This window comes from Python bivittatus, unplaced genomic scaffold (genome assembly GCF_059951505.1).
Source record: "Python bivittatus isolate LINGU-HERP-01145 unplaced genomic scaffold, Pbiv_v1 ctg000330_np1212, whole genome shotgun sequence".
In the NCBI taxonomy this organism is placed as follows: Eukaryota; Metazoa; Chordata; class Lepidosauria; order Squamata; family Pythonidae; genus Python; species Python bivittatus.
The window spans coordinates 19262520-19406698 of record NW_028277058.1 but is presented as its reverse complement, the minus strand read 5'-3'; the positions used below and the strand labels follow the sequence as shown (position 1 = coordinate 19406698).

Here is a 144179-nt window from a genome sequence, read left to right as displayed (position 1 = left end):
CATTCTGTACCTGAATTGGCCTAACCAGTCATCTTCAGACACACCACATTCAGTTTTAACATGGCTAATGGTGTTGAAGTCTTCATTGACAATGATGGATGAACAACATAATGCTATTGATTATGGAAGGACATACTACACCCGACTGTTGTAGCAATTTCCTTTCTCCCATATCACACTCCCATTGGGTAAAGTCTGTAGAGATCCAAAAGTGCTGATGTGAATTTCTTTTGGCATCCAAAGAGAATGATTGTTAAGCAGATTCTTTGTTCAGATAGGATAAACTTCAACTGTCAGAGCAATAGAAGATTTCATTAATGGAAAACAAGGACTAATAACTTTCTTAGTTGGTTTGGTAATTACACTAAGAGATATGTACAGTCACAAATAGAGGTCTGTAAGATTATGGACACTTCCTTAACTGGAAACTTTATATGTCTCCCAAAAGCAGAAACTGAGCCAAAACTATACAGCTTACTGCTTAGATAAGGGTTGAATCCAAACTTAATAATGTTAAAGTGGACTTGTTGAAATAATTTTGATTTGAGTTAGTTAATTTATTTTAATGCTCATTAGAGTAAGCCTGGATCCAACCTACTGAATCAAGGCAATGGTTAAAAAGTGTCTCTTGGCTGACAATGCAACTATTCAGATGGAGCCATCTACTTTTGTTAGGTTTTCCAACATTTCACCAAAACAGCTGGGAACTCCAGATTGGTTTGTTCTTCGGAATTCATCCTGGCAAGTTTTCCAATTGGCTGTAGACTTCCATTTAGACATATAGCACAGAGATCACAGAAAATCCACAAAAAGCTAAAGGTATGATAATTGCTACAGTCATGTATTTCCTTCCAGAAAGGATATGTCTATGATTCATGCATGGAAAGAATTATAGCCATAAAATAAGTTCAATGATATCCTTCAATGGATAAATGCCAGTTGCTTAAATAAAATCACAAGTGTTTGAATCACATATAATGCATTCTTTATGAGGCGAAGGTGGTCAGACTAAATTTAAAACTTTGATTTTAGAGTTGAATTTCATGTTACAACTCTTACATAGGAAGCTAATGGAAACCCTTCAAGGTGGGGGCTATAACCACTGCAAGCTGTTTATCCCATGACTCAGAGAACTGTATAGAGAGATCACTGATGGGGCTGTGTGGAGATTATCCATGTTGTCATTGATTGACACCTGCATGGAGCTGTTGGATTTTGTCCAAACTGCTTAATATCTAGATTTAAAGGATGTCCCCAATGTAGTGCTTCATTTTTAGAAAGATTTAAAAAAAAAAAAAAAAAAGATACCAGCCATCACATTTATCTATGATGATCTATCTAGAGAAAAAAAACAACCAACAGTATCTAATCATCTTCTGATTCATGGCAAGTGAAGATTCTGTCTGCATTTAATGATGAAATTGGGATCATTTACTTATGCTGATCTATTTATATCAAAGCACAGTTAGGAATAATCATTATTTTTAGTGGGGAAGGAGAATTAAGCAGATCAATAGTTGCTTGCCTGTTTCCAGTGAGACTTGCTCTTATATATATATATTTTTTTCTGTTGGAACAATCTGAATTTAAATACACAAAAAACCCATTACTGAACCACATTCTGTGGGTTCTGCAGTTTTTGGGCCACTATATGCATTTGTGATTCCTCTGTCAGCACATGCCAATGACAGCCATAGGAAATTCAAGTGGGATATAATTCAATTGCTATTGCTATCTCTGTCCAATGTGAATATTGAGTCTGGTTACATTTAGTACTGCTAGTATTGGTTATGATTGCATTTACTCATTTTGAAAAATGTATTTGTTTTGGTATTTCTAGCTTTTTTCTTAAGGAAATGGTTTTCTAATGTGATATTTTTAACAAAATCATCAAAACTTCAAATTCATTTTATTTTGGTTCAAGTCTATCATAACATTTAAAACTATGAGATTATGAATACTTTCTAAATGTATCTATGTGTATAAACAATAATCAAGTTAATTAAAAAAGGTAAATTCATAGCATAGAACTCTAAAATCCTTACAGAACTCAAATATACCAAGAAGTACCAAGTAAATGGTTAATATTATTAAAACTCTATATGTTAATAGAGTAAGATTAATATATGGCAATAACCATATGCTATCATAAAAGTCATAAAATGTGGTAAAGTATGATTCAGTGCTATCTATAAAAAAGAATAAAGACCAAAGTAGTAAAATAGGCTATAACAATAAGATAGGAGTTCATTTTTAGGGGAGGGTGAGTTCATATTTGATCATTTCCTCCTCTTATTTATTCAATTCTGCCACTAATGTTCTACGTCCATGCACAGTTATTTGTACATAGCAGGATGTGCAACATTTCCCTTGCTGTAGTATGTTAGAGGCCACATTCCCAAAAATGATGTGTGCCCAGGACAAAGATTAAATTTGATTTGATTTAAATTCAACTAAAATGTAATATAGTTAGCATGCTTACTCTGTACTTGTGTACTTTAATCATTTCACTTCAGTCATATTAAACATAATTTGGTAACAATTTGGTCTTTGACAGCTGCACTTAGGACTTCAAGATTGTAGGCAAACTTGAGCCTTAGGTTGTGCATTTCTAGTACGTAGAATTGTATTTATTTGTGCCTTTGAGTCAATCTTAAATCCTGGAGACTGCCTGGCAAGTCCCTGCAGTTTTCTTTCCAACATTTTTGGAAGTGGTTTGCCCTTGCCTTCTTCCTAGGACTGAGAGAGAGACTGGCCCAAACTCAGTTGCCTTCACGCCTAAGGTAGGACTAGAACTCACAGTCTCCTGTTTCCTAGCTTGGTGTCTTAACCACTACACCAGACTGAGGTATATAGAATCGAAACATTTAAATGTGACTTCTGCTTCCAAACAGATAATTTGTCCATTTGGATCTTCCTAGCTGGTAAGTAGGTACTTTTTAATTTTTAAAAAAGAAAAGAGGCCTAGCTGTGCCAAGGTGCCTAGTACCGCTATATAGAGTGACAACAACAAAGTTCCTCTGAAGAACTTGTCATTGAAATAGAAAGGCAAAAGCTGAGCTGTGAGCCCAGAGCCATCAGTGCCTGGTAGTAGAGTCAGCTGAAAATGTCCTTGAAACTGGAGACATTTACAGTTGAATTGGCTTGCAGAGCTGACAGCTGTCTTTTGAGCAGTGTTTGCAACCAGAGCTGTGCCCTGTTGAAGGAACTGGCTTGGAACAGTTCCATTATGCTTCATTTCCCTTTGGGTAGCCCACAGAAATTGCTCTTCTCAAATGAGGCTGCAGGCATTAGCCAATACTTCTCAGCTTCAAAAATACAGCTTGATTGTGCAGCTGTGCTCTGTCTCAATTTTTTAAACCAGAGCAATAGTTGTATTGGGTCAGTAGCTATCTCATGACATAGATATGTATGCTGTGTTAGAAATATGCATGACATGTACTTTTTTTTTATTTCAATCTCAGAAGGAAAGGATGCATTGGGAAAAGGTACCACCCAAAAAGATGTTGCATGGATATTTGTCTGATATTTGGATCTCTCCTGACTTGGAACTGCTTAGTCATATGATCTTCAATTATAACTAAATCGGAACAAAATTGGTCCTTGTTAACCTGGTGAGCTCCAGATTAGGAAGGGAGGGGAAAATAGTTTAATTTGCATTTGGATGTGAACTGAGTATTTTAGATTCAATAAATGAATTTATAAATTCATACTTCTCCTAATTTTGCAGTACAGTACAAAATGTATATTTGGGGAAAGTCTGTACAAAAATTCAAGTATTAATGACAAGAATGTGGAGTCCTTGGTGCTCTCTGAGCTTGGTTGTTTGCTTGCAGATGTTTCATTACCCAACTAGATACATCATCAGTGCTGATGATGTTACCTAGACAGGTAATGAAACGTTTGCAAGAAAACAACCAACCTCAGAAAACACCAAGGACTTCACAGTTCAATCCTGAGCTACAGATATTCTCTTCTATTAAAACTTTATATATGTATTACAGAAAATTGTTTGTAGTAACTGTGAATGTTATGCAAAATTGGAAGTCAATATGCAGATGTTTGGAGAAATCTACACCAAAACACATTCAAACTTTTAACTTTTTAAATTAATTTTTTTTAATAAAAAATTCTAAGATTTTGCATGTGTACTAAAATTAAATGTGAAAAATCTTGATGGATTTGCAAAAATGAAAAACTGAGAAAAACTGAAACATCAGATTTGCCCATCCATATTCCAGCAGCATGGCGCTCAACTCCCATAATTCCTATTCTTCATATTGGCAGTGAGAATATAGCAATGGAATTCAAATGTACCTGGAGGCCACCACGTTGCAAGGCATTCAGTCAAACCTAATTCTAACTTTCAATGTGGCTGTTTTGAATTGCTAAATAAATTAATTGCTTTGACTTTTAGCAGGCTTCCGATAAGTAGCCTTAGATTTCAATTGATTTACCCTGAAATAATTGATTTCTGTGAATTGTGGCCCAAGAAATGTGACACTGTGATACAATGTCCTTTGGTGACATTTCTTGAAAAGATTGATAGTAATGACAAAGTACAATGCAGTATCTGGAATATAGCAATACAGAATTTTGCTTAAAAAGAAATATAAAACCATTAATGAATAGTGTGAACTGGTGAAATAGGAAACATAGCCACAGTCTTTAGTATGCCTATAAACATTTATTTAAGGTCAACAAACTTTCATGACTTCTGTTATTCTCTCTTTAAATATTTGCTCTATAATAACATTGTATGAGCCTTAACTTGTCTCAATTCTCATGAAATCCTTGTATAATTAACAACAGCACTCAAGAAAGCACTTGTTTAGCACGTCAACACTTCCACCTCCACTCCCCAAAATGATTCACGTGGTTGGCTTTTCTATAAAAGGTGTTTTCTGCTACTGTAATCCTCTAGGTATGTGTTTCATCTTTCAGTTTTGGATTGATGTGGACACATGACAAAAATCCTCCTAATTGAAACTTGCTATGGGTAACTCTTCCATAGATAAGATATGTACTACTCCCTAGTACAACACAGACAGGAATTAAAAGACATTTTACTGGTTGATTTAAAAAAGAGACAAATCTTTATGACTTTTTAATTGCATTTGTTGCAATTAAGGCTCCAGGCTCCATTACTGATCCTACTTTTCACATAGAAAATAAATTGGTATACTGTATATGGCAAACTCAAGATATTTGGAGCTACTGTATTACCTTTCTTTGCTTATCCTCTCTGGAGAAGCACTTTATGGGTTAATAATCAAATCCATAAATAAGCCAAAATTGAGCCATAAGATTCATGCTGACCTCAGAGAAACATAACCTAACACCAACTTCACCTTATCTATAATACAGGACAAACTGAACCACAAAACAAACCCTGGACCAAGACACACATCTATGATGTCCATTAGCTCTAAAGTCATGCGTTAATATTTATCTCACATCAGTTTTAATCAGTGCCCTCACTGGTTCATAACACTAAACCTAAATTCACCAGATCTCCAATGCAAATTACATGGGAAACTGAACTGCAGAAGAAATACTGAACCACAATATACATCTAAGATATCCACTAACTTTAAAATGTTGTAATAGTCATCACAAGATGAGTTTTGAGCAGAGACATCAGATAACGTAACTGTAACCCTAAATTAACCACATCTCCAATACAACCTACACTGTAGAAGGAACTGCAGAACAAATGCTGAACCAAAATTATAAATTTAAGATAACCACTATACATAAAATCATGACCTAATTGTCATCCTGACATTAATTTTAACAGGTGCCCTTTAATGCAAATTATTGGATAAAATCAATCTGATCATAAGCTCTGAACTAAGGTATGAACCTAACCAAAATATCGTTCCCTAATTCTCATCCTGACCAAACTGAACTGCAGAAGAAATCTTAAATTCGCCATATCTTCTATGCAAATGGTAGGGCAAAATGAATCGCAGAACAAACTCTGAATTGAAACAGAAATTTAAAATGACCATGAACCATAAAATCATGCTTTAATACTCATCCCAACATTAGTGTTAATCAGTGCTCTCACTGTAACATGATAACCTAATTTCACCCTATCTCCATTGGATATTATAGGGAAAACCAACACCCCAAAGAAACCTTAGATATGAACTCCAATCTAAGAGTACCATTAACCAAACATTATCATCCTGATACAACTCCCAACAAATTATTTTAATGAAAGTCCTGAATGGAACATAACCCTAACCCTAAGTTCATCATACAGTATATAAAAAATATATGGCAAAACGACTCTCTGAATGAAAACAAATGTTTCAGATGACCACTAACCATAAAATTGTTACTCATCCTGACATTAGTTTTATAAGGTGCCCTAACGCTAACTCCCCATATCTTACAATCAAATTATAAGGCAAAACAAACCATAGAACAAACACTGAAACAAAAAGATAAGCATACAACTGTGCTCTTGTGCTTATCCTGAGATGAGTTTAGAGGAGAGATCTCATGCTCGGTAAACTGTTATCTCCAGTGGAAAGGATGCAATAAAAGAAGCCACATAAGAAACACTGAACCAATACATAAATCTAAGATGACACTAATCCTAGAGTCATGCTCTTAAACTCATTCTGACATTACTTTAATGGATGCCTCCTTATAGCAAAATGAATGAAATTATGACAGAGTTAAGGTTATGTTACAGTGAGGGTATTATTTAAAATTATGTCAGGATGAGTACAAGGGCACTTGTTTAAAATTTATGTTGGAAACAATATTAAGGTACGATTGTATAGTTAGTGGATGTCTTAGATTAATTTTTTGGTTCAGAGTTTTTTCTGGGGTTTGGTTTGCTCTGTAATTTGTATTGGCGATTGCAAAGTTTGGATTAATGTTATGTTTTGTTGAGGATTCTGGTTTAAAGTAAGGTCAGGATGGGTATTAGGGTACTATTTTACCTTTAGTGCTCACGTTATATGTATATTTTGTTTTAGAGTCATTCCTGGTTTTGTTTTTGCTATATTTTGCATTGGTGACATGGTAAACGTAGGTTAAATTTCAGTGAGCTCATTGGTTAAAACCAGCATAAGAATGAGAATTGAGATACAGTTTTATGGTTAATGGACCTTCGTTTCAGAATTTGCTCTGAAGTTTGGTTTACCCTATAATTTGAAATGCAGATATTTGAAGTTATGGTCATTGCTCTGTTTCATTGAGGGCACTGGTTAAAACCAATGTTAGGGGTTGTAGAACATTACAACTGTATAGCTAGTGGATGTCTTAAATTTATACTTTGGTTCAGAGTTTGCTCTACGGTTTGTTTTACCCTATAATTTCCATTGGAGATATAGTGAATTTAGGGTTTGGGTTACATTACCCTTTGGTCTTTTGTCAAAACAAATGTGAGGATGAAGCCTTGAGCATGATTTTATGGTTCCTGGTCATCTTTTGGGGGGCTGAGAGTTTGTTCTGGGGCTTGGTTTGCCTATTATTTTCATGGGAGACCTTAGACTTTGGGTTCCATTTGATTGAGGACTTTAGTTAAAGCCAATGTCAGAATGAGTATTGACGTAAGATACTATGGATGGTGATCATTTTAGTCTTCTCTTTTTTTTCAGAGTTTGCCCTGAAGTCTGGTTTGCCCTATAACTTGCATGGGCAACATGGGACAGTTAGGGGGCGGGTTCCATTTCACTGAGTACTGTTACTCTAGTGTTTCTTTGGGGTTGTATTGCCTTATAATTTGTATTAGGGTTAAATTTCACTAAGTCAGAATTCAAGCAGGAATGGTTCTTTTTATACAACACATCACACAGCAAGGCAAATTAATACAAAACAGGGTTTTTGAAGAAAAAGATAGATTATTTAAAATAGTTAGAATAATTTAAATAGAAATGAGCAATGATTGCAAAAGTTTAAAGCACAGTATAACATATTTAAGTAGCAGTTAGTGGTCTGGGAAAGAACAGAACAGAAAAAAGAAAAGAAAAGAAAAGAAAAGAAAAGAAAAGAAAAGAAGAGAGGGGCCCACTCAAATGCTTCTTCCTATAGACACAACTTTTTGTTTTTTCTGTCTTTTTAATTTTTTTTTAAATCACTCAGGGTGGGTTGTTTATGGTGAGTTGGCCAGCAGAATTTCCTACAGATCACTCTAAGGTGACTTTTGTCCTAAGTCTGCTGACAAAAGGGGCAGCCGAATGGGCTGTCTCTCACTGAGAGCAATAACTCCTGATTGGACAATTACCAGAATTTCATTTTAGAGCTGCCTCTGATGACTGGCTAGGAGAGCAACAGCAAATTGGGAGATTTGCAAGCTGAAACACGGCAACTGTAGAGTCTGTGAAAGCATACTGGGTTTTCAATTATTTGCCCCAAGATGTGGGGTGGAACGATCTAGTTCCAATTGACCAATTTCAATCAGAGAAGGGATTATTCTTTGTTTAACTTCAGGTTTAGAAATACACCTCTCAGCTGTTATAGACTTAGGTGCCACAGCCAATTTCATAAATGAGGCTACAGTGTGAACATTTAGATTGCCTACATAGTTATTAGAGAAACCTATGCTTGTGGAAATGATTGATGGTCAATTGCTCCAAGATAATGCTGTTTTGCAGTATAGAACACTTTTGTTACTAACAATTATTTGAATTATCAGATCTCTGTGGAAGGAATAAAAATGGATCCTGCAAAAATATAGTCCATACTGTTATGCAGGCACCAAAAATGTGAAGGATGTTCAGTATTTTATGGGCTTTGCAAATTTCTATAGCAAATTCATTCCTAATTTTCCAGAGCATACAAGATCACTTTCTCAATGTTTAAAGAAAGGACCCAAGTTCAAATGGCCTTCTAAAGAGCAAGCAGTGTTTCAGGAACTGCAAGTCTTTTTCTCTTCTCATCCAGTGCTCAAACATCCAGACTGCTCCCATCCCTTTGTGGTACAAATACCTCAGATTAACATTAGGCACCGTTCTCCTTCAGGCATCAAAAGAAGGTGGAAAAGTTCTCCTGCTGTGTGCATTCTATTCCAGATCACTTCTCCCATTTGAAGGGAGCTGTGATATTTTCAATAAGGAGTTGCTTGCAATAACAGCAGTGTTCCAGCACTGGAGGCATTTCCTAGAAGGAACAATCCATCCTATACACCCAGTTTTATTGTGCCTTGTACAATGGATACAACTACTTAATTTAGACAAGCCTGGATGTCTTCATTTTAAAATTAAAAGCAGCAATTTTAATCCTTAAATGTAGTACAACTGTTCTGGAGCATGAGAAAAGAATTGTTTGGCACAGAATGGGAAAAGGTCTGCTACTGTATGAACTGCAAAAATGTATTTTCCAATTGCCATAATTTTCTAGTCTATCTATAGAGTTCACATATTCCCCAAACAAATGCTACTCTGCAACTGGGCTGCTGACATCTTCCTGAGAAAAAATGTGAACTATTTCACAGTAACTACCACTAAGTCATTAGCTTAGATTTTAGAACTGAATAATATAGAATTCTCTATCATGTGATTGCCATAATCTCAAAGCTTGTTTAGTTCTCAAAATAGTGCCTTTCCTCTTTTCATTCACACAGATTCTTTTGAAGATGAGAAAGTCTAGAAGTGTTTCAAATCATTCATTGTTGTTTCCTATAATTTTCTCCCAGAATTCCCCCAATAACTTGGATTGAAACTCTTGTCACTGTCTTGTATTTCTAGCTAGCTCTTGTCTTTTTGTGAGTAAGACAGCAGTAGTTCTGGTCTTTAACCTAGGATTAAATTAGATTCAACGCTATTATCAGCAACAAGAACTAAAAGATGGAATCAGGATGTAAATGTCATTTGCAGGAAGATTTGTCCAGGCCTCAGCCATTAGAAAAATAAATATGATGTACATACATATATACTATACACACACACACACACATATATATACAGTATATAGACACAAACATTTCCATCACACTATTCCTTTCTGAGGTAAACAGTGTTATCAAAAGGTAAGTAGGAAAAAATTAGAACAAATAAAATAAAATAAAATAAAATAAAGGCAGGATTCCAACATTACAAGTGGTCCTCACTTAATGACCATTCGTTCAGCAACCATTTGAACTTACAATGGTGTTCAACAAATGGTATTTACAACTGTCCTCATACTTACATCAGTCACAGCATCCCTGCGGTCATATGATCACAATCCAGGCGCTTGGCGACTAGCTCGTAATTACAACATTGCAGCATCCTGTGGTCACATGATCACTCTTTATGACCTTCTTTGCCAGCTTCCTACAAGCAAAGTCAATGGGGAAGCTGGCAGGTCACAAATGGCGACTATGCGATGTCCTTGCTTAATGTCCCACAGTGATTCGTTTAACGACAGCAACCAGAAATGCTGGAATTTTCATTGCTAAGTGGCGTGGTCACATAACATCTCACTTTACAACCGTGTCACTTAGCGATGGAAATTCCAGTCCTAATTACCATCATTAAGTGAAGACTACCTGTATTCACTACACCTCTCCATATCTTTCTACACTGGCAAACTATCCTTGTGTCTACATAGTGATTCATACGACATGATTACAACAACATAAAAAGATCTTTTCATCTAGAATCTGGCTTTGGAGCTTACATAGCAGCTAATTTTGTTCTTTTATGACATATATGATAAAGATTTAAATTAAAATAGTGAAATGGAAAGATAATTCTCCTTCAATAACACTTGCTTCTTAACAACTGTATAGAGATGCTCAAGTTGTTTTCTTGGCAATAATACAGACATAGTTGAGTTTTTTAAAGTAAGTAAGTAATGTTTATTCAGTCAATGACCAGCAACATAAGATTAATAGAAATCAGAATAAAAGATAGCAAATAAAATCAGACTAAATCAAATGAGTACAATTGTATATAAACAACTATAAAATATTATACAACTATACATAATATAAAACAACTATAAATAATATCAATTATTTATGTGAAATAAAACAAGTATAATATATAGATCCCTATTACAATAATAACATATTTATTTACCTAAACATTAATAAATCCAATATATTAAAACTATGCTATAAAACATATATCTTCTAAAAATTATTAAAGGATAACTAAACAAGGTATTTGTGGAGATAAAAATATAACCAAAAGTCCTTACTTCTTTTTTTAAAAAATAGGATTGGACTTGGATGGGAGGCCACCAAGAAATCCCACAGCTATAGGTTAAGCTGAGGTATTAAAAAAAATAATCTGGATTGGAATAAGCCAATAGCAAATGACACACTGTTGTGAGAAACACTGATGTGTCACTAGGAGCCAAGTTCAGCTCAAGGGAGTCTTTATCATTACTAGAATAAAACTGCACTAGATAGGAATGTCTAGATATTCTAAATATCTAGATATAGGAACACAAATGTCCTATAAATGAAATATGTACATATTATCATTCACTGTATTTATTAGTAAATATAGACAGGCACACTATCTCTTCAACCAGCTAGGCTGTTTACAATAATATAAAATCAACACAAACAACAAGCAACAAACAAAATATTGGCATTCATCACCATTATGCTGTAATGCCCTGCGAAGAGCACTATTTTCCAGGCCTTTCTGAATTAGGCCTAGTAGGCACACCCAAATCTCTGGAGGGAGGCTCTTTGTTAAGATGGGAACCACCATAGAAAAGCATTACCTTCAGGCCTCCATCCACCTCAGCTGCCAACTGTGGGGTCCCTTAAACTTTCCCATCTGGAAGTGTGATAGACAGGTAAGTTCCATCTGGAAAAGGCAGCCCTGAGGATCTCTAGAATGGGAGTTTCATATCATCCAGGCCCTCATGGCTCCCAGACACTAGGTCAAGACTTCTACAGCATTTCTGGTCTGCCCTGGGGTATACAGCTGAGTATCATCAGCATATTGATAATACTTCACCCTGAGCTGATGGATGATGTCTTCCAGCAGATATATATAGAAAGATACTAAACTGCTAAGAGGAGATAACCAAACCCTGGGACACCCCCAAGGAAGGCCCAGTCAAAAAGTTTTATCCTTTACCAACACCAACTGTAATCTCCTAGTTAAGAAGGAGCAGAATCACTGCAAACAGTGTCCTTGATTCATGACCCTTTTAAGCTGATCAGAATGATCTCATTGTCAATGGTAATAACTGCTACTGAGAAATCCAAAAAAACTACAAGGGACACATTTATGCCATCCGTGTCAAGAGTCATTCATCAGAGTGTCCAATGTCATTTCTATCCCATGACTGTGCCTGAGCCCTGACTGAAAAGGGTCAAAGTAAACCATTTCCTCTGGGTATAACTAAAGCCCCATCATCTCCTCAGCAATCTTACCAAAAAATGGAAGGTTGGAGACAGGACAACAGGAGTCTAAAACAGCTGCATTCAAGAAAGGCCTCTTAAGAGGGGCCGCAATACCATCTCTATTGTAGGGGGGAAGATCTCTGGTTGACACAAAAATTTTCAAAAACAAAATCCACAATGAAACTATATTGAATTGGAAAACTTTCCTCAGCAAGCAAATTAGAAGTGAAATGGAAGACGTGAGTCATATTAAGAGCCCCAGCTAGGTGAGAGAGGGAGAGAGGGAGGGAGGGAGACGCATCTCTGAAAGCGAACTTAGGATTCCAGATTTCCCATCATTCTCCTACCTGCAATAGAGAAAAGTTACTTGCAACTGAGAACCAAATCTCCTAGGAGAATTTCTGAACTGAAAAACATTTTTTTTTAGTTTGCCACATATTAGGGGAATATCTGGATTGATTTATTGAGGAATTATGACCCAACTTTTTTGAGGCACATTCCTTCATGATTAAATAAAGAGAATTTGAGCAAACAAATGAGGAGAGTGAAGGCAGACTGGAGGGAAAAAAAGTTCCCATCATTTTAACCAAAAGGTTAAATGGTATTTTGGCTCAGATGAGACTTCAGGTGGCTTTGGTAATGGATATGATCATAGCAACTCATAAGTTGTACACACTGTGATTACTTCACCCAAGTCCAGTCCATTCTGGAAATGTGCAACTATATAAAATCAAAGAGATATTCTGCTTTGAAGGAAAATTCCTTGGCTTCTGCCAGATAGTAAAAATTAGTATGTACCCTTAAGGAATTCCTACATGCAAACTGACCTAAAATTATCAGAAAATAAGTAAATTGAAGCTAAGAAAAGTCCACTATGATTGTAAACATTTTGTAAACATGATGTTGTTATGGTAATCTTTTCTCAATGGAAGGACATCCAGGCAACTGCTCAGTTTTCTAACCTGCTATACTAGCAAAATAACAAACACAAGAAAAGATTGTGTACTTGAAGTCAGTTCACTGTAATGGCCCATGTGCTGAAAGTAGGAGATGTGACTGCCTCTGATGAACTATGGAAGTATTTTTATGTACAGTACTGACTAAAGCGAAGACAAATGGTCAGCAGAAGCTCAGGAACAAAAGCCTCCTTCACAGTAGACTCATGGAACATTCACAGAACACAGAAGTGTTGGAGTTATAATTTCCAGAATTGGGAATATGAGAACCATGATGCCAGCATATGTAGTAGACATTACATTGGGGAAGGCTGACATAGCATTTGCTGTGCTTCCAAGTGGACAGCTTTTAGCACAGCAGTCAAAAGATGTTCTACAATTAAGCTAGTGCTTCCCCTTTTATGAGATGTTCACTGTGGGGGGAAAAGAAGACAGACAGTGGGAGAGTTGCAGTTGGGGAAGAAGGTTGTCTGAATGTCTTGTAAAATTTTGTGAAAGAAGAAAGGTAGAAAAGCCTCATCTGGAAGTCCCTAGGGGTTTAAAACAATCATATGAACCCCACATGGGAATGAATCATCTGCTCAACTTTTCCAGAACTGAACTGAAGAACAGGATCTGAGAAATACCTGGACTCTCATTAATAGAGCTATTTGGCATATAACAGCATGATTATTCATCAATTACATCTGCAAAAAGTTAAGCACCTCAGAATGAAAACCAACTCCAAAGCAAACTCCTTTTAGTGCAATTTTCTTGGATCTTTTCCTTACATTATTCATGATTGAGCCATTCTTTAGGTAATTCTCCCCTACTATTTCTTTCGTAGATGATTTGGGACATTGTGAAATTTAAAAATTGCTCTTAGTTTGGGAATCTTGGTACTACTTGGAGTGCTTTGACTTGCCACTAGAAAATCTCACCAAGGCCCATAAATGGAAGGGTCCCACCAGACAGTGCTTTCCCCAAATGCCACCAAACATGGAAGGGACCCTAGTCAGCTCCATGGCTTGTCACTCACTACAGTAAAGTAAGCAGTTTGTCCTGCAGAGTATCATGTAACAATTGCCATTTGTAATGTTGATTATCCTAGGCAGGTGGCAAGCCAGACAACGGTTTGCCCCTAATGAGAGGATGGCAGTGATGACAGACAACACACCCATCATTCACTAATCCATGGTTTAATCAATTAACAAAACTTTCTGGCTTGGCACAACACAACACTGAATCATAATCTAATTACCATGGCTGGGTTAGCACAACCCACAAGAGTCAGATGGACTTGGCTACTTTAAGATTCAGGGTATGATGTAAACACAACCAATTCAATATCAGGGTAAACAAACCTAAAGGACCTCTGCTGTTTTAACAATTAAGCAAATGAAGAACTTTAAAAATTATTGCTTTTTTGTGGGGCCTAAAGAATTCAAAAAATTGGTGTACGTGTGAAGGGCTTGACTGATGTAATGCAGCTTCTTAATCCGCAACCATTGCCTCCCCCTGCTTGGAGAAGGCCTCCTTGCAAACAACATAGCATTGGTAGCCCTGATGGGGCCTCTCTTGTAGATCTTAATATTCAGACAGACATATAACTGAGAGTGCTGCTCCCCCAATATTAGAATCCTAAATCATGAATGGCCATAAACAATTTTGAAATTCAACTGGTAAACTATAAGCAGCCAGAGCTGATTATTTTTAAGGATCTGTGCTTTGTGGATTTTGAAAGGTGTTTCAGATGACAGTCTCATATTGCAACTCATGGTAACATACAGGTAATGGCAAGAAAAATCCACATGTGCCCAGACCCTTTTCAAATGAAGCCTGCCTAAGTTGCAAACAGTGCTAAGGCTCATTTCTGCCAGAACTGCCTTCTGATTTGCAGACAAATTGGGGTTTGGGGAAATATGTGGAACATAAAAGAGCTCTTCGAAGTGGTTGATGCCAAGAGTATAGTGCATTTGGTTGAGAGCCCTGAATATTAGGGTCCTATAGGAATGCTTTCTAACTCTGCATTTTATCTCTGGGTTTGCTTTATTTAATGGCTCAGCTGTAGCATGGATGAAGGTGATTGTAGCTGTGACTTTTCAGCCTAATAAAAAAGGTGGGTTAAGATGAGCCGCATGGGTGCTTCTGTAAAGTCCCTCGCTGATTAGTCAATGGAGTTATTTGCCAACCCTGGACTTCTTACATAAGGTAATCTGCTTAAAAAGTGGACGGGTGTCATGGTGCAGGATGCAGATATTCTTTTTTTGCACCTCGCTCTTCATCTCAGTTGCTCAGAATAAACAGGGGTGTCGGGGGGAGGCAGGGGTCAGAAATGTCAAGGTGGTGGCTGTGACCACATGACCAAAGCTCCAACTCCGCTTTACACATGCTTACTTACCATCTTGACTTTTTTCTCCTTTCCCATGGACACCCCTGATTAGTAGGACATTGTCCAAACCTGTTTTATTTTCAAAATGAATTTGTTGAGGTAGACTGGGGGAAGAAGACCTTATAAATTCAAATTATAAGCAAACAGACTCATGCTAAAAGACACCTAGTGGGCAACTGCTCAAACAATTGAAATAAAATCCATTTTTAGTGTTGGGATGGGCTAGGGGACATGCGAAAGCAGCCAGATTTGCTGGATTTCTATGTTACGGGCAACAGAATTTTATTTATTCTTTAATTTACAAAATATTCATTTCGACTTTATGTCCCCTTTTGCCATAATGGCCTCTACATGAGGCCGCTGGGTGAGCTCATCCATCGCCATGGGGTGAAGTATCATCAGTATGCTGATGATACCCAATTATACATCTCTGCCCCTGGCAAATTAAGCAATGCTGTGAATGTCTTATCCCAGTGCCTGGAGGCTGTGAGTGTCTGGATGGGGAACAACAGGCTTCAACTGAACCCTGACAAGACTGAATGGCTGTGGGTTCTGGGGCCTTCTGGTGCTAGAGTTCTTTGGTACTGAATGGGGTTGCACTGCCCCAGACAGACCCTGTGCACAATCTGGGGGTTCTCCTGGACTCACGACTCCTGCTTGACGAGCAGGTGGCAGTTGTGGCTAGGAGGGCCTTTGCACAGCTTCATGTTGTGTGCCAGTTGCGCCCATTCCTAGATCAGAGGGACCTAATCACTGTCACTCATGCCCTGGTCACCTCCCGTTTGGATTTCTGTAATGCGCTCTACATGGGGCTGCCCTTGAAGAGTATCCAGAAGCTTCAACTGGTGCAAAATGCAGTTATGTGTGCCCCTAGGGTGGTACACATTACACCTCTGCTTCACGAGCTGCACTGGTTGCCAGTTTGCTTCCAGGTCCAATTCAAGGTGCTGGTTTTGATCTTTAAAGCCCTTCATGGCATGGGGCCGGGTTACCTGAGGGACCGCCTCTCCCCGATTACATCTGCCCGTCCCATCAGATCTGGCAGAGAAGGCATGCTGCAGATCCCGTCTGCTAGACTTTGGCGGTTCCTAGGAGGCAGGCCTTCTCTGCTGCGGCGCCTGCCTTGTGGAATCTTCTTCCCCCGGAAGTGAGATTAGCTCCATCCCTCTTAACATTCCGTAAGTCCGTCAAGACCTGGCTATGTGATCAGGCCTGGGGCTCCCAGGGGACCAGGGAGATTTTACGATGGCTCCCTTATTATCTATCCCCTCCTGTTTTGTGTGTTTTTACCGTTTTTTATGTGTAATTGTTTTTATGTATTTATTTTTTAATTGTTGTACGCCACCCAGAGTCACCTTGTGTGTGATGGGCAGCTATATAAATATGATAGATATGATAGATAGATAGATAGATAGATAGATAGATAGATAGATAGATAGATAGATAGATAGATAAATAATCCACTTTGGATGAATATGGATATAGCCCCAAATTGTCAATATTCATCCTATAGAGAACTAGGTCTGAGCTTGGGCATGGCACAAAGGATAATTTTACCTAATTAGAAAGAAACTTACTCTCCTAGTTTTAAAAAATGGATTCAGAATATGAGTCTGTTATCTATTTTTTAAAAGTCTCTTTGTTCTAAAAATCAGAAGATTACATGATATGTTGCTATATGATAATGAGAAGCTTGAGGAATTAGTGATAAGCTTAAGGATGGAATTAACATTAGTTATTTAAAGTTATTACAGTGATTTTTTCTTTAAATTTTCTTTCTTTTTTGTAATATGTATTTTAATCATTATAATATAGTTTTATATAGGGTGCTTTTTTTTTCCTTCACTGTATAATCACTACCTTTTTTTTCTTGTTGGTGATAAAGTCTTTTTTTTTTTTTTTTTGTATTTTTCCATTTACCAATTAAACAAAGGAAAAAAAACACCCCACAGAAAATCATATCCACTTCAATGGGATTCCTAAGCATAAATGAACCCAACATTACAGCTCAGACCACAGTCCAAAAAATATAACCAAAATTCTTTTTTCTCTTTTCCTATTTATTATAGTATTATAAATCTTAATACCTTATATTGTTTTAGTACAATGATATTTATACAATATTAGTTAAAGTTGTTGAGATTCTATTAGTTGGATAACTTAGAGTACTGAAAATAAAGAAAAACGAAGGAAATATTCTATCAGTATTAATTACAGTTTAGAATATCACTATTATGAGTATAGAAATATTTGACTTTTTTATACAAGATTGAATATAATATTAAGAAAAAAAAACTACTGCAGATTACATCAAAGTATTTGTTGCCCAATAGAAATTTCAGTCTTGAGCTGGCTACTTAACACTGTTTTTATATAATAATTTTTATTAAAGTTTAAAGATATAAAGATAAAAAACTGATACAAGCTAAGAACAATATAAAAAAGAAAAAAGTGCAGAGAAAAAAATAAAAAGAATGTGTGTGTGTGTGTGAGAGAATATATTTATAAAAAAGAAAAGTATGCGTGAATGTATATGTGCTTGTATGTGTGTGTATGTATGTATGTGTGTGTGTATATATATACATATACATATACATATACATACATACATACATACATACATACATTCAGTGGTACCTCGGTTCACGAACTTAATTCGTTCCGCGACTCTCGTCGCGAACCAAATTGGTCGTGAACCGAATCAAATTTTCCCATAAGGTTCAATGTAAATACAGTTAATCCGTTCTGACCCCTCTGAATTTGGTTGCCAACCGATTTTTGATCACGTCCCGAATCAAATTTCCCCATAAGGTTCAATGTAATTACGGTTAATCCGTTCTGAACCATATGTTTGTTTTTTTTAAACCGCAAAAATATGACACAAAGTACAGCATGAAGAGAGAGAAAGCTAACCTTGCTTGACGCGACTTCTGGCGTGGAGGACAGGAAGGCGGGTGGGGAGGCGGATATTGCTTGGAGGGAGAGTCCCCCTCCCTACAGGAAGCCGCGACCACGTGTCACGGGAGGGAAAATGGCCACGGATCCTGTTCGTAACCCGATCCGGCATTCGTGAACCGAGGTACCACTGTATGTATGTATGTATGTATGTATGTGTGTGTGTGTGTGTGCGTATATATATATATAAAGAAATGACTTCCCCCTTCATCACAAGTACAATTTCAGTAACTTATCACCTTCTCTAATACTACTACAAAAGATCTCTTCTTCCCATATCTCATCTCTTATCTATAAACAAATTCTTAAAGCTTTGTCATTCAGTCCTAATCAGCAAAAATCCATTAAGAGTTAGCAGAAATAATAACATATATATTTTAACCTCAATCAAATAAACCCACTTTATATTCCTTCCCTTTGCTTTTAACAATCTTGATCTTTAATCTCTTTAAATAGTGTCCCAGAACTTGATTTCTTTTCATTTTCTCTTTGTATCTTCTCAGAAGCTCCTTCAAAACTTTAACACACCTCTTTTGTAAATCCAAAATAAGAGAGTTATCCAAGCCACTCTTCTGGTTTGTTATTTATCTATCTCTTTTAATTATTAAGATATTAGCTGGTTTCATTTGTATATCCAGTGTAACATTTTTTTTCCATATCATTCTTGTAGCCTGACATTTTTAAATCCACTTTCAGATCCACATTCAAATCAGCCTCAGTCTGTTTTGTCCAGTAAAACCTGTTCCTTTTCTATAACCTCTTTTAAATCTGTTTTTATAATAGCAATCTTAAGATTAATTTCTGAGTGCATTGTTCCCAAATATCCTTGAAATCTTCTAAAGTCAGATTATTTTGCTCCATATTTTGCTGTATTAGTGGGTCTCTTCTCCTTTAATTAGAATCTTTAGTTCTTTCTGGTTCCCTCTAGTGTCCAACTTTCAAAGTCCCATCTTATCATGTTTTTTTCTAATCAACAGCATTTTCCCATGGGAAGGTTTTTTATGCTTAATTTCAAAATCTTCATATATTTTTTATAGAATTCTAAACAACCCACAGAAAGGATTCTTTGAAATTAATTTCAAAATTTTATTTCAAATCCCCTGGCCCCTTAGCCTGTTTATAACTTTCCAAAATCAACATTCTAATTACCCTTTTCCTGTTTATTTCAAAATAAGAATTTTTAAGTCCTTAAACTTGCATAAAACTTCTTTCACCAAGGATTGGAGGAAACTCACCCAGGGTAGTGAAATTTGTCTTTCTGAAGGTTCTTAATATCCAAAGAACCATTAACAAGCAATTTCCAGAAGTAATTAAGAAAGTAAGTATACAAACTTAGTGTCCTTTTGAAAGGCCTTGGCCACAGCTTGGGTGAAGATGGCAATCCATCGGCTCCCAGAGCTCTAAACTCACCAGAGACCACTGTTTTATGGTCTCCTTGCAAGGAGCTGCTGTATGAAGTGCGTGTGGGCTATCCCAAGTCCTCTCCTTGTCTGGAGAGAAATTCCGAGAAGCTGGTTCATTCACGGCTCCTTGGTTCATTCACTGGCTCCCCATTCCACTGCAGTTATCAGCTCTGCTCTTAGCAGAGCTGTCTTCAGTTCGTGATTGGTTCCCGGAAATTTTGAGCTGGTTACTTAATACTGAAGTCTCGGTTATATAATTGCATGGTATATGTTTGTGTGTGTGTGTGTGTGTGTGTGTGTGTATAATGTTAATAAAAGGAAAAAAAATAGGAAAAACAAAACCTAATATCGAGAGTTAAATACCAAAAAATGATTAAAAAGAAAGAAAAGAGAAGAGAAGAAAAGAGAAGAAAAAGAACTATTGGGTTTCTAACTCCCTCTCCCCCCCTTTTTTTTTACATCTGTTAATCTACCATATTGTAGACAATTAAACTCCCTTAAAAGCCAGACTGTAAGTGATTATATTTGCCATGCTGTGTGATATATTGTATATATGGGAACCATTCTTGCTTAAATTTGGTTGAACTTCTATTATGTATATACACTGTTAGTTTTGCCATTGCTGCATTTTTCCTAGTTTAAGTTCCCAGTCAGATATTGTCAGAATTGTATCTCTCTTCCAGGGATGAGCAAAATTTACTTTTGCTGCTGTAAACATATATCTCTCATTAAGTTATAATGTTTCTTGTTCGTTTTTTTCTGAGATCATGCCTAATAAGAAGAATTGTGGTTTCATTTCAAAATTGAATTCCAAAATTTTCTGCATTATACTATGTATATCTTTCCAGCATTTGGGTTTTTTTTTACACATTTACCACATATGATAGAACGTTTCTTCTGTTTTGTGACATTTCCAACATTTATTACTGTATGATTTGTCTATCTTAGATATTATTGATGGAGTTGTATATCATCTGTAGAACATTTTGTACCAGTTTTCCTTTAAGTTATAACTTGGTGTAAATGTTATAGATTTAATCCATAATTCTTCTCATTGTTGTGCTGTGATTGTTTCTTCAAAATTTTGCATTTATTTTATCATACAGTTTTTAGTTCTGTCTCTGTATAATGTCTAAGTAAAAGTTTATATAGATGATGTTGGTTTTGTATGAGCATTTCAAATTCTTTTTTCTTGATATCCCTCCTTCCTTATTAAATCCCTTCTTCCTTCTTAAATCTAATCCCCATATAGCTTCACTACACCTTAGTTTAGTATATAATTCTCTTATCTCCAAAACCCACATCTCCATGGACTGAGGCTTCTGTTGTAATCTGGCTTCAGTTTGCCATGGAGAAGAACTCTAATGGGAACAAAAGACAAAAGCAAAATCCTGTTTGGTTCTTTAAAGTAAGATTTTTGTGGACTTCAGATGTTCCTGCCACTTATCTGGCTTGACAGGTTAGTTTTGATTGACAAATACATTTTTCTATTACATTCTTAGTGTCTGAAACTCTTGAAATGAGATCTTCCCTTCCCTTCACTCAATACATCCCATAACAATTCTGTAAAGTATCTTAGGCTGACAGATGTGTTCAAGTAGTGGGTAGAGTGTTGGACTAAATTATCTCCAAGGTCCCTTCTGATTCTGTCATATCACAGCACAAATTACTAAGTGAGCTTAATCATTAAGTGGAGATTTGAATCTGGTTTCCCCAATCCTAAATCAACACTTTAATGATTAGTCCATAACTTGGTGCTCCTGGTGGACTGCAACTTGATTACCTCTAAAAGATCATGTGGACTGGAAAGATGAGAGTTGCAGTCCAACACATCTGAAATGGCAGTAGGTTGAGATAGTTGAACTATAGCAAGCAATTCTGTGAACTGTCATTCCAAATCATATTAAGAATGCAAAATAAGTAGAGTAGTTCAAGTTGATCAATGTGGAATGGTATATCCTACAAATATTTTTCTTTTTTTGTACAAATGCATTTTCCCTGGTATTGTCACCTCTAAGTATATAATCTTTAATTATATACTAGTGCCCATACAGAAATTCAGAAATTTGTGTACTCTTCAGCTGCAGAGTAAGTTACTACTGGAAAGCTAATAGAATCAATACAAGAAACAAGTAAAACACTCAAACACTTAAAACTTCTACAACCAATTCTAGAAAAAGATGAAGGAGGCCAGCTTTTGGGGTTAAAAAGGGGGGGTAGAATCCAGCATCAAGCATGTCATTTGTGACAACAATCTTTCAACTTCTGGAAAGAAAAGAAATGGTTGAAACCTGTCACCTCACCTAAAAGAATCACTCAACCAACAAAATCCATTGTATTTGTCACTTGTAGCTACTGCAATTATTGCAATCCCTGTGAATTAGATACAGTGAAAGACAAACAATAACACCTGGGCAATCCCAATTCCACCCTGGTAACTGCAGGTCTTCTGAACGTTTTAACATCTATTTTACCATGTAGCTTCTTACAGCAACAGCTGAATCCAGTCTTATGTGAGCAGTGAAGGCCAGCCATAAGAAGTGGTCATGAACAGAACAAAAGTGACAAGAGAGGAGCATCCAGGAGAAGAGAGGTCAAGATGATGGGCATGGCAGCAATAGTGAAATCCCTCCCTTTTTTTACATATATATGATGTGTGTAACACACACATTAAACAAGTGTCACGCCTGCCATCTTGATTTTTTTTACCCCCTGCAGATGCCCCCAGTTTCTTCTCTTTGGTTTGCTGGGTGGAGTATGAACTTTACATATAGTATTTATGTATTTATTCCAGTTTAAATGCTGTCCAACTCCGAACTGACTCTGGACAGCTCACAGTATAGCGAACAATAAAAATATAATGCAAAACAAGTAAACCAGATATGATCTGGTCACTTAGTACAAAAACAGACAAAACTACATCCCACAGAGGGCTTCATCCAATTTAACCCAAGTCCTGGGAGAAATCCAGTCTTTAAGACCTTCTGGAAAGCTGGAAGAGTGGGAGCCACACAAATTTTGGGAACAGCTGGATTTGAGAGACTGCCAATCCTTCGTTGAGGGAGGGTGTTTTACTACCTGCCTTGAAGGAAACAGTTGTGTGCCCTCTCTTGAAGAAGCTTTCTCTCAATCTGGTTATATTTGAAAACTTTTGGCTTGCCTTCAAACTTCCCTTTGGGGGAAAGTCTGTGAAGAAGGTGGTGGGAACCAACTATAGAGGATCCTAAAGGAAATGGATTATCTGGATCTCTTCCAGTGAGGATTCAGGCATTGGTCCATCTAATGGATTACCTTTCTTTGCATCTCAATGGGAGAGTGCATCACTTGTTGCCTTTGTTAGTGGGACCAAGAGAGGAGAAATAATATAACAGCACAAGAAAAAAAGCAATACAACTACATCAAAACATATATATGGCTTCTCAAACATGTATATGTGTATATGAAATTTTGCACAACAGTTTTAATAAGGTGGCCATATTTCATTATAATCATTCATACAAAATCTATGTCTGTAAGCCACTTGTTCATAAATCACAAGTAACATTGGGTCTTCAATCTACTGAGTAACTGGGGACATAAATTAATCTTTCCAGTGTTGAAGGACTAATCTCTTAGCAATAAGATTGGCATGGAGAATTTCTATTGTCCATCCATTAATCTGCAAGTAACATTTTAAAGTTCTTTTTACAGAATGGCCCCCAAAGCATTTCAGTAGCTGCTGACTCCAATAGGAATACAGTTGAAAAGAACATGGACATCCTAAAATATTAAACCTTGTCTCAAATTCAAATTAATATATGTAATTACATATTCCCAAAACATAGTATTAGGACATCACAAAAACATGTTTTAATGAAGTATTATTCTCACTGCAACTCCAGTGCTACCACTGTAAATTTTTTCACTACCTGCAAGGGTTAGGAGTCAGGGACACCATTTTACGGTAGTTCCACTCCTACCTCAGCAGGCTAGGTTTGTGACTTGGGAGTCTATCTGCACTTATGGCTTCTGCATCAACAGGTGGAAGTCATGATCAGAGTGGCTTTTGCCTGGGCCGGGCTGGTGTGCCAGTTATGCCCTGGTAATTTATACCCTGAGCACCTTTTGGTTGGACACTGTTACAGACTCTACATGGGGCTTCTTTTGGAGATGACCCAGAAGCTGTAGCTAGTACAGAATGTGGCAGCTAAACTGTGCATCTGTTTTATATAAATATATAAATACAAATATATAAATATAAAATAGCATCTATTTTAAGATTATTGAACTATTGCCAGTAGGTTTCTAGGCCTATTCAAAGTGTTGATAATCATCTTAAAGCCCTATACAGCATAGGCCAAGGATACAACAGGTACCATTTTGGCAGAATTGCCTCTGCCTGTCTAGTCTAAATGTCTAAGGAGACCCTGTTAAAAGTCCTTCCACTTGAGTTTCCTGGGGTGCTTGCAAGACAATAAGCTAGCTGCATGGTCATCCCACTGCTTTGGAACGTGCTTCCCCATTTCCACAAGACTTTTTTATTCTACTGTGCCTTGTTTCTGATTAATTCTGAGTAAACATTCAGAGACCTCTGGTGAGGACATGGCAAATTAGGTGTCCCTGAAGGAGCAGGGGTGTTACAGCGAGATTGGTGGCTGAATGCTGGATCATGGCCTGTGAAATCTCTCTGGAGAAAGGAGAGATCATGAGATCACCCACGCATACTTTGGACAGCTGCTCCTCATGAATGGACTGCAGGAACTGAGGCTTTTGCAGTCAGCTTGTGAGTCAAGTGGCTGGGACTAGAAGGATTCCAACAAAGCTCACAGCTGTAATGTAGCCTATATGGACAAAAAGTTCAGCCAAGCCTCATTTCTTAATCACTTTTGAAATTATTGTTTTACTGCTTTTTAAATATTAAGAACCTTCAGAACGGCAAGCTTTATGGCATTCACTGGGTGAGTTTCTTCAATCCTTAACGAAAGAAGTTTTAAATATGAGTTTAAGGACTTAGGAAAAAATATTATTTGGAATAAACAGCAAAAGGGTGATTGAAGTGTTGATTTTGGAAAGTTATAAACAGAATAAGGGTCCAGGTGACTTTGAAATAAGATTTTGAAATTAATTCTAAGAATCCTTCTTGTGGGAAACTGCTGTTGTTTGGAATTCTTAAAAAAAAAATGATAGGATGGAACTTTCAAGGTTAGACACTAGAGAGAACTAGAAGGAACTAAAGATTAAAATTAAAGGAGAAGAACACTTAAACTCGACTCACTAACACAGAATGGAGCAAAATACTTTAACATTGGATGTATTGAAGGATATTTGTGAACAATGGACTCAGAAGTTAATTTTAAGAATGTCTGCTATTATAGATAGACTGTGTGTAAATGATGTTTGGAAGAAGAACAAATCCTACTGAACAAGACTGAAATTGATCTGAACATGGATTTAAAAGTGACAGACCACAAGAACAATATGGAAAAAGATGATACACTGGATATACAAATGAAACCAGTTGATGTCTTAATAATTAAAAGGGACATACAAATAATAAACCAGAAGAGTGATTTGGATAATTTGCCCATACTGGATTTACAAAAGAGACCTGTTCAAGTTTTGAAGGATTTTACGAGAAGGGACAAAGAAAAAATGAAAAGAAATCTAATTCCAGGACATTGTTTAAAGGCATCAAAGACCAAGATTGTTAAAAGTACAGGTAAGGAATATAAAGTGGGTTTATTTTGTCAAGATTAAAATAGATATGTAGTTATCTCTGGTAACCCTTAATGGACTTTTGCTGACCAGGACTGAACAAGGTTTTAAGGTTTTGTTTATAGGTAAGAGATGAGATATGGGACGAAGAGATCATACGTTGTATTTTAAGGAGAAAAAACAATTTTTTACTAAAATTGCTCGCACCTGTTGTGATGAAGGGGAATGTTTTTTCTTTATATATTTCTTTTCTTTTTCTTTACTATATTCTTGTTTTCTCTTATTTTTTAACTTTTTTTTTCTTTTCTGCACTTTCTATTCTTTCTATTCTTTTATTTTATTTTAGTTTGTATTAATTTTTATCTTTTCAATTGCAGCATCCATAAAAAATATTATTAAAAAAAGATTCTGAGTAAACATTACAGTTAGATCTCTTTACAGTGTATTTTCTTATTGCCTGTGTGTGTATAAGAGATGAATTTAAGTAGTTGTAGCATTGTAAGCTTAATTCTCCTTTTTAATAAAAGACAAATGTTCTTTATCTAAGGCTCTTGATAGTGACTGTTACCTAGCAAAATTTCTTTCAGTCACACTTTATGAATTTGAAAGGAATATCTGGTGAAAATTAAATGGACAGAGCCTTTCATATTTGCAAAACATTTGAAGAAAATAATACAGATTTTTTTACTTTGAAAAAATGTTCTGGTAATGAATAAATTTGGGCCAAAAATAATAAATATTTCCATTTGTCACACAGTATTCTATAGGCACACACACAAAAATTCTCCTTTATTTTCAGGACAGAATTTTCTTTTTCCTGCCTGCTTTTTTGCAAATACATTTGCAAAACAGCCCATACACAGAAGACAAACACTCTGTTAGAAAATCAGATATCTGTAGAAGATATACAAAGGCTCTGAAAACATCTTCACATTAATATTTGTTATCTGATATGCCATGATATGTGGATAATTCCATATCCATATTTTCAAGATATATTGGGAAACCTAATAATAGAATGTGCATAGCTTACTTCAGAGGACACCTAAATGTTTACTGATGTATAGGAACAGGATCTCTTGCTCTTAAAATCCCACCAAGCTTCTCTGCCACTGTAATGTTTGCTGGCATACAATTTACTGTAGAATGGTAGAATCTGTGGCCTTTCAGATGCTGTTTGACTGCTACCATTCTTGACCATATACTGACGGTAGCAGAAGAAAGTTAAATATCCAACAGAATATGGAGGACAAGAAATTTTATCAGTGGCAACACTGTGGCAGAATTTTGGCTGATTTATGGCCTTCAAGATGATTTTCTGAACACAGTACTTACTTAAGACTGTGGCCACATGCACCCAATAATTCCCTAGCCTTGGCCAATCAGTTGATACCTTGGGGGCACCCAGCCAATTATGGGAGCATTGGGTCAAAGAGGGGACAAGTCTTTCATCAGCCCAGTGCTCACTCAAGGGAGTGGCTGATTGATCACAGCTAGGCTAAGACAATATATTTAACTTTAAACTGGTGTACAGGTGGCTGCAGCTACAACCATCTGGTCAGCAACCAGGTTTTCATGCTGGCAGATGGTGGTTAGGTGATGGCAAGAAGGAGGAGACAGTAAGACAGAGAATAATTGAAAGGAGAGAGAGCTGGGTTCTAAGCCACAGAGATACCCCAGGGCCTTGTCTTACTTGATGAAGGTGCTGCTGTTGGATTCCTGTTGCCCTATCATAGAAGGAAAAGAAGGAGAGAAACGTAAGAGGCCACAGCCCCTGTTTTTTCATTAAAAGTCATCTATCAAAAAGCCCACTGAAAGAAAGTCATAATCAAATTCAGTTCAACTGTTGATTTTTTTATGGTCCATCCTGAAAAATCCTAATGACCATTTCAAGATGTTATTGGAAGGAAACAGATTTAGCTACAAAGTAAATGAGCAAGAACTCCTTTCTGAGTTGTTGTCTGAAGAAGTATTACTTCTGTCAAGATTTTCCAAGGGATTTCAGGATGGGACAATTAACTATCCTTATATGAAAAACAACTGGCAATTGTGAATGGAGCAAATTGCAAGCAAGTAATCCAAAGATATATTGTATGTCCAAGGTGTAAAAGCATCCATCTCATTGTTTTGCTTATGACTGTACACTGAGTTTTAACTACCCTTTGATTGAAAACAGGGCCCTTTCATTTTTTAGGGGACTGTTTGGGACCTACAATATACAAAGAAAGAACGAATGCTGTTAACTTTAGACTGTGATATACTGGTAGCAAACACACTTGGTAGCTTCTCAGCTCTACCCAAATCCCCTTGTTAAATTAAGCCACCCACAGCGAATGCATTCACTGGAAGAAAGAAAGAAAGAAAGAAAGAAAGAAAGAAAGAAAGAAAGAAAGAAAGAAAGAAAGAAAGAAAGAAAGAAAGAAAGAAAGAAAGAAAGAAAGAAAGAAAGAAAGAAAGAAAGAAAGAAAGAAAGAAAGAAAGAAAGAAAGAAAGAAAGAAAGAAAGAAAGAAAGAAAGAAAGAAAGAAAGAAAGAAAGAAAGAAAGAAAGAAAGAAAGAAAGAAAGAAAGAAAGAGAGAGAGAGAGAGAGAGAGAGAGAAATCTTCCAGCGTTTTTCCCTTTGTTAATTGTAAAACCTGTCTGGTTATGACAGTGCTCTTGTGGAAACGTTCCATCCGGGCACTCCTCTCTCAGAACAGAGGAAGCATTCTGCTATAATCAGATGGTATCAATGTGCAGATGTTGACATTTGCAATGTAGATCCATTAAACCTAATGGAACTACTCAAGTTGAACTAATGTAGAAAAAGATATTTCCACATTGTTCATTTTATGGAGAAAAAAAGATGTGCTTATTTGTAAATCAGTGAAGGAGTCCATACTGACATTGTTCAAGCCAAATAAATGAAATGCTTCCACAGTGATTAAAAACAAAGCTTTTGAAAAATGCATTTCGAGATTGGTTTTCTTATGCTCTATACACAGTTTCTAATCTAACTCTTATAAATTATCACATATAGAGCTATTCTTGAATATGAATGTCTTCAGAATTTCAAAATGCAGTACATTGAAACATGATTGCTTATTCTAGTTTGTAAATGAAGTGAAATCAATACAATTGGCAAATTTGAACAAGTAAAAGTTGGGTTTGTCTCAACAATTTGCTCAGATAATAGAAAATAGTTCCAGTGGGTTCTAAAGAGGTGCACAACAGTGGTTTACAACAATTACACAAATACATCAGCAAAAACATCCATGGAAAAATAAAATATAAACTAAGTCAAATAAAAAAATAGCAATACAACCACCACCATAGGCAACATCATGTAGGATATTATTTTTAGAACTCTTCTTAATAGTTCAAGAAAGTTCAACTCTTTTAAAATCAATTAAAACTCTTTTAATTTCACTCAAGAAATTAAACATGAAAGTCCAAAATTGTTTCATCAGGTGTGTATCAGCCTCGGGGAGCATTAGAATGAGTCACTGTAACATCCTACATAACTGAACTACATTAAAGATGAACCACCTGTCATTAATGGCTTACATGATGCCTCTGAGCAGATTTTTTTTCACCCCCTCCCACAAGGCTCCCAGAATCATATACCAAAATTCATTGGGAAATCCCCAAAAGAGAGTGATATTTTCTAGCAGGAGAGTAAGGACATGAAGTGCTGTACCTTTTTGATAGGCTTAGTATACCTGGAGCTTCAAACAAATAAACCCCCCCAATTACCACCAGCCAACTAACCTGAACATTAACTCTGCTTGCTTGTGTAATGTCATGAGATCACCATACCTCCTCTTTGGCTCCCAAGTACTGAAAATAATTCCCTGCCAAAAATGCAGCCACAAGCCACAAAAATTTAGCTCACTTCATAAATAATGTACAAAACAAAATGCAAATTCATAGCAGCTGTTCATTGGTTATTAGATACTGTTGCTCAGCATATCCCTGGGGAAATTTTTTAAAAAGAGTGTGAGCGGCCATGGCCATTTCCTGCAAAACGCAATTTCAGAATTACTTTTTAAAGCCCTAAGTAGCCTGGGAAGGGGTGGAGAACCTGTGGATATCCAGATACTGCTGAACAGGAAGTACTCTTCATCTTTGGCCATGCCAGCTGAACTTGCTGGGAACTGCAGGTCAGCACATCTAGAGGACCACAGATTCTGCACCACTGAAGTGCTGCTTGTCTAATTATTAAGAACTGCAGCAAAAGTCTTATGAGGATCCTCCTGCCCCCCAGTTGCAGAGCTTTGCTTATCAGGTATAAGGAAAAAAGTTTTCTCCTTTGTTACTCACCGATAGAGGAACTTACTACCTCTGGAATGATGATTGGCTTCCATTCTCTTGGCTTGTACAGTAGCAAAGTTCACTGAGGCCTGTCATTTCAATATGAACTTTAACGTAATCTACTGCAGGGCCCTACATTTTTGTTCCTGTGTTTTAAAAGGTTATATGGGCAGGTCTGATCAGGTTTTCTTTGTTTTGCACCCAAAACCAACCTAATCAATACATTTTGGCAATCTTTTGCCTTTCTCCTATTCTCATCTTCCCCATTCATTTCAGCCAATTCTTCCAGTTAGAACTTTCAGCTCTGCTTTTCCATCAGACTGCTGCTTTTTATTTGTAGACAGATGCAGCCAGAGCCATGTGGCAGCCATTTGGGGGTAACATGATCCCATGCAGCCAGTTTCTGTGCATGAATAATACAATCGTGTGAATGGGACAGTTGCACTTGGCAAACCATTTTTACAACAGATGCGCATTTCAATAATTGTATATTGATATTAAAGGCCCTATTTTTTGTGTAAAACCGCAGTAAATGAAGCTCAAGTACAATGTGTTCCACAATGGAAAAAAGAGACAACTAAGTCCAGGAAGAAACCAGCATGACTTTCTGCTAGTGTCCAGGAAGCAGTAAAAGTTCAGAAGATTTTATTCAGGAAATGGAAGACCTCTCCTAACCAGGAGAACAGAAAGGAGCATAAGCTCTGGAAGAAAAAATGTTTAAGGCGATGATAAGAAGTGCAGAAAGAGAGGGAAAGAGAGTATATCAATCTGAGGAACATATGGCAAAATGCATTCAGATAAACAATAAGAATTTCTTTAAACTGATTCAAAGCATAAAGCCAGCCAGCCCGAGAAGAAGTTGGGCTGTTAGATCATGAAGGAGTGAAAGGGATAGTCAAGGAACATATAGACTGCAGAGAACCTGAATTTATTCTTTGCATCTGTCTTTACTAAAGATACAGGACAAATTCTTGAGCCTATATTGACTTTCTCAGAAAAGGAATTAAAGCATCTGAAGAAAATTGAGATATTCTAGGCTGTATTTAAAAAGTGCAGAATAACAAAGCACTGAGTCCTGATGGCATCACTTGAGTATTCTTAAAGGTGAAATTGTTCTCCTCGTAGCGAAAAAGATGTAATTTGTCCATCAGATTGGGCTCACTAGCAGAGGACTGGAAGACATCTAACATGACACAAATTTTTGAAAAGGGACCCAAGGAAAATAATAGACTGGTCATATTACATACTTGGTGTTACATATTTTCAACTTTATTGATTAGTCTTACAACCATATCAACAAGAATAAGAAACATCAGCAAAGGTGAAACAAATAACTAATACACAAAATCCATGATACAATAAAATATTATAATAATAAAATGGGATAGTACTAAATATAATACTACTATAAAATAATAATGTATCGCTAATATCTTAAATCCAGATTCATATAAGACCATCACCCCTACATGATACTCCAATCTGTTCTATATATCGGGCTCTCAACTGAGCTGCCTTGTCTACAAACTTGGCAGTCCTACTCACAATAAAGATATTTGTGCCTGAAAGAAAATAGGATAATCTGTATTTGGAGTCCCAATGGACTGTTCTTTCCAACAGAGAGGACAAATAATTAAGCCTGAGTGAGTCATAAAGTTTACAGTTGAACAAAACATGGGCAATATCTTCTATGGCTGGGTCCCCACATACACATAGCCTCTCATCATAAGGCACGTGATGGAAACGACCATATTTGACCATGGAGTCCAGTAATTCAAACCTAACTCTAGTGTAGGCCCTTCTTAGGTTTTGAGTTAGACTCATCGACAGATATTTTTCAGAATTAAAGGTAACTTTATTCTTAGCTAACCATTTTAATGTCCCATTTTTAGCCAGTTCCTCCATGTCCGTTTGGGCACTGATATCCAGGGCTCACTGTTTAAAAATATCCTTTGCCTGCGAGGTATTTATGAGTACCTGTTGAGTAGAAAGCCCATATTGTGAGATAACTTTAGTAAGATGTTTTAGCCAGGATATGGAGAGGTCCATACTTATTTGTTCCAACAGGCATAATTTGGGAAGCCTATCATAATCCATTAAATGGACTCTCTGCCAATAAGAAAAGTCCTTAATTACTGACTGACTCTGTATATAATGGGTACCTGTTTCCACTCTGATTGCGGGGGCTGACGTGTTCTTATCAACTCCGAATATATTTCTTAAAAAACGAGTCTGGACATGTTCAAGTGCGGCAGATTTTGCAAGGCCCCACACTTCCACGCCATAGGTCAACATTGGAACACTTTTTGCTCTAAATACTTTCAGTATAGGGGTCAGTGTGCCAGGATATTTATAATTATACAGTTTAAGTAAACTTTTGGCACAGCCCTCAGCCCTCCCTGTTGCCCTTCGAAAGTGATTTTCCCAGGCTCCAGTATCAGTAAAAACCACTCCTAAATAGGTAAAAGAATTCACCTGTTCTATTGGCTCCCCCTTTATCTGCCAATTGTATTTCACTCTCTTTTTGCTAAAAACCGTCACTTTAGATTTGAATTTATTGGTCATATTAATACATGTTCTACGTAGAAATTTGCTAGAAGTGGCTTTCAAAATTAAAATAATTGATCACATAGAAGAATAAGCCTTGCAAAAAGAAAATTAACCTGCATCCCACAAAACATAAATCCTGCTTCAACAAATTTATAGAGATTTTCAAGAGTGTCATTGAATGGAGGCACATGAATGGGGGCAGCTCTGTCCACATCAAACACTTAGATTTTCAAAATACCTTTTACAGAGTTCTTCATCAAAGATTCTTGAGTAAACTCAGAAGTCGTAGGATAAGAAGGCCTGTCCTTTATGGGCAAACTGGCTAAAAAGCAGACAGCAAAGAATAGGAATGAATTAGCCATTTTCTCAATACAATGAGGGAAGAAGTCGAGTTTTTTAAAAATCTGTGTTACAACTGGTGCTTTTAACTCAATAATGATCTTCATTCTGTTGAAAGCAGTGAGCTAACCAGATTTATGGATAAAACTAAACAACTGAGGTGTTAAATACCAAAGTGATCATGAAGAACCCCATATTTTTAAATTGGATGCCCTACTGCAGTCATCCAAATGCCCAATGTAGCTCAATTTATGTAAGTGTAAAATGATGCACACTAGGGCAAAAAAACCCTAACTTCATATATATACATGCTGATAATCCTAAGCTACCTATAAATAATTAAGAAAACTACCTTGGGGTCATAGTGGATATCTCAGTGAAGATGTTGATAAAGTGTACAGCAGCTGTGAAAAAGGAAGCTTACATGCTAAGGATCAGTAGGAAATGGATTGAAAATAAAAGTGCTAATATTGTAATGCCCTTAATGCTCTTATTCAAATCTGTGCTGCATCTGTACTTGGAACAATGTACAGTTCTGCTCACCACATTTGAACACAGATATAGTCTGCCTTTTCAGAATATATAAGAAGGAGATTTGATTGGCCCAACTTTGCCAACCTTTCAGAAAGTGTTGAAGATGAGGAGATGTTCCTGGGCTTGGGGGTCAGGTAGTTAGTTGGAGTCCATGTGGTTATGATTCTGAGTTTATTGTAGATTGGTTTTTATCATGGCTTACTTTATAGGTTTTTTTAATGCTGTTCTGATATTATTTAGGGATTGTGTTTTTACATGCTGTCAGCTAACTAGAGCTGCTGTGGTGAGATGGGCAGCCATACAAATCAAATCAAATCAAATCAAATCAAATCAAATCAAATCAAATCAAATCAAATCAAATCAATGAATACATATTGTTGGAAAAAGTAGGGAAGAGGACAACTAAAGTGATCAACAGGCATGATCGCCACTCCTATGAAATGAGGGGTAGAGTAGGATTCTCTAGGTTGGAGAAAAGGCAACTGAGGGGGGACATAATTGAGGTGCATAAGTATATAACCTTCATGGGTATCTGACTCAAATGAAGAGGAAAGGATTGTCAGGATCTGGCTGAAGAGACAAAGTATGGAGTTCTTTTGTGATGGCTTTCAGAAGTTTGTACATCATTGGCAGAAGTGTGTAGAAAATGGTGGTGATTATATGAAGAAGCAAATACAGGTAACAAAAGAGCTCATTTCAAGGATTTTTTTCCTTTCATGGACATGGAGGCATTACTTTTCATCCAACCCTTGTATGGACCTTCATTGTTTCATGCTGAAAAGTTAGCTTCTGCAAAGGGAATCTGACAGAAAACAACCCAGAAAAAAATCAGTACCATGAAGCTGGCATTATCATAAGCTACAAGTATAAGCATGGCCTGCCCTGTGTTATTTCCCAGTCGGGCCTACAGTTTTGCTCTTCTGAGGTGGCGGTCCCCCACCCAGATGCTGGTCTGGCCCAACTCTGCTTAACTTTCTAAGCCAACATCCACTACGTGTTACAATCTGCTGAGACTTATGATAAATAAAAGGATAACAAACAGTAATCAGGGAAGAAGTCACAGTCACTTGTCTCCTGCTGTACATGAAATTTAAATCTATATATGTGTTTTGTGTGTATCAAAAATTAAACTGTTGGTTTAAGTGTTGAATGTCAGCTGCTGTGGAGCATCTTTTATGCACATGGAAGGATAACAGTATTTTCATTATCTAACTACTATAATTTGCCTTAATTCCTCAAGACAAAGATATCTTATAATGTTAAAATATAATATAAAAACCTACACATGATGGAAAGTGGCAAATTCTCTCTGCATCTCTCCTCAATTTTTTTTTTTTTTTTTGGTAATTTCCTGGGAAATTAGTCAGTAATGTGTTTTTATAGCAATGCACAGCTGCTGCAGGGCATATGTGGAACTCATATTATCAAACATAGTTTATACTGTTGTTAGCTGTTGTCTGTGAGAAGGGGAGTGTGAATACCAGCCTGAGTTAGCAAAAAGGGGGAAAAATCAATCCCAAACCACTCTTCCTGTTTTACCAAAGTTGCTGAAGTAGGCATTTGGTACATCATGAACATACCATAAAACGGTGTGAAAATTGCTGCCCATGGAATCAAATAACTTTAAGAATTAAAAAAAAGTTCTTGTGATGGAGTGCCCAGTTGACTCTGGGAAAACAGAAGAAGCAGTAAGACAGTTAAGGGAAGAAACAGGGTCATGAAGAAAGAGATTCTTCAGTCCAAGGGAAGGAGGCAGCATGAGAAAGAGACTCAGAACAACTCTACCATAATTACACTAGGTATAAGTTGATCTGGAGAACTGCCTTGGCAGGCTTTAATATTCTGCTTCATTACCCTACTAGCAACAAATATATTTCCAAGAATCCAAGTATTTCTTATATTTCCTGAATTTGCTGGCCTTGCGGAGCTTGATGTTAATCTTGAAAGTTTATCAAAGTAATTCTCCCACACAACCTATACCTGGTGTAATTAAGGTGGAGTTACTCTGAGTCTCTTTCTCATGCTTCTCCCCACTCCCCAGACTCAAACATTTCTTCCGTACTGTCCTGTTTCCTCACTCAACTGTCTTGCTGGGTCCCCTGGGTCTGTTAGGCATTCCATTAGAGTTTGGCATAATTAGAATCTCAGTTGTATATATTTTCCTGTCATTCGGCCAAACAATGTTATGATGATGAAAAGTCATCCTGTATTTTTTTAAAGAACAATTAAATGAGCAATTAACAAACTGCTCACAATTCAAAACACTGCTATCACATTATTTCCTTTTTGAATTGTATTCTTAGAGTTGAGCTATTAAGTATTAAAGGGCATTCTGTGTGATCTGATTTTATTTTACCCTTTCAAGAGCAAAAATAAGCAAAAATGTCCATAATATTCCTAACAGTGTTGTCAGGTTACTAACTGGCAGTCTGAAATCATATATCAATGAATTAAGTGGTTATATATTCAGATGGGAAAACCGAGTTCTCTTTTATGAATATTGAGCAAAATATTAAACATCATTATAGATATGATACAGCTGTTATCTGCAAGTATCAGGATTCTAATGTTCATACATATCATGCTACACTATTTTAGGGTAAGCATGTTAGGTAAAATACAGGGTAAAAGTAAGAAGTAGTAATCAAAATAAGGAGGAAATAAAAGGACATCTAAGGAAATCTAGCTTATTCCAGCACTGGTCACTATCTCTCTCCATATCTTCTGTGCCTGCAAACTATCTTTGCTCCTGCCAATTCATACACTGCCTTGAGTTCTTTAACCTTCTTACCCTTCTCTTTTTGAGGAATTCATCAACCGCATCCAATCACAATTTTCTTAGTCTTTCCCTTCCTCTCAAGCCATTCATTCTTCCTTCATATATTTGTTTTGTGATTTGATCCTCATACTTTCTCTCTATATGACAAACCATCTCAATGTACTGCTTTCATACTGAACTGTACAATATTCAGCTAGGGCTTAGACCTCTCTGTAAATCTTAATCAAAACCCCACTGTTCACTTTCAGCTCCAGCAGGGCTCTCTCAAAACCAATTGAGTTCAGATAGCAAATGGAAAAGCCATAGGATTTTATATTGGAATTTATCCCAGATATCCATGAGGATCCCAAAGAGTCAAGGAGGCTAAGAGCCAGTGTTTTAGGCAGCAGAACCTCATGCAGACCTTTATTAAAATCAGGTGAGATTCCAGCCTTAAGAAGGAGACAGATACACTGTGGGGCATACATAGCAAAGTCTGCAAACGTTTTGCTTCAATAGCTTCAAAAGGGCCCACATTGTAATCTTTAACAAACCTGTGTGCCTTAGATTAAATGGTTCATGGTCTTGGCTATATAGATCTTAATTGCTGCCAAAATATGGTTATTGCTATTGTGGGTGGTAAAGTGCAAAGCAGTATTTGCCAGACACTGAGCGCACATAGAGACTGTTTCCAGGTGTCGGTGCATGGAAAGAGACTCCCAAATATTTGAGTGACTTAGTTTGATTAATATCAATTTTCCACACATGGCTAATGTCATCGATTTTCCACATATGGCAGCCTATGGTTTTGGGAGAATACAGCTACTACCAGGCAGAAAGTAAATAGAATAGGTGCCAGAATACAGCCCTGTTTCACCCATTTTTGAATAGGAATAGAGGGGAAAAATAAGGGATGCCCTTGAGGGCCACATCATATTCACACTGAATGGTTCTCACAACGTTTCACAATTAAAATAAGGAAACACCCATCAATGGAGAAAGTGATTACTTTCTTCCAAAACCTAATTCTAAGCCCATTTTTTTTCAACAACTTTTACTCATCAACATATTTTCCCCAATGTATGGGAGAACTTTCACTTTAGCCAGGTTTGATATGCTGCTTTCAGCATTATCAAAAAGGAGATTTAATGGTATCCTTCTGCAAGAATGTTTCTGCCCTGTCTTCTGGGGGAAGTGAAATAAAAGTTATTTAGTGCTGTGCAAGGATTAATTATGCTTCTGCTAACCAACTACCATGGGAATTCATAAACAGATTTATTCTTCTCAGATTAGATTATAAATCAATGATGATTTTTAAGAGTGGCAACATTTTGCTGAGTTACTGTTGCAGTTCCTCATAGGATTATAATATTTTGCTGCACATTGCTGGATAGTTTTAATTCTATCATTTTAAAGTTCAGGTTTTAGGATGATATATAGTTTGTGGTGACTGTCTATAAATAAATAAATATCTAATTTATTTTGTATCAGTCACTCATTTTTGTATTCAGGCATTCACAGAAAATAAAAATACTTGGGGACTGTAATATAGTACTCTGTTTGAAACTGTTCTCACTACCCTAGAACAAAGACAAATAAACTTGGATAATAGGCAGTCTGAAGGGCTAGAAAGGAGATGAAAAGCAGAGTTACAATTTTGTTTTCTGGCAATTTTTTTTTTTTTTTTTTGTATGTGTGTGACTGGCCCCATGGACTATAGCAGCCATTCCAAGGAAGCATTCAAGCCATGCTCTGAACATTTGAAATGTGCCCAATAGCATTTCTTACCAATAGTTAGTCATTTCTAAGAACATAGGAAGAGTCATTTGAGATTAGACCAGCATTCCATTCCCTGGAGCAGTCCACCAGATGTGTTAGGAAGTGCATATGAAAAATATGAGTGTAACAGTATCCCCCCACCAGATTCTACAACTACTGGCATTCAGAGGAACGTTTATAAGTCTTAATTATAAATAGCCATAGATAGCTTTGTCCTCCATGAATTTCTGAAAGTGTTTAAGTTCATGGCCATGTAGCAGGTGGTCGTTTTCTCATCTGTGGTAATGAATGTCCTAAGTTTAACATGCAGAATTAACTTTTGGAATTCATTAGTACAAAATTAGTCAAAGTACTTGTGGAGGATATGACAACACACGTCCTTTTTGCCAGTCTTAATTCTGATTGTTCTGAATCCAGAATATTGCTGGTTTCTAGTACTCTTTAAAAAGGAGGGGAAACTTTTGATTCACTTTTTTCACACTGTGCAAAATCTTTTATACCCGTATCATGTATACTCAGCATACTTGTCACTCTTTCAAACTGCAAACCACCAAAGATCATAATTTTTTCTAAGTTGCTCCAACTTTCTTCTGCACCCATTCCAGCACTAAACTTTTTTTTTTTAAGATATAGCCATGAAAACAGTACACAGTATTCCATGTATGACTGTGTGACTCTATAGACCTCTACCCTTATGGACTAGGGCTTCTGGAAGTAGAAATTAAGTCAGAAAAGTAAGCTAACATAAAGAACTCCTTGGGCTGGTTCCTCCATTTGGCAGAATAATTTCACAATACCAGAAACTAGAGGACATGGAGCATGTAGCAAGCTACTGAGAATGGAACTATGTGTGCAAACGTATTCTGCACCCCCTCAAACTACTCTGCTATTCTAAGTTCTGTTGCCAGTTTATAATATTCAACTACCAGTACATTTGGCTTGTTATTTAGAATTAATGGGCTAGGGTTGCCTGCTCTCAACATACTTCTGTAAAGGAGAATGGACCAAGATGGGGCTGCTGTAGAGTATTAACTGCATCATGCTTATAACATATGAATCAACTAGAGGTCACCATCAAATAAATAGTGCATGAAAAAGTAAAAAGCATCAGCATGAAAGGAGGCTTAGATCATGATATTGTTTTATAAAATAATTAAAATGCAAAGCTAAACACATGGCACAACTGTACACATGTTTTCCTTTCAGTTAATTGACCCTTAGAAAGCCAGTTACAGTTCTGGCTGTGAAACAACTAACTGTTATGTAGGTTGGAGAAAGGATTGGAGCATGAGATTTCCAGTTATTTCTCAGTCCATCAGATCTAGTTTTATGCTATGGAGAGAATTTCATTTAGCAAATAGCAGCTTTCTGGGATTAGATCATTAGAGTCACAGCCACTTCCACTTAAACCCTCAGCAAGATAAAGAAAGAAAATAATTGTAGCCTTGGCAAAATCCACCTGAATATATCATTCTAGATGTTAGTGGGCAGGCAGATAGGTGGTTATATTTTATGGTTTTAATTAAAAGTTGGACATATTATAGAATATGATGAATCCAAATATGTCCAGAGGGCACAAGAAAGCATGTAATAACTGTTGCAATCTCAGTACAGTATAAATTTGTGCACAAATACTTGAAGAACAGAAATACTGTAGATATTAGAAGACTGGATCCAGACTTCATCAAAATCAGTAGGACAATTAAATCACAGAATTTCAGTAGATCTGTCCTAAATGACACTGAAATCGGTTTCAAATGAATATGGATCCTAACACTTGCCAAGACTTCAGCTAAGTCACGTAAGCATTTCCGAGCTAGGACCACAGAGAAGCTTAATTCTGAAATTCCTTATTTCAGCTGGTAACCAACATTAAAATGTTGCAAGGGACAAGGGAATGTGGCAAGGTGGGGATATGACAAAAGCAGCATTTCACCATTGCAACACATGCTTCACCCCTTTCATGTGTATGTGCAGAGTGATGTTGCTTTCATTATTTTAATTCCACAAGGGCCTCTACCTGTTACTTTATTAAGCAGATAGAACAGACTTTTTAAAAAGACTTTATTATTCAGCAGATGCATTCAGAGATTGTTTGAGAAATATATTTGAAATTCTCACCACACATAGATTGGGCCAATGAGATTTAGATTTTAATTGCATGATTTTACCTTGAAAGATCTTGCTAACTTTCAACAAATCAGTTTTTATATGGTTCAGCAATAAGATACACAGCTGACAGCACAGGGATAAATATTCATCTAGTGGGTAAGAAAAAACAAAACAAAGTATAATATTGAGATCTATTAGGGACAAGGTAAAAATACAGTCCACAGGAGCAGACATGAGATTGAGAAAACCAGATTGTTCCAAGATGTTATCAGCATGGATAGCAAAAGGGACAGAAACAAACATCTCTAGCAAAATGTCTTAGTGATTCTTACTGCCTTTTCAAGGCCCACATAGTTGGTGCCTCTTTAGCCCAGCTGGTGCTTGTTAATGTGAAGGCAGCTCTCTCCCCCAAGATGCCTGCCCCTTAGCCTGGAGCTCTGATGCTGCTCCAGCCTTTGTTCTTTGATTTGGTGGTGTCATAGGTTGTGGCTTGGGGTCAGGGAGCTGAGCTGATAGGTTTATGGGATGTGCAGAGCTCAGGACTACATCATTTTCCACTCTCTCTGAACTTGGCAGCTCAACAGTCTCAATAGTTGCCTTTAGACATCTACTCCTTCTGAGCATCTTCCAGCTGAGATATCCCCCATCACAAACTTCCAGTGGAGATATTTGGATTCACTCACATCCAACCTGGTACTCATAGTCTAACAGTAGTTAAGATAATTTTCATATCTTCCCACATCTCCAAAAGAACAACCATCACATCTTTGAGAAATCACCTGGGGGAGGGAAAATAAGTAGAGGAAGACTGCTAATCAAAGTTTTGGGGATGATGATGATGATGATGATGATGATGATTTAAATACTGCAAGGGGTGCCAGAAATGCCAATGCTTTTTACTATATCATCTCAACTGGAATTTCCAGTTCAAAAGATAGTCTTTGAAATTTAAAATTACAGCAGCAGAATTTCCTTTTAAATATCTCATTTTCCAGAATTTATAACAATTTTTAGGATAAAATTTTCTGGATTTCATTGAAATTGGATGCTATCTAAATAAAAATATAGTTAAAGGTTTACAAATTTCCCTTCTCAAATTTTACCAAATTTCTGGTTTAGTCAGCTCAACACATTCTGCTGCCCAGAAAAGAGCAGCAGACAATGTCCATCCACCCCAGACAAGGAGAGAAATATTGAAGGCCACTTAATTTATTTTAGCATCTGACATGGAAAGGGCTGGAGTCCTAATTTATTCTCCCCCTCCCTCACAGATACCCATACATTAAATGGTTAAGTGAACAATAAATTTGTTGCCCTTTTATCAGATCAAAGCATCTTCACTTTGTCTAACAGTGGATGCAACAAAATTTAGCCAGTTAGTTATTTTTATTGATTGAAACATCTTAACTGTCACCCTTTAAAACAATGTTTTCCCAGAACAACTCGCAATCACTTTAAAATGACAATAAAATGTTAAGTAAAAACACTGGGTAAAAGTACAGAGCATATAAACAACAAAAAGAGATAGGATAAATATAATTACAGAATGCTATTGCAGCAAATTGCATATATAACAAGTTATATATTAAAAATAATTATTTTAATGTTTGCCTAGACCTAGAAAGAAAACATGCCACTGGATGTCCCTTATAAAGGACAGCATGTGAAAACTGGGAACTAGTATTGAGAAGGCATCCTTCAGTACAGCTGCTTCCAAACCTCAACAAAGAAGGAGAACTGGTACATGGCCAAGAATTTTCAGGAAGTGGTTTTCTTCAGATACTGCAGCCCAAGCCAGAAAGGATTTTTAGGTTAATACTAGCATCTTGAATCTGGTCTGCAAATGAACTAGGACCAACTGATGATAGTGCAAAACTGGCATAAAATATCCATAAAGTTCAGTTAACACTCTTACTCAAATAATGCTATCCTGATTCAAGTCTCCAGAGCATCTTTAAAGATATACCCACATACAATCCATTGCCGTAATCTAATTGGAGATTATTGGGCATGGATTAATGAAGCATTTGTTTGATTATTTACAAGGAATATGTTAAGTCATACATCAAAAGCAAAGTATCTCTCTATGGACTACGGAATAAAGAATGGTGGACACCATTTGTTTGTGTCAGTTTCAACTTATTTCACAGCAAATTGGGATTCTTTGGGGAAAAGGGAACCAATACTTTTGGCTGCACCTGTAAGTAAAGAATAATGCACAGCTGTTTATAGTTTTAAGATGAAATTTGTGATCACATTACTTTATGTCTATATTCTAAATTGTATCTATCTCTTTAAAGGAAGTTCCTTTACTGATGGATTTTTGTGCTTCCAACCCACAAAGAACAAAGGATTACAATTGCATTCTTATTTTACTCTCTTTGTTCAGTGCAGCACTACATTCAGATTATGGCCACTTTTCAGAATAGTAACTTTTCAGAAGTATTTAAAATAAGCACTAATTAAATTAAAATAAACACCAATGATTTCTTCCTTGGGATTTTAAATACCACTTTGAATTAATTTTTTTTTTTTATAGCCTGCCCCAAACCTAAAAGACCTTTAAGTGCAAAAAACCTTTCAGAATTTTTAGAAAATCATGACAATATTTAGCATTCATGATTACATAGGCATAGTTCATGAATATTACATTAATAAATGAACATTGCATAGATTTCAAATGCAAGACTATGAATAAGCCATAATGTTGAGACTATATTAGATTAAACTTCAGAAAGTATTTCAACTATTTCTATGCAACCTTGAGAGGTCTTTTCAATAACAGTACTTATGAAAATATTTATCCAGGATAAACAAAGCTTCTTGAAAAACATATATACCTATAGTTGATATTTTAGTTCTTTTGAATTAACTTCTTTAAAATAACCAAGATAAAATATTTCACAATGTTATTTATGCTTTACTCTGAATAATTCTGAAGATATTCCACAGAAGTTCTAAAACAAATGCAATTGTCAGCTCAAACATATTTTTTAAGTTGGGTGCAATATGAACCTACATTATCCTGTTTCTCAGAAAGTGTATTCTTAGCTAATGTCTAGCCTTTTAAGCAGTGATTCATTCTGCTGATTCCAGGGATATCAAAGCATCAACCTGTAAACAATCCCAGATTTGCTTTTACAAATGTCCTTTAGTTGGCTTCTTATTCTACAAAACTTGATAAGAACAAGGTATTTGATTCTTGAACTGAAAACAGTAATGTTGAATATTGTTTCTTGTAATGCTAAGCAAACTTTGTGGGATTAAGAGAAAGTTATTTGTGATACACTTAACCTACTGAATTGAGTCTTGATGAGAAACCTGTGAGTCTCCAGATGTTGCTGACTATAAGTCCCATTATATCTGACTAGGGCTTCTTGGAGTTGTAATTCAGCAACATTATAAGGGACATGTTGCTCTACCAAGTCTACAGTAAACATGACTGAATCTCAGCCAAATCCACTGGGATTATATAATAAAAATGGAAGCATGTGCATTTGAGAAATAATCACCTATATCTTTTACTGATTCTTCAGCTATAGGAACAGTAATCAAATCCCACTTATGATCATTATACTGATCAATTGATGAATAACTTTTTGATTTCAGTGAGAACTAAGTAACTTAATTTGCTTAATTTTTTTTCTCTAAGGTAAAATTAGAGCAGTTCTGCCAATGGTTCCTCCCTTCAACTACAACTAAAAACATGAAATATATTCCCAGGATCATGGCATATGCAGAGAATTAGATCCTATGTTATGTATTTGCTTTTCCTCTTTATAATGAATGCTTAGTACCACAGCCCCCATGTGGGGCCTAAGATACAGACCATCCTGGAGTGAGAAATAATGAGACAAAAGCAGAGAAAATAGAGAGAAATATTTATTTATAAATTAAATGGTTTATATATCTGTGTTCAGCAAATATATTAAAAGGTATCTTCATTGAACAAAACCTAGTATCTTAAAAGCAAAAACACAGCTCTGATGACAAGTTCCAAATATGCTAAAATAATCATTTTCTTTTTCTCTCAATGTCTTTATAAACTCCTATGTAATATAGACTACAACAATGTGCACTCAGTAGTTATTCTCAGACATACAATACAAAATATCCAGTACCCATCAACAGGCTCCTCAGTTATATATTGTGCTCAGTAATGTCCAAGTTATCACAAAGCCGTAAACAAAGTGATATTTTGGGCTTTGCAGAACTGTATCAGTCACGCTTCCATTCATTCTAAATATTATTAGTGAAAAACAACATATACCCATGGCCTCCCTTTATTCATGATATTACAATCTGATAGCACACCTGTATGTGGCCATACTGATGCAGTTCACTGCATTTCATATCCTGCAAATATAAATCAACTTATGAACAACTTACTATAATAATTATTGCTTATTAGAGTCGGAGCAATGCATTTATTTAACAGAAAACAGAAATATGTTGAAATTTTAACTGCAAGTTATCTGAAAGATTAATGCCCCATATTTTCACTGATGTTACAAATCAGAGATTTTATTTCAGAAAACATGATTAGAGAAAACTGACTTCTGTTCTAATAAAAGTACAGGAGCAGTCGCTAGGCAAATGGCAGGAAGATTCACTGCACAAATGAGAAGGTATTTGCATGCATGAGAATGAAGCTAAAAGTAATTATTTCTTATGTATATGGTTGCATTCCTAAGTCCTGATCCATCTATTATTCAGTTTTTTGCTATTAAGATGCACGAGGCTAATAGATAGCAATTTTAACCTATTTTATGTGCCAGATACAGGTGATCTGTTTGATACAGATAATGAATTATGGCAAAATTATCTTAAATAGTACTATAATGTTGTACTTTATAAAATGCTGTTATTCTCAAGCATAAGTATGAGTTAATTTTCAGCAATCATACCAATCCCCTTGTAACATGCAGTAGAAATTTCAACAAAAAATAGGCATTTCCTTGCAGGAGGACTAAAATCTGAGACAAATTTAAATTATATATTTATCACAGCTGAAGGACAAATTGCTGTCTCCTTCCCAGTACAAGTACCAAGACTGACTGGATTGACATTTTAATTTTTTATCAACAGTGAGGATAGTGTCATGTTCACCACCACGCTTTGAAGGACCCAGGACAGATTCCACAGCAAGCACAGCTGTTTTCCAACGGAGGAGACCAGCAAAGAGGTCACAAGGATCAGCTGGGAGTGGCCACACTTCCTCCTCAGCATTTGCTCTCTGAGGTAATCCCTCACTCTTTCTCTCTCTCTCACAGTACGGGAGGTGTCAGAGGTACACTTCATGTCAGGCAATTATCTTTCACTGGGTATGACTGCTCTTTACTACATTCATTGTTTATGAAACAATATTGTCCCTTTATTCTTATGCAATTGGACATGACACTGAGGACAGTGGATCTTCATGCAGAAGTTGAAAAGGAGTAAGAGAGTAGAGCCTAAGTGATTATCTTCCAAATAGTAATAAAAAGGCACAGCAATTTGATGCTTAAAATAGGACTTCGCTTGGTAGCTATTCCACATACTGCCAGCTTAAACATTGTAAGGGGAACAGCAGGAAAGTCTGTACATTTTAAGGAGGTATTAACTTTCCCAGGACAAAATTCAGAAGTACAGCATTAATCAGCAAGGCTATATTGATTGTTTATGCTTACATATGATCCACACAAAATAATAAAAAAATTAAAAAACCCCTACTCCTTTGCAGATTAGCCTGTGAGTCCTCTTTGACTTTTTGAGGATGAAAATATAATGAGGATTTTTAAAACCTTCATTACAAGCATGAGGAAACAACTGATCTATGATGACCAGTCTTCATCCACAGCTTTTACAAGTGTACTGTGACTGCTGTGGCCTCTTAAGCTGTTCCAAAGGAAAGCCACATGCTATACAAAGGAGATCTACTATCTATTCTAGGCAGTCCCAATACGATGACCTTATTATTTTTTTAAAAAATTAGTATTTATCCAACTGGAAGCAGGGATATATGGTTACCATTTATGTAGAAGTATATTTTTGCAGAAATCCAAGACAAAAGATGGGCTGAACATATCAATAACATAGCCTCCTTTATGGAATGGTACAATAATTACAAAGAGTTAGTTGATTATATGTGCCTTATAAATCAGAACAAAATCACGTAAGTACTATTAGAAAGCTGTTTTCCCACTACAGTTCTGTACTGACTGAAAAGAACTATATTTTTTTCCCTCAGAAATATGAATGAATATAATTCAGACCTATTATAAGAAAAATGTAAGAAATCAACACCCATAGTTCCAAAGGCACCTTGTTATGGGATTGCCTCAAAGCACAGAAACTGTCAAATAGTTAAGTGTGGTTATATAAGAAAATACATTGCATACATGTCTCATTTTGATCAGGAAAAAACTGTATACTGCAGAATATCTTTGTTTTAAAAAAGACTATGTAAGATAAAAAGCCATTTAGAAACATTCTTCCCATGTCATCTGGGAAAAGAATCTTAAAGAGCAACCAGAGTCTCACTACAGCTCTGTCTTATCTGTTTGTGCAGATGCAGAACTAGTATTGCCTTCTCCAGCATGATTCTTGTCCACAGGCTCAAAAACCAATGAAGCTGAATTTATGCAGTATCGTTTTCTGGTTGGACGTGGCCCATCATCAAATATATGGCCCAGATGAGCACCACACTGAAAGAAAAGAACATAACTTGCATTCATTTTTAAAAGTAGAAAACATAGGGGAAAACTTAAGGAACATATATTGCTGTTTGAAAGTTACACACATGGGCTTTATTTTTAAACTTGTTAAAGTGTATTAAATTTGATCTGAAGATTTAAGTATTGCTCTTCAATCACTGTTCATTTTTATTAGTCCTTTGCGAAACTGACTCTAAACAAATGTGCTTCAAATACATATATTCCGACTGCAATTTGTACAAAGTAAATATGCTTATCTATATATCGAATGCAAGGGCCATATTTTTAATACTATATATGAAAGAAGGAATTGAAAGAAGCAAGGTTGGCTTAAGCTTGCCACATTTTTTCTTTTCTGTCCTCTGCAAATGAAATAAACTCTGAAAGAGAGAAAAGGACATTTGACTAAGTAAACACAACAACACTGTAACACTATAACAGTAAAATATTCAAAAGTGTTTCCTGTAAGTGACTTATTAACTCTATAAACAGGTGCTGCAAAAATTAAGATACAGTTACTGGAACAAGAAATGTAGGATTGTTCCATAGAGTTCTGTCAGGATTCAGGAGATCACTTCTGTGAAGATCCTTGAGTGCTCAAAATCTTTAGTAGAATTTTTCTACAGAGAAAATGATAAACAGTATGTCCTTTGGAAACAAAATGATTCATTGTACAAAAAGGATTACCTTGCCAGTACATTAAAGAGCTGTGTTATACACAAAGAAAAGTAGCTTTGAGACAAGTTAATGTGTATTGTTCAGATAATTACGCCTTTATTGCTCCTAGCTAGGAACAGCCACTCCAGAGACAGACCCACATGGTAAGTATGTAAGGTAAGCAAATTTACCTTATATCAAGATATTTTCACTTTAGCTATACAGGTAGTCCTTGACTTATGACCATTCATGTTACAACAGTGCTGAACAAAGACTTACTACCACAGTCATGTGATAAAAATTTGGGTGCTTGGCAATTGGCACGTATTTATGATAGTTGCAGCATCCCAGGGTCATGTGTTCACCATTTGCAACCTTCCCAGGAGGCTTCCAACAAAGAAAGTCAATGGGGGAAGCCAGATTCACTTAACAACCACATGATTTGCTTAATGACCATGGCAAAAAGGTTGTAAAATCAGGCGTGATTCACTTAATGACCACACTGTTTAGCCATGGAAGTTCTGGTTCCATTTGTAGTTGTTAAGTTGAGGACTACCTGGACTTCTACTTGTTCCTGGAAATTAACCTAATGTCATACAAAATCTGTCTTGTTCTCTATGCTTTTAATTAATGAGATCCTTTAGTGATTCTAGTTGTTGTTTTTATCTACTGACCTCCTACTTTTTTTGTATGATTTATTCTCCTTTTAAATAGCCTATTATAATAATGTACTATTTGCTACCATTGTGAGCTACCTTGTGACTGCTTCAAAATGAAAAGCAGAAAAACAAATCCCAGAAACAGGAATATGTGAAAGTGGTTAATTATAAATAAACATACAATACATTTAACTGAAAGTCACAAGTAAAAGAAAAAGACAAAGACAATGATGCTTTCGCATCAGAGCTCCCACGTAGACCTTTGCCAACAGAATGCAGTTCTACTGGCACTGCAACAATTTTAAGATTTCCAGCAGGAAAGCTCTGGAAAGAATAACTGAAAATGACTGCATAATATGTAAGCCCACTTTCTAGCTTGCTCAGGTGATTATCTTAATACCAATTTTGCAGTAATCCTAGCACACACTGATCTAGAAAACCTAGAACAAAACCAAGATCAAACTTAAATTACAAATAAAACTAGTTCAACTGCAGTGAAAAAAAATCTGAATGTAAGTTAGAATTTTCATTAACCATTGCATTTGTCTTCTACTTCTAAATACTTCTACTTATGACTTTCAGTCAAATTTCTTTTGTGTCCATTGTAATTTCTTTTGTGTCCATTATAAATTCTTTTGTGACCATTATAATTAACCACATCTTCCTGTTTCTGGGATTTGTTATTCTGCTCAATAACCTTTTCTTCCTGATAAGTTTGGACTGAGCCACTAATGCTATGGAAGACAGATGATAATAACAGTCAAAAGGAATTAGAATGAGACATATAATGGAAAACAGTATTTAACATGATCACTCAAGTATTTTGACAGAAGGGACTTGGAGATAAGTGGTAAAATACATGGGAATAACTCCTGGATTACTGTCAGTACTGCTCCTCAACTATTCATAATGATGGAAGTAACACCCATCCATCTACATTTTGCATTTAGATTTAAGAGAGCAGAGGTCAGAGGGGAACCTCAAAAGGATGTTTGCCTGAAGGACAATTTCTAAGCCCTCTGATTTGGGTCACTTATGTACACATTGTTAAATAAAGTTTAACCTAGATAACAACACAGATTCTCATTAGGACTTAGACTTTAACTTTTTATACCTACCAGCTGTCATCCCTGTGACCCATTAGGCAACTGTTAATTTGGGGTAACTATGAGTTTGCAAGTCCTCCTATGTGAATGGATGAACTAGAGCTGCTACAAAAATTTCTGTAATCTTTTAACATTAGAATGGCTTTTTTGTTTTTAAACTGACCTGACTGCAGCTTGTCTCAACCCTGTGCATCCCAAATGAGTAGTCATCAGTAAATGTAATTGTGTCAGAGGTGATTACATCGTAGAATGAAGGCCAACCTGAAAAATAAAGGACAAGAAATTAATCAGGAAGGATTTGAGGGTTAAATAAGCTTCTGACAGTTTTAATTACAAATGTGATTCTCAGGCGTTTACTATACTCTGGATGAGCACATTGAACAGGCAAAGTAAAGCAGTAAGTTTGCACATTATGAAATACTGTACTCTTTATTCTTGTGTAGGGAAATAGTCCTGCATAATCTTAAAATGTGTGAACTTTCTATAGAATTATAAGGAACTTCATTCAATACTGCCATTTTAGAATTCTCATTCTTGAGGAACCTAAACAAGAAATAGAAAGCTAACAGGCCTCCAAAACAGGCATTCTTATCAATGTGAGAGAAAGGGGTTTTCACAAGCACTCCATTAATTTTCCATCACCTTCCACCTTTAAAAAACAAGATTTCTGGTGTAACATATACACATGTATGTACTCTTATTCATGCACATGTGGGATGACTAGAAATCATTCTGGCATGTTTTATATGGGAAAATGTCAAGGACCAATATTTTTCCAACAACAGCTAATTGGAAACAGTTGTTTTTCTCTCGTATCAAAAAATTAAAAGCATTATCTCCATTAACTGCAACTTGGACATAAACTGGGTTTATAAAGTACAAGCAAAAAAAGCTGAAAAGACAATCTAAATAACATGCTTCACATCTTCCACTCACCTTTACCATTTTTTTCTACAGAGATTCTCATGGGAAAGTTAGTCTAGCTCCTGTACAAAAACTAATGGAAACACTGCATTCTTACTCAGTCACGTAAAACTAATGATTTAAGATTATAGCCTAAAATGTATCTACAAAGTATATCAGATGAAGAGATATAGGATTCTATAAAATCACTGAAGACGAAGACCAAAATGACACATTTGCCAAGTTGTGGACAGCTGCACTAGAGATTTCTCCATTCCTGCCAACTCAGTGGAAGAGAGCCAGGGAAAAGCAACCCTATATTTCCCAGGAGAATAAGGGGTCCCCAATAATCGCTTCTGAGTTGTTTCTGTTATGAACAGACAACAGTGTTTGGAAGAAGAATGGCTTTATCATGCAAACATCTTGAAAGTAAACTTTTTCAATCTTAAGAAAACTTTCTAAGAAGTCTTCATTATACGTAAGTGATCAACTTCAAAAATCAGTATGAATGTACTGAGGGAATATCCTTTTTACAAAAAAAGTTACATTGCACAAATGCTTCAGCTGGAGTTTCTTTCCAGTTTTGATATTAATAATATCTCATTGTCTGTCGCAGATTTTTCCTCTTGGTTTCTGACCCAAGCCTTAAAAAAAAAAAATTACTATCCCATCCATATGTTTGAAGTCAGCTGAAAAATCATAAAAAAAGATAAAGTCTAGTCAAGCGTAGCTCCTGGTGACTATATAAATATTTCCAGGTAGCTTTCTGGGCAATAACACAGAAGTAGTTTGCCTTCATATATATGTATGTGTATATGTATACGTATATTTATGTAAGTGTGTGTATGTAATTAAAATAAAGAAAAAATTAAAATTTCTATTTCTTCTATTAATAAGATATGAATTACTACAGTGTTAAAAAATCTGGGCAAAGAATCTGCACTGTAAGCTCCCATTATTATTTGGAACTTCATTCTCTGCTATTCTTCTACTCTTGTTAATTATGTTAGCCATAATGGGCTATTATTGTTCATTGTTATAGTACTGCTGGTGAGAAAGCATTTTATAGTCTTACAAGATTCAAGCTTTGTACTTTATCATAGGCATTCTAGTGCAAGATCAGACTTGTTGGGCTATGGCTTTAATTTCAATTCCTTCTCCAAGAAAGTCAAAAAATTAATACCAGCATTTTTTTAGATTCAAGTAAAGTATTTTTATGCAAACACACTTCTAGTGCCAAGGATTAGTATCTTATAACTTCTATTCACCAGATACCATTTTCATTTTCTTGTAGGCAACACCTGTAATACATTGCAAAACATTCTTTCTAAGAGCAAAATGTTTTCTTTTGAGAAGTTGTATCTATCCTGATATTCCTTTCAGATTTCTTAATATTTCAGAAAGTTTTTCCCACTGTCACTGCTGATGTTTAAATTCAATTAACTGTCTACTTCACATCAAATCTCAGCAAATTAGTTTGGGCTAGCCCAAAGGGAAGGAAAAAAAGCAAGATTTTATGTACTGGTATTTGGCACTATCCCATTGGTAGATATTCCTACGATAAGGTAGCATTTTCTTTATTTCAATATTAAATATTTTGTCTCATGAATTACAGTCTTTTAAAAGCCAAGGTGCACTGGAGTGGTATCACAGCTGTACTACTGCTGCCAGGAGAGGAAGCAGGAGGCTAGCAGAATGGCAGCTGCACGTGTCCTTCAAGACTTGGTCTTGAAGGAAATCTTCCATGCAGGAAGCCAACACGGGCCCAGCTGCTCTCAGTTGCTCGATCAGCAAATGACTTAAGAATGGGCCCAGGAGTTCAGCTCAGTTTTGAAGCTCTAGCAAATTCTGAGTAACTTCTAGAATGTTAAGTATCAGAACATAATCTGTCCTAATTTTTTGTATAGATTTTATTTTATCATTCATTTTATATATATCCCATAAAATCAGAGTGGTTTATAGTATTTCATCTTAAAGTGTCCTATTCCTGAAAGACTTGATCAAATTGGTTAGGATATTTTAGAAAAGCAAAGAAAAATGAAAATGAAATACCAAAATAATATCAATTTTAAGAATAAAACAAAAAATAATCAGTCCAAAATACCAAAAAAAAAAAAAAAAAAGCCTCTTGCTCCCTTTTTTGGGGCATTTGAAACATTTTCATTTTATGCCCACAATAAAAGGTGCTACATAATTCAGTGGGATAATGGGTAACAGCATCATCTGAAGTGGGCACCCAGAAAATGATCAATCTTCACCCTGTATTGGTAGTGCATACTGTCAATAGCTACCATCAGAAAAAATGCTGTGAAATAATCTCTTTAGTAAGGGGAAAAAAGTGGTGAGAATTAAAGTGGCTTCAAGGAACACAGGTAAACCAAGAAGGAGCTTTGTCCCTGGAATTGTACTGGGGGAGAAAACTACCTGCATCCATTTTAGCTGTATTTCTGAATCTTAATTTTTAATGAGAAGTTCTATTTTTTCTCTCTCTCCCACCTCACTTTCTTTTTGATATCTATAGTGCTTCTTTTATGAATATTTAGAATTCTATAAAAATCAATTTGCCTGGATTGTTAGCTCAGTTTTAAAAACAAAACAAAACTTGCTTTAAAATGCAGTTAACAGTAACTTTAAAATGAGAGGATTTACATGTGGCTTGCTCAGATAAGTAAGGTTGACAACAGCAACAAGGCACCCCTGAAGGATGAGAATATGTTCTTTTTCTTCACCAGAGCTTAACAATACTAATATTTATAAAGCTATCAACAATATAGTAGCTTTAAACTTTTGAATAAACTTTTTAATTAACCAGCTTTAATAACAAAATTTAATAAATTTTGCAAAACTTCAATAGAATTATTAGTAGTTAATAGGATTATGTTCATTCCAATTTACTAACACGCTATTCATAATCTCACCAGTTAAAATTTTGTGGTTAATTATCTTTGTATCTGAGGCAAGCTATTGAACCTGCTTCGTTCTAGCTGAAGTATTGCTTTATCTCCTATGTTACTTTAGATCACAGAGAATGTTTGTGAAAACAGATCTTTTAAAACATAAGTTAGCTATAGATCTTCAGCATCAAAGGAGTTGAACGGCATTGTGTAGAAGTATAACCTTAAGCTATAATTTTGAAGTGCCATTTAAAAATGTTTCAGATAGTTTTAAAAATTTACTGGCGACCTAGTAACCTCAATCCTAAAGCATTTGATCTTGAATAATATTTTTGTTGCTATCCCAAAATGAAGTTCAATAAAACATCTTATGTACTGCCCGAGTTACTGTCTCACTCCAGGATGCTATAAAAGTGTAGTTTGTATAATTAAGATTGCTCAGAGTAAAATATTGTCTCTATAACTCCCTGTAGTTATTAAAGTCTATGCTCATAGAACTTTATCAGCAAAGCATAGTATCGACTCCACACATCAGACAAATTAACTTTTATAATGCAAGTCAAATCAAAGAAAACCTAATCCTGTGAGGGAAGTACCTATTAACATAAATGCAACATTTTTCCTCTTTTAAACTACTGCAATTATTCTATGTAGTGACTAGGAATACATTCTAGCCAAAATTAAGCATTCAGTTATTTAAAAATAACAAACATGTAATTTATTGGGTTAAATCAGTGGAACTCAAACTCCAGGATTAACAAAATACTCAGATACAAACAATTTCTAAACATTAAGTGTAATAAAATAATTTCAACAACATTTCTGAACATTTTCAGAAGTCATTACTTAGGTCAACTCCAGGTAAAAGTCACTTCCATTCTGTAAGCAGAGATGGTGTTTATGCTTGTTACTTCTTTCTGCTTGAATACTGCCAAATGGGTATCACAACTAGATATTAACAAAATTAATCATGGGTCGCTAATTAACATGACAGAGATGAAAACTGACTACCTTGATTATGAAATTAAGAAACAGAGCGTGAACTGGATGCCGTAGTACAGAAGAGTTAACCATGAAAATACACTATGGATAAACCTTCCAAGAAAAATACCCTAAAAATATATAACCACATGTGAAGGTGGTATGTAAAGATTATATGCATACAAATGATGTGAAACATATAGACAACACCAAATGCATACCAAAGAATAGATCCAAAATCCAATACCAGAAAATTCTCCTACTTCAATTATACGTAGTTTCAATTTATATGGGTAAAATAAGTGGTCTTTTCATGACAAATATGTGGCAAGAAACATCTCAACAATTCAGTAAGTTGAATACACTTAACAAAATCTCTTCAGTTTCAGTAATAATGTTGGCACATCTTGGTAGTGAAATAAACAGAATTTTTCTCAGTAAATAAAATGCATGTTACACTAATTTCTGTATGAATATTTCATACAATTCATGATAACTGTATGAACTGTATGAATATCTCATAAAATTCATATCTTGAACACAAAACACTCTCCTGTTTAACTTAGTGAAAAAAGAAAAAAAATCCTCTCTATAAGATGCCTGGATTCTAATATCATTTCAGTCCTCCTTCAGGATGGAATCTACAGATGTAAAATTAATGGGTTTCACTAAGGAACAGCTCTCCTCAATCTTAAAAGGTGGACTGACTTTTTGCCTCATTTATTCAACATTTACAAATAGTTTCTAAACCAATTTCTTGAGTCTGAGAAGAATCATCTCTTTGTAACTGTTTCTTTATTTCCTATGACCAATCTTTAAATCTGAGCTTATTTTTTAAAGCAAGGATGGGGAACAACCACAGACAGCTCTAAGTTCGGAAATATTTGAGGGGCCACACGTTTTCCACTCTTATCTGAAGGAATGAAGAAATGTAAAATGTACTAATCAGCTTCTCTTATGTAGTGGCAACCTCTAACATGAAATAAAGGGTTCAAAAAAGAAATCATCACCTAACTCTCAACTCTTATTACAACAAGTGGAATGATGTATGCAGCATCGTCTAGAAGCTTATTACACTTCTGAAAATCTAAATTATCATGGAATGCCTCCATCTGGTGGTAACAGCTTACAATTCTGAATGGGATCTAGCAAATGTTCTATCAAAAGGCTAATGTTTCATATCTGTGCTCCTGTCTCCATCTGGTGACAGGATCCTTCAGAAGATGCAGAATTTTAAAGGTAAACTCATGGCTAAATGCTTAAGTCCAGCCACCGACAGAATGTTATCAGTTATCCCTGAAGTCATTTAGCTTTGCATACTTCAGATGACTTTTTAAAAAATAACCACTTTAAAAAATGCACTCGGATGTAGTGCTTTTCCATGACTGAAGCATCATTTACCTGCCACAGGAAAGATTCCCAGAAAATCTATGAAAAATTTAACACGGAACTGGAATCTCTGCATAGATTTTTTTTTTAATGTAACCATTGATTTACCCAGGCAACTTAAAGTGAAAAAGCTACTTCTGTTTATTATAGCAATTTAGGTTACCTGTCTGACTTAAACTATTATAATAAACAGAAGCTGTACAGATAAAATGAAACATTCCTGTTTAAAATAATGAAAAGAGCCCAGTAACACAGTTTAAATAATGCTGCCATTACTGTGTTCACAGACTACAACTGCAGTGGACTTCCTTAACATAAATAAATCTGTATTAAAAAAACTCCCTGCAAATAAACAAGAAGAAAACTTCTTCCCTTAATTTGCTGTGTCGGTCTTCTAATTTAGGAATCCTTCAGCATAATGGAGCATTAAAAAAACTAAGTATGTTAACTAGCTATTCAGTGCAAAAAAGTCCGTGTTGAATCTGCTTGCTGCTATTTATAATTACTATCTGAAGTAATTCTGATTCTCACTTCTTTCATCATTCCTTTTCCTCCTATCTCTCCCTCCGTGCATGAGTGTTTATAATAAGGTACAAGATTATATTCCTGCATTTCATGAAATAAGTTGCTATCCATTAAAGCTTATATAATAGTACGTTTATTACTTTTAAGGTTTCACAACGTTCTTTTGTTGTGCCTGTGTGAGAGGGAGAGATGAATGATAGGGAGGGCCATCTGCAGCCCCAAGTCCTTCTACCATTTGGCCACTTCAACATTCTGGCACCTCATTTTGCTGCTTGAATAGACAGGACCTAAGTGTCTCAAATTATCTGAACATGTTTTCCATAATATGATTTAATTCGGATTTCCTCAACCTAAAGTTCCCCACAGAATTCCCATCATTGTCAACTACCATAAGATGGTGGGAGCTGTAGTTGAACACATCTGGAGGTCATCAGATTTAGAAAGGCTGAACTCTTTGTACCAAGGCTTCATATGTCAGAAGATGTTCCCTAATGTGCTGTAACTGCAGATCACATAGGGTTTTGTTTTGTTTTTGCACAAATTACCTATTTGCAGGAACGGGAAACAGTCTTCTATGGGGGGGGGACCCTATGGTTCTCAGAGTACAATTACAATTTAAATCTATTAAAACACTGTGTACATAAAATATAAAAAGAATGATTTTTCATTCTTGATACATCAGTAATATTTTAATGCTGATTCTGCTATTTTGCTCCCAAGACAAAGCATCTCTAACTTCCTCTGGTGTGTTTTCATAAAATATAACAATATTCTGAAATTTCTTAGAGTACGTACGTATATAACTTCTGCTGAACACACTACTAACAGATAAACCAAGTCAACAAAGCAGCTTCATCTTGCCAGTTAAAGTTATAATTTGAAGTATACAGTAAATGATTCAAAATCTATATACTACTAAAACTCTCATGTCTCTAACCTTCAACTGGGTGAAACAGTGCGTCATAGGGCAACAATTTTTAAACCAAGGTAACTCAAATGGACTAACTTACAGTATGTGTCCAAAATCTGGGACCCATGACTCCCATGGGATTAAAATTTGAGAAATTTGTGGCTGCTTCAGCACTGCTGAGCCACTGTGGTCAGCCCAGGTCATGTGATCATCATGGGCATATCCCCAACCTCTTTCCCACGTCCCTCTGTCACCTGTGCCCAATCAGCTGGTAGCATAGCCCAGTGGGCAAATGGCGATTGGTTGCTTTGGAAACGAGGCAGAAATCTGAAATCTCTTAACGGCTGTGGGCAATGAGGGAAGGATAAGGGCGTGATTTGGATGCCTGCTGGTGAGGTAGGCTGGCTGGAGGGCACTGGTGTTGATGGGTGAGCCCTTTTCCTCCCATGAGGGAGGGGGTCCTTGGGGACACTTCAATAGTAACCTTCTTTAAAAAGTTACAGGTATACATAAACTTACGAATTATAGAATTGGAAGGGTCTATTTATGCCCATTGTCCAACTCCCTCCTCATTGCAAATTAAAGCATCCAAACTAATGGGCATTTTCCTTCATGTGAACCCATCAAATGAAGGCAAGTGCATAACATCTCTAGATAATTGGTTCCATATCAAAATGCTCTTATACCCAATGCCTTTGGGTATCCACATCACTTTTACATACACAGTGTATGTAATGTAGATATGCACAATATAAGAACTGAAAGCATTTCCACTCCACATTTTATTTATTTGGTAATTTTACATAGCCACCCATCTCACATACATGACTCTGAGCAGTGTACACCCACCCGTAACCCCCAAAAATCCCTTCCTCCCCCAACCCATTCAGTCTGATCTCCAAGGAAGAGGACCCCCATTCCATCATTTCTATATCCAACACACCCCTGGGAGGGTATCCGTGGTCCTGGGGTGCTTCAGCTTATGTTCTCAGCACCACCAGTGCCTCAGATAACACCCCCAAGCCCAACCAATATCATGCCCCAACCGGGCAACCCCCAACCAGACCCCTTTCACTGGCCTGGCAGGGCTACCTCACTTCACCTTCAAAGAAGGGTGATCCAACTGCTACCCCCTGGCTCTCACCCAGGTAGAGGGCAAACTGCCCCTCAATAGGGGAAGATCACCCTACCAAACACACCCCACCAAGAAAAACAGTTCATCCATCACAATCTGTCAGGCCTAAAGATGAAAAGATGCACCCAGACAATAAGAAATCCAGCCACCAAAATGCTTTAAAAAATTAAAAGCAATTTGAAACTAACTCACTAATGTCCTGTCTCAAAATGTTCAATGCTTCCTCTAGTTGACCAATAAGAGAGCACAAAGAGCATTATTCTGTTAGTGTCCCTCTCTCCAATCCACATTTTAGTTCACACTGTGTTAATTTGTCAGGGGATTTGCAAAATAATCTGAACAGTTGATATGTGAGAAAGCTGCAAAGCTGTGAAGGCTCTATCTATTCTTTTGCATTTAAAAAGACCTATGAAAGAATAGCATATTAGTATAATGCTATAACAGCTGAACCTCTGTGGAGTGCAAGGAGAAGTGGGCTTCAGCCCCAAAACATGAGGTGAGGGTGAGGCATGATAGAAAAAAAAGGGCTGAAGGCATGAAAGGCAAGTCAGCTAAGATTCTTGTAGTAAGTTAAAATAGGCCAAAAGATGTTAAACTTTTAAAAACTATTTTAAACAAATTTAAAATCATGCTATTACAAATTAGCATCTTCAGTGTGCTTACATAATTATAAAAGGTGTTGGTAAACAGGAAACAAAATTTAAAGACAGCAAATACTGTTGCTTTTTAATTATTCTGCTGATGCATTTCTGAGAACAGCTGTTTCTGACGACTCTTATATTACCAATGTCTTCATTCAGATGACTTAAATTTGTAGAGTTTGTTAAGCCAAAGGACCTTAAAGATGAAATGTTGAACAGAAATTAAAATACTAACTTAGCATTGGAAACAAAATTAAGTAGAATTCTGATTCCAACACATTTTTTGCCTTCCAGATACCAATTTTTTTTTCAAAACATGATTTTATTTGCTTTTACATTGTCTCTCATTTGATCATTGTTCCATGGCTGACACCAAGCAGCCTATAAGCTTTTCAGATTCTCACTCTAAGGCTTGCCAGCAACCAACAAAAAATACATTAATTTAATTTGCTTTTGCTTTACCACACATCTCTGTGTTTATCTGTTATATGGACATCAGGAAGAAATAAATCAATGATATATAAACATCTTATTTAATGTAAGCCCCAGACAAGCATAATGTACACATTCACTCCTGGCCCTGAGAATCCACAACCTCTCTATACCCCACAGGTGTGGAATGAGAACTCTTCCAGCAAGAACCTGGAAGAACCTTGTCTTCTTTGTGTAATTTAAAAAACTAAATATAAATTTAGGGATGGATCTAAACACAGCCATGTACTTACATTTAACTATCACAAGAATAGTTCTCTGCATAAGATTACAGCATATTTATAATTTTCTTGTTCACAAGCCTCAATATTATCAAAGAGGGCAAAACTATTACCCAAAAATGCAACAAACTATGGCTTGTCTTGCTGCGATCAAGCTCCACTAGACTAATGGAACTTAATTCTAAGTAAATACATATAGAATTATGCTGTACAAAGTATATCACTTATTTCTTCACTGAAATCTCTGGGCAAAAATGTGCTCCAATTTGTACAATGCTAATGCCGAAATGCTCTTCCCCTAATGTTTTTAAAACAACAGAAAACAGCACATATGCATAGAAATCTCCCCCCCCCTTTTTTTAAAGTACATGTCCATAAATTTTAGCCTATTTTTCACCATTTCTATCAAGGCAGATGACTAAGGATACCCACTGCTTTCACTACTGAGAGAGAAATAAACATAAATCTACTCATATTACCAACTTACACCACTGTAAAATATTACATACTAAGTTATGTTTAGTTACACTTAAGAGGACGCAATAAGTAATAAAACCAAAGTAATATAACATGTGCAAGATGTGTGGAACACTGTATTCTAAACAAGAGGTCATTAGTACAATTCCTGCTAGCCAACAATGACTCGTTGTTTGCTTACAGTAATTCAAATTTTTTCCCCTGAAGGCACTGGACATCCATAGAAATATGTCTTTCCCCTGTGTCAGATGTTCATGGAATGCCCATTAATCCAATCTTTTTTACCATGCCATTCATAATATTAAAAATGCACATTTATTACATGAACATTTAAAAACTTTAAAAACAGAAAGCATAATTATTTTTCACACAGAAATACCAACATGCAGACGAGAACTTCTTTCAACATAAGATGTCACTGCTACAAAAGTAAATATCATCATGATGAAAAATGGGCAATTCTATACATATGTTATAACTATTTGCATGATACCTATTGAGGGTTTTTTTTCTCTTTGAAGTCAAATATTCAGGTTCAATTCACATTGCATAGACTGAATTTTCCTCAGTATTCCAGATTTCATAGTTAAAATTAATAAACTGAAGCTTTCCTAAGTCACCATGCTAGACTATGCTTTCATTGTAAGAAAATAAACCTCTGTTGTTGTTGTTCATGCTATTTTCACAAAACAGCACTGAGATTTCCTTTCTGCAGAGGATTACTCAAGGGAAAAAGAAAATGATTGTAATGGATAGCATGCTGAAACAGAGCAATTTACACACACGCACACACCTTATTTAGGAAGAAAGCCTTTTCAATTAAACAAGCTACAGAATTCTGATATTATACCATGAAAATAGAACAATAGTCCTATAAAATCCCAAAGTTCTGATGTCATTCTTAACTTGAACCCTTTTAGAGAATATATGATGAAGCTTGATTCCATGCCTTGTAAGAACCCAGAAATACTCTCTGTCCTGCAACACAGTTCATAGCAAATGGGCCAGATGGAAGGAATCCACTCAGCTCTTCCCTGCATCATCATCAGCTCTCACAGAAATTGAGAGGGCCAATAGCACCAGTTGGTCTCACATGGCCAGAGTTTCTTCACTATGCAAGCAGTAATGGGCACCGCTCGGTATGCCCATGTGTCTCATGCTATGTGAGCTGCATTGGTTGCCAGTCAGCTTCTGAATGCAATTCAAGGTGCTGGTTATTACCTATAAAGCCCTGCATGTCATAGGGCCTGGATATCTAAGGGACCACTTTTCTCTAATGGTCTCTGCTTGCCTAGTATGTTCCAGCAGAGGAGGTCGCTCCAGGTCCCCTCTTTTAAATACTGTCCTCTTATGGGACCGAGGAAACATGCCTTCTCTGTGGTACCTCCACCCTCTGGAACAGCATCCCCCCCAGGGATAAGGACTGCATCTCCTCTCCTAGGATTTCAGAAAGCTCTTAAAACCTGGCTTTGCTCCCAGGTCTGGGATTAATATATTTTTGGGACCCCTGTTGAGTTTTTTGCTGCCTTTATAATTGTTTTAGTCCAGGCCGCCTGTATTATTTTATGTTTTTAATTGTTTTAATTGTTTTTTGATTTTGTACGCTGCCAAGAGTCTGTTGGAGTTGAGTGGCTATAACAATTTTTTATAAAATAAATACTTAGTAATTGCTATAGTAGCTACCACAAAGTTATGGGCAATCATTAGACCTAGTTCAGTTGGCACATTCTATGTACTATTGCTGTGATCTTTCATCTATTTCATATTAGCTTCTTATAACGAGCTTCAACAAAAGAAACTGTGAATATGTTCTGGGTATGATAAAACTGGCTGAAGCCCTTTGGCAGAAGGAAGATAGCAAAGGAAACTATAAGGACAAGGTGAGCTATATCGCAAGAAACAAAAGAGCAGTATGCTGTTCAAGACCTATTAATCCACACACCCACTCCTAGACATATGATGATTGACAAGTGTGGAATCAATCTGAAATAAAATGGCACAAATACAGTGTGACCAGCACTTAAAAGCATGATGTTCTTCAGGAAATCACAGGAAGAAAAAAGCCAACGTGTCTTCTTCTCTCGGTCAAGCAGCCTCAGCTTATCTCAGCTCTGTTCTCTCTTTATACAGCTTGAGTGGCAGGTAAGTGATCGGGGAAGAACAGGTAATTGCTAATATATTGCTTATTTATATTTAATCTTTTTCTTTATTTTTGTTGCTAATTGACAATAATGCAAATGGATTTATTTAGGTAAATAAAAGTAACATAAATAATCATTTTATGTGCCAACCAGCATTAACACAAAGCATAAAAAGGAAGTTTAAGGAGTGATAAAGATGCATGGTTGTGTTTCAAACATAACCCATTTAATTGGATAAATGCAATTAAAGGGTAGCATTTACATTAACAGACCTAATCCAGAACAAGCTTTCATAGATAACGCTGTATTTCATGGAATGAATAAATTAGAATAGTGCTGTTAGCATGCTTCTTTTTAATGCCAGAAAATTTAGCTTTAAATAAAACTTGCACTCCAAAAACTGCTGAGGCTTTGTACATTGCTAATCTCTATTATTTTAGTGCCATCTGTTATAGCTCCCCCTTTTAATACCAGATTGCATGCATTTAGAGCAGCAACATTTTTAACTTTCTTAACAATCTAGATTACTATCATAAATAGCATGTAGCATTGCAGTAAAAAACTTTTGGTTTGATGGGCACATTTATGACTCTGAGAACATGCTGTGAGTGTTGTCATAAGGATCTAGTGTGGTTTGCCTTGATGGGTACGGCCAGTTATAAGATGTTCATTTCTGATTAACAAAAACAGGTGAATTTACAAAATGAAGCAGGGCAAAGGCTAATAGAGTTCTGTCAAGCGAACAAGCTAGTCATAGCAAACACTCTTTTCCAATAACACAAGAGACGACTCTACACATGGACATCACCAGATGGTCAATACCGAAACCAGATTGATTATATACTTTGCAGCCAAAGATGGAGAAGCTCTATACAGACAGCAAAAACAAGACCAGGAGCTGACTGTGGCTCAGATCATGAGCTTCTTACTGCAAAATTTAGGCTTAAATTGAAGAATGTAGGGAAAACCACTAGACCACTCAGGTATGACTTAGATCATATTCCTTGTGAGTACACAGTGAAGGTGATGAATAGATTTAGAGGATTAGATTTGGTAGACAGAGTGCCTGAAGAACTATGGACGGAGGTCCGTAACATTGTACAGGAGGCAGCAACTAAAACCATCCCAAAGAAAAAGAAATGCAAGAAAGCAAAATGGCTGTCTGATGAGGCTTTACAAATAGCTGTGGAAAGAAGGAATGCAAAAAGCAAGGGTGAAAGGGAAAGATATAAGCAACTGAATGCAGATTTCCAGAGAATAGCAAGGAGAGATAAGAAGGCCTTCTTAAATGAACAATGCAAAGAAATCGAGGAAAACAATAGAATGGGGAAGACTAGAGATCTCTACAAGAAAATTGGAGATATCAAAGGAACGTTTAGTGCAAAGATGGGCATGATAAAGGACAAAAAAGGCAGGGACCTAACAGAAGCAGAAGAGATTAAGAAGAGGTGGCAAGAATACAAAGAAGAACTATACAAGAAAGATCTTAATGTCCCTGATGTCCACCCTGGTGTGATCACTGACCTTGAGCCAGACATCCTAGAGAGTGAAGTCAAGTGGGCCTTAGGAAGCATTAACAACAAAGCTAGTGGAGATGACAGTATTCCAGCTGAGTTATTTAAAATACTAAAAGATGGTGGTGTTAAAGTGCTGCACTCAATATGCCAGCAAGTTTGGAAAACGCAACAGTGGCCATGGGATTGGAAAAGGTCAGTTTATGTTCCAATTCCAAAGAAGGGCAATGCCAAAGAATGCTCAAACTATCGCACAATTGCACTCATTTCACATGCTAGCAAGGTTATGCTCAAAATCCTACAAGCTAGGCTTCAGCAATACATGAACCAAGAACTACCGGATGTACAAGCTGGGTTTCGAAGAGGCAGAGGAACTAGAGATCAAATCGCCAACATTCGCTGGATCATGGAGAAAGCACGAGAGTTCCAGAAAAATATCTACTTCTGCTTCATTGACTATGCAAAAGCCTTTGATTGTGTGGATCACAACAAACTGTGGCAAATTCTTAAAGAGATGGGAGTACCAGACCACCTTACCTGTCTCCTGAGAAATCTGTATGCGGGCCAAGAAGCAACAGTCAGAACTGGTCATGGAACAACCGATTGGTTCAAAATAGGGAAAGGTGTACGACAAGGCTGTATACTGTCACCCTGCTTATTTAACCTATATGCAGAGTACATCATGAGAAATGCCAGGCTGGAAGAATCACAAGCTGGAATTAAGATTGCAGGGAGAATCATCAACAACCTCAGATATGCGGACGCTACCACCCTAATGGCAGAAAGTGAAGAAGAACTAAAGAGCCTCTTGATGAGGGTGAAAGAGGAGAGTGCAAAAGCTGGCTTGAAACTCAACATTAAAAAAACTAAGATCATGGCATCTGGACCCATCAATTCCTGTCAAATAGAAGGGGTAGAAATGGAAGCAGTAACAGACTTCATTTATTTGGGCTCCAAGATCACCGCAGACGGAGACTGCAGCCATGAAATTAAAAGATGCTTGCTCCTTGGGAGGAAAGCTATGGCAAGCCTAGATAGCATATTAAAAAGCAGAGACGTCACCTTGCCGACAAAGATCCGCATAGTCAAAGCTATGGTTTTTCCAGTAGTAATGTATGGCTGTGAGAGCTGGACCATAAAAAAGGCCGAGCGCCGAAGAATTGATGCCTTTGAACTGTGGTGCTGGAGAAGACTCTTGAGAGTCCCCTGGACTGCTAGGAGGTCAAACCAGTCAATCTTAAAGGAAATCAACCCTGATTGCTCATTGGAAGGATCGATAATGAAGCTCAAGCTCAGATATTTTGGTCACCTAATGCGAAGAGAGATCTCTTTGGAGAAGACCCTGATGCTGGGAAAGATTGAAGGCAAAAGGAGAAGAGGACGGCAGAGGATGAGATGGTTAGATAGCATCACTGAAGCAATGAGCATGAAACTGAGCAAACTCAGGGAGGCAGTGAAGGACAGGAAGGCCTGGCGCAATATGGTTCATGGGGTCACGAAGAGTCGGACACGACTTAACGACTAAACAACAACAGGCAGGTTGGCTATGGGTTTGCAGCCACCCAGTTCTATTATTGTTTTTTTTCCAATTATTTTTAAGAATGCTTTTGTGGCTAATGTGGGGCCACAAGACAATTTTCTGAATAAAAATGCTATGATCTGCAGCTTTCTTTGCAACATATACTTATTTTTATAATTTTTAAAGTAATTTTTTTAAAAAAAACATATAAAATCTAGGGGAGACAAGGAACTAGGGAGAACCCTCTGAGCAAAGATGGTGCCTTTGGGTACCACACTATCTTCCTCTGATGCCACAAATGCCTTTTAAACTTAATATATATTGAGACCTGTAAGCTGAACCATAATCATGCTCTTTTCTGTTCTTATAGAAAGTCTACATTGCAGAACTCTTTATTATTTAAGAATGATAGATTGAAGGTGCCTTTACTGTAGCTAATTTGCCACAGTGATTCATCCCCTAGATATATGCAGATTTAACTACTATAACACATACTTTGTGAAATGTTCCTAAGAAGCTTTGGTTAATGCTGGGTGGAACTGCCTTACATAGCTGACTACCTTAATTATTACTTTAAAATAAATAATGACTTTAAATACTTTTATTATAAAGTTTTTTTAAGGAAAAGATGGACTGTTCAAATCAGTTTTTAATCAAATAAAGTTGCTATTCTTTATTTTCAAGAAGGAATTGTAACCATTGCTATTATTTATTTTTTGTTCAGTGAGAGCTTTTTAGGTGTTAATATGATTAAGTGTAGTCTGTTTTTTAAGTTGTATTGTGGTTTTACTTGCAAATCTACTGTATTTTGAAAAGGTCTTTTTGTTTAGAAATCCAATTTAAAAATCATAAATACAAATAACTACAGGAAGTAATTTTGAAAACTGTTTTAAACAGGAAAACTTATGCTACAGAAACAAACTGCAATTAGATTATTTTGACATTGTTTCAATTTAAGAAAGTTAGTCTGTTTACTATAATGCTTATTTTCCTTGCTGAGTTTAAATGGACTGCTATAATGTTCCACTTTTTATAACTGGAAACATCAATATATAAATATAAAAGTAATATATATTTCAGTCAACTACCTAGAGAGAACTCGCCTTTTCTGATATGACTGTGTGCATAGACATAACACGAACAGCTAATGACAAATTTCTTTCCTTAAGCACAGGCTGCTCAGACTTTTTGTCCATGAAACAGACTTGTCCTCTAGGAACATATACAGGTAGTCCTCGCTTACTGACCAACTCATTCAGCAACCACTAGAAGTTGTAACAGCACTGAACTAGCAGTACTTATTACCAGTCCTCAAAGTTCCAGTCATCACAGTGCCCCCGCAGTCACATGATCACGATTTGGGTGCTTGGCAACCAACTAGCACTTAAGACAATTGCAGCATCCTACATTCACATGATTGCCATTTGTGACCTTCTCTGCCAGCTTTCCACAAGCAAAGTCAATGGGGAAGCTGGCAGAAAAAGTCGCAAGTCGCTCTGGTAAGTCCCCCCCCCCCGGCCTTCTTGCAGACTGTACCACGCTGTCCTTCCCTTGGCCTCCCTGCACTCAAATGGACCTGCACCCTCCTTCCCTCGACCTTCCTGAGCTCGGGCCACACTGCAGCACCCCCAACCCCCAACTTACGTGCAGCCTGTGCAGGGCCTCCCAGTGCCTCCCCCACTCCTTGTGGCATCCCTACCTACACTCCTTACCTGGGACTCCTGCTGCTTCCCACTTAATGACCCACACATCTTGGGGTTACAATAGCAACTGGGACTGCCTGGATTACCGTTGCTAAGCAACATGGTCATGTGATGTTGCGCTTTACAACCACATTGCTTAACAACAGCAATCCCGGTCTCAATTGTCATCATAACCTGAGGACTACCTGTATGTCTTTTTTGATTAGCCTGTATTCTTAAAGTTCCCTTTTTTCAGCCTCATATCACTCAAAAGCTGATGCAGAACTGACATGGCTTCAGTCGTCATAATATAAAATAATAAAATTAATAATTTGGATATGAAAGGGACAAAAAATTCCACTCACATTCTGAAACTTGAGATTGGTTTAAAATTGGCCTATTCCAGATCTAAAGTTAAGACTAACATTAACAGATAAATTTGTCTTTTGAAATATGAAAACAGCATGTTCTACATAAGATTTTGAACATACCTGAATTGGAGTCAAATTTTGTTTCAGATCTAAAACAAAACAAAAGGAAAACATGGTTGGTATAATCTTTGACTATAAACAGCTAAATCCCAAGCAACAGCCATAGAATCTTTGTTAACGCACCTTGCTTATGAACACATTTGATCCAATACATTTTCATTTACAAGATTGGTAAAAGCAGCAAGAAACACCGAAGTTAAAAACACAATGTCAGAATTACAAACAGCACATTTTAAATATTTCATTTGTAAAAGTATACTATTATATTATACTTGATGAGCATTCCTTTGGAGAACATCATTGGATAGTTATTTTATTAGTTTGTTTATTCAAACCCATTCTGAATTAAAGTTTATTTCCTGTCAAATAGTTGGACATTCAGCCTTCTTGTGAATTTTTACTGATTAAAAAAATATAAATGTAAAACATTCTGTTATATGTTGTATCCTGTAGTATTTTAAGCATTAAAGTTATCACCAGAAGGCTGTACATTGAATAAGGAGGAAGAGGGATAAAGAGGAAAATTAGCCTTTGTGAGAACATCATGTTTCAGATATAGGTGAATAACAGTCCTAAATTCAGAAGCCTTTGAAGCTCTGAGATCAGCTATGGGAAAATGTAAGTTGGGTAATTACTTTCAAGATGCTACTGAAGTGCTGCCGAGCAGAACTAACCGAGTGACAAGGCCTATCTGAACAAACAGCTGTAAGAAGCATTGTCTAGATTTAATTCTCAAACCAATTAGTGGGCATGCTCCAGCCAGATTTATATCACAAAATAAAAACCACTGGGGTGTGCCTGTATATGGGAGGGAGTAGGAGAAAAATTTATCATTTTATAGTTAGAACTTCCAAGCAAAATACAAGAGTTTACCAGCAAGAGCATGCATTAAACTTTCACTTTAGTATGGGTATTTTCAAAGGAAAGGTTCCCAAAGTCACTGGGAAAGGCAGATTTTTTCAACTAAAAGAATATATTTAATGTGATTATATAGAAAAACAAAATTATACAAAGCTAAAAATCTATAAAGAATCGTCATTTCAACCAAATTAGAATATGTCACTAGATGGTTATGGAAAGAATCAGAAGGCCAAGAAAACTGAGAATGGAGTGGAGGAAAAGACTATATGAAAAAAGGGTTATTTGTTTTGTAACATTTCCAGAGAAATCTCAGTATGTTCCACAATAAATAAATAGCAAACATTATTCAGCTAGTACAGTAACTGATTATTTTAATAACGCTAAGCACAGGAATACAGCAATACAAAATCAATAGCCATGACAATTTAATGCCCCTCGGCGGCGGCAGGGCCTGGTAGTATTACAATGTTGCTAGAAATGTAACACACATATTAGCATGGAAGTGGTGCATTTTGAATACAAACCATGTATTACTTTCTAAAGAATCTGTCAGCAATCCTCTCTAGTGAAATCCAAATTCCTAACCTTTCTCATAAGCTAGAAAGTTTGACTGAAGTCAAGCTAATTTATGTAATTTCCCTTTGTGTGTGTGTGTGTGTATCACATTTCTAAACACAGTATGCCCCCTGATTGCTGTATAGATCAATATGCCGGAGAATAACAATATAGACTTTATAGAACCTCAAGCCTATTTCAGGATATGATTTTGTTGACTTGTTTTGATTTTCATCAGACATATTCCAAAAATTTAATGGGCAATTAATGGGAAGGTTTAATGGGGATAAAATCAACCTAACTCAACATGGTAGCCAACAGATGTGCTGAGACTATAACTCCCAGAATCGCCAGCAAAGGCTATACAGCTTGAGAATTCCTATAGGAATAGAGGCAAATGTGGAAAATGATGAAGAGATTAGAAAAGACATTCAAAATCTGATTCCAGAGAGAGAAATAATTAGCTATTGTTACTTAATTATTTGGTTTTCAAACATCTAATTACAGAAATGCAGTGTGCTATTTAATGGCAAAGGAACAAAAATAAATGATCTTCTAACTCATCTATTGCAAAGGGGTATGAATAGTATTGTTTTATGAATACTGGACAAAATGATGTCCCTGGTGGCAGGGTTCAGTTCCTTCTTATGTATTTGTTAGATTCATATGCTACCTTTCCTCCAAGGGTGCAACACACCCTATGGGGATCTCCCTTCATTTTATCATCACAACTGCAATTCTCTGAGATAGGTTGGGCTACGAGAGAATCCCTGGCTCAGGGCTAATATCTTTGATGACTTGGTGCTCCCTCTCATTCTTTCCCACCCTCCCACATCAAACTGGTTATAATAAATGTAGAACAGAATATAATCAATCAATTTTATTTCAGAATATACTATACAAACCTGGAATGTATTGTATATTGCATCCTCTCTTCCTACTTTATATTCCTTTATATGCATGTATATGCATATATGTATATGTATGTATATAAAGGATGTATGCATATCCTTTAATGTACAATGGTTAAATTCTTTTACAGTCATGGACCACTAATGTCACACAGGTCTCTGAATGTAATATTTCATCACCATAAAAAAGATCATGTAGCATCATCTGCCTTATCTCTGAAGACAGAAGCACCTACTCTAGGCTTTAAGAGATGGTTTAAGAACAAATTAAGAGCTTCTTTTTCAACAGTAAGTGTACTCCTATTAAATGTCTAACAACAACAACAATCTTAAGTGCAAATAAGTATCAAGAGTTGCAAGAGACACTATTAATAGTTATCTGAAGACAATTAATATGATATGATGAATTGATGTATCAGATGTCTGGCATGCATTTAATACATAATCTTAGTAATATTTGGTGACTGAAAACATTGATTTACCTGGTCAATTTTAACATAATTGAATATTAGTGAAAATTAGAAAGGGGGATGAGGGGTTATTTTTGCTGGAATAAGGAAATGAAGATTGATACTGAGTTTCAACCATCTTTTTTTTTTCAAAAATCTATATTGGTTTTAAGTATGTACCAAGCCTCGTCTAGGTTCTTCTTCTGAATAACTAAAATCCTGTGTTCCATGATCTTACACACTGCATTTTAATGAAACAACATAGATCAAAACTATTAAAAGATGAAGTACATTCTTGTTAATGATGAGGACTTTTCTTAACTTCTTAAGGAAACATATTGGTGCAAAGGATTATGATAACATTGTAATGATAGCAATTATTTAAAAAAAATAAAAGGGTAATAGACACTACTGTCTCCCAAAAGAAAACACATTCATGGGTGGGGGGGAGGCAAATGGATTTTTAAAATTTATATTATGATACTTCTACAATTTCAAAGAATGCATGGATGATCTGGACTTTGTGTGGAGAAAATAGTTGAATGACAGACTGTACAACTGGGTTTTCAACTTCACTGTTTATGGTGGTATCACTTCTATCATTCTTCCAAAAACTCAACATTTTTGTATTTGTATAGCAGCCATGCAATCCTGTAAACAGACACAGCTGCTTTAATGAATCACAGACAGATTCCATGTTTGTGCTCCTCTGCATTCTGAAATATCTCATCTAAATCAAATTCAAACCATATTACAGCCCTAGGGCTTCTTCTTGCAGCCATATTAATCTGTATTCCTCCAATCCTTGAGTCAGCAAAAGCATACGCCAGCATATTTTGCCCTGAAACAGGTCTACTAGTCTTCTGAAAGCCCAAGTGATTGAAAGGATGGTAAACCTCTATCCAAAAATAGCCCTGCTGACAAGTCAGTAGGGCAGGTGATGGTGTGAGTAAAGCTCCCAGCCATCCTCCAGTCTGCCAATCTGTTAGCTGGCAGAACTCTTGTCAGTTTTACCCAGCTCACAAATAGTCCATACTGATAAGTGCTATAAAGGAATGGCAGCACTGGCAGTGAATGGCTGTAGTTAGCAGCACCCAGAAGTACCCAATGGAGTTCTTACATCAGTGCTGGAGTAAACAAAATGACACTGCCTCCCTTTCAAATGATCAAACATAGTAGAAAGCATCACCATACAACCTTTATGCAGAAGCAGCAGCAAACCTTTAATGCAGACATTAGGGATGGAACTAGCAATACAATGCTTTCTCAGGTTCAATCAACCACTGAACACATGTTTAATAATAGTTCTAAGAGTCTCCAGGAAGACTGGTATACCAACAAGATAAGGAGTCCACATACTGCCTGAACAGTACTTTGCAATGAGCAGGTCAGATATTATATGGTTTTAGCTTCAAAAAGCTTTAATCCTGGAGGTAGCAGTTCACCTCCTTTGGAATAAAAAAAACTGTTGATATTCTGTGTAGATCTTGAAGCCACTTGCTTGATATATTCATGATGGATCCCCTGTCATGGAAGTCTACTATTAGATATTTAAAGGAGTACATCTATTCAATCCTATTCCGCTCAATTATCCAAGTTTGTTGTTTTGATTTCTTGGCAAAGATAATAATTTTAGATTTATGGTAATTTATGTCCAACCTGCTCATGGTGCAGTAATGGACAATGGTTCTCACCATATGTTTTAGCACAATATGCATACAGGAAATAATTGCAGTGTTGTCCACGCAGAGTAATATATTGCAACCCACACTCTTAGGTGCATGAAAATCTGGGGAGTCCAGGAGTTCCACTACAGAGATTAAATAAAGTGGGGACCAAAATGCACCTGTCACACCACTCTCTCAATGCCTACAATATTGGAGAACATTTCTTGAGTGTTACATCTCGAGTTAAGTGTCTGAAGACAGTTCTTGGATTAAGAAAAGTAATTGCTTGTCAATGTACTGTAGGTATCTAAAAGTTTTCTCCATAACAGAGAGTCAGAGAGATGGAGTTGAATGCTGCTTTAAAGTTGAGGAAGGCCAGTTTGAGTATGTGTTTCTCAATCAAGTGATGTAAAGCAAAAACATAGTCTACCATTGAGTTTGGACCTCATGCCATTAGATTTGATCCAGTCAGTTTTTGATTTAGGTGTTTCGCATATAATTTACTTATCACACTCAGAAGGCTAATAAGCCTATAGTTCACTAGGTCCCTTTTATTAGCTTCCTTGTAAATTAGAACTGCTATTGCCAATCCCCAATCTTTGGGGATGTGTCCTGTGCGATCAGTAAGTGTAAAAAGAGAGACAAGAGGTGTCTGCCATGCAGAGTTCAATTTAAGCAGTTCAGGAAGGATACAGTCACTACAAGGGGCATTTCCCACTCTGAGGGATTCAATTCGCTTGTTGGCTTCAGAGAGGGAGATTGGTGGCCAGGCATTTTGTGTGGCAAACTCTGGGGCCTCAGTGATATTTGCCTAAATGCGAGGGCAATCTGGCTATGACATCTGTCACCTCACTGTTTGTCAGGGTTGATTCAGCTGACCTGACTGATTAGGTGGGTGTCCCCTTCCTCCCTCATTGCTCCATGTGCATCCCTCCCAAAGCTGCACACTCAGTGGATGAAGACAACTATCCCTGATAGGAGCGCACCAATCTTCAGTCAAGGGCAGAAACTATCAGAGATAGGCAGTCCCTCAAATAACCAGACCCTATGCCTTGAAAAGCTTTACAAATGGTAACCAGCTCCCAGCTGAATTACACCTCGAAGGTAATTAGCAAGCAATGCAGCTTTCAAATAGCATACTGTGGCATGTCCTGTACCAGCTGTAGCTTCCAAGTAGTTTTCAAGGACAGCCGTATATAGGAAGCTGTATACAAATAACAGAATAGAAATTACTCAAACACAAATCTGAATAATTCAAATAGAAATACAACAATGTAGTAAATTAATAAGTAATAAGTTCTAATAGAAGAAAAAATATGTAGCTCAGGTTGAACTGTGGAGTTCTTGGTGCTCTCTGAGCTTGGTTGTTTGCTTGCAGATGTGTCATTACCCAACTAGGTAACATCATCAGTGCAAGTGAATGTGGGGTTGCTGCCTGTTTAGTAGCTTGCCTGCTGGCTTTAGTGGGGGTGTAGTTACCTCCTTGGTGGTTCCTTGATTAGAGTATTGTTTTCTGCCTGATTGTCTGGTGTTGATCCCTGCTTAACTGAGGGTTGGCTGCTGAAGGAGACGTGTTCTGGTCTTTTTGTTTCCTTCCTAGTTTTTTACTATCTCTTTTGAATGGTGGGTAAGTGTGGTTTATCTCTATGTATCTATTGATAGCTGATTTGTCTGAATGCCAAGCTTCCAGGAATTCCCTAGCATTTTTGGATTTGGCTTGATGTAAATACTAATAGTTTACCCATTAAACTGTTGTTGAGTCTGTCCATGTGTTGTGAAATTAAGGAGTTTTCATCATGGCTTCTGATAGTTGTGTTCATGGATACGCTCTGCTAGTCTTTGGCCTGTCTGTCCTACATAGTGGCTGTTGCAGTCCTTGCATTGTAGGTTGTAGATGACTCCTGTTTTTTCTCCCTGGGCTAATGGGTTTTTTGATTTGCTTAAGATGTTTTGGAAGACTTTAGTTTATTTGTGTGCTACAGTGATGCCAAGTGGTTGTAGTAGTCTATTGGTTGTCTCTGAGATGTTTTGGATGTATGGAAGTGTTGTCCTTTTCATAGGTTGTTCTGGTTGTGCTGTAGCAGGTTGTGTGGTCAGGCGCTTTTTGATAAAGTTGCATGGGTATCCATTTTGTTGGAAGATACGTAATGCATTAAAAGCAATTAGTATAAAAACATAAGCATTAAGAAAATAGGTGAAAGCAAGTGGCGAAAAACAAATTGTTCATACGGGAAAGGCCTGTATAAAGAGGTCATTAAATACACACCTAAAATACAGTGGGGCAAAAAAGTATTTAGTCAGCCACCAATTGTGCAAGTTCTCCCACTTAAAAAGATGAGAGAGGCCTGTAATTTTCATCATAGGTATACCTCAACTATGAGAGACAAAATGAGAAAAAAAATCCAGAAAATCACATTGTCTGATTTTTAAAGAATTTATTTGCAAATCATGGTGGAAAATAAGTATTTGGTCACCTACAAACAAGCAAGATGTCTGGCTCTCACAGTCCTGTAACTACTTCTTTAAGAGGCTCCTCTGTCCTCCACTCGTTACCTGTAGTAATGGCACCTGTTTGACCTTGTTATCAGTATAAAAGACACCTGTCCACAACATCAAACAGTCACACTCCAAACTCCACTATGGCCAAGACCAAAGAGCTGTTGAAGGACACCAGAAACAAAATTGTAGACCTGCACCAGACTGGGAAGACTGAATCTGCAATAGGCAAGCAGCTTGGTGTGAAGAAATCAACTGTGGGAGCAATAATTAGAAAATGGAAGACATACAAGACCACTGATAATCTCCCTCGATCTGGGGCTCCACGCAAGATCTCACCCCGTGGGGTCAAAATGATCACAAGAATGGTGAGCAAAAATCCCAGAACCACATGGGGGGACCTAGTGAATGACCTGCAGAGAGCTGGGACCAAAGTAGCAAAGGCTACCATCAGTAACACACTACGCTGCCAGGGACTCAAATCCTGCAGTGCCAGATGTGTCCCCCTGCTTAAGCCAGTACATGTCCGGGCCCGTCTGAAGTTTGCTAGAGAGCATTTGGGTGATCCAGAAGAGGATTGGGAGAATGTCATATGGTCAGATGAAACCAAAGTAGAATGTTTTGGTCTAAACTCAACTTGTTGTGTTTGGAGGAGAGAGAATGCTGAGTTGCATCCAAAGAACATCATACCTACTGTGAAGCATGGGGGTGGAAACATCATGCTTTGGGGCTGTTTTTCTGCAAAGGGACCAGGACAACTGATTGGTGTAAAGGAAAGAATGAATGGGGCCATGTATCGTGAGATTTTGAGTGAACACCTCCTTCCATCAGCAAGGGCACTGAAGATGAAACATGGCTGGGTCTTTCAGCATGACAATGATCCCAAACACACCACCGGGCAATGAAGGAGTGGCTTCGTAAGAAGCATTTCAAGGTCCTGGAGTGGCCTAGCCAGTCTCCAGATCTCAACCCCATGGAAAACCTTTGGAGGGAGTTGAAAGTCCGTGTTGCCCAGCGACAGCCCCAAAACATCACTGCTCTAGAGGAGATCTGCATGGTGGAATGGGCCAAAATACCCGCAACAGTGTGTGAAAACCTTGTGAAGACTTACAGAAAACGTTTGACCTCTGTCATTGCCAACAAAGGATATATAACAAAGTATTGAGATGAACTTTTGATATTGACCAAATACTTATTTTCCATCATGATTTGCAAATAAATTCTTTAAAAATCAGACACTGTGATTTTCTGGATTTTTCCCCCCCATTTTGTCTCTCATAGTTGAGGTATACCTATGATGAAAATTACAGGCCTCTCTCATCTTTTTAAGTGGGAGAACTTGCACAATTGGTGGCTGACTAAATACTTTTTTGCCCCACTGTATATACTACTATGTGCCTCAGGGATATCAGATTATTACAAGGGGATCTGGAATCCATACAATTCCATCATGTCTCGTCTGGTTCTAAAAGGATGCATTAGCAGCCAGTACTTTTTTTTAGATGGCAAAGAGCTACACTTACTACAGTATTTCATTGCTGAAGGCACAAGGTCATCACTAAAAAGCTGACTGGTGAAGTTTTGGTTCTCCTCACACATGGGCTGACGAGCATTATATAAAATAAGGGCCATAGTTTACTGCTTATTTTTGCAAAGTACAGTGGAAAATGGTGCTGTCACAATTTAGCAGTTTGCCGCTAAATGTCAATTGTGGGGGGTGGGGCGGGGGGGCTACCAAGGCAACAGCAAAAAAATCTAGGGATAGCACAAGGTCTTCAGTCTGCCTATTGCTAGGCCTCAAACACACAAAGCTAGCAAAGCAGTCAAAGGTAAAGCAGTGGTAAGTCTCCTTATCCTGGGTTATTACAGAAATTGCCTGCAAAAATGTATTAATAGTGTGGATCTCAAAATTCCAAGCCAACATTGCTTAAAAGAACAGACTACATCTACCACTTCTGTCTGGTAACAACTACAAAATAGTAATGTGCTCCCAAACTAGCCATATGTCACTTTCAAGAACAAAAAGACACAATTACTTTGCAACTATATTCAATCTACTTACTTGAATAAAGGAGTTCCACAAACGACACATTTGTATACTCCGTGGGCTTTGTGATATGTATATTCTCCTTCAAAGGCACTAGAGCACAAGATAGAAATAAATACTTAGTATACACACTTACAAACTCACAACTCCATTCTCTTTTGACATAAAGAAAAAAACACATAAAACTTAATTAACACCCCTCCCCCATACACACATGGCCACCACTAAACAATCACCTCAGGTTGAAAGTCTGTTGGAATTCAATTAAGTCATGCAGTAAGAAAAAATAAAGGAAATATAGTCAAATCTAGTTATATACACCACCCAATTCACAATGCCTCTCCATACTTTTCTATTCTTGCAAATCATCCTTGCTTCCACAAGGTCCATATACCTCTTCTTACACCATTTTTATTCTTTAAAACATTTGCCTTGCTCTCCATCTAACCTTGTAATTCTTACTTTTCCCCCTCCTCTCCACCTGTTGGCTCTTCCTTCATACAACTAGTCCTTGGTTAATGATGGTAATTGGGACACGGAACTCCATCACTAAGCAACACAGTCGTAAAGTCCAACATCATGTAACTGTGCCAACTTATGACAGCAGTTCCGGCAGTTCCAGTTGCGGTCGTTAGGCGAATCCCACACAGTCATTAGGTGTAATATCACATGATCGCCATTTGTGACTTCCTGCTGGCTTCCCCACTGATTTCGCTTGTTAGAAGCCAACAGGGAAGGTCACAAATGGCGATCACATGATTGCAGGACACTGCGACCATTGTAATTATGCACTGGTTGCCAAGCACCTGAATCATAATCCCCTGACCATGGGGACACTGTGACAGCCGCAACTTCAGGGACCAGCCATAAGTCTCCTTGTTCAGCACCGTCAAAATTTTGAACAGTTGCTGGACAAATAGTCATTAACTGAGGACTACCTGTATATAGGTTTCACAGTTCAGTCCTCATTCATTATTTCTGTATGACCAAATCATGTCAACATACTTTTTTTCAGTAATATTTTTATTAGTGGTTTACATAATTAAAAGCTAATACATAATTAGAAAAGATATATAAACAAAGAAGAGAACAAGAAAGAGAAAAAGGAAAAGGAAGAAGGAAGACATATAAAAAGTGACTCCCCCCTCCCTCCAGACAAGTATAAGCATTTACAGTAACTTAACACCTGTTATTACAGAAAAAGAAACTCTTCTTCCCATTTCTCATCACTAAACAATAACCAAATTATATATATAAAAAAATCATTAATCAGTCTTACACAGCAAAAGCATTAAGAGTACCAGTAATAATAACTGGTATGTTTTAAGCTTAAACAACTAAATCTATTTTACATTTTGACTTATAACTTTCTTTAATAAGTAGAACATAAAAAAATTATCCCCATAAGCATAATGAATATCAATAATAGTAACATATATTTTTTAAATAGGTCCCTTTTACATACTAATCCCTAATTTTCTCTAACAAATAGGAAATAAAAGATTCATCCCTCAATAAAAAAATCTTTACATTGTCTTTCAGTCCTGGTCAGAAAAAAGAGTTCAATAATAACAACCCAAAATCAAAACTTATACAATTTAACCCTGGTCAAATACTGTAAGTCCACTTTGATCACCTTTTTCTTCTTTTTAAAAGGCTTGATCTTCAGTCGCTTCTTCAAATAAAGTCCCACATAGTAATTTCTTATCATTTTCTCCCTATCTGTTTTCAGAAGCAACTTCAGAGATTTAACGAGATCCTTCTGTGGATCCAAAGTAAAATAATTCTTCAGCTCCCTCTTCTGATTTATAATCTGGATATCCCCTTTAATTGCTAAAACATCAGCCAGCAAAGTTTGTATAACCATTACAACTTCTTTCTCCATGTCACTCTTGTAATAAGACATGTTTAAGTTCATTTTCAGATCCATAACACCTTTTTCCATAGCTTCCATATCTCTTTTATAATCTGGCATTTCTTTAAAGTCCATTTTAAACTCCTTATTCAAATCAACCTCAGCTTCTGTTTTATCCAGTGGAATCTTTTCTTCTTCTATAACCTCTGTTAAATCCAATTTAAAATAAGTCCTGAGCACATTGTTTGTTTGACGGTTTGGAGATATTTAAATAGACTGTGCACTGGTTTGGGTAGAACTAAATCAAATGGAAAAATGGGGGTTTCTTCCCGAGGACAAGGAAATTTATTGTGAATGTGGCACTATTCAAACAATTATACATCTTTTGCAGTGCCCCTTGGGACCGACATGCACACAGAATGACTTGCTGGTCAGAAATACCTTTGCCATCAACGTGGCCCGGCATTGGGCAAGAATTATATAAATCTATATTTTTATTAAATTTTTTAATTTTTTAAAATTTAGATTAATAATTATCTCCCTTCCAGTTCCTGCATTTCTGACACGAGATGAGATGAGAGCACATTGTTCCCAAACAGATGTAAATTCTTCTATAGTAAGAGAATGTTCCTCCATTATGTTAGGATGTATCTTTTCCTTTAATTGCTCTCCGGTTCCCTCTAGTTAACCTTCTTTTATTTATTTTCAGAGCCAAAACTTTCCCACAACAGGTTTTCTTACAATTAAGTCCAAAAACATCTGCTGTATTTTTATAGAATTTAAAATAGTCCATTAAAGAAACCCTATTCTTTCAAATCCATCTGGCCCCTTAACTGTCCCCAGTCAGCATTCTTCCTTTCGCTGTTTCCAAAGGTTAATTTTTCTTTTTAATCTTTAAATTTATTTAAATCTTCTTTCTTCTAGGATAGAAGGAAATCCTCCCAGTGTATAGCAACTTGCCTTTCAGAAGATTTTTAATGGCCAAGTAAATTGGTAATAAGTAATTTCTGATGGTAATTAAAAGAGGAAGGGAAAGCAAATCTAGTGTCCTTTTGAAGGCTCCGCACCTCGGCTTGGGCTCAATGTTTCCTGCAACTGCCCGAGTGCTCAACCTGCTGGAGATCGCTAAAATGCGATCTCTTCACAGGGAGCCTCCGTAAGGAGTACTTGTGGGTGATTCAGTCATCTCCTTTGTCCAGAGATGGTTCTGAAGAGCCAGACCTTTCACCGGCTCCTCTAAGCTGCTGCAGTTGAGCCGTCCTCGATCTGCCATTACTCCCCCAGAAGTCAACATACTTCTTTTTGTACTCATCAGTCACTTGTATTTTCAATCCACATCACTCAGTGCTCATTCATTCTTGACTGTATCCTTTTGTTTTCCTACCAGTACTTAAGTACTTTATTGCCACTTGTTCAACTTGCTTTTACACTTCTCCTGACATACCCAACTCTCAATTCCACATAACAATATAGGTAGAAACTTGTCCTTATGTCCTTATACACAGCCATGTTCAACTTTTGACAAACACACATTCCTTATATCAGTCTGCATACTACCCTCTACTTTTCTGCCAACACTTGCACATCCTAGAATTTTTCCATTCATTTTCCCATCTCTTTTGCCATTTATCAGCTTAGTATTTCAACAAGTCAGGAGTTCTAATTGTGCTAACACTGAAATAGTCTTAAATTTTTTCACAATATTTTATACAATGATTTGCACTTAAATGCTGTATTATTGCTCTTTATTTAAAAAACAGACTGAAGCATTCTAATGGGATGTGATGAGCTGGCCTCTCCGGTTCCCTTGAGCAAGGGGATCCCTAATTCCTTCTCCCCCACTCCCAAATCCTATTTGGTAAACACTGTCATCAATTTCTCTTCTCCCCCACACCAAATCCTCTCTGGTGCTGAATTACTCAGGATTAGGTGAAGGGATAACCTCCTCCTCCTGTTTTTCTTCCTCTTCATAGATTGACAAAAAACTGTAGGAGATGCATATGCTATGGTTAAAATCATTTCAAAATGACAGTGATGATTCAATAGAAATTCAACTCTAAATTACAGATATCAAAGTTAAGGAGCTGAAGTTGGAGTTGAAAGCCAAAAGTGGAAAAAAGAAAACCATTAACTCTGCAAGTCTGATCTCAGCAGCTGTTTCTGAGATAGGACTAATACTCACATTCACAGGCAGAACAAATAGAACAAAATATAATCAAGTCACTGATCTCAAATAATTTTCTATAAAATATTTTTTTTTAATGCTAATATGGTTCTAGTGCAACTATCCCCTAGATCAGGGTTCCTCAACCTTGGCGACTTGAAGATGTGTGGACTTCGACTCCCAGAATTCCCCAGGCTGGCTGGGGAATTCTGGGAGTCGAAGTCCACACATCTTCAAGTCGCCAAGGTTGAGGAACCCTGCCCTAGATTGCTATAATTTTTCCTGGACCTCCAATTTTAGATTTCTGCAGACTGGGATTTCTACTTTCCTGGCTCTAATTCTTCCACCTGTGAGAATAAAAAGCACAGAAGACAGACAAAATGAGATTGCCTCTTTTTAAAAGCCCATCTGAAAGGGGAATCTTCCCACTCCCAACTGGCTCTTTAGAGCTTGATTTTTCTCAAGTTTTTATTGTCTCTACCTACTACCTAGATGGATAGATTAGATTTGACAGCTGGGATATAGATTTTCCTTTAACTGTTTCACATCTGAACCTTTGAGGATGAGATTTCTTCCCATTCACTATAAGTCTGCATAATAAAATCTAAACATACATGGCTCTTGAATAAAAAAGCTTTTCTTCAACACATTTTCAATTAAGTTTTTAAATTTTCACCTGTACATTAAGGTGATTAAAGAATTTTTTTTAAATCTGAAGAACATTTTTAGGAACATTTTTATTTACTGATCCTTTACATTAATCCAAAGTAAAAATACTTTATTTTGATCATTAACCAGACTTTCATAACATAAAAAATAAATGAAAAAAAATTGAATACAGCACAGCACAGATGAAACTTTCTTAGTTCAGGCTTCAGGGAAAAGACCATCAATAAATCATAATTATAGCTAGAAACAGATAAAGAGAAGAGTTAACAGCTTATTTATATCACTAAATTTTGAATCTTTTGGTATTTGCCTGATACCTGATTATCAAATAATACAGTAGTGCAAGATCCATGTGGAAGACAGTATACACAACTACCAGAACAATCAATTTGAAATGTTGGATGGGGGGGGGAGCTGAATTCCAATCTGGGTGAAAGTTAGGAATGTTTTATTTCAAAAGCAGCATTACTGCTTTAAGAGAATATTTTTCTAAGTTAACCATCTCAAAGGCTAGGAGGTCATTCTTCTAATACAAATCAGCTGTGTTCCTCCAACAAAAAATCTAAGTGCTCTGCAGTTGGTTTTTATTATCCTTTCGACTCTTTTTATGGGGTGACTTTTTTATACAGTTATTTTTAAGTGACCGAATATCTTATTGTTTGCATGTATTACATCACTGTGCTAATCTTGTACACAACAGAAAATGACTTGGCTAAAACCTCCTGCATTGGATCAGGAAATCCATGGCTAGAGTTATAGGGAGCTTTAGTGCCAAGTGATCTTCATTCAGCGAGTCTAGTTAAAAATAGAATATTGTGAAATAACTGCAACTTGAAAATGGAACAGTTGCATTATTAAGCTTACTGAATCAAGAGCAAGATCATATTTTACCCTCCTTGGTCAGGACAAGTCATCCCCAGACAAAACCACCTTAGCAGAGATCCCTATTTTTCATGAATCAAGTGATGATATAGATGAAATAGACATTCACAATTTGATCCTTGGAAAAGAACCATCAGCCTTTTTCTTTCACCTTACCTTCTGCCAGAATATAAAGGTTGCTTAATAGCCCAATTAATATTTTATACCCATGAGTTTCAAAGAAAAAAAACAAAACAAAACTGGAATGGAATGGAATGGAAAAAACCAAAATTATACCACTTTCTCTTTTCCCCTTGATATTTACAATGACCACCTTCAAAAATACAGCCCTAAAGGTCATTTCCCTTATAGTTCAAATCTCCTCCCTCAAAACAAAAGTGACCTGTGTTATTTGCACAAATGTTGTAGTAAAGTGAAAGCAGACAATAAACATAAGCCAAGAGACAGAATAGTATCCAATTTACATTTATCAAATTGCTGAACTTAGTGCCCATGCTACAAATTTCAATCTGTTCAGTGAATGTTTATTCAGGTTAGTAAACAAGCAGAATTACTTGAAACCACTTGAGAGAAAATTACAACACAGTGAAAGAGAAGGAGCATCACCCCGTTTTTGTCTCCCCTCTGGCCCCTTGCCTTACCTTTCAGTCCCTTTCTCCTGAGTAACATGGTACTGCAAAGGCGTCAGCCGCTTTCTCAGTTCTTCCTGGGAAAAGACCACTTTATAGTTCTTTTTTTCCCTACGTGACCCTGCAGAAGGATAGAATATGGAAGAAGGCATCTTTTCAATTTAAAATCCTGAATCATTGCTTTGGGTGCTTAACCAAAGCATAGCTTCTACCGTACATTCACTTTTCCAATGGCTAGACTGCATCCTATGCATTAGAGAGGCTCAGCGGATCGTTCTTTCAAATCCAACTTTCAGAAGGCCGTTGTACACAAGCAGGTGACTCCACGTGAAGAGAATGTGAGGCAGCCAAAGCTTTCACTATGCAGAAAAGTCACACACATTTGTGAGGTCTGACAGTTATATTATCCTTTGCAAGAAAGTAGAATCCAGAGCCAAATTTTGTGTTCCTCAGGATTCTCAATAAATACATTTTAGGATTACAACCCTACAAGACATCTGTAAATAGGTAAAAGGTAAAGGGCATATTACGTTTAACCAGAAGTTGGGATAATTAGAAAATCTTGCCAACGATTAATTTTTTGTTAATTTTGAAGCATGTTTTAAAATTGTCTTGCACTTTAAAAAGTATAGCTCCTGAAAAGACCATGGTATTATTCAGATACTTATTTTTCTTAGAAACCACATCTACCTAGTGCACAGGTTTTTTCAGGCTGGGGGATTTTGATCTGAGTGTTGTGGCTGTGAGTCATGCTTCAAAACGTAGACTATGTGAAGACAAAGAACTCATTTCAATTAAATTTAAGAAGTATTAACTGTATCTAACTTAATTACACCCTATGTCTTCAATAATTTTCTTCTTCTGTCAGATTAAGAATCACAGCTCAGTAGCAATGCTTGGAAAAGAGCTGGGATCTTACCAAGTCTTTTGGCCCCAGGACTCAAATTACACAGCTCTACTGTAAAGGACAAGGAGATAGTATCTCCCTGAGTCATCAGGGAACAATTTCAGGTTTCTGACATGAAAGTGAATTTAGCAGATTAAAGGCTATGCACCACTGAAATTTGTGGGATGTCCTAAGCAGGAACATTCTCTTGACCAAGAAGATACGTGTAAGCAGCATGAGAAAATACCTATAACCAGCTGTAAAAAAATATTTTAGAAGATTTATTTATTTATTTGGCCGCCCAACTCAGACCATGTGATCATGGGCGGCGTACAACATAAACACACAGTAAATCACAAAAGAGAAGAAAAACAAAGAAAACTATCTAACAACAAACAAGCAATATATAAATACAAAATGTAAAATGGCAACCAAGCACACAACAAAACCACCTCAGGTAACACTAGCTGCAACATCAGTCTGACTTCTGTAATATGCATTGCAACCACAGAACAGTTTGTCTGAAAATTTGTAACTCACTAGTACTTTACATGATCTTGGAGGGTACCAAGCATCTCACTGCAGGAAAGTATACATGCGTGCATGGATACATCCCAGTTTTGTGCCATAAGGTACTCAAAGGACTATTAAGTTACACAGAAATTATGGAATTAAGCTCTGTAATTACTAGGCCAAGATGTAGGCTGTGACTCCAACTTTGGTGGTTATATATTAACCTCAGAATCAGAAAGTATGCTTCTTAATATCAGTGACTGCAAAAGAACAGGAGAGCGGTGCTGTTCATGCCCTCCTTGTGGTTTTCTCACAGGATTATTGAAAAAAATGCTGGCTAGAAGTAGGCCTTTGTTCCAGTTCTGATCCAGCATGATTCTTATGTTCTTATTTATGGTTAAGATAAAAAGATCTCACACAAATCATGAATACATACACTGACTTTTCTATATCCGAAGGATTATCTGACGCTTGAAAGAGATGGAGGCTGAAAACCTATTGCCATTTACTTGGGAGTAAACTCAGTTCAACATGGTGAAACTTACTCCTGAGTATGTAGAGGCTTGTAATAAAAGAAAATCATCTTATATTAATGGCTTAACTAAGAAACAGCTTTGCAAATATAAACAATTTAGTTGGAACCTCTTATTTGTATTTTATATAAACCCAGGTAGCAATATAAAGGAATAATTTATGAAGAGATGCAAAAATTTTATTCAAGTTAATATTCAAGTCTCAGAAGGTGGCTGACTGTATCTAGCTTAACCTAAACAGAGCTGGTTAAGTTGGTTGGTCGGTTGGTCCTTGGATGGGAGAATTCTAGGGCTGTAGGCTACCTGGGAAAAAAATCTGGAAAAACTATTCTGGAAAAGGAAATGGCAAATCATTTATGTGCTTTTGCCAAAATGTGTTTCATGTGTCCACCAGGATTTCAGCTAGACCTGGGAGCATTTTTAGCTTTTTCAAAAGAAATGAGAAAATGAGAAACCACTACTTTAATGGAAGCATTTAACTAAAAGCATTACTTTTGGGAAAGATTAGGGTTTTTTCCCATTGTCCTTATTAACTATTTCCTTTTTTTCTCTCTAGAAGACCACAATAAACAGCATGTATTACAGATTTAATAGATTTTTTTATTTATTAGGACTCTATATAATTTATTTATATGATAAAACAAATAAATTTTGTCTACGTTAGTGACAAAAACCATGAAAATCAGGATGGTAGGATAAGGGGATATTTTGGAAGTTCAGGAAGAGTCAACAATGTGAGAAAGCCTTTTTTTTTGTTTTCATCTCAGCTCAAGGGTTATTAGGAAATAGATGCATCCATACAAACATGCAGATTCTGGGCTGGCAGAAATGGCACCTCTCATGAAATCTCTGGCTGTTTCCCTCTGGTGACAGATACAGCTGGGAGCTGAACATTATGAGGCCATCTAAACTAGCCTGCAGGAGACATTATTATCCCACCAGCACTATAAAAGGATGATTCAATTGCCAAATTCAGTTGGCTTCTCAATATGGAGCGGGGAAAGGGGTAGATTCTTACTCTTTACCACAAGCAGTAAATGTCTTGGGTTAACCATAGCTGTCTTGCGGTTCGCTAAGACAGACTTCATGGGTCCAATTGAAATAAATATAATTTATGTAGTATATTAAAAGAATAAATATCTGGACTGAATTTCAGTGCATAAAAAACCAAATAAAACATCCTCAGAAAATCAATAGCAATCAATGAATTTGAAATCTTGGCATTAGTACATCTGCCATGACTCTGAAAACAGAACTATTACACTAATTCATTTCCTCAGCTCTACTTGGACTGAATGTTGCAAAACGCTATAGATGGAGCTGCTTTGAAGACTACCCAGAAGCTGAAAAATGCAGTGGCATGGTTGTTAGTTGGCACTCACTGACATAATAACATAACACATATTACAGTATGTTCCTGGGTGCATTTCAAAATACTGGCTTTAATTTATTAAGCCTTTTGTGGCTTGACACTGAGGGACCACTATTTCCAACAAATCAATATATGTGGGATGTTTCTCCTGGGAGAAACTGATGGTAGGTCCCCATTTTCATGAGATGAGGGAGTCTGAAGCCAAGAAAAATTGTTTCTTGGTTGTAGCATCAGTTATTTGGAACAGCCTCCCCTAGATATTAGGTCAGCCTCTTCTCTGATTCTCTCTCAGGTGGTGGGTGAAATAGCTCTTCTGGAGACATCAACTTCCTGTGATTTTGCATATCTTGTTATTGCTTCATGTAGTTTATTTATATTATTTCTATATTTTAATTTTACCATTTCTATTTTACTGAATTATGATTATTGTTTATAATCACCAAAAGTTTGCTTAAATTTGATGGCATACAAATCAAATCAATTTGGGGCAAATATTGTGAAGGCTACAATACAGGTACAAAACTGGGGCAAAATTGCTGGATATAAGGGCAATGAATGTGATAGTCACAAATTCAGAAAATTCAGCTAAGAAATTAGGGACTGAAATAAGAGATTAAGAATTCTAGTGCTTAGTAAAATGTATATTGGTTTTAAAGAGGAGTTAAAACAAAATGGAATGTAGATACTTAAGAACAAGTGTAACTATCCTTAATACTATAAAAATATCAACATTTCTAGAAAAAGCCAAACAGTTCTTCTAGAAATATCACAATTAAACATGAGAATGATTTTTAAAAACATATTTTTATCCAATGGAACTGATAAAGGAATATAAAGTGAGTTGCTACAAGAAACTATTGATGCTCACAATTTGATTAGAGTCTTTTAAAAGTTTATTAATTACATATTTACTATGTAATATAATATGGAGAGATTTAATGTTGTGAAACATCTATCAACAGATAGATTACGAGAATCTGAAGGAAACTTATCAAGTAGACTCCTGATAAGTAACAATTTAAAGATCATATATGCAAGGAGGTGAGAGTAATATCCATTCCTCTGCTCTGTTTCCTCTCCAAGGCACAATAATCTGCATTTTTGAAATCCACTTAAAAATCAAGCAGCAAATAGATCAGGCATATTGTATACAGAAGGATTATACATATCTGCTCCTCAGCAGAATATTTTAGGGATGAGCTCTTTCATTTATCTCCAAACATAATGAAAAGAACTAATAGAATGTGAAATTGAAATACTCTATTTTATGCAGCACTCTAGCTGAAATGGAAAAAGACAATATGATTTGGAGAATGAACCAGTTACTATTAACTGATATATAAAAATGAATGCCAACATAGTTTTAAAGTAATATTTATAGTGTACAGGAAGCTATTAAGATACTGGATGAGAATTTTAATATAAATATTTCTAAAAATATTGAAAAATTAATGGAGGCAGCAGTATAGCTAAAAAAAATGTAGAAATATTTTCATTCTGCAAAAGTTATTTGTTCTTCATTTTTCAAAAGTGTTCAACAGTATTGCATTGGCTAAAATGTGAATGTTAGATGAATTCACTAATCATGTGGCTTGTGAACAAATACTCTTATTAAACTTTATCTTTTAAGGTTGCAATTCTTTGCATATTACCTGAGAAATAACCCTCTTTGAATTCAGGGAGATGACTTCTTAAGATTGCTCTTTAACTTTAGGCATTACTGCCTCTCATTATTTGACAAAATAACAAAATATAGGCTAGTCTGACCAGGCAGCAAGAGTTATAGCTCTAGAGTTACAAATGTAAACAGATACAGATACACACAAATAAATATTGAACATTCTAGTTCATCATTTTCAAATTTTTTAGGCTATAAAAAGGTATGGTCAATTTTTCTGAAAGCATACAGGTGTTTAAGAGATTAAGATCTAGCAGTTATATTTGGTTTGAACAATTAACATTTTTCAAAATGAGCTTTTTTCCCCAGTTACTGAAGGATTTATGCCTGATTACAGCTTTACAAAAGTTTTTTCTAGCAACAGATATATACCCTCATAAAGAAAGCAATTGTATTCTCAAAGTAGAATGACCAGAGCAATCCATCTGTATGTCATTTAGTACAAGGAAAGAAACGGCAGGTTTAAATTACACGGTATTGAATTGCAATTTCCTAACATTGGGTGCTTTTCTGCTTTTTTACCCTCAATCATTACTAAGGAGTGTTCACAAAAAGTAATTTTAAATTTAAGTAAAGATGTTTTTTTTTCTCCCCTTTATTCCATGTAAGAAAGAAAGTGCTGGTCATTACCAACTAATCACATTATATGAGCACATAACAATAGTATAGAATTAAAACCTTAGCTGTTGATTGTAAGGTTCTGAAAATAAACATTTTTATTTCACAGACTATACATTACTTTTGATTTAAGCATTCTTTAAAAGTAGCCTTTTTTGCTGTAAGGCCTACATTTGCTTCTGTAGAACTCATTTTAATGGAAGACTTTGAAGACCACTGCTTCCAAATTAGCAAGATTTTTATACATCCTGGTTTCTCAACCTAAAATATAAATATAGTTTCCTGACTGTAAATGTGGTTTGTGCTTTGTAATATTCAGTTGCTTATTTTAAGAACTCAAATAGTAGAAGCATATACCCTCAAACTATGCTATTTTCTTTTATTTGAAAGCAAAAAAGATTGGCTCTCCAGCAAAGCAATGTTTAAATACCCACAAATGCTATTATATAAACTTCAGAATTTAAGTTATCACAGCCTTTGATCATATCCCATTTCTAGAAAAAGGCTATTTGTTTTATTCTATATTGTCTATTCTATTTTGGGGCACAAAGCAGATAGGAATGAATAAACATACAAAGTTGAATGTGGGGTGGGGGAATGCTATCTTATCTCATTTGCTGTGGCAAATAGAATACACCAAGTCTTAAGTGACAAAGGAGGTCAAAATGGGAACAGAAGAATAAAATTATTTTTTAAAAAAAACATGTTTATTTGAAATACTTATACTACAGTTCTTGGTGACCTAAAATTTACTTTAAAAAAATCTAAAACAAACCTTGAAGTAAAAGAACAAATCCAGCCAAGAATGAATGGTAACGTTTTAGATTGCCCTGGTACTCTAAATAACTTTATGTTATTTTATTACTGCATGTCATTTTGTTGAAAAATGTTTGGTTTTTCTCCAGTTTGTTTCATTTGTAAAGCACTTTGTGCGCCCTTTGGGAAATGTGAAAGCTTGTTCTTTGCTAGATTCCTGGGAAAGGAGATTTGACAGTTGAAAATCCTTTTCTTCATATATTTATAATCCTGACTTTGCATATAGATTTGAGTTTGGTCAAATTTAGAAGCCATGAGGTAGACAGGGTTTCCAAGATATGTTGAGACTATGCTAAAGATTATAAAACCATCAATAATTATTGCTAAATATATTTACTATTGAAAATGAACAATTTCTTGCAAGTCCATGAACAGCCACTACAACCTAGACTTTTTGACTTGATGAAGAACCCACAAGCACCTAAGCTTGACAGCCCAAGAGATCAAAACAATGAACTAATTACTGAATCTGCTTTATGTTTTTTTTTTTTTTAAATTGAAAGTTTCAAGTCAAATTTGATTCCTGATGATTTCATAAAAATATCCATGTAGGGTTTTTGGCAACAAAACAGAAGTGATTTTCCATTGCCTTCTAAAATGCTTTTTCAATTCCCAGCCTATCTTATCACCCTAGTATTCTCTGGCAGTCTCCCATCCAAGTGGTTAATGTTTTTTTTACAGGCAAAGACCAAGATAGCAAACATATTACAATAGAATCCAATACAGATAAGGGAAGTATAGGAAATTAAAAGAATTACTGTATTAAAGTGAATGTGGTTTTAAATTAAATTTATGGTCAGAGGGCAACCCTGGTCAGCTCAGTCAAAAGCTGCAACCTAAGACGCTATTCAAAAGGTCCATCAAAACATTTGAACTTTTCTACATTATATAATAAGATGTCTGCAAGTTATCACTCATTATTTCAAATTCAATATTGAGCATTTAAGAGAATTTAAACTATAGAAAGGAAAATAGCAAAAATTTGTGAGAGCCTGAACCAGGAATGCTGTTTTGCTGAATTTGGTATCTTGATGTTTTGGGAGTGCAACTGGAGGGTGCTATGTTGAGGAAAGGTTTAGTAAAGAATACCAAAGGGTTTTGGCTTATTGAAAACACCATGAACAAGAATGTGTCTTAAAGAAATATACATTCCAAAATATGTGCCATATAACTAAATCTATATAAATACAATATTACAGATTTAGAATGCAGCAAAAAATAAACAGCCCTTGCTATTTTGTGTACATAAGAATATACTTCATATGAAAATCAATTCATGCATATGAAAATCGTAAGCTGCTCTAGCCACTAGTAACCAGCTGAACAGAGCACATACAGGGCTCCCCAACTAGAGCATAATCCCAATATATACATCATCCAGTTCAATAAGCATTCTGATAGGTACAGAGATGAATAGATTCCCTTCATAAATGAATAAAGATTTGAAATATCCATTAACACAATATGCAGCTGTTGTTAATATTAACCATGTCACAATTCCCTGAGAAATTCACTAAAAATGTAAAATTAATTATTATCTGCATCACTACTACTGACATTTCAGCATTGGACAAAGATTGGTGCATTCAAGAAGGGCCAATAGCTGCTACACCAAGTATGGAGAAGGTCTGGTTTTTCTTCCTTATTTTTTGTTCCTGCTAGTTTATTTATTTTATTAAATTTATATGGCCACCATCTCACTTGCATATGACTTTGGGCGGCATACAAAACACAGATAAAATCAGTGTCTTCTACCATTAAAAATAATTAAAAATTAAAAGCTACATTTAAAAATAAAAATACAGAGTAGAGCTCTAACTATATGCAATATACTGTAACCATTTAATGGGCTCCACACTTCCTTGGGGTCCCCAAACCTGATGGCACATTACTGTTTTGGGGGCCTTCCAGAAGGCCAGCAGGATTGGGGTCCAATCTCACATTGGGGGAATGATGCTCTACTTACTTATTTTATTATTGTTCAATTTAATATGGCTGTAACTGTCATATTAATAACGGGTGGGACATAAATGCAATAAATAATAACATATTTTAAAATAAATAACATATTTTAAATCCATGGATAAGGACATAACATAGATTAAATGTAATTAAATGGTATAGCTACAAAATTCAATGCTAAATACATATATAAAGCAATTAACGTGATATGCCCAATACCTTCCTATAGATGTATTGTAATTTTCACTGTGAACATCAATGTTTTACAAGCTGTACTTAAATATTCTGCCAATTAAATACACAATACTGTATCTAAATATTTATTTAGAAAACAAACACTTTGGGGTTAAAAAGCATTCATGTCTTTCAAAACATATTCAGCATTAATGTAATTAAAATTATTTAACTACTTTTTCCAGGTTTTAAAGAGCGGGGGGAAAAGCATTCTACCACATGCAAGAAGTGATGAAAGCAAAGAACAGTGTTAAAAGGGGAAAAGGTACATTTCTCACAGATGAATCAGCTCATACAATACAAACTCATAGCAAAGCAAAGTAAGTTTTTCTCCTGTATAAATGTGGCACTCTGCTACAGAAAATGTATGTAGGTTACTGCATAAATTCAAAATTAGTAGAGATTTACTGGGAAGAGAACCACAGGAAGACCTATTTGATTTTTACCTTCCAAATTACAAAGTTAACAAAAGTCAGGACTCAAAGCAATAATTTACTAATATTGTTAAACTTATTTTAAAGACACTACACTACTAATGCTACTTATTAATTTGCTGCTATTCAAGATTTTTAAAACTACTAGATTAAATTCTCTGTCTAGAATACAAAACAAAATGAAGACTTAAGATTTCGGGTATTACAGTACTTCAGAAATGCGAATTAGTGCCATCTACTGGAATTTGGGAGTTACTATCTTTTAGACTGAAATCTCTGTAGCTTATATATTAAAACAAATCCGTTCTTATAAATTCAATTCCCAGCAATTTAAAAAAATATGAATTTTTTAAATAACTATAAGTACATGACATGAGAAAATAGTTTGCATATCAAATAACATTTGGAAGAAAACAAAAACGTGTAGACTATGCTAAACTTGGGACAAGAGAAATGTATTTATTTATTTGCTGGGGTTATCTTTTTTTAAGAAAAAAAGGACATATTGTACAAATACTGAAGTATCTAAAAGAATATACATGTATTTATCACATTTAAAACTGAAATTGTTAACCGTATTCTTAATTTCCTAGTTCAAAAGCTATAAATATATAAGTAATATAGATTGTGCCTACCTAAGCCAATTTCATGGCCACATCATTTATCAATTCCAGTCTCTCTAATTAATCTGCCTTTGTGACTATTTACATCATATAGAGAAAGTGCACGAGAAAACAGATGAGAGCTTTCTCAGCTGAGAAGTGTGAAATGTACTTGGCCACTGCCTGTTCTTCCACCATTAATGAGCTCTTATATCCATACTTTTGAGTGGAAGTTCCAACAGCTGGGTAACATGGTAGACAAGTGCTATTTGCTGCTTCACTGGCAGTCTAAGTGGAAGTGCTGTCTATGCATACTCAGAGACATGCAAATCCAGGGAAAGCTTCCAGAACAACTGTGACAAGCCTTCCAGAGAATGCGGCTGCATCAACATTTTGAAGGGTGGTTCTTCACATGCGCCAATGTGCTATGTGGATTTCCCTCTCTGATTGTGTTGCACAGCACTATTATTTATCCTTATCTTTTACATTTCAAGAAGGTTGCTGGTGATTTGCAGAACTACAAAATGCAAGGGTAATGTTATGACCAAAACTTGTAGAAATAAAGAAAAACAGTGGTCTAGATTAGTGCATATTTCCAGGAAAGAATCTTCATTTGCAACAGCTTGTATAATCAGTGCATTCAAAAGATTTACTATTATTCTTTTAAAAATGGCACCGAACATTTCCTGAGAACAAACATATCGCCTTTCACCAGGCTGTAGTATCCCTTGATAAAAATATAAGGCTAGACTATTTAAGGCTACTTACTGTTATATTTAAAGGAAGCTTACTGCCTATTTATTTATGAACTAAAAAATTCTATCGAATTTATCAAACCCTATACAGAAGCTAAAATGCTAACCCTCGTTACCAATTCTTGTTAAAGAAAGCTGTGATGTACAATATAGTTTGAAAGACTTTCAGCTCAGCTGGTTTTAGAAAGCTGGTTCCTTAGCAAACCACAGCTTATTATTTCCTGTAGCAGAGATGCCTACTCCATACGCATAACCACAACAAGTAGCACCCAGTCAACCTGAGGGAAGCCCACAGGCTTGCAGGGCCACTGGCTGGTTCTTTGTCACCAAATGCAGTAGGTTGAATGCAGACATCACTGTAATATCGTCACCAACACAACCAGAGGCAAAGAACAGGGGCAAGAGCTGAGTAAGGGAAAAAAAAAAGATGAAAATGAAATTAAAACTTCAAAAATGTTAGGTACATTCATAGCAAAAATGATGGTTATGATTTTTTCTGAAAGGAAAAATACAAGACTTAATAATACAAATATGCATGAATTAAATGGGTTCCTCTCATTCCTTGCACAACAATCCTTGCAATTATTCCCAAGAAATAAAGCAGCTTAAAAACATATACACACAACAACAATTTGAAAAAATCAATTCAAAGATGACTTCTAAAATGATCACATAAAAAGTTCAGAAAGCAAATATGGTATTTTGTTCATTCATTTATTATCTTATAGTTAGTTTGCATCCAAGTTTCAAACATTTTAAAAATAGGGCACTTACTATTACACAAACAATTAGCACCTTAAAGTGGTTGCATTCTTTAATAATACCCTCTTCAACTATGCATGTGGCAAGAAATCTCTTTATACGTGAAAAGAAAGCCCCACATGCATTGGATTGAACTCAGAAGAATGGATAAAAATGGTTTGAGGAAAGTTATATGAGGGGCCCATATTAAAGCTGTTCCATGTAATGACTACTTGCTCTCATAATCATATATATATATATATACACACACACACACACACACACACATACACATGGAATATTTTACAATGAAGATAACAAAGATGAAAATCCGTTAGAAACGTCTAGTGGACAAGCACATTGTGCAAGAATAATACACAATTTCTTGTGCTATACCCATGTATTTTAATGTTTGTTCAGAATATTAAACTGTTCATAAAGTATATGAAACTACAAAGTTTCAAATATATTTACAACAAAAACTGATGGATTCTTATTTGGAAGTGCTATCTATTTCTTTTGCTAATTTTCTAGTGGGCCACTGGCCAAGCCAGATCAGTGTAGAACTATGGTTTGTAGGCACTGGAAACAGCAAAGCTGTTAAAAACCAATAATAAACCAAGAGAGTGACCTGGATAATTTTTTATATTGGATTTACAAAAGAGGTTTGTTAAAGCTTTGAAGAACCTTGTGAGAAGCGACTAAGAAGAAATGAAATCAAATTCTATGACATTATTTGAATGGACTAAAGATTAAGACTGTTAGAAGTAAAAGAAATGAATATAACGTTGGTTTATTTGATCGTTAAAATATGTTGTTATTTCTGGTAAACCTTAATGGACTTTCTGCTGACACCAGGACTGAAAACATGATGCTTTATGGATTTGTCTATAGATAAGAGATAGGATATGGAATGAAGAGATCATTGGCTATAAACTAAGAGGGAATGAAGAGTTACTAAAATTGTTTATACTTGTTGTGATGAAGGTTGGAAGTCACTTCTTTATATATTTATTTTCTCTTTCTTTACTATATTCTTTTCTTTCTTTTTTCCTTCTATTTTCTATGTTTTTTCTTTTCCTTTGTACCTTTCACTTTCTTTCTATTCTTTTTAGTTTGTATTAGATTTTACTATTGCAATTAAAATCATATCTGTCTGTCTGTCTGTCTGTCTGTCTGTCTGTCTGTCTGTCTATCTATCTATCTATCTATCTATCTATCTATCTATCTATCTATCTATCTATCTCAAAGCTGTGTATTCTGCCCCACTGCCACTTAGCCTGCATATGTTTCTTGAAACTTCTAATGTATACCTGTCAGCATAGATTCCCCATGTAAGGTAATGGCTGAGACCAATCCACTCACAGCCATTTAAATCCTAAAATCATCTGGCAATTAGCCAAGCTTTGGAACAACCTGATCTTACAAGATCACAGAGTGCTCCGCACAAACCAGGGCATCCCAGAATCCTTCATTATCAAGCTGTGATTACCAGAGATCAACAGCTGCCTTGTACCAGATAAGCAGCTAATTCTTTTTACCTTACGATTACTTTGTATTTGTACTGTTCTGTGAGCTAAGTATCTTCAGCTTGAACTTGCTATAAAATATTAAGTTTTAGACTGTTAAAAAAACAACACAGGAATTATATCAGTAAATGCTAAGTGAACAGTGAGACTTATTTCAGACATCATATTTATATTGTCTCAACATCAGTACAGTAAAAGAATCTGTTGCTTACCTGGTACAGACAGCTGTTCACACCTGGTGATTACACTTTGAAAATGGATGATCCCAGGATGTCTGGCATGTGCAGAGCACTCTGGGGATTTCAAAAATGAAACTGCCCTAAGGCCTGGGTAATTACCAGAAGATTTTAGGGATTTAAGCGGCTGCAATGTAGATTGGTCCCAGACATTACTATACATGGAGAATCTATGCTAAGCATGATACGTTAAAAGGACTGAGCAACATACAGGCTACAGACAATGGGGGCACAGCACAGTGTATTCCATCACTTGAAACTGTTTAGTGAATCCACATACCCAAAGCCCAGGAAAAGACTCCAATCATAGTTCCTTTCGTGTGCCCAGAGGTGCCAGCAACAAGGCTATGCCCAGCCCCTCCTTTCTGTGTCTGCATTATGATACAACTGCAAGGTGGGGCTTGCATAATGACATCACTGTGTGTGCCCATACACCTTGAAAGCACATCTTGTTCAGCCAGCCCAGCCAGCTTGCTTTCTGCTGGCAATTGCCCATTACTGGCTGGGAGCAGACTGGCTCCAGCCCGCTGCTGCTGGAATCTTTTTTGCCAGCAAGGAATACCGTAATTAAAGCAGTATTTTATTTACTTATTTTGCTGCTCTCCATTTGGACTTTTTTAATTTTCTGGAAATCAATTTATTGGCTATAGTACAGATGGCCATGCATCTACCATAAGCTATAATATACACTGTTCAGGAAATTGTTCCCCACTCAAACAATTCTGGGAAAGTTTTCAGGGTAAGAGACAGTAAGGATCTGCTGCAGAAATAGCCTTCTAGAAGATTGTGCAGCCTGAGGTTCAAATCTCTGTACTGTGTTATATAATGGATGGTAGATGGAAATTATGTTATTAGTGTTAATCCCCATCCCTCAATTTGTTTCATGCTGCAATTTTTTCATTGTATCTTGAATTTCTAATTCTCTTTAGAGTGCATCTGAATAAAACACTACTTGGATTAAATTACTTTAACGGACACGACCCAAATGTTTGTGGAAACAGAAGTGGAGATGAGAATGAGCAAGAAAAGGTAAACACCACAACAAATAGCCCGAAAGAAGGATTAAATAAATCAACATTGCATTTGCATGAATGACTGCAGAATGATTTTCTGTTTCCTAATCATGCACACAGACCATTCTCTTGGAGCAGACTATCAGCTAATAAAGGTCTACGCATTCCAAGCAAGCAAATAAAAATGTATTTTCACTTTGAGGAACAGAAGTGCGCAGTGAAAATGTAATTACCTAGCAAAGCTGTAGTCTTACTGGGCTTCAGCAGCTGATCATAAAACGTCTTCCTATTCTGTTTCATCAACTGTAGTACCAGGCAGCCTGCACGCCTACCAATTGCAGCCATCTGGCTTGGGTCAAAGCCTGTGAGTCAAGCAACTACAGTGCAACAGGAAGAAAGGCAGTGATGTCACTCTTCAGGTCAGGCAAAGAACAAAGATGAATTCCACCTCTAAAAAGCTGGGTGCCCCAAGGGGAGAGGGGTTCTAGAATGCTTTTACTTAGTGATTTATGGCTAAAGCTATTCTCTCCATTAAACAAGGAACAGACCGCCACCTAGTGGTTAGCAGGCAAAAAGGTGCAAACAGCAAGCTTGTGTTGCTAAAGCTAGATAAAACAGCGTTTGCAAGTTAATGCAAAACAAAGGATAAAGTGTTGGTTGACTTGCCCATAGGAAAAACAATTAAATGTTTCAAATTAAGTAGCCTATTGTTTGTAATGTATAAATATGAAGCAGAAATTATCTGCATTTGCCTGAAATGTTGGAAATAACATCTTATGGTCGTTTACCATCATTTTACTCTTTACCATTATTCAGAAAACAGAGTGCATCCTGTGATGAAAGATAACTGAACAATTTAATGAATGGGTGAATACCACTTCAGTTAGTACGTGGGTGATATCGTTTTGAATCGTTCCCCACCTAAAAATAATCTCACATCTAGTTTTAAAACAGTTTAGCACCCTAAAAAAAGAAAGAAAAAAGCTCCAGTTGAAGTCACTCTATCTGCAACGGCTACTATTACTGCAAGAAGAAAATGAGTCTGGGGGCACCTTTTACAACTAACACATTTTGTTAAAAGGCATAAGCTTTCATGAGCTGCAGCTCACTTCATCAGATATATAGATGACTTCTCTTCGAAGTGACTTTCACTCATGAAAGTTTATGACTTTTAATAAAATTTCTTAGGTACTACCTAAGGAAAAGGTACTACCAGACTCCTGATTTTCTGCCACCATTGACTAACACGGCTTTCCTCCTACAGTATTTGCAAGAAGATAATTCATGTTTACTGAGTCAAACAGAACTACTTTTTCTAATTAGTAAGTAGAATATTTTTCAAACTGAGTGATGGGGCCGCCCAAAATTTCCAGAAGTTAACCAGAGTTCTGCAGACACTTGAAAATTATTATCTCAGATACTCCCCATTCTCCAGCACAAACTATGCCAGTGAAAATTAAAATAAGATTATGGTCTAAACTTTTTAATTTATTAGTATTTTCTTATAATCTACCCTAATAACTTAATCTGAAGGCAAACTACACATTATGATGCATTCTGCCATCCACATGGAACAGAATTAAGCATGCAAACAGAAAAAATATTTTAAAATATAAATTTAAAATACCTTAACAGATACACTGAGAGGCTGAATGAGGTGCAAATCAAGAATTATATACTGGTTATAGAATTTTTTTGGGAAATAGGGGAGAGAAACATATATAAACAGAATGTTATTCTGTACTGATGTATCAGGGCAGAATTTAGAACATGCTGGCTGGGGAATTCTGGGGGTTAAAGTCCACACATCTTAAAGTTACCAAGTTTGAAAAATGCTGATTTAGAATATGTATTACTGTCAGGATTACTCTTGAGTAAAGACTTCACTGGCAAATACAAAGAATATAAAACCATTTATCCACTTGGGACTGTTAAAGTAATTCATGATTACAAGTTAAAAACAATATAATTCAGCACATAATCAAATGAAACAGCTAAAAACAAGGCTATTAAAGCAACTCACAGCAGTAAAAAAAAGATCAAAAACCTAGGCTTCATAAAAAACATTGAAAAGTCAACAGAAAGGAGGCTGATGCCCCCCCCCCTTACATAATCTGGGCAGAAGACAAAAAGAGGACCTGCCTTATGTTTCAGGCAACAATTTCCAATAGCAAAAGAGGCTGAGCAAAACCTCATATAAAGGATATAGTAGCCAGGTAGGCTCCTGTAAGACAGAAATCCTTTCACTAGCAGGAACCAATCACTCTTAAAAGTTGTCCAAATGAGTACTGATAGATACAGTATGTCTTAAGACCACCTCCTTCTCAATTGCCCCCAATATACACAAATAAAAGATTTTCAGAATTATCTGAGGGATAGGGAACAATTGACAGCTGCCAAGTAAAGCCCAATTTCAACATTTTTTAGTTACAGAATTTGAAACTGCTAGCATTTACTGAGTTTTTTAATGACATAAAATTTGGGGAATTTTTATTATTTACTTTAAAAAAAAATAGCAACCACAATGTAGCGTGAAATTGTACAGTGCTGCCTGCTGCCTCTATATAACCACTTTTCCTAATATTCTGAGGTCTCTAATAGCCTGAGACCCTGAAAACAATGCATATCCTAAATGTTCTTTTCTTCATGCATTCCAGCAGCAAAAGAGAGATCACCTCTGAACTGAGGTAATCTGATTATCTAACTGAAAGAGTATAAATCTACATCCACAGTTTGGTATCAAAGTGCTCACAGTAACTAGATTTGCAAGGTAATTTGGGGAAATTACCAAGTCTTGGGTATATCAGTTTCAAACGGTACCTTCCTTTTTCTGAGGAAGGATAACTTTTTCTCTTTTAATTGAAATGGCTTTGTGTCACACTGATGATTAAAACAGGACAATGCACTTGGCTCTGTTATTATACTCAGTACAAAAGCCTAGTAACTGTCAATGGAAAACTTAACAGCAATACTTTTGCTGAGCTATTGACAGAGGGTTTAATGTACGATATATCTCATTAGAAAAGTTTATTCTGCAAGGGAATGTAATCATAAAAGTTTTATTTGAAACTTTTAAAAACTGCCTTGTGCATTCCATTCTGCACTAGCTTTCAACATTCACCCATTTCATCAAAGGGCAAGAGCTGACATATCTGCCTGTTCTTGGCAAGTTACAGAAAGGCCTTATCTCATCCAGCAGCTGGAATGAGAACTGGTTCTGTGTGGCAGGATAACAGTAACCTAAGAATAATAAATATTGGAAGATCAAGCAGTGTTCTAAAGGCTTGCAGAATGATTTAAGAGTTATGATGCATCAGTTGGATTTTATAATGCCAGTAAGACTTTTTTTCCTTCTATAAAAGGATAGTAAAGGCATACAGCTTATAGGCAGCCAGTTGATTAAAAAAAATATCTGGTTTAGAGTAGGATTTAATGCAGGAGATGCAAAAGATATGAAATATCCAATATGGTGAAAGCATCAAATGTATTATCTTGAGCACCATACTGGATCTTTAACATCATTGGCATCTCCTGCATTAAATCCTACTCTAAATCAGAGATGTTTTTATCAACTGAATACCCCCAAAATATGTGTGACAATTATTTATTTTTCCATACTTACAACTGTCCCAGTTGCAAAGGACCTCATCAACAAGAAAACCCAAAACATAACTATAAGTAAATCAGAGTGGGGATTATTACAGAGAAGGCCTGCCTTCTCACACCGTCCTGCTTTCAGCAGACTCTGAGACTGGCAGATTCAATTCTGGCAAGCGGTGGCCTGATATAAATATACAGAAACACAGGGTCCAAAGCAGGACAATATCTTATTTATATCTCTCTTTTATCCAAGGTGGAGTCCCAGAACAGTTTATAATTGCAATTCCAAAGTGCTAAATTGGGATTTGAAGTGTGAACAGCAGACTTCTCTTGGTGATGGTGGATGCCATTCTCTTTCCCAGAAAGAGGAGCAAAAGGTACAGAGGGATTTAAGGGCTGGATGTTGATAAAGTCAGACCACAGGAATAGCTCTGAACACCAATGTAAATGTCCAATTGAATATTTTTAGATGGTGCAAACTAGTAGCTTGGAAAGCTCACTCCTTTCCACATAGATGGCACAATGGGAGGGGGCATCCTTGCCAAGCAAGATCTGTTTTTTGCTGCTTTATCAACTGCTTTCCACACTCAATGCATGAACCAACTATCTGTCCAACAGCAACAGTTATAACTTCAATTTAACTAAAATCATCTTGCATTCTTAATTAAATGTTGTTTTCTGCCTGTATGGAGAGGAAAAACATGTACAAAAAAGATATACTGGCAAAACATTACAGCAAAAACCTAAGATTTGTACAAGAGTACACAGATTTGAGTTTCAGCAGTTTGGGGAAACCAGTATCAGAAAAAAATCTTAGCTCTGGAGTACAACAGATTTCCAACTGCACCTGCTTAATTTATCTCATATAAATGTTGGCTGCCATTAAAGCTCTGCATTTATAATCCTGATCTTCTACTCCAAATGGGGGGGGGGGAGCACTGATTTGTCAGTTCAGAGCAAAAAGTGTAACCACAACCTTTTCCTTCAGACACAAGAAAGCAACATATCTTTAGGAAGTTAATATTTAAGATGGTGTTTGAAGGACTGACAAAAACAAATCTAGCAATCCCTTAAAGGTTAATTAATTACATTAATTTTTGTGTTGGGGGAATATGCTATTTCCTCAATTTTTAATTGATTTCCCTATTATCAAAACCCTTCTTATATATTTATATTGGGTCAGAAATATAATTCAATAGAATATAATTACAGCTTCTAGATTTTTAAAACAACATAAGAAGAAATGTTTTGCTTAGACTATCAAACATCAAAGAGCAATAATTTTTGGAACTCCCTTCCCCCCAAATACATTTGAGGCAACATAATTATAGAAAGAGCATCTTTCAAAAGCAAAATAACTCAGTTTGCATAATGGTCTTAAGTCAAAAGATAAGCAACATGCCATCCATACATTATCAGTGTGCGTTCATAAAGTTTCCTTTGTGATCACCAGGCTCCCTTCCTCCCCTAACCTTGATTTCTTTTAAAAGATATTTTTAACTAAAGAAAGAAAGAAGCCTGGCATGCTGCAGGAATGTATTTTATCCTTGCAAAGATCCACTGGCACTAAAGAGAACACTCTGGGAAAGCCATGGCAGCTCTAGGAATTGACTGTTCTGCAATTGATCATGCCCACCATGACATCTACACGGTGAATAAACTTTCCATAGCAACTGTTCTGTGCCTATTTGGATATTTCTAAAAATTCATATATGCCTCTGGCCCAAAAGCTTGCCTAACCCCGTAGTAAGATATCATGTGGTTTGTTTGGTTTCAGCTTAGCACATTAAATGAATCCTTCTATTATTGTTTATAAATCATGGTTTATGATTTAATGTGTTGAGCAAACCCAGCCAACTGTGGTTTATCCAACAAAACATGGCTATAAACCATCTGCTAGGTATAAACGATTATCTCAGCTAAAGATACAGTATCATCAGAAAACGGATTATCAATCTGAGAAGTGAAAGGCAATTTATAAGGTCGTCCAACCACCTTAAGCATAATTAGTTTATATTAAAGGTTGTTTCTCTGTTAACAATCTCCCCATTGTTAACTTGAGTTAACTGAGAACCCTGAGAGAAAAATGTGTTCATTTGTGAAATCTAAGACAGTTACTCTAATCTCTTCTGTACAGACAAGCAAAAATTGCTGGATTAATAACAAAGTTTTTCAAAAATGTACTGTTTCCATAGCATTAATATGCAGCAAAAATTTCTGCAAAAGGACAACTGTATGATTTATATCTAGCATTCCAACATTGCATGACTAGTTGGGACACACCCTCCACATACCTCCAAATCTGGCAAACTGTCAGTGGCCTTATTTCCATATGTCAAATGCTCACATTTTATATGACCCTTTAGGGAGATTATTTGCTTTAGAAAGTGATGCAACATCTCCAACCCCATCCAGAAGAAGAAAGTATGATTTTTTTTTTAAAGGGGCTTCCCAAAGCAAACTAGTTTAGCAGAAATCTTATTTAAGGGATCCCCCGCCCCTTCATTCCCAATCTGAATATCAAAAGCAAAAAGGTTCCTACTTTAGTTATATATTGTACACCAGTGTTCCTCAACCTTGGCAACTTTAAGAGGTGTGGGCTTCAATTCCCAGAATTCCCCAGCCAGCAAGGCTGGCTAGGGAATTCTGGGAGTTGAAGCCCACACCTCTTAAAGTTGCCAAGGTTGAGGAACACTGGTGTACACCACTACACAATACCTGAATTTAATTGCAGCTGCCATCATGACCGAGTTTAGCCTAATCCTCTTTACACCCAGAACAGCTACTCTTAGTTTTATTACACACATCCAAAATACAGATTGAAGGCTTGTATTATCTGCAACCCTGTGCTTGTCAAATCAGAAGTCAGTCCCGTGGATTTGGACAGGATTCTCAGAAGCAAGTGGAGTCAGCGGAATAAGGAAGGAAAGTGTCCTTGAATTAAACCATGCTTATTTCTGAACAGCTTATGATGGGCTATTCAACTGCGCTGGGCCTGAATGACAAGGTATCTCATGACGACTACAAGTTTGGAAGCAGCTACCTGGAAAGTCAGCCTTACTTAATTCTACAAGGCTTATTTCAGACTCTGTGCCTGAGAGAGGGAGAGAGAGGGAGAGAGAGAGAGAGAGAAAGAAAGAGAGATAGGTAGAAAGATAGAGACAGAGATAGAAATATAGAAAGAAAGAGAGAGAGATAGAAAGATAGATAGAGATAGATAGAAAGATAGAGACAGAGATAGAAATATAGAAAGAAAGAGAGAGAGATAGACAGAAAGATAGATAGAGATAGATAGAAAGATAGAGACAGAGATAGAAATATAGAAAGAAAGAGAGAGATAGAGATAGAAAGAGAGAGAGTAAGAGAGATAGAAAGAAAGAGATAGAGAGATAGAAAGATAGAGATAGAGATAGAACACTTTAGGCAGGTTAAGGAACAAAGCCATCGGTAGCTGGACCGCTGATCGCAAATACATGTCTTACGGCAATAGGAGGACTCCGCCACCTTTCCCCTCCCTTCCTCATCCCCGCCACAGAGCGCCTCCAGCAAACTGCCGCCCCTTCATTTTCAAGTCGAAAATGGATCGAATCATCTAGATACCCAAATGGAGAAGAGGCTGGAGGGTCACCTTGTCTTCAAGGGGGGGCACGACTCCCTTACCTGGTATCTGCGCAAGAGCCGCCGCCGCCGCCGCCGCCAAGCAAAATAAATTCAGGAGCAAGGGAAGCTCGACGCGCATGGAGAGGCGAGGCAGAAAAATAAGGCAGCAGAGCCTTGGCAGGAGAAAAGGTAGCTACTGTTTCCGCAGCCGCCTCCGGCCAAAGGCGCCGTCCACCCCCACGGTCCAGCGCAGTGACAGGCCAAGCAGCCTCTCCAAGAGGCATGACGGGAAATTCCTTGGGCAGCAGCTGCTCAGTCAGCTCCAAATATGAGCATAGAGCCGAAACAGACCGCAACCATTCCCAAAACGGGGGCCGAAGGACCGATTGCTCGCATTTCCAGGGCTTTACGAGTCCATCTAGGCCAGCAAAACTTCACCTCCCGCTTTCCCTTGCCCTGAGTTTCTGACATTTAGAGCCCATATTTGTATAAAACTTTAGTGGAATCAATTATTTTTTCCCCATAAGCTTGGTCCAAATATGATTCCATCTGAATATAACCCGTAAACTCCTAATACTTTGCCAAAATCTGACCAAGGTCCATTAAATCCAGAGATGTTTCCAATTCAGTGGAAAGTCACAGGAAGCAATAATTACATCTTAGCCTAGTATGACTGAGTTTACCCAGCGCAGGTGGCCATGGCTAATCTTAACCATAGTTTTGCAGATTCTTCTAACAGTCATAAACCATAACATGGTTGGCTGGTTTGTGGTTATCATGCAAAAGACTTTAAAGTCATAAACACCTAATCTTTTAAAAGCATGAGCTTCTGCATATTGAAGTATTTAATTTTAATTAAGTTCAAATTAAACCAATTTTCCCCCCATCCTAACACTCTTCTTGGAGTCATCTCCCAGCATATCACTGGAGGTTAACCTGCAATCCTGCCCAAACCCACTCATATATGCCTAGTCTAAAACAAAGTAGAAAGTCTCAATTTCCTGAAGTTTTTTTCACAATATCTAAGTGCTTTGTCGTCTTCTGGTATGTTTTTTTCAACTTTCCAGTCTAGCATTCAGCCCTGGGATTTCCTAGTAGCCTCTCATCAAGTCCCTACCCTTCCCACATGTCCCTACACTTCCAACATCTAGCTTTTTTGATAACAACCAAGGTCAGCTAAATGCTGCCACCTACTGTAGAACCGCAAAATAAGCCGATCTTCATTGGAGTTCTATCACTGAGTGCTATAGATAAAATCTTATAAAATGGCAACACCTCTTGGATCTAGCCACTCTAGATGGCTACAGGGTCTCCAACAATACATTCATATGGAAGAAATGGTCCTTCAGATATTCTAGTTCCAGACCATTTAAGGATTTTTGGTTGATTACCAAATTTGAGTTCAGCTCAGAAACAAATGGAAAGCCTGGTGTCCAGGAAATGATTCAGCAGTTGGAATTTCTTTGGCAATTGCTGAAAAAGAGAATGGGCTCTCAATCCCTATCAACACAACTCAATCTTAGAAGTCCAATTAAGCTCCTACAACAGCTCACATAGATGCTGAAGACTAGTGAATTTCCTGACGGTTCAATCTTGCTTCCTAAGATTATAGCATAGGTCTCCAGAGCCACCTGTCCAATTCTCATTATAAAGCAACTACTAAAGTTCAAAAGCAAAATCAGATCTGAAACCAGTTTGAAAGACTGTTACTGTGGACGTCTTTAAAATGACCTCTCATAAGTATATAATATATAACTTTAACTTTCACCATCCAATTCACAGTCTATTTCTATCAACTTTTATAAACCTGATTGGACTTGTATCCAAGAAGTCAGTTACATCATCCTTTCAACTTATTTGTCCACATCCTCCATTAATATAAACTTAGATGTAGGAAATCTAGAAAAAAATCTGCTATTGAAGAGTATTTCATATAAGGAATTCCAATATTAGCATAGATAGAAATCTTCTATCTTGCAATTATATTTTTACATGTAAAAATTACACTAATTTCTGCTAATGCAAATAGTTTAATGTGATCCTAAAAGATATCAACCCACGTTTCTCTCACATTATCCTACTTTTCAGAACAGTCTGCTAGCAATCAGTAGAAGATATAAAAACAGAGAAGCTGTTCACACTTAAAACACTCATGGATAAATCGTAATTGTGGTTTTGTGTGTAACAATCAGCCAACTTTCCTGTGCTTCCAAACCAGTGAAAAGTTGAAGAAAACTATATTAACTATTATTGTCCCCAGATGTTTAAAGACCTAAAGAACTGACACGTGTGTAAAAAGCCCTAATAAATCTTTAATTGGTTTTGCTTTGCTTTTGTGTTTTTACAGGACAAATTACAAACATCTGATTTTCTCAACTGTCCAAGGTATTATACACATTCCCATCTGTCTTGCAGGGAGAAAAATTGGTCAACATTTTAATGGTAAAATAGGCTACATAATGGTACAGTTTACTATAATAAATGTACAGGGTTTACACATAGTTTAGAAGCAAGAAAGATGCATCTGCATCAAAAGGCAACTTTTTAAACTGCCACAATTTAATTTTACATTCACACTTGCAATAGGTCACAAAATGGTTACTAAGATCAGAACAATAAATCACTATGATGCACAAATACAGCAAAACCTGATTATATACACATAAATACATATACATGTATATTGTACATATTTGTATATGTATATAGTAAATTTCATGAAAAATCTAACAGACCTGTCAAAATCTACTCTCTTGTCAAAAATATGTACTTGTTCTTTGAGAGCAGAACTTTGCGTGGTCGATTATATTACATATATTTGTTAGCATCCCAGACATAAACCAACTAAGTTTTTTTCCAGATAAGAAACGGTCCATTATTAAATATGTTGCCCACAAAAAAAGCACAAAGATAAGGCACAATAGGATTTTTCATTACACAAATGTGTGTCATGTTCATTTATCCATAAGAAAACGTGCATTATTTGTGCAAGTTCATGCTGCAGGGTCATATCTACAATAAAAACTGGGCTATAATATATGTTTTTTTAAAAAATTGATTTCCCAACCCTTCACCTATATAATATTCAACTGGATCAACACATTATGTTGCTTCAACAGGAATTACCATATCAAATTACTTTATATTTTCAGGTTATGTTCCACAAGTTTTATAATTTTAGGTGTAAACAATGCACACATTTAATATAGAACATACAAAACTCTTTAGGTACTGCATTTCTACACTCTATCAAGATTTTACTTCCAATATATGTGCATTTTTTTTTCTTCTGTGCACGTTTAGGTAGCAAATTTTAAAGGAAAATATATTCCCCACTAATACATTGTAAGAGGTTTTCTTTTGTAGTAAATAACTTTTCACAAAGTGAGTACCTGCCAATTACTTCTTTATTGCTCACATAATTTTGAATCCATTATCACAGTAACAATATTAGACCATTCACACAGAAATCATAACCATATATTTTAATATAAAACCTACAAAAGATATTTAACTTGTATCTAATACTTCAAGGTATTTGGCCCTTAGATAATAATACAGCCAAATTAAATAAAACATTGGTTATGAATAAAATAGGAAGCTTATTCACTGCTTTAAAGCAGACACTCTCACAAAACAAGATTACTTTGCTGGCGCTGCCACCACCAATATTTATATACAAAACCAGCACATCTGCATACAGTTGGTTTCTGCTCCAAAACTACTAAAGCCAGTATCTTTCCCATCCCCAGGCTGACACAAATGAAGCTTTACAGCAACAAAAACTGAAGACCAGACAGAAATTAACACATCTATTCATCTTCCATCAGAAATTGTAGGTGGTTTTTGTTACAAAATACCCACAAGATTATTTCACAGAAAACTATGGAAATACAGTACATCTCCATGCTTTTGGACTGTTATCAAACACTTGTTGGTGCAAAAATTCAGCCACATCTGAGAATGTTTAATAAATTCATCATTTGTCATGCAAAACATAATATGTTGATTTGCTTGAGCTCCAAAACATTTTATAGCCAATATTCTTTTAATTCAGTACTACTCATTGCTCAGACATTCTAAAAAATGAGACTGAAAAATGATTAATGTAAATGTTAACATACAAAAAGTACTAAAAGTGGAAGACAAGGCCAGACAGGAAATGCTCCTGCTGCAGGTCAACAGTTCTAGTAGCAGTAAGTGTCTCAGGAGTTTCCCTGGATGTTGGCTGTGCCTGTCCGGAGACGAAGATGAGACATTGAGTTCATATGTGCATTTGATGGCTTCAGAGGAGCGCTGCAAGCAATAGCCTGTGGAAAACGATGATGATACCGATCTAACCGTAGATATTTTACTGTTACCAATTTGCCTGTAGTAAAGTATAGTTTAAAACAATATTATCATTTAAAAATATAATATAAATAAAAGTAATTTTACAAGCATTATAAAAATACCTTCACCTGCAATATTTTATCTAAAAATTACTCATGCTTCCTACTTAATTATTTGTTAGGAAAACTTCTTACCATCAAACCAAGATCCATGTAATGCTTTAAAAGCTTTTCCAGCATATTCTGGAGACAAACACTTGACATATACACAACCCTGGATGGAAAAATAAAATTTTGGTTGACATCCAACAAAGAAATTGAATATATGAATTAACTATCTTAAATCACTTTTTACCTCACGTGAATTTTTGTCCACTGCTATGTGAACTATTCCCTCATTATCACTGCACTTTTCCAAGATTGCTTCTTGAATAGCCAAATGCCAGTGATCACCGATTTCCCTAAAAACACATGACACATAAAAGTTGTTTATTAATGCTTGTATTTTAGTTTGTTCAAATATTACAGAAAACTAAAATAAAAATCAACAGGTAGCAATTAAACAGGTGTTTAGGTACAGTGGCATTCAAAAATAGCCTTCACATAGATCTGCAGCATTTAATAAGCAATATTAAGAAGAGGGGATACAGAGCCCCCAAGTTCCAATTTCCTTAGAACACAAAATATTTTAGATAAATTTCCATTAATGCCTCTTCAGATAAGAAATAAGTTTTTGATCTCAAGCAAGCAAGATAAAAATCTTCAGCTCTAAAAGGTAAAAAGAGTATTTCTTTTTATGTCCTGTATTACAAAGTACTATTCACCAAGAACTTTACAAAACTTATCTAAAACTGCATCTACATCCAACTTTACAGTATTCTCTTCACATAAGCCAAATAAGCAATTTGAGGTCAGCAATTAAAATATCACTTCTATGATGGTACATGCCCCAAAGTACCATAACTTCCAGGGTTCAGATGCTGATATTCGTTATCAAGATAAGCCCCATGAATTACAGAATACTGCTCTTAGTACATCTCACATTTCTTCTTCTGACATTTAATAAAAATGTTTCCTCATCACTTACTGCATCTACTCTTATTCTGGGCAGTGATTCTAAAGAGTAGAGATGTAAGTCTGAAAATAGGGCTTTGTATCTATAGTAGGGGTTGTAGATCACATGCTTATCAATAATTTTAACTGCAGGGTTGGGGGAAAAATGCTACGACCCAGGAAAGTCCCTGCCAATCAGAATAACAGTCATAGACTAGAAGGAACAACAATCTCACTCAATAGATTGTTCTATCATTAATTCTTAAACTAGAATGGAAACAATAATGCTAATTAAATTGGTAGGAATGGGTGATAGAAGAAATTGGGTGATAGAAGAAATTTGCAGGGACAAAAATAATAAAAAGTAGGAAGTAGTTCAAAATGTTCAAAAAGAGATGCTTAGTTAAGCATTTTAGTGCAAATAAAACAGTTGTGTCTTCTGGAAAGCTATTTTGAAGGCCTTCCTCGTTGTCTGGGCACATTTGTGAATGCACAGTCAAGTATCATCTGTGCATGTACACATGCACGTATTCACACCCACAAGGACAACTGGGAAAGCCCTAAACCCAATTGCAGTGTTGTGGCATGACCTGATATAAGCTTTCCATGTAAGATAACTCTAAAATATCCATGAATTGAAGAAATTACGTAAGGAGGAATGGGCCAAAATACCTCCAAATCCAAAATACTTCTGAGTCAATGTGCAGGATTGATCAACAGGGGCAGGAAAGGTTTGGTTGAAAGTACAACTCCTAAAGGTTGCTAAATCTAAAGCTTCACATACATTTTCCAACAAGGCAGCTAATGTTGACTCTGTATGTTCAGTACACTAGTTTTGTATGTTGTTTGTTTAACTAGAAACTCTAAATCTAGGACTTAGATGAAACTCAGCTCACATTTTAGGTCACAGTACTGCAGAATTACCGATAGTTCTAAAGGATTCACAACCTTTCTCTCACCATTGTACATACAGTTTAATAAAAAAATAATGCAAAGTATCAAAATAGAATTCTTTTCTCTCTCTCCTTTCCTGAACAAGTTATTCTATACTGAAATAGATATTCCATTTGTTTAAATATGAAAGTTTTCTATTTGTAAAGAAAAGAATGTACTTACATTACTGGATCAAACATATTGCGAATCTTTAAGCAAGGGGTCAAACTATTTGGTGGTGAATTTCTTCTATCTAAATGAAATGCTACCCAAAAAATATATATATATATATATATATTAGTAGTAGTAAATCATATTATTCCATATCAAATATTTAAAACCAATCTATTCCTTACTGATTACACAAACTATAAAAAGATGACTTATACACAATGCAATGTAAATTAATGAATGTAGAAATGTAGAAATTCACTACCACAGCATATATTTCAGAGTGATGCTATAGATACTACTATCTTCAATACACAGTTTTACAATGCAAACTATGTTACTAAGTATACTATTAAGTTTTCACTAATGCTATTAGTAAGTATATGATCCTTGGTACAATGGAAATGTAGCTGTAGTACTGTACACCTGAGTTTCCTCACATATGGCAAGGTATATGAAAGAAACAATTCCATTATAAAAGTACTAGCAAATAATAATTACAAAATGTTACTATAATAAATTGAACTAAAACAGAACTCTGAGAAGTGGAAGAACCCAAAAGAAAATAGACATGCAGAAAGCACAGTTCTTCAAATGTGTGAAGGACTTGTGTTCTACCTATTTCATGTGCTAATATGATAGATTTGTTGTGAAAACAAATGATCATCTAAGAGAATGCAATATGATCTTTCTCTATTATAATAAACATTCTTAGCTAATCTAATTAATAACTACAATCACTATAGCCTAAACAGTCCTAAGATTCAATGCATTGCTAGGAAAAAAAAATGGCTTTTAAAGGGGGTAAGTTTATGAATAAACTACAGAGATCTACCCAGCTTATCCTCAGAGAGTCTCCTTTTAACAGTGGCTGTACAATATATTGCTTGGATAGGGGAATAACTAGAATGGGAATTAGACATAGTCATCTGCTGAAGTAACCCACTGAGCCAGACAGCTGTCATGCAAATCCAACTTACCTAACAAGGAAAACAAAAATCATTTTTCAAACTGCATACCATTGCTACTTATAAATCTGGTTACTCAAGAAACATATACAATGAATATAAAAATATAAAATTATATCAATATCACTTCAAAACAACTGATAAACTACAGTTAGTATTAACTGATCATAGGAAAGAGAAAACATTTCATGAAGTATAAATGTACAGTGTTGCATACCTTGACCTTGCCACACTTTAGATGGTATGACTAGCATTTTATCACATGATGCAGATGGCTGTATCCACTTCCATACCAGAAAATCAGCACCACCTATTCTTCGTGTTTCTGTGCGAACTCTAGATTCATTAGCAGCAAGGAAATCAACAGATCTTTTCCATACCTTTTTCATTTTTTTCCTTAAATATGAAATAAAAGAAGTTATTTTGCTTAAATACTTATTTAAGCATTAACACATATTAAGAATCTTTCCCCATATTGAATACAGAATATTCAAACATTCATCTTTGAGGTATTCTGAATGAACTAATATAGTAAATATTTTTAACTATTTGCACATACCTGTCCTGTGGTGCAATTAAAGAATCTCGTACATGGGGGATAGGCATATATGGTTGTAACTCTTTGTTTTCCTGGCATGCTTCATTGTGGGTTCTTAGAACATCTGAAAATATTGTGTTGAATTAACTAAGCTGTATATCAAATTGGCATCAGAACTGAGCTATCTAATAGAAAGGATTTAAGGATAACACAAATTACAACATTTTCTGTGATTAGGCAGTAAATAAAATATAGTCCTGACAATCAAAGGTATCAAAATGCATATCATATCAACACAGGAGATAAAGAAGAGCTTTACCCAAATGATACCATAGTTCAGTATATTTGAAGCATGCTATTAATTAAGAGCTTAATTAAAACTTACCTATAATTTTTACAATCATGTCATACATCTGCCTGGTCTCCTCCTCCTCTTTGTACCATCTATATTTCATATACCTTAAGACTCCCCAAATCATTCCAACACCTGTGCCAAACAAAAAGACAATTACCTAGCAAACAGTTCAAATGTTATAAAGATCTCTAGTTTTGCTTAGAAAGTAGGGGTATTCAATGAACATTTTGAGCTTGAAATGGGTATTTCTGGCATTCCATTGTCAAAACACCTAATTAGAACAAACCATGGTTATTCTGAGTGGCAATGCTTCAAGGATTCCATTCTGTTCTAGAGAACTGGATTAGCAGAGGTGTGCACTATCCAGATCCAAAGCAAGAAAGGCACCTTTGACTCTAACATGGACCCTCTTGTTATACCTGCTGGCAGCTCATGAGAGCCCAGGGAAAAAAACAGTTTCTTTAAGCAGCAGCTAATGGTTACCACAAGTGCACCCACACTGGATTCAAAGCATTTTTCCCACTTAAATCTGAATATTGCCCACTCTATGGATTGGAGTGTTGCCTTGCATTCTATCATTTTTAAAAAAATGTCTTGCCTTGGCCTTATTCCCTGAGGATGGGTGGGATGATCAAGGGGTAGAGTGCTGGGGGACAGGTAGATGAAAGCAGCCATATAAACAGAGTAAATGACAGAGTAAGGGACCACTCTGGATTTAACTCCTGTTGATGAAAGATCTAGACAGTATCATAAGGACAGCTGCAAGGAACCTGCCACTGGATTAGACTCACTACTGCGCTGAAACTTGTATATGTCTGGCTACCTCAGCCTGAGGCTACTACCCTATGCCATTTTAATTCAAGTGTGCTGCTTTGGAGTTTTTTTTTTTTATTTAAAAGCAATTTAATGGAACATGTAGATTCAGAAAAAGAGAAAGGATTCCCACAACCTACCCTTCTACTATTCAATTCAACTATTTTAAAATTTAAAAGGACATTTTCCTTCTCCGCTGCCCCAAAAATCTCTCCTTCCAAATAAGATCTGTTTAACTATTTGAAGGAATTCTTCCAATGAGGTGTTTGTGTGAGAACTGGCAGTTACAATACTATTGAACTGTTTACCATGCTTGGCTGTTCCCCCCCCCCCCCCCCGCAAATTTCAGCTCATCTCCATATAAAAATCCTACTCTCCAAACAAACTATGCCTCAGGAAGAGTTAAGAGGGAGGGGGATAGTCAAAGGAAAAGCCAGATGAAAAGTCAACAGATCAAGGGAGACTAACTGCTACAAGGAGGCTTGTTTTAGCACAATGCCTACTTTTCTAATGGTTGCAATACTGCTTTCCACCTGTTACCACAGAGCAGTGAGACCGAAGCAAGGGTCAGTGTATGGAGAGAGATTCTTAAGCCTATAAAAGCAGTGATACTGACTCTTTGCCTACCTAGCACACTTCCCTCTATTAGCAATACAGGAGATGAAAGTGATTGACAGGAAGAAGACTGAAATCAGTGGAGCACTCACCATTCTCACAGCAGACACACAGCTTTAGCTTGAAGACCCATGCTATGCTGCCTGCAACCACTGCTAGGCAAAGGTAAACAGGGCAAAAAACACCTTCAGCCCCAGGAATACTCAAGAACCTGATTTGGTATCACCAAAATAGCAGTAGATAATCTTATACTAGCGGTTAACAGCAAGATACTTGCTCTCAAGGAGAATAAAGTGCCTGCGCAGTAGTTAAAGTAGCCACTGGGGGCAGTGTGATCCAAAACCATTAGGCATGATAAAAATTATCACACAGATCATGCCTTTGCATGATTATTCCTTTGTAAGGTGGAAAGTTTTGGATTCCAGTGTCTTCTTCTAGCTGGTTGCGCTAATGTTCCTTGCTCCCTACTTCTAACAGGCAGGGGTGCACCTCTTATCTCACCAACACAAGGGGAAAAGTGTCAGGAATACTATAAACAATAAACTCTATCACAAGTTTCCACCTCACAAATTTAATTCAAAGAAGATACAATGAGAGAGTATTATCTTTCCCTTACTGAACCCTACAGATGAAGCCAAGAGACCAGGACCTCTTATACTACAAGAACTCGGCTCACGCAGCAAATCAGGCAAGTGTGGTGAAGACATCCAGATGGCAAACCTCCACTGCGGCACCAACATGAAAAGGGCAGCCTGTGAGATGCAGTTTCCAAGAACTGTGTGTTGCCTACCTAAGTTGATCTTTCAAAATGATCTGGTTTCAAAAGGACTAGGCCAAGATCATCCCAGGAGGCACTACAGTTGTCAACAGTGCTCATATGGAGAAGTATTACAAGATTGCTGGCTATTTCCACCAGTCTATGAAAAGAAAGAATGTTGAACTCCACTTTCCTAAAACACCTGATCCTCCAGAATATTCTCACCTGGTAAGCTCATCTTTGTAAAGTTCCAACTTTATAATAGGGCAAGTCAACACAGTGGTTTTTTTCCCCAAAAAAATATTTCATTATATTGGTTTTAGATAGCTATGACTTTTGTTAGTGTTTTAATGTAAGGGTGCCAGAGTGCATTTAAAATGAAAAAGACCATACTGATGTAATTGATTTGCTATGGTAGTGCTTTGTATGTACTTGTATATGCTCTAATGCCTGCTGATGTGAAACTTTCAGAGTGCATTTAAAAGGGCAAAAAAATACTTGCATTTTGGGCATGAACTCTCTGCATACTACTGTGCTTTGTTGATGTGGAGTGCAGGGGTTCATTTAAGAAACTAAAAGGGATTGCATTGGTTTAGTTACTAGCTGAAGATAGAGCATAGGTTCATTTATTTTGATGATGAGCTGTGAATGTTGATATACTGGTGTTGGCAAAGCCTGACAAAGTATTAGCAGTGGGAGTAGGCGGCATTGATTTTTATGCTGTTGTAATATTAATGAAAATTATTCATGCAGTTAAGGACTACCAGCCCTTTTCGGCAGCAAACAATTAAAGAAATCCAAAACCATAACAATGAATAGAATGTTCAAGATGGGAGATACTGATTCACTGCCAATTGAAGAATGTGAGAGAATTAGCTCTTGGGGAAATACAAATTTTTGTTCTGTCAGTTAGAGCAACCTAGGATTTTATTGTATTTTTATTTTCATCATCCCTTTTGCCAATGTTTCAGGCTGGCCAGGAGGAAACAGTATGGATATTCTTTCTGCCTACTCATGTGGCTGTGGAGTAAAAAAACAAGGAAGCAAGAGAGTAGAACAGCTGAAAACACTGGATTTTGTTTCAGCTGAATAACAAATATTCAAACTGTTTCAAGGCTTTTTGTTACAATGCATCCAAATCAAAAGTTTTGATGGAACACTCCTGGTAAGATACCATCTTCCAAGTTCAAAACAGGTTTTCCACTTTATCCACACTCCTATTAGATAGTACAACTATCTTACATACATCAGAACAAAATTATATTTCCAGAAGAATTATATTAGACATCAAATATCACAATATTTTAAATTAAAAAATATTATTGATTTTCTTCAGCATTTGTATTTTTGTTAAGTATATAGACTACACTTAGATGATTAATTTTCACTGAACTATACAGGCAGCAATCACTATTTATATGTGCCTCTTTATAGACCATTAAAAAGATACCTATGTGGATTATTTCCTTATAATTCCTTCCTTTTATATTAACATTTGGATGTCAGTTATCACATATGTTTCAATGAAATCCTCTACTTTCAGATAGAGGATACAAAATCTACTGAAAAAAATTGAATTATTTGTCAGTTACTATCGCTCTTGCATTTCTTAAAAGTCACACAAATATAAATTAAGCTTTCAGAAGAATAGTAAAAACACAAACACTCACCTAACAGCAGAATGAACGATCTACATGTTGCAGTAATAAACGCACGACGAAAACGACATGTAAGAGTCATCTGTGGCCTAGTTGATACTAGGTATTTTGTATCAGTTGTATTGGTTATGGACTCTTCATCTGATCTGTTATCAACATACCTATCAAAAATAAAAGATAATCTAACCTTTCTTCATACCTATAACTCAGACCATAAACAAGCCACAGACTTGAACACTCCCTCTCCCTTCTACAGGGAGTTTTCTCTTGTTTAATAATAATCATATTCTACTGTGATATGAAAGACAATCTAGAATTAAACTGTTTTTAGAAAAAGTCCATAAAATGACTTACTTTATACCAACATCTTCTCCACTATTTAATATCCACTGCAAGGATTCATTAAATGCATGTTCATATTCTGGACCTAAACTCTAAGAGAAACAAGGATATCAGATAAAAATAAAGGAGACCAAGAGTTCTCCAATCACTGCTGTATACAAAAGATTCAGTGGTGAAAGCTGTTGCGAATTTCCAAAATAAATAAATGCTAGTAAAATATAACAGTGCTATATTAAACATTCTAATAAAACTATATGCATATACACACACATAAATAAAATTCAACTATATTTTTATGTCACTTTGTCATTTAACCTCTAATTATTTCATTATAAATATTGGAACAAGCAAGACAGTATGCACACAGGCTACAGATTATGATTTGGACTTGGGCTTTAGAAGGGGACAATGAAACCTACAAGAGATAGGAAACACTATGTTCCCATTGTATCTGATAATTGAGTGATGGACTAGAGACATAGCCAACCTCTTTGATGATCTAACATGGATTAACTCCCACATAACTCTTGTCTTCCAAATCACTGATTATATTAGTGATTATACAATTAACTATTTTTCGAATTGTATTTTGATGCTGAATGGGACCATTTTTCTTTTTCATTCCCTGTTCCCTTTCACTGTCTGTTCTATTAGACTATAAAAATTTTTGCACAGTCCTGTCCACTTCCATATTCAGCACCTGTAAAAATATAAGTACTAATTGCACCTCCCAATTAAATCTAACCATTTATAAGCACCACTGATTTTTAACATTCAATGGCAAGCATAAATGACAGAAATCAGGCACGTCACAAAAGAATACAGAGATACTAATAGCAAAAAAAAGAATACCAAATAAATGTTTACTATAGTGCCAAGATGGAAATGTAGACTTGTAGAATGAATGTATAAGTGGCTGCAGGTCGGTACTAATGTTATGTCTAATTTTTGTGAAACTTCATTTTGCCACAAAATTGCTGTTTGGAGTAGTAGTGAAAAATGTTGATTTAAAAAAAAACCCTCTCATTCTTTTGCACAGGCAAACAAATCACTTCAGGTCTAGGACATTTAAATCTAGAAACATTTTATATACCTCTACTCTTTTCCAGTTTTCAGCATCTATTTGTTCAGGCTGACACTTCTTTCATTTGGGATGTTCAACCATATGTACATCCAACAGAAAATAATTCAGTGAGGGAAAAATGACATTGAACATGAACATCATGGAAATATGATGTCTGAAACACATTTTAAGTATACAGCCAAAAAAAAAAAAAGAATCAAATTCTCAGTCTCAAATACTGAAACAAATCAATAATACTTCATCACTTTTCAATATTTTCCACACAGCAATTAGTTCATAATTTTATTTCTTTCATCATTTACACTTCAGTTAGGACAATGTTGATTTCAGCTACATACTAAAGTAGAAATGCTACATATAATGGATAGCATTATAATTTAATGAGGAATATTATTAGAGGCATATCATATTATTAATATATTAATATTAATATACTATTAATAAATACATAATATTTTGATTATTTTTTCTGGATAAAAGTGATGGATTCTCCCTAAGCATGTCATAATCCAGACTTTCATTTATTGCAAGCATATAATATAAATATCAACCTTGCAGGATCAAAGAAAGTTTAGGGAAGGATTCATACTGACAATATATTGCTATGAATACTGAAAAGGCAATTCATTCACAATTCAAATCCATACACTTAACAGTAGGATTTAGTTATTAGGTAAATGCAGGAATTTTAACAAAATCTGCTAGTTCCTAATTTTTTATACAGTGAAGGAGAGTGATGGGGGAAAGGATCTATAACTGATTAACTTTTAAACATCTACTTGTTCATAGTCTTGCATTGTAAAAACAGACTAAATTGTTTAATCAGAACAGTGATTCTCAAACTATGGTTTGTTGACTACTGATGGTCTGCAGAGGACCAATGCAGCTTCCTTGCATTCAGTGCCAATCACCAAAGTCTGCTCACAGCCCCCATCTCTTTGTACTCATCACCATTCAACTGATTTGCAGAAATACATCAGTGACTGAAAATTGGTTCAGTGAAGTACACAGGTAGCAGTGTGAGTACTAAAATTATAAAATCTGACAATAGTGAACAGGACTTGAGTGTAGTTACCAACTGTGAGTATGCTGTGCTAACTGAAACTGTGATCTAACATAAGCAAATCAAAAAGAAGAGTATAAACAGAAAAAGATGATGATGAAAATGTAACAATGCAATTTCACGGGCAGGAGATTGAATCATCCCTAACCATTTCATACTCAAAAGATTTTGACTGAAGAACATTCCTGACCAACACATTTGTGCTAAAAGTTATTGTTAACATTGCATGGGGTAATAAAATGATTTTCAACTCACTCCATGGCCCTTCCAATTTTCCACTAAAATGTATGCAAGTCATAGTAAAGTGATACAAGAGAAACTGTGATTGCTTTAGGTTGATCTATTTAATGCTCCTTTTATCAATTAATCACTCTTTTCCCACAAACCATAGCATTTACCTAATTTGTTCACATGGTTCTTGGTTGAAAATAACAGACAGTTTTTCCTCCAAGATATTATAGAACTTGATTTTATAGTCTCTGGTAGAGGTGTGCAAACTGCTTCACTTTGAAATGTTTGGCATGCAAACTTTTACAAACTATCCCATTTTAAAGGTGGAATTGCTCATTATAGGGCAAAACAGGTACAAGTGCTATTTCAAACTTTTGGGAAATATTTCAGACTGAAAACAGAGCTGGTCAAAATGTTTCCAGAATGTCTGAAACAATTGCTTTGCACTTTCATACTCAGAACAAGATGTTTTGTGAAAGTTTGCACTCAAAATACAAGATGAAACATTTTGTAAATCCCTAGCCCCTAGCATTCTTCATCTGGAGAATGAAATTATAATACTTTCATCCTTTTTAAATGAGGGAGACTTGAAATTACTTAATATATATAAAGCAACAGACCAGAAGTATTGCATAATTCAGAAGGCCTATTAGTTTATCATCATACCAAATAGGGTATAATGAATAAATTGATCAGACAAGAACTGATAATTATATTTTTAAAAGGCCTATACATTTTCCATTTAATATTTCTTGCATTTAAATATTGTGCTTAAAAATTCAAAATGACTTCCTCCAACCAAATATATACATGCAATATACTGCCAGTATTTCTAACACTGTAAATTTTTAAAATAATTTTTAAAGAGTGGAAAATATATAATTTATAATGAATGTTGCTTACTTTTAAATAAGTAGCTGCTTCTTGGATGGAAAGACCCTTCTTTACAGAATTGCCACATTCATGATCACCTGGGAAAAATAACTTTTTATTTATTTTATATAGGTATTGCTTCTTTATATTACATATAGGTGTGTAGGAGCAAAACCTATGTTATGAAAATGAAATAGTGACAGAATGGATTCTTCCTTTTCCCTTTACCCTTATACAGTCCCAAATCAGTTTTGGAGGGTGAGGCAACTTAGAGCAAATTCAGGATACATGTTGGAACTGATGAGAGGAAAGAGTAATTTGGGAAGTCATACCGCACATACATGTATCTGTTTACAAATTCTACCTGCAGCACATAAAATCTGGATATAGTTCTATAATACTGTCTTGTTCACAACCTGTTTGGATATTGATATAAAAGCATGCTAATCTGGCTACAAAAGTAAAGGGAAACTTAAATTCTGTCAAAAAATCTACAGAGACGTATTTTTTAACTATTCATTAACTGAACAATAAAACATATTGTCAAGCCCCATGCAGCTGGACAAGATCAAAGAAGCAAAAGCTATCCAGATTTCAGTAAGGTATTTTCAGGCTAGTCTGGGATAAATACAAAATCTTGAAAGCTGCAAGAATGTCCTGCCCTCTGACCCTCATATATAGTGAGTTAAGGCGGAGTCTCTTTGAATTATTTGAAACACTTCTTCCCAAATTTCTTTCCACTTGGGCTATGTAGCCATTTATGAAATAACTGTCAACTGACTTGCCTGCTATCTCAATTGTTTATGTACACTCTCTCTTTCATTCATTTCCCAACCTCCCACAATCTCTCAGATAAAAGCAGACAATTATAGTAAGTTTTCATCTACAGGTTAGTCAGTCATGCTGCTATGATATAAATGCTTTCAGTTAATTAAAAAAAATCAATTAGAAGATACCATCTATGAACAAATTAACACAAACTATTTTTTAAAAATGGGACTCATGTCTGTAAAACTAGCAACTTCAACAAGAAAAATAAAATGCTGAAAAAAAGGAAATTATTTTTTCTTAAAAAGAATAGTCCTACATGCGCAAGATGAAGTATTCTTCCTCATACCAAAAGTTTAATTAGTCTTTATTTATAATTTACAGGACTGATAATTGGTTGTAATAAAGACAGTACTTTACTGTTGATTTAGCTCCTCTCCAACCAACATCTATATTTTATTTTTTAATTGAAATCTTTTTTATTTTCATTTAAACATTTGGTTACATTTTGTGATGGACTGGAATGAAAGAAGGGGGGTGAAAACGGTGCTCTCGTCTCCAGAGCAACGCTCTGGAGATAAACGGAGAAAGCTGGCACATTCCTAAACATTCCAGAAGATAGTAGAGACTTGAGCCTGGGAACTGCTGGTCAGTCTGAGAAGATTTTCTGTAAACAGGTGCTGGCAAATAAACCTTGCTGATTGAACCTGCATGGTCTCCAGGAGTTCTTTGGGTTAGGCCTGACACATTTTCACAGTATGTTTAACAAAAACGTTTCTCATATTACATCAAAAATGTAGTAAGAAATTCGACTTCCGGAGGAAGAAATGGCAGACTGAAAACAGCTCCTCAAAAAGTGGAGCCAATGATCACGGTGAAGAATGAAGAACCAGTGAGTAGACCAGCTCTTCAAACCTCTCTGGACGAAGAGAGAACAGGAAATCACTCACAAGTGCTCCAGACAGTTGCTCCTTGTGAGGAGACCCCAAGACAGCAGTCTCCGGCAAGTTCTGAGCACTGGGAGACAAGGAAATAGCCATCTTGCTCAAACCACGGTCAGCGCCTTTAAAAGGACACTAAGTTTGCATACTTCCTTTTCTAATCACAGTTGGAAATTGCTTATTAACTATTTTTCAGCTATTAGAAACCTTTGAATCAACAAGTCTGAAAACACCAGATGAGTCTGCCTTCAATCCTTAATGAAAGAAAAATTTAACTACAAGCTTAAGAACTTAAAAATTTTGAAATAAACAGCTAAAGCTAAATAAGACTTTTATTTTAGAAAGTTATAAACTGATTAAGGGTCCAGATAAATTTGAAATAAGATTTTGGAATTAATTATAAAGAATCCTTTCCATGGGAAAGTCAACTTGTTTTAATTTTTTTCTAAGATGTAAAAGAGATAAACAATTTTTAAAAATTGGACACTAGAGGGAACTAAAGATTTTAATTAAAGGAAAAGAATACATAAATCTGATTAACAGCTACAAAATGACGCAAAATATTGTAACATCGAAAATACTGAAAGATACATTTGAAAAATGGAATCAGAAGTCAATAGTGAAGTTTGCTTCTATGGATAGATTGTGTCCAAAAGATGTTTTGGAAGAAATGGCAGAAGAGGAATAAATTTTATCTGACAAGACAGAGACAGAATTGACACTGAATGCCAGGCTACAAGAATGACATGGAAAAAGATGTTTTATTGGACATACAAAAGAAATCAGTTGATGCTTTAAAAATCAAAAGGGAATTACAAATAATAAACCTAGACAATTCTTTTATATTGGATTTACAAGAGCTTGTTAAAGCTTGGATGAACCTTGTAAGAAGGGGTAAAACAGAAATGAAATCAAGTTCTACGTCATTACTTGAATGGACTAAAGGTTAAGATCGTTACAAGTAAAAAAAGGAATATAAAGTTGGTTTATTTGATCAAGGTTAAAATAGATATGTTGTTATTTCTGGGAACCCTTAATGGATTTTTACTTAACACCAGGACTGAAATGATGATGGTTTATGGATTTGTTTATAGATAATAAATGGGACATGGGATGAAGAGATCATTGGTTATAAATTAAGAGGAGGTGAAAAGTTACTAAAATTGTTTATACTTGTGATGAAGGTTGGAGGTCATTTTTTTATATATTTCTTTTCTTTACTATATTCTTACTTTTCTACTTTTTAAATTTTTCCTTTGCATTTTTTACTTTCTTCCTACTCTTCTTTCTTTTAGTTTATATTATTAGTTTTTACTATGGCAATAATCTTTAATAAAATTATTTTTAAAAAAATTAGTAAGAAATTTGTATTGCTTAGTCTCATATTTTGTTCCTGAAACTACTACCAAAAATACTTTTTGCATTTGAAACTAAACTATGTATTATTAATTCTAAAGACTTACCTGCAATTTGTGCCAGCTTTTCATGAAGTCTATATAAACTGTTCATGAGAATTGGTTTTTCTACCTAGAGAATTAAAAAGCTATTAACATGTTTTGTTCTAAACGTGTTTTTTAAAAATGTCTGAAATCATTCATAATCTATGAGTACTTAAATCCAAAAATGACAACCTTTTTCAGCTACGATTTTAACAGCATGTGATGGGTGCCCTCATAAAATGGCTGCCATGGGAGATTGGCCTATAAACAAAATGGCTGCCATAGTGGGTAAGGCAAGTCACAAAACATCCATTTATCAGAGAGCAAACTAGCTTCTCCCACACAAATTTTCTCCACCATTCAAGTCTGTTTTTTATTATTATTATTATTAGGTGCCTCCGCATTGACAAACAGGGAAAGGCTGCTCAGGGGCATCCTATCTATTGCTTTCATCACCTCTGAATTCCACAGATTAACTACATATATGTTCAAACCGCTCAGTAAATCACCAGGAAACTCCCCATACACCTAGATGGATGGAACTAGATGGATCCATATGGCACCTGGAGCAGAACAATTTAATGAATCCCTCCCCTTCACAGAGGTTGGAGGTAACAATATGTGTTACGTTCAGTGTAAAATGATCTGTGCACTGCAAATACTTCATAGTAATGTTGCTTATTAGATGATCATACTTCAACTGCTTTGAGTGAAATACCAGATCAAGACCCCTTGTGGGAATAGCTTTTTAAAATGTTATCTATATATCTATATATATAAATAAAATAGAGGGAGAGAGAGAGAGAACCAAGGAGGTTTTTAGGCACATATTGGTGCTTGTGAACATCAGACTGAGTGCCTCAATTTTGGTTTTGACTAAATATACAATTCATTTGCTCATCTGCTATTGTTTAGAAGAGCCATGAAGACCTGGCTCTTCACCCAGGCCTTTGATGAGGGAATGTGGGACCCCTCACTACATCACACTTGCCATCTTTTATCTTTATCTTTTTAGGTTCTATTGATCTTACTGTAATTTCTTTGATTATTGTGAGCCACCCAGAATACAAGTTTAATATATAAATAAATAAATAAGTACATATTCTTCATGTGTTCCCCAGTACGGCAAGGAAAGACTGCCACACACTTTAAGGAGCTGTACCTTAACTTTCCAAAATACACTTGCCATAAAGTGTTTGCCTGCCCAAGATTTGTGCATAAAAAATAAGTTCTAGAACATACATAACCAAGTTCCTATCAGAGGGGCATATCAAATACTGTGGGCTTCCCAAAGTCACTAATATTTTCAAAGAATATAAATCCCTTATAATAGATACATATCATACAACCAGCAAAATTCCTTCAGTAAATTCACCTAATATTTTTAAAGCCGATATTCCATTTAATTTATATAAGAGTTGTGATAAAGCTTACCATAGTTATTAAGGACATACTTACTTCTACACCAGTTTCCCCAATGGTTGGATTTTTGTCTATAAATGAAAAGAAAAGCAATATACTAAATATAATGCCAATTATTGTAATTATATTACAGAACTATTTAACTATCCCCCAAATGCATCATCTATATTTTACAGCAGAAGTGGCAGAATACAGAACAGGTCAATGGCTCAATAATATCCAATATCTCTGTAGTATATCTTGGTACCCTCCTCCATTATGCATTCCTTATTTAAATAGCAAAATATTTCTGTCGCAAGTAAGTAAAAGTTCTCATTCTTAACAAGTCAAAATGTTCAAAAACATGCAAAATATAACCACATAGTATAGTTGCACAGATGTAATTCTCAAGGACAATATAGATTCTTAGTCTTGATATGTCTAAATTAAAATAGCAATAACATTCTCCTATTTGATTATTCTAATGTAGACAAATTTAGAAAATGAACATAAATGCAATTATCAGATATTATAACAAGTTAATTCAGGAAAGGCTTCTTCTCTTCACCTGTGTATGCAAGTTGCCTATTTGGCAAAACCATAATGTGTGTAATTTGAACTCAGAAAGTTAAACTATTGTATTAACATACATTTAAAATCACTTTAAAGGCAAGCTTGACTCCTGGTGATTTCATAAACACACCCATTCAATTTTCTTGGCAACAGCACTGCTAGACTTCTTCCAGGATATTTTTGTTTTCTCAGTCTAGCCTACATTATTAAACAACTTATTTAATAATAATTTATTAGGCACTTTTTCCAAGGCTCAGTACAAATCAAAAAGAGTACACATTACATATTTTCCAATAAAATCAGTTTTTAACAGCTAATCAATAAAACCAACATTTTCAACTAAAACAAATGAAACACCATCACACATATTTAAAGAAATGTCCTATAATACATCATAACACAAAATAAACATTAACCTGAAAACTACCAATTGTAATGATAGATAGAACAGAAATAACCAGGCCTCATACTAACCTACTAGTCAAATAAAAAGTATTTAAACCATTTATAAAGGCTATCAAATTTTTATAGTGGCAAAGGAAGGGAGGAGTCAATTCCAAAACTGGCAGGGCAGGTCCCTGAAAGCCTGGGGTCTGTGGCTTTAGAACAGGGAAAAGAAAACTTTGCCCAATAAAATGTAAGGAAAAAACAGGATTATAAAGAGAAGTGCAGTTAAAGTCTTGTCCCAGTGCCTGAATGAGAAGGAACAGGTTCAGACTCAACCCCTGCAAGACCAAGTGACTGTGGGCATTTGGCCCTCCCAGTGCTGGCAACCTTCCATCTTTGGTCCTGAACAATTCCAGAACTGGGGTGCTATTTGGCGATCTTCCTGGACTCCAGGAAGGCCTTTGCAAAGGTACAGCTTTTCTGTCAGTTATGCTCATTCTTGCACTGAGAGTCCTTCCTCATGGTCACTCATGCCTTGGTCACCTCATGGTTGGACTACTGCAATACCCTCTAAGTGAGACTGCCTTTGAAAACCACTCAAAAGTGACAGCTGGTCCAAAATGTGGCAGCACGAGCAGCCTCACTACAGGTAGTCCTCATTTACCGACCCCTCGTTCAGCGATCATTTAAAGTTACAATGGCGCAGAACAAGATTTACAGCTAGTCCTCAAACTTACAGCAGTCGCAGCATTGTGACTGTGGTTCAGGCGCTTGACAACCAGTGCGCATTTACAACAGTCACAGCGTCCAATGGTCATGTGATTGCCATTTGCAACTTTCACAGCTGGCTTCCAACAAGCAAATCAATGGGGAAGTCAGCAGGAAGTCGCAAGTCACGGTCATGTGACATCACACTTAACCCACGGTGATTAACAACTGCAGCCAGAATTGACACACTGATGTCATGTCAGGCACAGTCACATAACTTTTCACTTTATGACCACATCGCTTAGTGACAGAGTTGCCAATCCTAACTGCAGTCAGTAAGTGAGGACTACTTGTATGTCAATATAACACCTCCACTATATGAGCTACAGTGGTTACTTGACTTCAGGGTGCTGGTTGTTACCTATAAAGCTCCACAGAGCATAGGGCCTAGCTATCTGAGTGACTTCCTGTGCCCTACAGCACTGCCCATCCTATGTATTCCAATAAGACTGCCTTGCTTTGGGTCCTATCAATGAAGCAAAGTCATCTAGTGGGATCCAGGAAGTGGGCCTTCTCGGTTGCTGCACCTACCCTTTGAAACAGTATCTCTCTGGAGATTAGCATGCGACCCACCTTATCTACCTGCAAATGTTTCTTAAAAACCTGGCTTTTCCCCCAGGCCTTGGGTTAAGATGCAGGGACAGGCCCCTTGAGTTATAAAATATGTACAGAAGGTTTTGTTCTCTTGAATTGTTGTTCTTTTATGGATGTTTGTTGTTTGTATGATACTGCTGTTCTTTTAATTTTGTGAAGCCACCCAGAGTCATTTGAACTGGGGTGGCGTACACATTTAACAAAATAAAATAAATTTAAAAAAATAAGCACCAGTAGTTTGATCTAGGCTCTGGCGCAAATAGGGAATCAGTGAAGATTCCTGTGATGTAATGAAACATGGGAATAGCATAGAAGGTCCAGAATAGTTTGAGTGGCACCATTCTAGACCTAGGATCAGGGGATGGAGAGAGGAATTAAGAATTCTGTCAGGAGACTACTGCAGTAATCTAAGAGCAAAACTGCCGAAGTACTCACTAATAAAGGTACAGCCTCCTCTGTCAACTTCCCCCACATCCTACAAATACTCATCAAGTGAAAATATGCAACCCTCACTATAAGATAAATAGGCCAATGTCAGCTGTTCATTAATCAAGACCCCAATCAGAAGAAACTGGAACAATCCAGGAGCTTTGGAGACAAACTGAGGACACAAGAGAGAATGGGAATGATTAAACTGAAACACAACAGTCTCTGTATTTTCCATATTCAACTGAAGACAATAAGAGGGCATCCAAGATGAAATATTCCATCATGGTTGACCATAATGGACCTGAGTATCAGTGTAACAGTGAGACTGAAAATTCTTATCATGAGTCAGGACAATCAAAGCAAGAGTATAAAAAATAAATGAAATAGGACACAAGATTGATACCTGTGGAATACCCATTATAAGGTGAAATTCTTGGAATTTAATCATTCACCCAATACTGCAAAAAATAAAAATGGAAAAACAAAGGAGATGCAAACTAATCAACTCAGCCAACTGTACCCAAGAACCTAGACTGCAATATCTGATGCTTAAGCTTATCAAGTACTACAGTCAAATCCAAAAGGACTAGCGCCATTGTAAGGTGTTTGGTCTTGGCCACCAGAACTTCATTAAGAACTTGAAAAACTGCTCTTTCTGTTAAATGACCTGCCCCAACCCTTGACTAATATGACAGGAGAAGGCCACTGGAAGATAAATAAATCAATTGTGAAAGGGCAACTATCTTAAGAACTCTGGAGAAAACAGTGACCCAGGACAGTAACTTAAACACAAAGAGGGATCCAGGAACATTTTTCAAGAAAGCATGAAGGAGAGCATGCTTAAAACAGTTTGGGAAACTGCTAGTGGATAAAGCACAATTCACTAGGCAAGAAGGTAATATAAAACAAGATAAGAGATAGGAGAAAGGAAAGGGGGGAAAGGATCAGCAGAGGAGGTGATATGGGGGTATCCAAAGTTTGTCAACACTCTCATTCTGAAACAGAAATAAATTCAAATGCAGAGGGAGTAGAAGAAAATGAAAAGTGCAGCAGAGGAGAGATAATAGACAGATGAAGGGAAGGAATAAACAATATCCATTATTGTATCAGACAATAATTTTCTCATGTTCTCAAGTGACAGAGTGGAGCTAGGAGATAGAGATTCAGTTCTAAAATCCCATTTATAACCCAAACACTTCAGACAGACAATTCTAGATTAAGAGAACATGTACATAATAGCTATAGAATGAGTGTATAGTGCAATGCAGGATCCAAATATAATTTCATCTCTGTAAATAATTATGCACCTGAAGTCTCACAAAGCAAATTAAAAAATATGGTTTCCAAGTTTAAAGCCATCTTTCCATTGTGCTAAACATAAGGAAAACACTCTGTTCCATTTTTTTTTTTAATATATCAGGGAGTGACATTTAAAAACTTGAAATAATAAAGCAAAACCCAAGGGGGAAAAAACATCAAGGTAAACTAATAGTTTCAAAATCAAAGAAATAGACCATTAGTACTCAGTTATAAGAATTCACTTGAGAATACCACTTTGCCTTGAATTGGGAGAAGGAAAAGGCTGTTCTTTATGTTCCTTTTTTGCTCAGGCATGCTGAAGTCAACTGTGCTATAGTAAAAAATGCATCATATAAATAAAAAAATTAATAAAATATAAATATTAGAACTGCTTTAAGTTAATGAACTAGTTCGTTTTGCTCAAGAACTTCCATACTGAAAACAACTAAAGTCAAACACACACTTGTTTTAAAAACAATTCTCTCTCCTCAACTTTCAGAACTCCATGCAATTAAATCAACTTTGTCACTAGTGATCAAAATTAATGTGAAAATGCACTTCAAAAAATATAAGCCTTCATTCTAAGCTTAACATAACCTACTAGATCACTTAATACATTACAAACTGCTACATAAGGAGTATATTCATACAGAAACTAGCATTGTGTATTTTGATCAAAATACAGGTGCAATATAATTATTTCATACATTTACAAATGAAAATGTCTTTCATGTGCAAATGTTATGAATAAAACAGCTTTCTAAATGACATTAGCCAATATCATATTTGAGTGTCTAACACTATAGGTCAAAATCTTTGGATCAAGTTTTTATTTGATCCAAAAATTGTATAGTCAAATGATCTGGAGGTCCAGATAATTCCACCTGCATGACTGAGAATCTTCATCAACATATAGTCAAATGAATTAAATTATGGGCAGACCCTCATCAACATTAAAAAATATACTTAAAAAGTCAACATCAGTATAATAAAACGTGTAACTTGAATACAGTTAGGCTTCCCAATTAATGCTTTAGCATTTACATATTTTCTCAAATGTTAGGCAACATAGCAAGGAACTATTGCTCCCCATCCTAATACTTACTGTCAATTCCCACATTCTCAGCTACTCCAGAACCTCTCATTCTCAGGTAAGTGAATCCCAACACCAGAAAGAATAAGCATGCAGCAGTTAAGAGGAACATGGACAAATAATGAGCACTGAAACTTCCTGTGGTGGATATTTCTTCTCTCTTGAACTGCTGAAACAAATCCTCTTCAGGCTCCGAAAGCTTTGGATTGTAAGAATTTTTCAAATACGTATGATTGGAACCTGTGTGATTGGAGTGATTAATTTTAGTGGATGCAGAGGTGGTAGCACCTGAAACCAGACTGTTGGTAGCACTGTAAATGCTTGCTTCAATATTGTAGCCACCAATTGCATCAGGGAGAATATGATTGTTGGCTGGTTTCCTACTACTGCTCAAGGAGTCAGTTATTTTGCCGTGGTCTAAGTCAGCTAACAGCGGCGGCAGTAACAGCTGATGGGCTTTCTTGGAAGAGCTGCAGCGGTATCGGGGGGTAAGTGGACTCGAGTCCAGATAATCGCCACCTCCTCTGGCTGCTACTGCTGCTTCCTCCTCGTCTTCCTCTCGCCTGTCCAATCTTTCGGCGCTTTCACCACCACCGGCGGCCCTGACATTCCCCGCAAAGACACCGCCAACCGCAGAGCCTTGCCCTTGACCCGCCTCCGACATGCCGTCGCCGGTTGCGACACCTTTACAGCCAGAGAAGGGGCTGACCGGTTTACTAAGATTCTTTCTGGAGAGGTAGTGGCGGGCGAGGGACTCCTCCTTCAGCCCCTGCTGCCGAGCCGCGACCTCGTCCTCTTCCTCCGAGTCCGAATACTTGTCCCTCATATTCGCGCCGCCAGAGGCGAGCAGCCTGTTCCCGTTCACGGCTCGGCTCTTACACCGCTCCCGCCGCGGCTCGGCCTCCTCCTCCTGGGCGTTCTCCTCGTCCCCGGGCGCTCTCCCGCCCTGCGTCTGCTCCCGAGCCCCCGCCGTGACCGTCGCCCGTCTAGCCGTCGCTCCCCACCAGGCATTGGGCTTCCTGCGGGCCGGCGACTCCGCCAAGGCACTATGATTGAGGCAGGCGGCGCCCGACGCGCCTGCAGGCCTCGCGTCCCGACGTGAGGCTGAACCTCGTTCCCTCCGGCTGGCAGCGGCGCCAGCCTGGCCCCTGGGACTGGCCTCCACATCCGATTCGTCGGAACTGAAGCCCAGCAGGACTTTGCCACCGCCTCCACCGAAGGGAGCTGCGCGGGCACGGACGCCACCTCCGCCAGTCGCTCCGGACAAAGACGAGAGGTCGGCGCTCCCCAACCGAGCTCCCAAGCTGCTGCCGCCGCCGCCGCCGCCTGCCCCTGGTGTATTGTTGTTACTGTTCCGGGTCTTGTTGGCGACAGCGCCGCGGGCCCCAGAAGTCCGCTCTTCCTCCCGCAGCTTCTTTAGCTTTTTTAGATAGACTGGCCTGGTGCTCTCCGTCACCGGTCCCGGCGAGAAACCGAGTCGCTTCAGCTCGGAGAAAAGCTCCTCGTCAGTGAGCTGCGCGGCGGTGGCCGCCGCCATTTTCCTCCTCCAACACCCGCCGTGGCCGCTTCCTACCCACGCGCCGAGCTCCTGTCCCCGCCCAGGGGATATAGTCTTAATGGTTCCCCGACTAGAATTCTGGCTCCTCGACTGCAGTTGACAGTTACCTCCATGTTGGGGCAGCGAATGCATACGAATGTATTAGAATGCAATCTCACAGGATTCAAAGCTCTTTTTTCCTCCTAACAGAATTAGCGTGATTTTAAAAGCATCATAACGGTCAGCATAGGTAGATATGGATGGGATACTTCGCTTGCTGAATTTGTGATTGCCATTTAAATTACCAATGGCCAGAAGTTCAAGTATTGAATTTCCTCCAGTCTGCAGAGAGCGGATTGGGAACCTCGTCACGATAAAAATCATTACTTCAAGAACTTGTCAAAGGGAAAGTTTTTAATCTAGCCAATTTTATTTTTAAGAAAGGTACAGATTTTCCCATTTTCATTCGCCACGCATATATCGTGGAGTCTACTGAAACCAGGGAGTAATGGCCGCCTGAACATTCCATATGCCTTATCTCTTTGGTCACCGCCGGGCGGAACTGACGCGTGCGCACTAGACCGTGGCCTAGGCCCACCCAAAGCAAGGGGAGAGGGAGACGAAGAGAGGATTGAGTTGATTTATTAACATCGGGAACACACCCTTTCAGGTTCACTTCGGTTTCTTAACGGCTCTCGCACTCCCCACCACATACCACAAGAACAAATGAAACGCGTTGATTCTTTGAATCTGGTGCGTAGTTTATTTGGGACATTTTAATCCGACTTGCAAAGTTCAAGCGTCTCCTGTGGCAGAAAAGGACAAGGCAAAAATACTGGTAGGAGAATGTTAGGAATTGGAATCCCATCGTGCGCAGAGGATCTCGTTTATTTTACTGAAATTGCCCAACGTTCAGCCCAAGAGCGGCACTTCACGGGTTTCAGCGCTGTAATTCCCACCGGATGTTAGTTGACAAAGCGAAATAGCAGTTGCATAAGCGATTCATGGAAGTAACGAAGGGATGGTTTGGGAAACCGATTGTGCAATGGTTTTATTGGGCAGGTGGAATCAAAGTATCCAGCTTTACAATTGCTCCAGCAAAAAAAAAAAAAAAAGTTTTGCCAGTGATTATAATTTATACAACCAAATGTTGCTAAACAGTATTCTGTTTAAAAAAAAGACATAAAATAAATAGCACTTTACATCTTGGATCTAACACCGTGTTAGGAATGTCACTTAGTATTGCTCTGATCAAAGCATTTTGCCAAAAAAATGTTGTTTGCAGCAAAGGAATATTGTTTAAATTTCATTTGTTTTTTTCTGGCAATTGAAGTTTCTGGGTGATCTTCAAGGACAGCCACATGTAGAGCATGTGGCAGTAATCAAACTGACATGATTAGGGCATGAGTGACTATCTGAAGGGCCTCCCAATCTAGGAAAGGGTGCAACTGGTACACTAGATGAAGCTACAGCCAGCCAGCTTGGGGTCAAAAGTTATAATTGAAGTTAAATCTAAACTACCTGGTTAGATGGATGCAATTGAACCTAATAAGCACTATTACCCAGGTGGAGTAATACATGCCAGAAGAATGTGATTGTGTACCATTGGTGATATATAGGAATTCATCCAGTCAGTTATACAGAATGGCCAGTGTGCTATAAAAAAAAATTATTGGCCAGGCTTTCTTATAAACATTATATGATTTGAATAGAAGTTTGATCACCAAATCCAGGTCAACATGTACTCTCTCAGATTATCAGCAAGGTAGCATATTTCAAATTTCAAAATAGATTTGTAATAACAAATTCAGAATAAAATATTCCAACAAATAATTCAGCTGACTCTGAGAGTTAGAGGGCTAGAGCCTATCCTGGTTGTATGGATAAATTAGAGCATGCCTGGCTACTATGTGTTTTTATTTTTGTTTTCTATTATGTATTTTGTGTTTTTATTTGTTTTATTGTAAGCCTCCTAGAATCACGTTAAAGTGAGATAGGTGGCTATATAAATCAAGCAAGCAAGCAAATAAATAAATAAATAAATGGCTATAATCAGCGTATTGGTGATGCTGGACCTCAAACTGGCAAATGACCTCACCCAGCGCTTTCATGTAGATGTTGAATAGGAAGAGAGAGTCAACTCCTGCAGCACCCCACAAAAGAAGGACCTAAGGAGCGACTTCTCCCCCCAACCAACACCCACTGAAACCAGCCCCAGAGGAAGAAAAAGAACCACATAAAATGGTACCCCCATTTGCAACCCCTAGAGCCAGCCCAGAAGACAGTTGACAGTTTCAAAAGCTGCAGAATGATCAAGAAGGGCAAGAATGGATGCATCACCTCCATCCCAGATCCAAGGTGGAATGAAAAATAATGCCTCCAATGTTGTAAGTTGTCAGTAGATGTCAATACTGATGCATTAGCAACTGGAGTTTTTGTGGCAGATTGCTAGGTGTTCCGTGAGAGAGATGATTGAAAAAACACCTTTTTAAAAATCTTTATACGCTGCGCAATGTTAGCACTTGCAGTGGTGGGAATTTTTGTGTGCCACAACTCAGGTGCTGGCCTGCTGCTTTGCTGTTGTTGTAAATGTTGTAAAATGTGGATTGTGTAGGTTAAAAATGAATTGTATTGTGAAGGTTTTATATTTTTTGCAATTTTTATCTAGGGGTTCCCTGAGACCTGAAAATTATTTCAAGGGTTCCTCCAGAGTGAAAAAGTTGAAAAAGCTGTGCTAAAAGCTCTGACATATTCTTTAGCATCTGTTCTTTTCCTTCAGTTGCAGGAAGTCGCTGTGAGAAAAAGTGGTGTTCTTGTATGTGAAATGGAAGCCTGTATTAAGTATTCATACTGTACTTTAAGTAAAGAGAAAGGTGAGGAATTTATTCAAAGCATTGTGATAGCTGATAAATCATGGGCTCATCATTATGACCCAGAAATGAAACATTAATCCATGGGATATCATCACAAAGCTTCACTTGTGGAGAAAAACACATTAAACCCAGGCTTCAGCAGGAATGCTCATGGTTACAGTTTGAGGGGATGCAGATAGTGTTATTCACATGGATTTCCTTGAACCTGGCACCACTGTCAACTCAGAACACTGCATTGCAACACTCAAAACTATGGGACAATGATTAAGCAGTGTTCAGGAATACAAGAAGGACATGCAGCATGACAATACTAGGCATTCACACCTCATAAGCCACACCAAGAGTCAATTGTGAAGCTGGTGGTGATTATATAGAGAATTAAGTATAGCTAACAAAAGAGCTCATTTCAAGGATGATTTTCCTGTTTCATTTACTAAAATATCCCTATTTAAACTGAAGTGATGGAGGTTGAGGCATTACTTTCATTCAAGCCTTGTCGGTTCAGCATTCAAGCATGTTCTCATCTTGAATGCTGAAAAAACTATCTCTTGATTCTTACCACATTGAATACTTTCTGACCGATTTCTAATTTGCCATCTGTTTGCAAGCTGCTTAAACAGCAGTAGTGTCTGAGCAGCAGGGTTTTTTGGATGAAACCAGTTATCCAGAACTAGGATTGACAAAACAGTGTTCCTAGATAGGACACTGCCCTAAATAGTCCCTCAATAAATATTCAACCAAGCTCTGATGCTTTCCAGACAGCCTGCTTAAACTGAATAGCGGGAACAGAAAGATATGTGTTTCAGAGATCCTGCTCTGTGTCCTACTTAAATACATGCAATGCAAGTTAAATTGGATGGAGAGTAAGCAATGACAAGAAGTAGAGCTTTTTCAGTATTTTCAGCTGGAAGCACAAGTGGCCTTCCCTGTGGATTATTTATTTTTTATTGGAATTATTTGTATCCTGCTTTACAATGCTCTCAAAGCAGCTTACGAACAATATAAAATACAATCAATATTATCTCATAACCAACACATTTCTTGAATTATTCCCACAGGGCAGATAATAATGGCTGGAGGGAGGGGAGGGGGAGGGGAGGATGGGAAAGAAGTCAGATGGGCAGGCTTCTGGGATGATTGTCCCCTTCTTCCCCCTCTGCCTCCAGAGATCCTTCCTACCTGGCATGGGTGTTCATCATCCTGAGCAAAGAGGCATAAGTCCAGCTGACAGACTACTGTAATAGTTGTTGCCTGCCTCATCCCACTCAATATGGTGGTGGTTCAGTGTTGTATTATTTGATACTACAGTGTCTGTAATTGTGAGCCACATTCAGTAACACATCTGAAGGGTGGATATAAATTTCTCTTGCGCTTTTACCTAGAAAGCTCCTATCTCTCAAATCTGAAAGCTGAAACCTTTTCCATTATCTTATACAACTGATTTGCAATCAATGAAACCCATTAGATGTGCTGGTCTAAAGGAAATGCTTTGTTAATTAGGCCAAAGAAAGAACCATACTACATATACTCTTTTTAAAGGAAGTCTGAAAGCAAATACATTAAGGCATGTCTAGACTTTTGTACCATTTTAAAAGGGCTTAAAATTAGTAAAAGAATGAAAGCATTCACTCACAGATTTATTTGGCACCATACCAGTTCATTCTCCCTTAAAACTGGTTGGCAAAGTGAGTTTTATAACAAGTTTGAACAAGGTATAATTTAACAAAAGCACAATACTTAACATGAGCTATCTTTAATTAGTTTAAATACTCATTTACATCAGTACATATTTCAGGATGAAGACACCTCTGCTTTTAGTTTGCTTCAGGCTAAATATTTTAATATACGTTCAACCAATATACCTAAATTTTTCTGTTCTACCCCTTTGCTAGATATTATGATGCGATGGTATCTGCTGCATCATGGGTGAGGTGAGCCTTAATTCCTTATGAAGCAGTGAACATTCTGATTGCATACATGCACTTTATACCCCTGAGATTTTGGTCCCTAATAGTTTGGATATTGGGCAAGCACCCATCTTTCTTTTGAATTTTTCCCAATTTTGACATTAATTATCTTTTTATGGGAACTTCTCCAGAACCACTAGTCATAGATTATTTATGAAAGCTGTTCCTTAGCTGATGTTCCTTAATAAAGGGAATATCACAATGGATATTAGGCATTCAGTGAAACAATCTTAATGAAGAACAGTAGTCTTTAGAAAAAAGGGACAAAACTGAACAGGATTCTGAAGGCTTTGCAAATATCTATTTTATCAAATAGCAAGTTCTTCCAAAAAAGAATTATTCACTCTTATTAACAAATATAGTAGGATAGTGTAAGTTACACTGGTCTTCTAGTTAATAAAAGTTGGCAATTTTTCTATAAAGTTACAAGCAATATTATTATTCAATTATAATTGCCATCAGTACCACCAACCTATGTCCTGAGATCAGCTGGGGATACCTTGTTTCGGGTTCACTCACAGTGCAGTGATCAGGAGTAAACCCCTTCTAAGTGGTAGCACCCCAATTATGGTATTCTCTGTAGAAGATGTGCTAAATATGTGCTTGTTTACCCAGGCTTTTTAATTTTTTTATTTTATTTATCGTATTTATATAGCCAAACTGTTTTAAAACTGCATTCTTATTGTCTTTTAAAATTGATTATTTTACCTTGATTATTTTATTCAGTTATTTTACTAAAGGTTGTTCTGTACTGCATTTTAGGCTCATTCAGGAGTAAGACTGATATAATAATAAATAATAAAGAAAATTATGAGAACAATGAAAATTGGTTATTAAAAACAAGATTATATTAGTGGCAAGTTTTATAACCACAAGTGTTTGAGGGTTATGGTTGTCGATATGTTCCCAAATATGAATATTACTGAGTGAAAAGAATGAAGGACAACTAACTTCTTGATACGTAATATTGCCCTTCATAGAAAAAAACAGCACCTTTATTACATTCAGAAATTATTAATTCTGCTCATATTGCAAGTACAGTTTCCAAACATTCTCAGCTATTATTAATATCAGAAATTGTCTATTAAAAGACCTGAGCATTTTTATCTCAGTGATCTTAGAAAACTAGGAAATTTAAACTTTTGTAGTCTTTCACACAACAAAAAGCCATTTCAAACAGCTACTCTGCATGTGGTCAAATAGATTTTACCTATCTGGATTATATGTCACATAGAGGTGCCCTAACTATGATATTTAAAAACTACTGTATTACAATATACCATTGCCAATTATAGTAGGAATAAAAATAATCGTTTATAACTACTCATTTATAACATTAGTAAGCAAAATATTAAAGCTACAATCCTAAACAATTGCGAATAGGTCCTGTTGACTTTGAAATTTGAATAAATATGCATAAGATCATGTTCTAAACAGCAAGTTGACTATAAAAAATTGTTCATAAGCTGAACACATCCTGGTTATACCTTGATAGCAGATATCTGAGCTCTTGAGTTTCCTTGGTATTTATCAGTGAGTCACTGAAAAATTCCACGGAGGTTGTTCAGAATCTTAATTATAATTTGAGGGAGCTATGTGCTTCATGAAACTTTTAAAATCTTAAGATACAGAATCTACCTTGAATGTCCTAACTTAAGAGAAATTCATGGTGGTGAATCTCCAAGTTCAGCCTTTGAGGAATACTGTGACAATACTGTGTCAGCAGGTTGATCGATGCATATGCTTTGTTATCAGTGACTCATAGCTAAATATATGAACTTGCTGAAAAGTGCCTCCAGTAGATGAAATTGCTTTCTAAAGGTACTGTTTACTGTAAATACCTCCTCTGATACAGTTCAAAGCAGTTGGGTCCCAATTTGTTGTGAATTCAGGGCTCTAAGGTTGCTTTTAAATACAAACATTTCCAGCTTAAGCATCTTTCTTTCTCTTTGGTTGTATCTGCCTCTGTGTGCATGTGTATGTTTATGTGAATGTGTGTTTGTACATGTGTTGGGACTGGGAATGCAGTAATTTTCTCCCTAGATTATGTGAAGGGATAGGCTTTTGAAAGCTCTGGATTTGCACTGGGATGGGGGATTTCATACTTGTCAACTGCTGTTATCATTTCAGTGATGAAATGCACAAAAGAAAGAATTTTAAGACATTCATATATGGATCTTAATCATATTGGGTGCGATTCAAGGTGCTGGTTGTTACCTATAAAGCCCTACATGGCATAAGGCCTGGTTACTTGAGGGATTTCCTGACTCCCATAGTATCTGCCTGGCCAATTCGATCCTGCAGGGTTGGCACACTCCAGGTTCCTTAGATTAAACAATGCTATCTGCCATATCTCTTTACGTCCATAAACCCAGAACTAGTGAAAGAATCCATGTCAGCAGTACTACACAACACACCAGACTTAACCAAATACACCCAGATCGAAATATCCAGAATCATGGACCTCTGCCTCACCACCTATTTTCAGTTTGATGGACAAATATACCAACAAATCAGAGGCACACCCATGGGATCACCACTGTCAGGACTCATAGCAGAGATTGTGATGCAGCGTCTAGAAGCTATAGCACTTCCCCACATACAACATAAAGTATGGATCCGATATGTAGATGACACATTTGTTATAATAAAAAAGAAACAACTAGAGAAGATACATGAAACCATTAACAACATCTTCAAAGGAATGAAATTCACCAGAGAGGAAGAAAACAACAACACGCTACCCTTCCTGGATATCCTCATCAGCAGAGGAAACAACAGGAAATTAGAAACCCAAGTTTATCAGAAGACAACCCACATCAATCAAGTACTCCACTACCAAAGTAACAACCCAACCTCCCACAAGAGGAGCTGTGTAAGAACATTATTCAAGCGAGCAAATGCATTGCAGCAACCCAGAACAGGAGAAAAAGGAAAAAGAGCACCTATACAACATCTTCCAACAAAATGGATATCCACGTAATTTTATCAAAAAGTGCCTGACTACTCATCCTACTACAACACAACCTACATAAGTTATGGAAAGGATCACACTGCCATACATCCAAAACATCTCAGAAACCACCAACAGACTATTACAACCATATGGCATTTCTGTAGCACACAAACCAACAAAATCACGTAAGTAAAAGACCCAGTAACCCAAGAAGAAAAAACAGGAGTTATCTACAACATACAGTGTAAGGACTGTAACAAACACTACATAGGACAGACAGGCAGAAGACCAGTAGAGCGCATCCACGAGCACCAACTAGCAGAAGACAGGATGAAAATTCCTTAATTTCACAACACATGGACAGACTTAACCATAGTTTTAACTGGGAAACTGTCAGTATTTTAGACCAAGCTAAATCCAAATATGTAAGAGAATTCTTGGAAGCCTAGTATTCAGACAAGGCAGCAATTAACAGACACATAGAGATAAACAGCATCTACATACTATTCAAAAGAGACAAAAGACCAGAAGATCACCTCACCAGCAATCAATCACCAGCAATCATCACCCAGATAAGCAAAGGTTACCACCAGCCACACAATCAAGCAGTAAACATGCTAATCAAGGAACTACCAGAGGAGCAAAACAACCCACCCCCACCAGCACTGGCAAGGCAGGCCACAACATATAAATAGAGAGCAAACCCCATCCCATTTTAACACTGAAGAGTTACCTAGCCAGGTAATGAAACGTTTGCAAGAAAAGAACCAAGCTCAGAGAACTCCAAGGACTCCACATGTTATCTGTCAGGATCCCAGAAGCATGCTTTCTCTGTAGTAGTGCCTGCTCTCTGAAACAAGGTTCCTCCCAAGACCTGGATAGCCCCCACTCTGCTGTTGTTTAGAAGAGCTGTGAAGATCTGGCTCTTCACCCAGGACTTTGGAGAGGAAGAGGGAGACCCCCTCGCTTCATTCCATCTGTCTGTTGCACTTATCGTCTTTTTGCTCTTATCTTTAATGCCTTATTGTTTTGATTGTAATTTCTTTGATAGTTGTGAGCCATCCAGAGTCATTGAGAGTCAGGTGGCATACAAGTTTAATAAATTATTATTATATTGGAAAGCATATTGACATGCAATAATTTCTAAAGTTGGCCAGTGTTCTTCAACCTGATCCTCTTTAGATGTAGGTGCCTACAATTTGTACCAGCAGGAAGAGAAGACCCTAAATTAGCAAAGATCAGTAATTGTCACTTAGAAACAGGAATAATCATTATTTACTTTGAGAGTAATTCAGAGTTATCCCTACATGAATGGAACAGCTCCTGTATTTGACAGAGAGAATGACAATTCTGAAAAGAATGATGTCATACTTTTTGCCATTTAGTAATCCTATCTCTAAGTTATGGAATACTGTCACCCTGAAGTGTACCTTATCACTGCTTGCTAAACTTCATGACAATTTTGACAGGTCTTTGGGTCATTATGTCAGCTGATATAGGATTCAGCTGCTTGACTTCTTCAGGCTTTATATTTGTCAGCTGATCTGTATTTATGTTTTAAGTGTTTCTTTAAAAAGTTATTTTGTTTCAAGTAGTTTGGGATATTCTTGACTGGGAAAAAATATATATTAAATACCCAACTATGTCTTAATTATGAGATTAAAAATACTGTAAATTCCCTTCTGCAATTTTCTATGCATGCTTACCCCAGTGTAAGTCCCAATGAGCTCAAGACTCACTTCAAGATAGACAGACTGTGGCTTTATTTATTTATTTATTTAAAATATATATACATTTTATTTAAAAATTTATATGGCCACCCATTTTGTAAAACACAACTCTGGGCAGCTCCTTTAAATTTCCTAAGACAAATGTCACCATATAAATTTTACATGTTTAAAGTGCTTTGTGTAAATATTTGAAAACAAAACAATGAGAGAACAAAACATTAATTCGTAAAATTCTAAACATCTCTTTTACCTTTACAAATATCTTGGTTAAAACCAAGAATAGGTTTTGTATACTTATTCAAAATTATTGTTGCTTTCAGCAAATGGTGAACATTTTTTTGGTGAAACAAGAATGCAGTTCATTTCATAAAATCTGTTGGAAGCAGCATATACAGTGGGGCAAAAAAGTATTTAGTCAGCCACCAATTGTGCAAGTTCTCCCACTTAAAAAGATGAGAGAGGCCTGTAATTTTCATCATACGTATACCTCAACTATGAGAGACAAAATGGGGGGGAAAATCCAGAAAATCACATTGTCTGATTTTTAAAGAATTTATTTGCAAATCATGGTGGAAAATAAGTATTTGGTCACCTACAAACAAGCAAGGTGTCTGGCTCTCACAGACCTGTAACTACTTAAGAGGCTTCTCTGTCCTCCACTCGTTACCTGTAGTAATGGCACCTGTTTGACCTTGTTATCAGTATAAAAGACACCTGTCCACAACCTCAAACAGTCACACTCCAAACTCCACTATGGCTAAGACCAAAGAGCTGTTGAAGGACACCAGAAACAATTGTAGACCTGCACCAGGCTGGGAAGACTGAATCTGCAATAGGCAAGCAGCTTGGTGTGGGAGCAATTAGAAAATGGAAGATATACAAGACCACTGATAATCTCCCTCGATCTGGGGCTCCATGAAAAATCTCACCCCGTGGGGTCAAAATGATCACAAGAATGGTGAGCAAAAATCCCAGAACCACACGGGGGGACCTAGTGAATGACCTGCAGAGAGCTGGGACCAAAGTAACAAAGGCTACCATCAGTAACACACTACGCTGCCAGGGACTCAAATCCTGCAGTGCCAGATGTGTCCCCCTGCTTAAGCCAGTACATGTCTGGGCCTGTCTGAAGTTTGCTAGAGAGCATTTGGATGATCCAGAAGAGGATTGGGAGAATGTCATATGGTCAGATGAAACCAAAGTAGAACGTTTTGGTCTAAACTCAACTCGTCGTGTTTGGAGGAGAGAGAATGCTGAGTTGCATCCAAAGAACACCATACCTACTGTGAAGCATGGGGGTGGAAACATCATGCTTTGGGGCTGTTTTTCTGCAAAGGGACCAGGACGACTGATCCGTGTAAAGGAAAGAATGAATGGGACCATGTATCATGAGATTTTGAGTGAACACCTCCTTCCATCAGCAAGGGCATTGAAGATGAAACGTGGCTGGGTCTTTCAGCATGACAGTGATCCCAAACACACCGCCCGGGCAGTGAAGGAGTGGCTTCGTAAGAAGCATTTCAAGGTCCTGGAGTGGCCTAGCCAGTCTCCAGATCTCAACCCCATGGAAAACCTTTGGAGGGAGTTGAAAGTCCGTGTTGCCCAGCGACAGCCCCAAAACATCACTGCTCTAGAGGAGATCTGCATGGAGGAATGGGCCAAAATACCAGCAACAGTGTGTGAAAACCTTGTGAAGACTTACAGAAAATGTTTGACCTCTGTCATTGCCAACAAAGGATATATAACAAAGTATTGAGATGAACTTTTGATATTGACCAAATACTTATTTTCCACCATGATTTGCAAATAAATTCTTTAAAAATCAGACAATGTGATTTTCTGGATTTTTTCCCCCATTTTGTCTCTCATAGTTGAGGTATACCTATGATGAAAATTACAGGCCTCTCTCATCTTTTTCAATGGGAGAACTTGCACAATTGGTGGCTGACTAAATACTTTTTTGCCCCACTGTAAGGTACCATTTTTAGCATCCTAATTATGAGGTATTCTGCAGATATTTTTCTGCAATGCTAATTTTTTTCACATACTTTTTTTTTTCTTACAGATGGTGTCTTCTGTTTTGAAACTCAAAAAAGCTATGAAATATATTAAGAGTAATCAATTTTGGTTGGTGCTAGGAGAAGTTGCTGCAACATCAAAATGTATTTTGTACCTGCATTGTTCCTAATATTTATTGAGGTCATGAAACTCCGAAAGGGATAGTTTTTGAACAATGACACTTTTCAAAATAACATTTTGCCCTAGAGTGCACACACATACTTTTCTGCGCCAAAATAATTTTCAACGAAAGAGATTTCTATCTATAGTAAGATTAAGATTAAAACCAAAAATGCACCAGGATTTATTAAAAATAGCAGAAACAATTTAAGAGGAGGAGGTTAGGGTGAAATCTATCCAGTTGCATAAAATAAGTATGATATGGGTTAGTTTTATTGGGATTTGAGATTCAAGTTATTGGTAAAACTGTAAAAATTTCTTAACAATTTGCTGCTAGGAAGATCAGCCAGCAGAGGGCCTCACTGCCTTAACTGCAACTTTGTGTGCAAAATTCTTCTTTAAATAAAGGTCAAAAGGCAGTAACATGAAGCCATTACTGTTTGTAATATTGAATGAAAACATGATTAATGGACATATATTGTCAAATTATCATATAATAAAGTCATCCTCTAGTCAAATGTGGGCAATGGCCTAGAGGGATGGTGAGAATATGGGAAAACACAGGAGGGTTACACATCATGTGTATAATCTAATGCCATCATATCATCCTGTGAATAATGCAAGGTGATTGTGCAATAAAAGTCATCTGAAAATACCACTGCTGGCTTGGAAGACACTCGAGTCACACAACCAACAAAAGCAAGAGTCCAAAAATATTCAAAAGCAAAACTAATTACATAATTTCTTACATGTTTCATTTTCTTTCCTTTCTGCTTCAAGTTACATATAAATATAGCATGTAAAATATGTATATTATATATACCTGCTTTGCTTGAACATCTGTAGCTTAATAGACATTTCATGTTTCAAACTTCAACAACTACAAACAAAAAAGGACGGCTGCTGGTCCCATATGCTTCACAATGTCTCTAATGAAATGGCTAAGGAGAAAGAAGACATGTTCTCCTCTGATGCAAAATATGGATGAGTAAGAATAAAAAAAACTATTTGCCGATAAATGACACAGAACTCTCTGGACTTCTACAATCCTTCTGTATTGCAAAAGAACTAGATGAACCCAGCCAGAAACACACTAATTCTATTCACACGCTTTGACAATGGTTTGTTACCTGGGAGAGCACACTTAACATGGGGAGGCAAACTGCAGGGGGCAAAATTACGATGGCAGTGAATTGTACTAGATCACATGTTTAAGTCCAAGATTTTCAATTTTTTTCTGAATTTTCAAGAGAAATCAGGTTTTTATTTCTTTGTGGAGGTTTTAACCATGTAAACCCCATGTTACATGGACTTTCCCTGCAGATTTCAAATGTTTCCCCCTTCAAAATGGCAATAAAGTACTTCTAGTTTTCAGCAATTATGGTTGGTGAGCACTCAAAGGCCACAAAAACAGAATCGAGGGGCCACATGTGACCTTGAAGCCTCAGGTTGCCCATCCTGCTTTTAAGTCATGATTTCTTTATCTGTGGTTTAAGCCACATCTCCTAGCTTCACACTGACTAAAATAAAATCAACCAAATAATGGCTCAGGATAAGCCCAATATGGGTGCATTCTTATGAGAGAGAAAAAAGGGGTGGGGGCTTTCCAAGCTTGCTTACACTGATAATGCCATATATACAGCAGCACAATTTTATTTTCAATAAAGATTTTAATTTTTACTAAAAGATAACATTTCAATGCTAAATGAAACAAATCAACCTAGTGAAATACACCTTTTGCATAAAGTTGTTGGACATACTGATTAATTAGCACAAAAGTACATTCTGATTTTGTCTATGGATAGATGTAAAGTTATCTTCACGTTGAATAAAAATACTGATTTTTGCCTGGAACAGGTATGGTACCCACTATGTGGAAATTTTTGATCTTACTGCACCAAGGCCCTCAAATTACATTTGGCTGATTAATCTGGTTTGTTTGGATGTATGAATTTTTCCTGGGACATACAATATCATAGAATGTGATTTTGGTAAATGTTTTGCATTTTACTGCATCAAGGCCCTCTTGTTATTTTAACTGGAAGAGAAGTAAATCAAATAGA

General features: G+C 36.5%; 2 protein-coding genes and 1 long non-coding RNA gene across 8 annotated transcripts; 1 reads left to right on the top strand and 2 right to left on the bottom strand.

Moving 5' to 3' along the window:
• Positions 1-43928: 43928 nt before the first annotated feature.
• MSRB3 (methionine sulfoxide reductase B3) lies at positions 43929-103679 on the bottom strand. 5 transcript variants are annotated; one of them, XM_088141791.1, is made up of 7 exons: positions 103459-103602; positions 92958-93084; positions 82289-82397; positions 76093-76170; positions 67092-67120; positions 49340-49437; positions 43929-46745 (listed from the first exon to the last, which is right to left on the bottom strand). In XM_088141791.1, the coding sequence occupies exons 2-7, from the start codon at positions 93031-93033 to the stop codon at positions 46581-46583; spliced, it is 555 nt and encodes a 184-aa protein (XP_087997917.1). In that variant the 5' UTR covers positions 93034-93084; positions 103459-103602; the 3' UTR covers positions 43929-46580. The 5 variants fall into 5 exon arrangements, with proteins under 5 accessions (XP_087997917.1, XP_087997919.1, XP_087997916.1 ...); XM_088141793.1 differs by lacking the exon at positions 92958-93084 and adding an exon at positions 96432-96575 and having other exon boundaries at positions 103459-103601; XM_088141790.1 differs by lacking the exon at positions 103459-103602 and adding an exon at positions 96432-96573.
• A 2011-nt stretch (positions 103680-105690) lies between these two features.
• LEMD3 (LEM domain containing 3) lies at positions 105691-130534 on the bottom strand. Of its 2 annotated transcripts, none has more exons than XM_088141788.1 (13): positions 128888-130534; positions 123766-123824; positions 122356-122419; positions 119214-119281; positions 115945-116024; positions 115603-115751; positions 111778-111879; positions 111414-111516; positions 111072-111250; positions 109899-109980; positions 108085-108190; positions 107925-108003; positions 105691-107767 (listed from the first exon to the last, which is right to left on the bottom strand). In XM_088141788.1, the coding sequence occupies exons 1-13, from the start codon at positions 130410-130412 to the stop codon at positions 107604-107606; spliced, it is 2760 nt and encodes a 919-aa protein (XP_087997914.1). In that variant the 5' UTR covers positions 130413-130534; the 3' UTR covers positions 105691-107603. The 2 variants fall into 2 exon arrangements, with proteins under 2 accessions (XP_087997914.1, XP_007436793.2); XM_007436731.4 differs by having other exon boundaries at positions 123790-123824; positions 128888-130520.
• Positions 130535-130661: 127 nt separating this feature from the next.
• On the top strand, positions 130662-136063 carry LOC148215907 (uncharacterized). The gene is made up of 2 exons (XR_015796402.1): positions 130662-132799; positions 133192-136063. It is a non-coding gene; the product is annotated as an uncharacterized LOC148215907 (long non-coding RNA).
• The last annotated feature ends 8116 nt before the right edge of the window (positions 136064-144179 follow it).

What these genes read in the sequence shown, in the direction of transcription:
- MSRB3 (XM_088141793.1), bottom strand. Translation starts at nt 96,543, where the DNA reads ATGGCTGCAATTGGTAGGCGTGCAGGCTGCCTGGTACTACAGTTGATG. An exon ending in TGTGGAACTCCTTTATTCAA is followed by an intron (nt 67,121 to 76,092) that starts GTAAGTAGATTG and finishes GTTTTGTTTTAG; the next exon opens with ATCTGAAACAAAATTTGACT. An exon ending in TTGAGACAAGCTGCAGTCAG is followed by an intron (nt 46,746 to 49,339) that starts GTCAGTTTAAAA and finishes CTTTTCTTTCAG; the next exon opens with TGTGGTGCTCATCTGGGCCA.
- LEMD3 (XM_088141788.1), bottom strand. Translation starts at nt 130,412, where the DNA reads ATGGCGGCGGCCACCGCCGCGCAGCTCACTGACGAGGAGCTTTTCTCC. An exon ending in ATCGTTCATTCTGCTGTTAG is followed by an intron (nt 111,880 to 115,602) that starts GTGAGTGTTTGT and finishes TGTTTGGCACAG; the next exon opens with GTGTTGGAATGATTTGGGGA. An exon ending in AATATGTTTGATCCAGTAAT is followed by an intron (nt 108,191 to 109,898) that starts GTAAGTACATTC and finishes ATGTGTTTTTAG; the next exon opens with GGAAATCGGTGATCACTGGC.